The sequence below is a fragment of the Nelumbo nucifera genome, chromosome 7 (assembly GCF_055504915.1).
Source record: "Nelumbo nucifera cultivar China Antique chromosome 7, China Antique-T2T, whole genome shotgun sequence".
Classification (NCBI taxonomy): domain Eukaryota; kingdom Viridiplantae; phylum Streptophyta; class Magnoliopsida; order Proteales; family Nelumbonaceae; genus Nelumbo; species Nelumbo nucifera.
In genome coordinates this window covers 33159646-33281541 of record NC_142655.1, presented here as the reverse complement: position 1 = coordinate 33281541, position 121896 = coordinate 33159646, and the positions used below count along the sequence as shown (strand labels likewise).

The 121896-nt window shown below is 38.6% G+C and overlaps 3 protein-coding genes across 14 annotated transcripts; all 3 read left to right on the top strand.

The window, feature by feature from the left end:
• The first annotated feature begins 5135 nt into the window (after window positions 1–5135).
• Window positions 5136–36365, top strand: LOC104598293 (putative E3 ubiquitin-protein ligase ARI8). The gene is made up of 15 exons (XM_010260291.3): window positions 5136–5662; window positions 6578–6702; window positions 7388–7496; window positions 7637–7727; window positions 8343–8515; window positions 8774–8878; window positions 8972–9060; window positions 26981–27088; window positions 27347–27437; window positions 27562–27651; window positions 32435–32482; window positions 33021–33092; window positions 35145–35244; window positions 35327–35453; window positions 35736–36365. The coding sequence occupies exons 1-15, from the start codon at window positions 5507–5509 to the stop codon at window positions 35992–35994; spliced, it is 1743 nt and encodes a 580-aa protein (XP_010258593.1). The 5' UTR covers window positions 5136–5506; the 3' UTR covers window positions 35995–36365.
• Window positions 36366–63485: 27120 nt separating this feature from the next.
• LOC104598379 (putative pectinesterase/pectinesterase inhibitor 28) lies at window positions 63486–65588 on the top strand. Its single transcript, XM_010260414.2, has 2 exons — window positions 63486–64706; window positions 64787–65588. The coding sequence occupies exons 1-2, from the start codon at window positions 63668–63670 to the stop codon at window positions 65488–65490; spliced, it is 1743 nt and encodes a 580-aa protein (XP_010258716.1). The 5' UTR covers window positions 63486–63667; the 3' UTR covers window positions 65491–65588.
• A 25931-nt stretch (window positions 65589–91519) lies between these two features.
• Window positions 91520–117013, top strand: LOC104598292 (Prefoldin chaperone subunit family protein). 12 transcript variants are annotated; one of them, XR_016078733.1, is made up of 15 exons: window positions 91597–91736; window positions 91927–91981; window positions 92399–92467; window positions 92754–92951; window positions 93063–93122; window positions 93499–93666; window positions 94390–94456; window positions 101620–101831; window positions 101961–102068; window positions 102183–102228; window positions 115843–115936; window positions 116182–116235; window positions 116334–116390; window positions 116491–116568; window positions 116645–117013. XR_016078733.1 is itself a non-coding variant. In XM_088892042.1 (15 exons), the coding sequence occupies exons 2-15, from the start codon at window positions 91952–91954 to the stop codon at window positions 116705–116707; spliced, it is 1299 nt and encodes a 432-aa protein (XP_088748168.1). In that variant the 5' UTR covers window positions 91597–91736; window positions 91927–91951; the 3' UTR covers window positions 116708–117013. The 12 variants fall into 12 exon arrangements, 11 of the variants coding, with proteins under 11 accessions (XP_010258588.1, XP_010258587.1, XP_010258589.1 ...); XM_088892042.1 differs by having other exon boundaries at window positions 115848–115936; XM_088892045.1 differs by having other exon boundaries at window positions 91641–91736; window positions 92597–92951; window positions 115848–115936.
• Window positions 117014–121896: the final 4883 nt, after the last annotated feature.

Here is a 121896-nt window from a genome sequence, read left to right as displayed (position 1 = left end):
ACCGTTTTAACAAAAACCGGTCTCCATCTTGCTTGGATCAAAGTGGGAATATGAAACCTGATGTACCTTAATGCTTTTCTTGCAAAAACATAGTGGAGGACTGATAAAATTAGTCCCTAACAATGCTAGGTAGAAATGGGGTTTTTGGGAGGCAAGGGAGAAGAGAAAAGAGGAAGAGAGTGGAGAGAATTAGCTGAATTGGACTCTCCCCTCTTTCTCCTTTATATAGAGCACTCTCCTAATTTAATTAGAAGGTGATCCAAATCAAATTTTGATCAGGACTCTATCTTTAATTGATAAGCATTATCTTCTTAAGAGGATTGGTGCTCCAAACCTAGATCCATACCCGTTTTCAACCTAAGTTACATGACAACGGTTGTCATATAATCATTTAACTAATCATATTAATAGTGGGCGTTACACTATTTTTCTCTAATGCTTCACATCGCAAGGTGTTGCATAGCCACTTTGAGCTTAGATATTGTGTGGCATGGAACCCATAAAGGTCTCACAAAAATTCATAAGGGTTTAGCTTTACCTTTGGAAAACGTTAGGCCAAATTCACTATTCAGGGCAGTGAACCACTGACCCAATCAACTAAGGCTCAGTTTGAGCCCAACATTAAAACATAAATGATCATTGGATTCAACCACCCTATTAAGAGCCAAACATAATGGACTTATGTGAGATCAAACCTATCAGGTAATTAGCCCTATAATAGTCTCTTACACCTAACCTCTCGGCCCAATGCAAAACATAGTGTCACACTCTCCGTTCGAGTGGATCCCAAGATTAAAACTTTTTACAAGAATTTTGCAAATCATATTTCAAATACCGTTGAAATCCACCGCTAACAGTTTTAGGTTTTCATCAAAGAGAATGTAAATCCAGATATTCACTTTGTCTGACAAAGGTGTCGATCCTATTACTATGATTGCCCATTCAAGTAATTTCCTAAACTATCCTAGCATGCCTAGGTATTTGACCCTTGATAGATCTCACTAGTTGGCACATCAAAGGTAGCTCAGTCCCATACATAGTGTAGTATCATAATCAAGTATGGGGTTATGTTTAATTTTTCAATTTTGTCCATCTATCTCCAAGGTCCAGGGCATGACTAAAACTTGGTCCGGGTTAAGTATTTCTTCTAAACACCCATTAGATGCACTTAGGATCTAACCCTAGCAACTGAGACAAGTTACTCATCCAATTCAGCAACTTAACAGTATTAGCCTAATCAAGATAAGCTCCTTAAGCCTATCCAATGGTTGAGAACATTCTAAACTACCACGAGTCTCACAAGTGTTCAGTTTAAGGCATAATTCATAGAAGACATATCGATTAGAACATGAAAAAATAAAGTGTTTTATTCATTCACTCATAATGTTTTATGTACATCAATATGATTGGAGGTAAGGGCATACACTATCTAACAAGTCCCACTTGCATTTAAGTGCAATCAGGCATTAGCTTCATCCCCATACTATCCACAAGTCCTTCAAACACTTTTTATGTCGGAGGCTTAGTTAATGGGTTTGCCATGGTTTTCATTAATGCTACTTTATGAATCTGGATGTCTCTTGTAATAACAATCTCCCGTATATATATAATGTTGTGTGTGTGTGTGTGATGCATATTTTATGATTAATTTTTTAATTCAGCTTTACTTTTTTATTTGTAAAAAATATTAAAAATTGCAATTTGAGGCAAAAAATTTATTTTTTTTTGCGAAAAATAGCAACACAAGGCTCCTATGGCCCCTTGGGACACAGAGACCTAAAAAATTTACCCAAAATAAAAAAAAAGATCACCCCAATCGAGCATAAAGTTATGGCTTGGAAAAGTTTGCATACATGCTTAGTTACGACCCTTGACCCGTCACCAAATTGGATGGTCAACGTTCCAACCGGCCAATTGAATGTTTTTAACAAAGTTACGGAGTTTACTAGAACTATACTGAAATCATGGCTAGCTAACGGTTCGAATGATTCAACCGTTTGGGTTAATGACGGGTTGGAAACACTAATCATAAATTGGGGAAAGGTTGAGCTTGGGTTAGGCCTAGGTGCATCTTAAAAAATAGAAAAAGTCACTTTTGGATTATCATATGACTTAAGTGAAATTAATGCTTGAATTGGACTTGGGTGGCCTTCGGTAAATCTGAAGTCTAATGTCTGTAAAGCAAAAAAATCTCTGAAAAAGTTATAAAAGCAGTATAAAGAAAATTTGCTTTTCTACTTTTTAATTGGTCTCCAAAATATTAATATTTGAAAATAATTTTAATATTAACATTAAGGTAAAATCTCAATATAAAATAATATTTATAACATGTTTATAAAATAATGTTTTATAAATATTTATAAACTATAACAAACTAGAGGTTGCCTTCAACATCTCGCACCACCACCGAACCGCAATGGTAAGTAATTTGCGGTTTTGCACCATATATCTCTCTCTCTTTCTTCTTCTTCTTCTTCTTCTTCTTCTCAGTAATACGCCCTATCTCTCTTTTCTGTTGTCAGTAAGCAAGTTAACCACTGAACGTTTTGGTAGCCACCTTTCTTTTGGTTGCCGTCTCTTGTGCAAGATGTCGTCCTTTGTGCAAGACACCTCTCTTCAAGTCGCTTGTGCAAGACAAATTTCTTTGGGTTGTCGTCCTTGTTCTAGATCCTATAACAGTGCTGCCGTCTCTTGTTCAATACACTTCATCCAGGCACGTCTAGTCATGTTAAAGCTTGAACTAATATCTAAAGCATGAACTCTTTAAAAGTTGTGGAAAGGGTTAAAGTAATGGGCTTTGATCCCACAAGTCACTCATTTGTCGTCGCTATTAACTCAGTGATGGGGATGAATAAATTGAATTGGGAAAGGAAGGTCATCACTTTGAAGAGGTTAGGTTGGTTCAATGACGATGTTCTCATGGCTTTCACGGTACAATCAATTTTTATCCTTAGTTCAAAGAAGAAAATGGATATCTTGATGGAGTTCTTTGTGAGCAAGCTAGGTTTGAACCTTATAAAGACAACAAATATTGATGAATAATTTGGGTATTCTAACTTTACAAAGTGGCATCAGTGGGAGACAAAATTCATCCACTACCTAAAATTTCAGAGGTGTTTTCGGCATTCAGAGGATACATTCAGAGGTACAACCGGACGACCATTGACCATTTAAAAAACACTATTTTCAATGTTCGAAGGTATGTTCAGAGTAGACCTGTTCATGGGCTGGGTAGCCCGACGGCCCAGCCCGCACCCGGCCGGGCTTGGTCATATAATTAGGCCCGCGGGCCTGACCTCGGGCTTAACACAGTAAGCCCGACTGTGTTTCGGGCCGGGCTCAGGATTTGTCAAAAAAGCTTGGCCCGAGCCTGGCCAGGCCCGGCCCGACTCAGTATTATATATTTTATAAAATATATAATATGTATTTTATATATTATGTAAAATATATAAATAATATAATATTTATTAAAATATATATTTATAATTTAATATATATATATATTATTCTTTTCTTTATAATTTCAATCTATCTCTCTCTTTATTCAGCTGCTTCAACATTAATAATAATAATAATATAGGCTAAATTTCGGGCCCGGGCCCAGGCTCGGGCTTCGGGCTTTTTATGAGGGCTGGGCTCGGGCCCAAATTGTAGGCCCGATGGTCGGCCCGGCCCGGCCCATGAACAGGTCTAGTTCAGAGATACCAAATGCTTCCTTGGACCAACTTGGGTCAATTAGGAATGTCTTACGGTTCTTTCTAGCTGAAATTTGGTCAACAAAGCCCATACATCGCATGGGTCCTAAATAGTTCCTACTAGACCTGTTCATGGGCCGGGCAAGGTTGAGTTTGGGCTGGGTTTTGTATATGTATCAATAGAGTACACTCAGGCCCGAGCCCGAGCCTGGCTCGGCCATTGGGCATAGATCTTGAGCCCAAGCCCAACTCTCATATAAAGCCCAAAACTCGGGCCCGAGCTCGAGCCCGGCCAAACATTTGAAAACAGATTTTGTTTTATTTTTTATTCAATAAAAATGTTTTATTTATATTAAAAACCTTCAAAACTCAAAAATAATAAAAATCTCACTATTACTTGGAAAAATAGAAGAATAACAAAGAAAAAAATATTGTATATATATTTTTTATTAAATAAAATATATTTTTATTATTTAATATATAATATCAAGTTGAACTCGGGCTTGAGTTGGGCTTTTTTCAGAAAGCCTGAGCCTGACCCGAAAAAAGTCAAGACCGGTGCTTTAGGCCCAAGCCCAAACCTACGGACCTAAAATTATGACCAAGCCCAACTTATAACGGACTGGACCGTGTCAGGCCAGTTCATCGGACTACCTGCCCATGAACAGGACTAGCTCCTACTATGAAGTGTGAATGAACATGAAATCCTTTCACACAAGGTCCCACTTAAAAGTACAAATAATGTCATTTAATTAAGTGGTGTTTGGGATTGATGCCAATTTCTAAAAAAATCAACCCCACATTAGAACCACATCATCAATTCCAAAATTGCCAATTATTTTGTTATTTGATTGGGCAATTTCTCAAAAATTGGCAATTCAATTAAAAAGTCCATTATTAAAATCGGATTGAAAAATAGGAATCACCAAAAACAATGAATCTTCTTTCAAAGCCGATTCTGATTATTTTTAATGATTGTGGCCTCTAACACGGATAAGGGAGATAATTCCGGTAATAACAAAAATCACTCCGGATAATAACTAACAAATACATTCATAGTCGATTTCAAAAATTGGTTGACAACTTCTGATTGAAATCGATCACTCCCGATAATAATAACAACTATAAAAAGCAGTTTTTCCGATTTTTTTAGAAATCAGTGTCAGTGATATCAGAAATCAATAGTTTTTGAAAAATCTCGTCAAAATACTCTTCGAATATCACAAATTTTTTGAAGCCAAATATCATATTGAAATCGATCTACCGAGCTATGTGAATATCACATTGAAGCTGGATCCCATTTGTTATCGGTTGTGATTATCACGTCAAAACTCAAAAGGCAGATCGTTCTCTACACGGTGTCATAGAGGATGTATATATATAAATAAATAAATAAATTTTAATATTTAATATTTTTAAAGTTAATACCTATAGTTTAAAGGACTCTGCGTCGGAGAGGTAAAATATATATTCCCTAAGCTGGGAGATTCTTCTCTTTTGGTGAAGAGCTTGAGCCAAAACCAAAACCATGAAAACCCATAGTCCAGTAGGTCGATCGGTATTCTGTTGTTATCACTCTAATCTCAGTTTGTTTCTCAAGAGAAAATTTTGACTCCTTTCGAAATCAATCGCCTCAGTGCTTATCCGGTCGATTTTTTTCTGTGTTATCTTCTCGGATTTCGTTCGATTTCCCGCGTTTTCTGAGCCCTAATCTGCAGTTCCTCAGTTTCGTTTTGGTCGAAGGGAGAAATTGTATCGAGCTTGAGGAATTCTAGGGTTTTGGGGTTTTTGAGTTTGTGGTTTGGTGGGTAATGGATTCGGAAGACGATATGCACGATGCGAACGATGTGGAATCCCTCGATGACTTCTACAGTGGCGAGACGGCGATGGCGAGCGACGACGACGATGCGGATTACGATTTTAATGATACGGATGATTCCGATGACACCATATCGCACCGACAGCAGGTGAATTCCGGTCGCCGGAGCCAAGAAGCTTTTTTTTTTGTGGGGGGGGTTGAGCTTTTTATTGAGAAGTGGTTTCCGTTTTCATGGGAGTTTACAGCTTCCTGATTTGGAATTTTCCTTGATCGTAGTAGTTTTATGCTATTGTGGTTTTTTGGTACTTTTTTGATTTGTTCCCTGATGGGTTTGGTGTTGAACCGGGAATTAATGAGCTTTGTTGGTGGTACTAGCTGAGCTTCTTTCAGCCTTTTGATGAGTATTCAATCTGCTAATAGAAATTCAAAATCAGATATTGTTCCTTGCATGCAGCGTTTTTTTTTTTTTTTTTTTTTTAAATTTTCATCTCAAATCATGTATCGATTACTTTTATATAAGTTTGTTCTCATCTAAAGGGAAACAGATCTGTTTTTATATCCTTATGAATTCGCTCTCGCTTGTTTATATGATTTGGTAATGTCATTTCAATTTATGACTGTGTTATGTCACGCATAGGCAATGCAAAAAGTTTATGCCATGCAAGACATAGTGTGTTTTAAGTTTTAGCATAGAGTCCAAGTAATGCACAAGAAGCTTCTGGCTGTGTGTGTGTGTGTGTGGGGGATGGTAGGGTGGGGCATAGATCTATATTCTCGTAACATTTAATTTTTTAACTAACTGAAATTTCTTTAACCAACTGCAAACTCCGTGGGGTATAATGCTTCTATGGGAATTGGTGAACAATTTTCCTTAATCTGTTTTAGGTAGCTGTGTCAATTGTTTTGTGTTTCCTGCCTGCTATATAAACCACATTGCTTTTATTTATCTGGTCCTTAGATGGTGAAAAATTCTAAACACCTTGCCATGTATGCTTTGTGTAATCTTCTTTGTAACATATACATGGGTATTTTCTTATAATATTTATTGATTTCCACATTTCAGCAAAACTATACTATTTTGAGTGAGGCTGATATACGTCAACGTCAAGAGGAAGATATTTCAATGATATCAACTGTGCTTTCCATACCAAGAGTTTCAGCTAGCATTCTGCTCCGCCACTATAACTGGTAAATGGATGCTCTATTTCGCTACTCCTGATCAGCTCCCCTTTTGGACAACCAGTTATGTTTCAGTGTCACAAACATGGTTGCATACCTTCTTTTCAGGCCATCAATTTTGTTAAGTTCTGTGTCACACACATGTGTGCATCTACGGCACTGGTATAAGGTGTTCTGACAGGCAACAATGAAAAAGAAATCAAAATGCCTTGTACAGTGTATTTTATATATTATGTAGTATTCCTGACAGAATTTAGTTGTTAGAATGTCTTAAAAAAGAATGGACCTAGAATAAATTGATTTACATGAAAAATTTATTGACAGTGTTATAATTGAAAACAAGAGATATGTAATAAAATAAGTATTTTTTTTCCTGAAACAGAACTAGTAGTATGTGTATGACACGTGAAGATGTAAAGGTGTTTGACATGGCTCTATTTCAGATGATGTAATGCCTTGTTGGTTAGGTGCATGTGCATCTCTTTCAATAATTTGATTTCTTATTTTATTATGGGCAGAATGATTCTGATTTCATATGGATCATTCTTTAGTTGATTCTGATTCATATGGATCATTATTTACTTTTTGATGAATGTATAGGAAAGGCATGCTATTATAGAATCTAGATCTTCTAAACTCATTGGCATTCTTTATGCTTTTATGTTCTGAGGAAATATATATTTGGACTGCACAGGAGTGTTAGCAAAGTCCATGATGCATGGTTTGCAGATGAGGACAAAGTTCGAAAGGCGGTTGGCTTGCTGGAGAGACCAATTGTTTACATTCCAAAAAATGTTAGAGAAGTAAGTTTTAAAAATATTCTATGGCAACCATGTCAAAACATATTACATGTTAACTAAAACTTTAGTTACTTGGATTGAATCTTAATTACATAGTGGAGACTGATGATATATGCTAATTATGGCATGGGTGATAATTGCAGCTGACTTGTGGAATCTGTTTTGAGACCTATCCTCGTGATAGAATGAATGCTGCTGCTTGTGGTCATCCTTTTTGTTGCACATGCTGGACAGGTTCATCTTACTGCATTCCATATGCCTCATTCTCCTAACAAGATACTGTTTAGATGTTGTCTTAGTAATTTTGTAGGGTTCCAGGAATGAGGATGGTTTTGTCTTGGACTGGAAATTTATTGTATTTTTTTTTTCGCTTCATAATTCTCCCATCATTTATCCTCTCTATTCTCTTTGTGCTCTTAGCCCTTGTCCCCTTTTGATCTGTGTTTAAATTTTGACATCAACACAAAAAGACTTTACACAAACCTGTCAAGCTACTGGCAGAATAGATGGTTTGAAACATTTTATTTTTTGTCTTGATGTCTTGAGTATTCAATCATTTAGGTTAATAAAAGAAATGGTGGTGCAGCATGCCACAATAGTTGCATGGCTCTCTTAAGCACAAAGTCAATACAAAAGATAGAGTATCATTGCTGATACTTAATGTTCGGTTGAACCCTGTTAGTTTCCCCCTTTTTGTGCTTAAGAAATTCTTGTCTGTCTCTTGGCCCAATAGGCCTTTTTCTTTGAACTAGCATGGTTTCTTGTTGTTAACCTCTTTTTCATTTCAGTTGAATGATTTCTTCCTATTGTTGGTAGATTGTAGCAACCTTTTCCTCCTCCACCTTGCAGGTTACATTAGTACCTCAATTAACGATGGTCCTGGATGTTTAATGCTGCGATGTCCTGATCCATCTTGTGGTGCTGCTGTTGGTCAAGATATGATCAATGTTTTGGCTTCTAACGAAGACAAGGGGAAGTATTCCCGTTACCTACTTAGATCTTATATTGAAGACAATAGGAAGGTATATCTGAGAGTTTTTAATGTTTATAACATGCGTCATTCCACTAACCTTAATTCTGTAAATTCTATGCTTCTTTTGGTATTTGAAACCTTTTTCTTATTTGTTAATAAGAAAGTAAAACCTTCTCTCTTTTTACATGGGATGATCATTGATGTGAAAAATTTTAGGTGTTTTATGTTGTATGAATTGCTATTCATATTTCCTTTAATCTTTTTGTTTATTAATTTTCCTTTATTTTATTTTTTTTTGCATTTCTAGACCAAATGGTGCCCTGCTCCAGGATGTGATTATGCTGTAGAATTTGTTGTTGGTAGTGGGAGCTATGACATTACCTGTAAATGCTCATATGGATTTTGCTGGAATGTGAGTTCCCTTTCTGTTGTTCGATATACACATTTGTCCTCCCTGTTGTGTATTCGGTGATCAGTCTAAAATCTTTTAATTATAAATATGCAGTGTACTGAGGAGGCTCACCGTCCAGTTGACTGTGGCACTGTGGCTAAGTGGATTTTGAAGAACAGTGCTGAATCTGAAAATATGAATTGGTAAAGTACTAGATAGAATGCGAAGTTGTTTTTATCACCCCTTCTTAATCACCATTTCTTATTATTGCATCTCCTAATAACTATGGATTGTCCTGTTAGTTACATATAAAAAGAAAGGACAGGGCAAACAAGCTATTAATAATGGAATTCAAAGTAAAAACTGAAGTGTCTTTTGAGGTGACACGCACTGTACTTTATATATGCTGGATTTTTTTTTTTTTGGTTTTCTGTGTCCACCTACATTTTAGAAATTTATCTTTGTTACCTACCCATCATGTTTATCATATTCAGGTAATTGTCCATCTCATCTGGATTCAAGTGCTCCAGCTACTAAATGCTATATAGTTTTTTTAGTGTTTATAACTTCTTTAAAGATGTTGTCATGTTTATACATGTATCTGGTTAGTCCTCCTTGTCTGATAGCAAGCTATAATGACAATATTCTTGTTTGTTTTAGTAGTTGTACAAGACTACAGAGACTTTAGATTTTGAACAGAAAATAAAAGAGAAGAAGAGAAGAAAAATAAAGGAGGAGAATTCGTGGGATAAGCTTTGAAAGAAGGGAGTGGTTGGAGTGCTTCAAACAGCCGCCCCACTCCTTAATTTATATACATAGTTTCCTAATTGTAAAAGAACAGGGCAATATAAGATAAGATTAAAATAAAACTAATCCTAGATAAAATAGAATAAAACTAATCCTACTAGGAAAGCTGGTTCTAATCAATTAAATCTAAGTACATCTCAGGATGTCACACGAATACACTTAATGTGGGGTTTGCGGTTTCTTACACTCCCCCTCAAGTTGGGTAGTAGATATTTGTCATTCCCAACTTGCATAGATCTTCTTTTAACTTTTTTCTTGAAACAGTCTTGGTGAGAAGGTCTGCAAGTTGCATGTCGGAGGCGATATAGGGAAGGCATACTTCTTGAGATGTAACCCTTTCTCTGATAAAATGCTGGTCCACTTCAAGATGCTTAGTTCTGTGGCTATACTGATGGTAGCTTGATTATCACAGTACAACATTAAGGGTTTCTCATAAACAATACCCAATTCCTCAAGTAATGATCTCAACCATAGAATCTCAGCCACCATTTGCCATGGACTTATATTTAGCTTCAGCACTTGAACGAGAAACAACACTTTATTTTTTATTCTTCTAGAAGACCAGATTCCCTCCTATAAAGGCACAATATCCAGAGGTAGTTCTTCGGTCATCAACACACCTAGCTCAATCAACACCTGTGTAGATTTCTATCTTCATGTGGTTATTTTTCTTGAACAAAATGGCTATGCCTGGGGACCTCTTCAAATATGCTAATATCTTTTCAACTGCAAGGAAGTGAGTAGTTCTATGAAAGTGCATATACTAACTAACTACACTGACTGCATACTGTTGTCAGGTCATGTGAGGCAAAGATAGAGAAGCTTTCCAACTAACCATTGGAACATAGCTTTATCATCAATAGGTTCTCCACCCTCTGCACTAATCCTGTGGTGCTGTTCAATAGGTGTGTCTGCATGTTTAACTCTCCCAACTTTCCTGTTTCTTCTAGTAGATCAAGAACTTCCTTTCGTTGAGAGACAAAAATTCCATGCTTGGATCTATTTACCTCAATGCCCAAGAAGTATTGTAGGTCCCCCAGATCTTTTACCTCAAACTCTTGATGAAGGAGTTGCTTAAGAGACTCAATTTCACTAGTATTACTCCTTGTTGCTACAATATCGTCCACATACACGACAAGCAATGTTATAGAGGAATCCACTCTCTTAATAAACAAGGTGTGGTCTAACTGAGCCTGCACATATCCGAACCTATCAAGGGCTCATCTGAATCTGTCAAACCATGCTCTGGGGGATTGCTTTAGTCCATATAGAGCAGTAAACTGACTTCTTCCTGCAAGTCTCCATTGAGAAAGGCGTTTTTAACATCCATCTGATACAATGGCCAAGAGTAATTAGTTGCAAGAGATAATAGTACTCTGATAGTGATCATCTTTGCTACTGGTGCAAAAGTTTCTAAGTAGTCAATACCAAATGTTTGAGTAAATCCTCTTGCAACTAATCAGGCCTTATTACCTTTCAACAGAACCATCAGCATTATGTTTCACAGTGAATACCCATCTACATTCAATCGGTTTCTTTCCTTTAGGCTGATCATCTATCTCCCAGGTATTGTTTCTAATGAGGGCATCCATTTCTACTTTTATTGCATCTTTCCATTCTGGTACCTCCAATGCTTCCTGTGTTGTTCTAGGAATGGGAATATCAACAATGGATGCGAGAAAAGACTTGTAGGAGGGAGACAAACGATCATAGGATAGGAATTGAGAAATGCAGTGAGCTATGGTGCAATGGCGTTTGCCTTTACGGATTGCTATGGGGAGATCAAGGCCATTGAATGAAGGTGAAGGCTCCATGGTTGGATGTCTCTCATCTGTAGTATTTGTGGTACCTGGATCTGGATCTGCAGAAGAAACTGGGCTACTGTGGTACTGGGATCTGGATCTGCAGAGGGGACTAGGACTGGCTTGCACTGTTGATGTCCGAAATCGACCTGTCTCCATTGTCTATGATAGAGTCTCACATCCTTGCACCTTTGACATCCTTCCCCATTACATCCTTCACTTAATGGTATTGGTAAAGGAACCCAATGAGCTACTCCCGGCTTCACTATTCTCCCCCTGAGGAGAAACCCTTGGATAATAGGGTTTATCCTTAAAGAAGGTGGACACCCATTGAGACAAATCTTTTTCCAGAAGTCGGTTCATAACAGTAATATCCCTTTTGAGTTTGGGCATAACCAAGGAAAATACATTTGGAGGCCTTGGGATCAAATTTGGAATGATGAGGGCCAAGGATTTGAACGAAGCAAGTGCACCCAAAGATTTTGAGGGCAATGATAAACAATTCTTTATCAAGGTATAAAAGGGTAAATGAAGTTTTCATGTCAAGAACCCATGAGGGAATCCAATTGATGAGATAAACAGCTGTAAGAACAACATCCCCCCAGAAACGTATAGGCACATTTGAGGTAAACATAATGCCTCTGGCTACCTCCAATATGTGTCTATTCTTTTTTTCAACAACCCTATTCTGCTGTGGTGTATATGGGGAGGTACTCTGATGGATAATTCCATGATCAAGCATGTAGGAGGCTAATGGGTTTGCAAAATATTATTTTTCATTATTGGATCTAAAAATCTAAATTTTGACCCCAATTTGGGTTAAAATCATTTGATGAAAGATTTGGGTTAATGCTGGAATCTCATCTCGAGAACGCATAAGGTAAACCCAAGAAAATCGAGTGTAATCATCAATAAATAATAGGAAATATCTGTACCCCCCCATGGCAGTGGTATGATAGGGTCCCCAAACATTAGTATCCACAATTTCAAAAGGAACATTGCTTCTGTTATTACTTAATAAATAGGTAGTCCAGTAAGGTTTTGCAAGCTCACAACTTTCACATTTCAAACTAGTCATCTGGACAGATTCAAATATACTGGGAAACAAACTTTTCAAAGCCCGAAAGGATAAATGGCCTAATCTATTATGCCAAAGCATCACTTGATCAACAGATTGAGAAACAAAGGATTTCTTAGTTTCACTATCTTTCTGATGAGTACTTCCTCCAAGTAAGTAGATTCCATTGTCTCACGGCCAGTCCCAATCACCTTCCTTGTTTCCAGATCCTGAAAAACACATCGATAAGGAAAAAAGGTTACTAAACAATTCTGCCTTTTTGTAATGCTACTAACTGAGAGCAAGTTAGTATTAAGCTTAGAACATGCAGGACGGAGGATAGGGAAATTGAATCAGACAACTTGATGTCTCCTTTGCCAGAAATAGGAACAAGGGATCCATCAGCAATTGATACTTTGTCTTTACCAGAAGATAAATGATAGGTAGAGAAAAGTGATGCCAAGCCAGTCATATGGTCAGATGCTCCTGAATCTATTATCCAAGAATGTTTTGTATTACCTGGAACTGAAGCATGATAAGCTGAGGCCTGATTACCTGATTGAGCAAAAGATGAGGTTGAAGGAGTTGATGATGGCTGAGGAGATGATACTGAGTTACTGACTTCACTTTCAAATTGTGTCAGAGCAACTTGGACAACAACTAGGGTATCTAGAGGGGTACCTCTTGAAGCCGTTGAGGTTGCATTCTTAGTGTTGATAGCCATATTGGCATTACCCTTTTTGTTTCTGAGTTTTGCTGGAACTAGATGTGGATGCAACTTCCAATAAGTGTCTTTGGTGTGTTTAGGTCTCTTGCAATGTTCACAAACTAGGTCCTTTTTAGCCTCTTTCTTCATATCCCTTTCCTTATCTCCCCTGGCTTGGGTTTAACTGCTGCTAGGGCAGATTTGAAAGGCTGTTGCTGTAACATAACCTTTCTTCTAGTCTCTTTACTGTGCACTAGGGAATAGACTTGAGATAGAGTCACACTTTCTCTCGTCAATAGCTGCTGTTTTACAATATCATATTCAGAATCTAGACCAGCCAAGAACTCAAATACTCTGTTAGTTTCAATTTGCTTTCTATAAGTTTGTGCATCTTTTTGACTCTCCCATTCAATTGTCTCAAGGTGGTCAATCTCATGCCACAGGGATTTTAGGGTTGAGAAATAATTAGAGACCTGTTTCTCCCCTTGTTTGAGATTTTTAACCTCACATTTCAGCTCATAAGCCATAGCAACATTAAGGGGCTGAGAGTAGGTTTCTTTCACAACATCCCAAATTTCTTTAGCTGTTTTTGCCCATAAGTAATTTCGGCTGATGTGTGTCTGCATAGAGTTGCACTGCCATGTGATCACCAAATAATTTTCCTGAATCCACTTAGCATAAGTGGGATCCTCCTTGGTTGGTTCCTTCACATCTCCCAACAAATAATTCAGCTTTCCTCTTCCCCCAATGGCCATCATGGCTGATTGGCCCCACTCTAAGTAGTTCGAACCATCAAACTTTACAGTTGTAATCTGGAAGGTGTTTTCAGCCATGCTGCCTGAATCAGCCCCCAAAACACCCTCCCCTTGGCTTTTAAACTCCATTAGAATGCTTCCTAATTACTGTACCGATCAGCCTACTGGGTCTGTAGCAGGTAACAGGAGGGTTCTGATTGGGGGTAGAGAAATGGAGTTCGTGCAGGTAGGTCAGTGGAGGAGATCCTTGAAGATAGAAGCAAAAAATTTCCTGTTCGAAGAGATGAGAATCAAGGGGAAGGTAAGCCTGAAGGTAAGGGAAGCGAAAAGGGGTACAATATTGCTGGAAGGATTAGAAGTGATCGAGTGGCTAAGAGAGTTCATAGCTGGAGCCTGTTCAAAAGGTAAGCAGATAAATTGGCAGGATTTTAGTACATTAGAAGGGAGAAGATATGTTGTTGAATGTAAGAGGAATAGAAAAGGCTTCTTCATAGCTTTGGCTGAATTTTTTGGTAAGGGATAAAGGCAACTGGTTTGTCTACCAAGGATGGGGGGAAGTTGACTGGTTGTTCAAAGAGTTGTTAGCTTAAAGAGTAGCAAATGATAAAAAAGCCTCCATAAGGGAGGAGAAGGCATATCTCAGCAACAACAGGGTAGAACAAGGGCTAATGGTCATGGAAAAAACAAAAGGCCAATGCAGAATGGTGGGAGGTCTAGAGAGGAGAAGAGTGGGATAGTAAGTTTGTAATACAAACCAAGGAAAAGGTTAATGATTGGAGGAGGGTAGCTGACTTACTGGCAACCAGGTTGAAGCTGAAGAGTGTCTTCATAGTAATCCCCTTCGATAACTGTAAAGCCCTCCTAGATCCAATAGAGAATGAATTGGAAATATCAGCTATCAGTGTTCAGGCTGATTTCGGATCATTCACAGTCTTTAAATGGAATCCAACATCCAACTCCAAGGATTTATTTGTCGAAGATGGTGTGGTGGTGCGTGTAATAGGCTTGCCATTTCATCTGTGGAAACAAGAAGTAGCAGAGTCTATAGCAGTATTGTGTGGGGGAATCTTGAAGGGAGTTTTCTGGGACGATCTTTATTAAGTAGCAATCCTGCTAAGTGGTGTGAAGCCAGAAGACATTCCACGAAAGGTAGAGGTACGGACAGAGGGGATTTTTGTCTCTGTGTGGCTAGCATCCTCCATTGAAGCAAGGCTGTGGAAGGAGGCTCGTATGGTAGGAGGGGAGAAGGAGAAAGAAGAAGCATTACGTGGACTTGTGAGATTGGTTAATTCAAATGGGAAGGAATGTTTCACTAAAAAGGGCCAACAAATTTTGGGAAGCCAAAAAGCTTTGGGGCAGATGGAAGGTCAGACCTGTAGAAAGCAAGAAAAGGCTATGACAAATGGCATATCTTTTGCGCAGGTGGTGTTAGGGGAAATAGACAAAAATTTACCAGTGTCTAAAGGGAGAGAGCTGAACCAGCAACCTCAGACAAGGAGGGTTGCTGGTTCGACCATTAAAACAGGGGGCGTGATTTGTTAAGAGGTCACGTGGGAGGAAAAGACTTAGAAAATGGGCCCAGTCGAGTGGATCCCTTTTCTGGTGGGTCGGAGAAGGCAACTCAAGTAAAGGCCTTAAAGTTGGGTTCTTATATTACAAGTTTTGAGCCCAAGGCCCATTAGAAGACAGATGGACCAATGGACCCTTTAAGTAAGCATGTGACTGGGAGGAGGGATGAGTTGATAGACGAGATTAAGCGTTTATCTTCTACCCTGAATCCCTCCTTTCAATCGAACAGTTTAGGCGCAAAATCTCAAGACTCTCATCTCGAAGCTTTCTACAGTGGGTCCCATCCAACCTGGCGAACCGTCTCTCACCAAATAGGCGCAACCCGAGATACCTGAAGCCTAGTGATTTGAACAGAACAGGGTTTGAAGATTGGTTGAGTGAACAAAACAGCAATGGTGATTTTGATAGAGACGAAACCTTAAGTTTGGGATGTCTGTCTCCGAAAAGCAACAACGATTTACTTGAAATAGAAAGTTTGCATATAGAGCTATTGTTTTTAGAGGAAGAGATTGAAGAGGCAGGTGGCGGGAAGACTAGAAATGGTGAAGAAAATGGTCCTAAAGCTATGAAAACTCCTCTTCCCTTCGTCGAGGGAGCTGACCCTGAGTCTAATGAATTACAGGGTGTTGGTGGAGAGGGACAAGAATCGGCCGTGAGGATGGATGTGAGTATTCTAGTGTCGGAAACACAGAGAAAGGTTTTCCAAGTGGGTAGGTCGTCAGGAAGTGATTCTTTCACTATGTCTACTTCACAATTTTGTCCAAAAAGGGGAAAGGCCTTAAAACCATTTGTCGCCTGTTAGCAACTCAATTCCAGTGATTCTAGTCCCACCCCCGTCCTACCAGGTATGGGTGTCAATTCTTTTTTAGGTACTGACTTGTCTGCTATGCCTGTGACAGATATTCCAGCTTCCCATCCAGGAGGTTCTGATGCAAGAGAGAGGGTGATAGTGGAAGGAGGAGAGAGGGTGGTGGAAGGAAGTAGTAAGGGGAAGGCGAACAAAATTTGGGAGTTGATCTATACAATGATGGAGGAACTAAAAAAATGGAAGGATTCTTAGAGAGACGCTGTAGCCAAAATAAGTGTGAGCAGGGTAAAATTCTTCCTCGGACATCGGCTGGAAAGGATGGAGAAAAGAAAAAGGATGATTGTGGTATTAGGAAAGGGGGGGGGGTGAGGAACAAAGAAGAAAAAAAGATCTGAAGTGGAAAGGCTAATCTCAGACATTGAGGGGGATTTAGAATTTAGTGGTAGAGGGGATAGGAGGAAGGGCCTAAAATGAGGAGATTATGGCCTTTTTATGGGTTTTTTTTTGCTGTTTTGTCTCGATGAAAATTGTTAGCCGGATTGTAAGAGGGTTAGGGAGTGCAAGAAAGAGAAGGGTGATCAAAGGCCTACTCTGAAGGGAAAAACCCGATATTGTGCTGTTACAAGAATCCAAAATGATGGAATTAGATGGGAGATGGGTGAGGAGTTTTTGGAGGTCTAGAGGTTTAGGTTGGAGCTCGTCTCCTTCTTGGGGAGCCTCGGGGGGGATCGTAACACTGTGGAGGGAGGATGTGGTGGAAGTAGTGGAAGAATTGATAGGCAGATTCTCAGTTTCCATTAAGTGTAAGAATGTAGAGAATGGGTGTGTATGGGTCTTAACCAATGTTTATGGCCCTAATTCCTATAGAGAGAGGAATGAGATGTGGGAGGAACTATATGCAATCAAGGGGCTATGGGATGGCCCTTGGTGCCTGGGCGGGGATTTTAATGTCATTAAATTCTCTGATGAAACCAATAATCCCCAACAGGTAATTACAACAAGCATGAGGAGATTTAATGGTTTTATTGGAGAATCTGAACTGAAGGAAATACCTCTGCTGCAAGCCAGTTACACTTGGTCCAACCTTCAGGAAACCCCTTTGTGTTCGAAATTGGACAGGTTCTTATTTAACCTTGCATGAGAGAATAGTTTGGAAAACTTGGTTGCTAGAGCGTTACCCAGGGTCACCTCCGATCACTGTCCTATCCAGATAGGTACTGAGTATTTTTTTATAGGACCCAAACCTTTTAGATTCGAAAATATGTGGCTTACCCATTCAGATTTTGTGAAAAAAGTGAAGGAATGGTGGGGTGAGGAGGAGAGGGGGTTAAGATGGAAGGGGATCAAGTTTCATAAGAAATTAAAAAGGTTGAGAGCCAAAATAAAAGAGTGGATTAGAGATCATTTTGGTAGAATTGAGGAACAAAAATTGTGCCTAATCTCTCGAATAGAAAACTTGGATGTAAAGGAATCTCAAAATGGGTTGATCGAGGAGGACAAAGTGTTAAGGAGACAATTGAAAAAGGATTTGGAAGAGGTGTTACTGAGGGAAGAAATCAGTTGGAGACAAAAATCTAGACACAAGTGGATTAAGGAAGGCGATGGGAACACTAGATTTTTCCATGATTTGGCAAATGGGAGACGAAGAAAGAATCTTGTGACCAAGCTAGAGATAGGAGAGGAGGTGATTACCAACCAGGATGACATAGCCAGAAAATTTGTGGACCACTTCAAATCGATTTATAGAAGACCTTTGAGTGAGAGAGCAGTCGTGGAAGGGGTGGAATGGCCAAGAATTGATGACGGAGTGGCAAGGTGGTTGGAAAGGGATTTCGAGGAAGAAGAGATTAAGAAAGCTGCCTTTCTAATGTATAGATCCAAGGCTCCGGGTCCAGATGGCTTTACAATGGGTTTTTATCAAGACTGTTGGGAGGTGTTGAAAGAGGATTTAGTTGAAGTTTTTAAGGAATTTGCAGACAATCAAATTATAAGCCCTGGAATTAATGCCACCTTTTTGGCCTTGATACCTAAGAAGAATGATGCCAACCACCCACAAGATTATAGACCTATTAGTCTGGTGACAAGCATCTATAAAATTCTGGCTAAAGTGCTCTCGTTGAGGATCAAAACAGTCCTCCCTTCTATCATTAGCGAATCCTAGGGGGCTTTCATTCAAGGGCGACAAATAACAGATCAGATCTTAATTGCGAATGAGTGTGTGGAGGAAATGAAAAGGTCTAGTAAGAGAGGTTTCATTTGTAAATTGGATCTTGAAAAGGCCTATGATTTGGTGGACTGGAAGTTTCTATTAGAGGTTATGTGAAACTGTGGATTTGGGGACAAATGGTGTAGTTGGATTTTTGGGTGTATCGGTACTTGTCACTACTTTATTCTGGTAAATGGTATGGTGAGGGACTTCTTTCCAGCTTGCAGGGGTGTCAGGCAAGGGGATCCACTCTCACCCTTCCTTTTTACCTTAGTAGTTGATGTGATTAGTAGGATCATTACTAAGGCTGACAGTGAAGATGCCATTAGGGGTTGGAGAATAGGGAGACACCAAGTCCCCGTCACCCACCTTCAGTTTGCAGATGACCTAATGATCTTTTGTGAAGGAGGTTTTAGTGAAAAGGTAGCAAACCTAAAGGAGCTAATCAAAGGTATTGAAAGTATTTCTAATTTGAGAATAAATTTGGAAAAGAGCTGCATAGCGGGTATAAATTTAGAGCTAGGGGAGGTCGAGGCTATTGCGGAGTGTCTTGAGTGTTCCACCTCTGCTTGGCCTATGTCATATTTAGGGCTTCCTTTAGGGGCAAATTCTAGGGAGAGTAGATTTTGGACCCCAGTGATAGAAAAGTTTGAGAAGAGATTAGCCTCATGGAAGAGGAATTATGTCTCTTTAGGAGGGAGAATTACCCTAATAAGAGCTACCTTGGCTAACTTACCTACCTATTTTTTGTCTGTTTTTAGGATACCAGTTAGGGAAGCTAGGAAACTGGAGAAGTTGATGAGAGATTTCTTATGGGAGCCGGGACAAGAAAAAAAGGATCACTTAGTTAATTGGGAAATTATGTGCAGAAGTAAAGAAGAGGGGGGTTTGGGACTTGGGAGGGTAACTAGAAAAAATCAAGTTCTGTTAGGGAAATGGTTGTGGCGATGGCCATTGGAAATAGAGAGATGCTGGTGTATCAAGGCAAGTTAACCTAGCAGCACCTTGGAAGGCCATTCACAACACCCTTCCTCAATTCCTCAATTTTATTAGGTATGGAGTTTGTTCTAGCAACACTGTTCATTTTTGGGAGGATATTTGAGTAGGAGACACCTTTAAAGGATTTGTTCCCTTCGCTATTTTCTATTTCTTTGTACAAAAAAGAGCTGGTCTCAAAATTTGTCTCACCTTTGGGAACACCCTTAGATCCTATTTGGGATTTTGGGTTTCGTAGAGGACTTGGGGATGATGAAATTGAATCCCTTTATGTTTTGCTTGGTTGTCTTAACCGTACCTCTTATATCAAGAGATCCTTGCTGCTGATTTCAACAAAGGCTTGAAAACTTACCAGAAAATTCTGAGAAACTCTGATCTTGATAATTAACTTCATTCTTGAATAGTAAAAAACCGGTCTTGAACCAGAATTCTTCTGAAACTTGGATCGAACTTCAGTCTTGAATAGGAAATAACGATCTTGAACCAGAATTCTTCTGAATTTTTGATCGCCACCTCTAGTCTTGATCAAGAACTGATCTTGATCCTCTTCTCTTCCTGGTTATCAAAGATCTGATCCAATCTTTGGACTTTTGCTGTAGGTAACCTCCAAGAATCAGCCGAAGGGAGCTTTCTTTATTCTTCCAGCCCTAGGCAGTTCTCATGTGGTCGGCTGGATCAAACTCACATGAGAAGCCCTAAATTTGGCTTTGATACCAAGTAGTCGTACAAGACTACAGAGACTCTTTAGATTTTGAATAGAAAATAAAAGAGAAGAGGAGAAGAAGAGAGATAGAGGAGGAGAATTCGTGGGAGAAGCTTTGAAAGAAGAGAGTGGTTGGAGTGCTTCAAACAGCCGCCCCACTCCTTAATTTATATACTTATTTTCCCAATTGTAAAAGAACAGCGCAATATAAAATAAGATTAAAATAAAACTAATCCTAGATAAGATAGAATAAAACTAATCCTACTAGGAAAGCTGGTCCTAATCAATTAAATCTGAGTACATCTCAGGGTGTCACACAAATACACTTAATGTGGGGTCCACAGTTTCTTACAGTTTTCTATGTGTACAAGTGCATTTTTGCTTATAGTATGGTCACCCTCTTGAGTTTATCTAGATAGATGAGCATTTTCTTATACATCCCTGGCGTATTTCTCATATTTGATGGATGGGATATGAAAATAATATGCCACTTTCATATTGCTCTGTTTAACAGAATCCAACATCCATGAACTGATATTGAATGCAGTAGGATTTGACATAGATCAGCCTTTTATGTTTGATTTGAAAGTGTATTTGCAACAGATGTGTGAAACAATTCAATCCAATAGCTAGGTCAAGTTGAAAACTTAATTGATAAAACTGCTATCATGCTGAACCGCATCATCGCTTGAAACAAGCTTTCTCAAATCCAGATTGAAGTGGGGATGTGACTGCATTGTTTCAGACCTAAAACCAACTAAATTGATCTCATAACTGATTTCAAAATCCCATCACAAGTGTAGTAGATTGCTATGGAGTTCACAGCCAAACTGTCACATCGTCACCAACTTGTCAAGAAGTTATAAGTGGTGCAACTTGTATCCTGCTCCTATGTCAATCTCTGAGACTTCTCCAATTGATTTCCCAACTGCTGAGATGTTGAACTGAAGAATAAAGTGTCTGATAAAATTGCCACACCAATTGGAACAAGGCTGCACGAAAGGTTCACAAGGTTCCAGTTATGTGAGGAAATGTGAAATTGATCCAAATGATTTGGGTTCTATGGCCACACTGCTATGGTTGATCTCAGGGTTCAAGAAGGATTGATTAGTTTTTTTAGTCTTCTTAAAGAACTATCCTAAACCCTAAACAAATCCCAATTGAATTCTGAGAGAGGGAGAGATCCTTCTTTTGACAGTTGGCTAAAATACTCCTCTTACGGAGGTGCCCCAGTTGGACTACGATCTCTTAGCCTAATTTGATCCAGCTTCCATCCTTAGTTCTCTTGGATAAATCAGAGATTAGAGTGTGAGAGGGAGTCTGTATGGTGTGAGTCCCACAGGAATTCAGATCAAACCAATGTTCAGAGTACTGGATCGGGCATAAAACTGGAAAAGTGAGATGTTCACAGGGCAGAGGTTCAATTAAGGTCAAACTGGGCCGGTTGGATTATGAAACTGCATAACCTAATTACACCCCTTAAAGGCATAGATTTTGCAAATCATTTTCAAAATAAACTATTTATTTTGCAAAACTGATCTCAAAAATCATTTGAAATCCATTGTAGGGAGATTTAGGTGTCCATTAGGGAAGACATTATCTGAGATATTCTCTTTGTTTGACAGAGTGCTAGATCTTATCACAATAATCACTTCCCCAGATTTCATTCTCATCTGCTCCAACATACCCAGGGTTATATCAATTATCAAAAGTGGACAAGTTCGAAACCCGGCATAATACTATTATCAAGGTATCATAAGTATGCCAGCCTTGTCAAACTGCGCCTTCACTCACAGTCTAGCAGTTGAGACAAACTGCTCCTTCTCGTAAGGCATCATAAGTATGCCAACCTTGTCAGGGGGAGTTGCCTAAGTTCAGCAATTGGTTGATAACATTTTAGTCCACATATATTTTATGATTAACATCTATATCTATATCTATATCTGTATATCTATCTATCTATCTATCTATCTATCAATCAATCTATCTATCGATATATATACTACTACTAAAAATATGAATGAGGTTGTGGAACTTTTCTTGACTAAAATGCCCCTAGTTGCTTAAGTTCAACTATTACTTTTGACTTCATTTATTTATTTTTTGGTTCAATAACAAATTCACATTAAATTAATGAGAAAAATAATTTACAGTACTGCACAAAGACTTTTCACCTCATTTAATCCCCTTATTAAGTCTTATATTTTAGGTATTAACTCCCATTCTCTTAAATCCTATATTGAAGTTATTCTTCACTAATAAATGCTGGTTTTACTTTTACATTGTTAAAAGTATTCTTTACCTTATAGTTTAAACTAGTTTATATTTATGTTATTCTTTACCTTACAGTTAAAAAGTAAAAGTCAAACCCATGTATTTTAGAACCGACCCAAAAACAAAACCATTCTTTAGTCAAAGTGGTGATTTAGCAATTCAACCATCTGAATTGAATTGGTCAACCACATTCTTCTTCTTCTTCCTCTGAGCTGAGTCAAGAGAACAGGGGTTTTATTTCTTGTCTTTAGGAGGAAATCTCAGAGAGGGAGTTGGTAGTGAAGGAAGTGAGCGAGGGTGGGGTGGAGCTGAGTCAAGACCCCCCCCCCCCTTTCAACTAGTGTTGTACATCTTTATTCTTCTTAATATAAAAGATTTTTATTAAAAATAAAGAAAAAATGAGATCCCCCCTTCCTCTTCTTCCTCCTCCCCTTCCTCTTTCTTCTTCCTCTTGACCCCGTCCTCTTCAGGTGGCTTATGTCTCCTTGTGTTTGGGAGGCTTACGCCTCTTACGTTCTGAACTACGGCCTCACGCCCCTAGGTAGTGGAACGCCTTGTGTCATGCCTCCGCATGTTAAAACATTGGTTGGAGGAAGGGTGGGTATTGAAAGAATAGTCGAGAGACAGGTGGAGGTGAGAAAATCTCTTGGCTTAATTTTTCTGGGTGGGAGAAAGTTGTTAGAAGGGCAATTGAGCATTTAGAAAGGAGTAGGAGAGTAGAACATAACAGGAAGAAAGCTACTGGGGAGAGGGGGTGGGGAGTGGGAGTAAGGAGAAGGGAGGGAAGAGGACTTGGTTGAGGAAGAGTGAAGGGTGTCGACAGAAGAAGAGAGAGGGGAGTGGTGGGTGGAGTAGAAGCTGAAAATTAGATTGTTTATCTTGGAATGGTAAGGGTCTGTGGGAAGGAAGAAGAAGTGCCTTGCTAAGGAACACGGTGAGGTGTTTCAATCCAGATGTGAAGATACTGCAAGAGACAAATGAAACAAACATGAAATCCTTGATTTAGGACTAAAAATGAGTTTTGGGGTGCCAATTTCTTGATAGAATGGAGATGGGTTTAGTATATCACTTTCAGTGTGGGCTTGGTGTTGCCTGAGTTTGCATGAAGTCAGTTGAGAAGATTCTTGGGGACGGTTTACGGGAGGTGCTGGTTTTCAAGTTTGTGTTTTGATTGAATGTTCATGATAACTTATGTCATTTTAATGAAAATTTATTTTTATTATCAAAAAAATATTGGTGGCATTTCAAACTTTTTCGGTTGATTATATGATAAGAGCTTGGGCAGAAGAGGCAAATACATCTATGGTGAAAGACATAATGATAATGGAATGTAAACTTCCAACAAATGATAAGATAAAGCTGACTTTTGATTGAAGCTCTTTGGGTAGTCCCGGCCTAGCAGGCATTGGGGGTGTATTCAAAGATTCTTTTGCAAGATTGTAGCCATGCACTCAGGTCTAGTTAGTATTGGGGGTTATTTGAGAGCTGAGTTATTCGCACTACCACAAAGACTAATAATAGCAAGTAAATTGGGCTTTGACATGTGGAGGTGGAACGTGGAAGGGGACCTAAGGTTGGTTATTATCATGGACAAGCTGCAAGACTCCAGGTGCTTAGGTGTACAGGCATACCCTAAGGGAAATTGATTTGCATAGCTAAGGACATGGGTCCTACTTTCAAGTAGGTTTTGAGGGTTGCAAATGGGATGGTTTAGCTAAGCAGGTGGTTTATAGGCGGCGATTATTTTGGGCAAAGTTGTAATCAACTTTTCTGTATTACAATTTACACAAGGGTTGTTGAAAGCTCTTTCAATATTTGATTGAACTTTTCATGATTTAATTTAATAAATTTTCTCTTGCTGATAAAAAGAACAGATAAGAAAATAATAAAAAGAAACTAGTATATGAGTTATGAAATATTATAAACCTACAAAATAAATACTTTATGCTAGGTGGAGGCTATTTGACAAAGCCCCACTCCTTTATAGACACCCCACCTAGAAGAAAGCCTTTAACCTTTGATGGAGTGGGTCTCTCTTAAATAGCTTCTGAAGGAAACGGATGAGGTGGGGGTTGACTTGATGAAGTGCTTTAAAAAATGAATCACAAGAGTAAAACCAATTGAATTAGGTCACTTAACTATCTTATCTTCTCTAGTGGTACAAATGAAAACAGCCCAAATCTTCTGAAATAATTGTTGATTTTCTTCACATTCCTGTTTCCTCATCCTCTTCTGAGATCCAAGTCCCAAGGCAAGCCCCAACAACCATAGAAACTGGGGTAGAAATGCACTTGGCAAAAAGGGTACCTCCCCATCAAGGTGCTCACAGTGATGTAAAAGGCATGCCTAGGCACAAAGGCGAGGCACATGCGCATGCCTGGTGCACCTAGGCGTGTGCTTGATGTGCCTTGCGCCTTAGCCCAGGCATGTGCCTTTTGAAAATTTCACACTTTTTTGCTTTTTTATGAACCTAGCAGCTGGGCCAGGGGCTTCGCCCCTGGGCCCCCGTACCATGCCCCTTAAGGCAAGCCCAAACAAGTCCATGTTAGGGTCTTTATTCTTAGTTCTCATTTCATCCTAATAAAACATTACATTAGCTACTTGAAGTAATGCAATTGAGGAAAAAAGGAGATTGTGGGTTTTACATGCTTGAAAATGTTTTATATGTTTGATTTTATTTTTAAATTTTCATTTGAATACGCTTTACACGTTATGTTTTTGTATTTTAATTTTAGATAATAGTTTTTTTTAAAACATTTGTTTTAAAATTTAAGTTTATATTTTTATTAGTATTTTGTTTAATATTTTTTGATTTTTTTTTGAATTTTCTGACATTTTTTTTTGATTCTTTAGCATTTTTTTTGTATTTTTACGCCTTGCTTCAAAAAGGCGTGCGCCTTGGGCGCAAATGGGCCCCTGTGCCTTCTGTTTTTATAACACTGGTGCTCAATTCTATTGATATCCAACTCTTTAGCGTGTCCATAATGATTATAGTGTGCATTCAATCCATGAGCTCCCCTGACTTCCTAAATTCTAGAGGATCCATTTCCCAAATTTCATACCCACAAGTCATATTCTCAACTCAACAAGGCCATATCCCAACTCCCAACCATATGGGTGTCTTCTACTGAAACCTTGATTTGCCATTCCACTTTGCCTTGGGCCATCCATGGTTCATTTATGAATCCACAAATTTATTTATTTATTTTTACTCAACTAATCCCAACAATGTGAGGTTGGCTACATGAATATGTTCTTTGTCATGTCCCTACTCCATAGTTCAATTTGCAACCAATCCCCCTCTTATTGGTGTATTATTTGATTTTTTATCTACTGACCTAACCACCTTGTTCATTTTCATTTTTTCACCTATTGGGGCTACTGTTCAGTGCTCATGAATATGCTAATTTAATCATTCTTAGTTTGTTAGTCCACCCGTATCAATTTCTTACTATCCCCATTTTTGCTACACTATTTTTTTTTTGGATATTTTATTTTTTCGACTGCCTAACACCTTGCTCCATGCAACATTGTTGGCCATGTAGCCAGCCATCTTTAGAATTATCCTTTCAACTTGATTTGTATTCTCCAATCTTGTAACACACTCGATGACTTCTCCATTTTATCTGTCCTGCTCTAATTCTATGACCTACATTATCCTCCATCAATAGTTGGCATTAAGTTGTTGCTGGGTAGCACCAGGTCCTTTTGGCATTGCCTAGTGATAAAATTCTCAAAGAAAATTATGAAATTCCCAAGTTATGTTTTTCTTAGTAATAACATTTAGCATGCATCAGAATTAAGCAATATCAATGATAAATATGAAATTCATAAGGTGTGTTTCTATTTTGAATAACATTACATATATCATGCATCTGAATTAAAATGTCAATCATTTCACCAAGTAAAAGTGGATTTCACCTAACTAAGCACATATTGAATTATCAAAAATATAGTGCAATGGTGGTTGAATTAATAAATCTCACAAATTATCGTATGATAATCATCACCAGACAGCAAGAATGTGCACACTCACATACTCGTATTCAAGAATGCTATGCCAGATTTTTTTTTAATAGTAAAAAGTAAATTCATTGAAAGAAGAATGTTACATACAGGTGAAGATATTTCACCACAGAACATTACATCAATAGAGAGTCCGAACTCCTTCCAACAAAAAACCCTTCCAATACGTTCCAACATGATCTATGCGCCCACACATCTCAAACACATCCCATCAATGTTTCCGAAACATGTTTGAGATTTTTTCCCTTAAATTTTGTAAACATGCCGTTAATGTTTATGAAACATGTTTGAGATATTTTTCCCATCAATGACAGAAGTAGATCTTGTAATATTTTTCCTTTTATTTTTCAGCATGTTGATTTCTCTAGACTTCTACAGAATGCTTACATATTTTACTAATCTGGTGATATTCAGGATATTAGCTAATTCCAAACCTTGTCCTAAATGCAAGCGTCCAATTGAGAAAAACCAGGGCTGTATGCATATTACGTGCACACCACCTTGTAAATTTGAGTTCTGCTGGTATGGTTTTTATCTTGCTTCATCGACATGTAAATTTGGATTTTCTTCCTAATGCATTTTATCTTTTTTTTTTTTTTATTGTATAGATATAGATTGTACTTGTAGATAATTAAATATGGATTTTATTTTTCAATGAACTCTTGAAGAATAAAGGCTTATAAAGAAAGTGATTTTATTTATAGGATTTTTATCTTTGTTGCATGGTTATTTACAGGAACCTTTCTTTTTCCAATGCATGATGTATATAAATGTGTGCAGGCTGTGCCTTGGTGCATGGTCGGAACATGGTGAGAGGACAGGTGGTTTCTATGCATGTAATCGTTATGAGACAGCAAAGCAAGAGGGTGCGGTAAGACTACATATTTATTTATTTATTTTTTCTGTTTGATCATTTAATATTATGTTCTTAATACCATCAATTTTACTTGGGATATGTACTTCAGAATCTTTGAAACTTTCTGTATTGGTTACAGTATGATGAGACTGAAAAAAGAAGAGAGATGGCTAAGAATTCTTTGGAGAGATACACTCATTATTATGAACGATGGGCAACTAACCAGTCGGTATGTTTAGCCTCATTAGATCATCTCTTTCCCATTTCTTTGTTTTTTTATGAGAAGATATAGAGTAATGTACTTGTGTATACATTCCATTTACAATGCATTGCTGCATTATGGGATTGCCCGTGTCTTCTGACAAAAACAATCTAGGAACAAAAGTAGGAATTCTGCAGAGTCCAAACAATAAAAGATGGGAGTAACTGATCATAAAAAAAAAAGATGGGATTGGGGACCCTTGATTAATTGTATATAGAAGGCCATGAGGTGGTCAGTGACATGACTTTCTTTAGCATTTCTTCCTTTTGAGTTTTGGCTTGATAAATAATTTTGATGTGACATTTCTTTGACTTACCACATTAATAGTAGGTCACTGTTAGTTGTGTCACTTATCATTCTTGATCATTTTAAACTCATTTATTAGCATCCTTATATGGCAGTAATATTGAATCTTGAATTTATTTCTTTTCCTCATGCTTGCATTTCTTTTCCAATTATAGGTTTTTTAGTTAGGGGCTAATTATTTTAATAGGAAAAGAAACTTTTGTTTCTTGGACCTTTTGGATCTCAACCATGTGCTCCTACTAAAACATCTGCCCTTGGGGGTGAGGGCCTGTAATTACCCTTGTTCTTGGCTTCCTTATGTCCCACAACTGTGGAGTCAATGGGTTTTACTCGTTCCAAATTTGTAAGAGATCTGGTGCTGCTCGGAAGTGTAAAACCATCTCTATCAACAGATTTGTTGCCTAAATAAGCATACTTGTAACTTCCTCTTTTATTTCTAGCAATTAGTATAAACAATGCGAGGTACATTAGCTCCCACAATTTTGAGTTTCTCCTCGCATTTTGTTCTCTTCTCTCTTTTTTCATTCTTCCTAACATTCTTAACTAATGTTTCTATTGTATTGTGATCCAACTTGGTATTGGAACACGTTACCTACTATTTTCTCTATGTCTGAAACCTGTGCATAACTAGGATCAGCACTGCATGGGAAATTGAATAGCTTTATCAATCCCAATGATATCTATAGGATTTTTTTTTTTGGAGAAGAATGTAGTTTGCTTTGCTGCCTAGTGTGGGTGATGGAGGTGGTTTGTGCAGTTCTGAAAGTCTAGGGGAATGATGAGCATAGAAAGGAGAGAGAAAATCCCTCTAAAACACAAATCTGAGGGATGAACGAAGGGTTGGAGTTATGGGGTGCTAGAACTCTTGGATTCTGAGATTCTGGATGTTTGAAGTTCTAAAGATATGTCCAGAAAGCTCCCTTTTGGATTTTTAAGGTATTCCTCTGCCCTTGGGTGTCATAGGGAGGGTGTGGCCACTTGAAATGCGGGAAATTTTCTTAGTTAGAGAAATATTGTGGTTTGTTATGCTAGCTCAGCATTGGTCATTGCGGAAAAAAGTGTGGAATAGGCCTGGTACTAGACTAAGTGCAATTCCCAGCAGCAGCTCACACATCCCCCAATCACAACCCAGCCATATGCTTTCACTTGTAATATTCTTATTTGCCATTAACCTTATCTCTCATGACAAATTAGCAATGGCATCTTTTTTTTTTTTTTTTTTGCATATTGGAGTATCTATGCTATTATGTTTTGTGTCTATCTCGCACATGCACATCTAGTCAGTTGGGTCTATTGTATTACACATGTCAAACAGTTGAGCAACATGAAATTTAGTATCTTAGTTGGGTCTAACATTCACTGCTACTTAGGTAGGATTAGTCCCCTATTTTTGAAAATATGAACACTTTTTGTGCAGGGCATAGTTTTCAAAAATATTGGATGGGTTGGGTAACAAATTAGCAGTCAAATTTCTTGAAAAAATGGAAGTTTATGTGATTTGAAATTAGCCCCCGCATAAAGATTGATTATTTCATTACTATTGGATAATGCAGTGATATTGGGGCTTTTCTAATTAGTTCCCTAGCAAGGAAAAATTGGTTGAAATCAGTCCCTTTTTGTTCCAGAAATGATTAGCCCAAGGTTTAAAGTATCGACACAGGCCGATATGCTGGTAGGGCGTTTGGTGAAGCCTTTAGGGATGGTTACAACAGGACAAAGTTGAATTTAGATTGCAGCTCTCTTGGCAATACAGGTCCTTCAGGTATTGGTGAAGCTTTTAGGGATGATTACAGGATAGTGGCTCTTTTCTCAGGCCCAATAGGCACTGATAATTTACTTAGAGAAGAAGTTTCATCTCTCATGCAAGAATTAAGAATTGCTAAGCATGAACTTCAGGCAGGTGGATGTGGAAGGGACTTTGCTGGTATTGGTGTGGTTGAATAATAACAGTCAAGGGATCTGGAAATACAGGCAGGTCTTGAGGGAAATCAAGGCATTAGCAAGAGAAGTAGAGGCTTCATTCAGATGGATTAGCAGATCAGCAAATGGTTTGGCTGGATCTAGCTGAGCAGGCAGTTTCTAGGGAGCAATTGTTTTGGGCATGCTTGTAATACTAAGATGTAAATGGCTTAGATCAATTGGAGCTGTAAATTTGTAACTTATACATTTTATTTAAATAAAGTCACCTCGTCTACTGGTCAAAAAGAAAAAAAAATTGGGCAGCAATTAACATAGCCCACAATCAGTTCAACACAATAGCAAGTATAGAAGCTGTACTACTCTTTATTAGAGAAACAGTACTACTACTCTTTGGGGAGATGTACCTTCTTTTTTTAGTCTCAGCCCTCAGGAGAGCAGCTAGTACCAAAGTAGTCAAGTGAAGATTGATTTCTGCATAAGCAAGCTGGGCATGGTCAATCTCTATGCTCAGCTTGTGGGGTAGTGTTGAGAAATGGGCTGTAATTGTTTGTTTTCTTTCTTTGTTAGCATTCAATAGTGAGCTTATTTCTTTCTTTCAGGATTCAGATTTCCTTATACATATACATTCTTCTTTCGCTTTTGTAATTTTTGTTTCAAAGTTGCTGTTGAATTTTGTCCAGCCATGCCTTGTCTTGTTCCTTGTGCCTTGCACAGTTGGCCTTCTAGCTTTTTAAGATGCTGCTTATCATGATCCATGGTCAAGTGTCATGATAACCAAGAAAATGAGGGTTTCTGTTTCTAACTTTATGTCCTTGAAAATTCTTGAATTTCTCTTTGCCCGAGGACTTGATGTATCATCTGGATTCCTTTCCATGTGATTTTTTTCCATGGGCTTTTGGGGTGGAAGAAGAGGAAACCTGTATCAGGAAAACTTTCAGATTTTACTCATATGGTGCCATTTGAGGCTTAAATAAAATCATGAAGAGCTTTCATATATCAATCACAAAGGAGCAGCATGCAAATAAGTGATTCTCCTTTTATATATGATGCATATGTGGTAGTAATCTTCAGACAGCCTTCTCAACGAATGCTCTAACTTTTGTGTTGGACCAATCATATCAGTTTTGCGGGTTATTAATGGGCACCATGTTACTAACCTACTAGATAATAGACGAATGAGGGCAATTCTAATTTTGTTACAAATGTGAGAATTTTTTGTAAACCATACAACCTAACCTGTTCTCAGCCACCTTAGAACTTAATGAACTTAAATTCCAGATCTGCTATCAACTTTCAACTTCACTATCATCAAATACTATTTGAAGTTTAAAACTTAGAAACCATCCAAAATGAGTTGGATTAGTTTCCCTCTTGTGACGGTGTTCAAACAAATTGATGTTTAGGTTGTTTTTCATGGTTAAGTGAAGAGGCATGTAGACTTGGCTGTGGCATGTATATAACTTTTTGTGCAGTTATATGCCTACAGAAGCCTAGTGTATCATGTGTATGAGTGGTTTATGGACAGTTGATTAAATGTTCAAAGAAATGAGTCAATGATTATCTTCTAGCAAGTCTCATGCAGCCACATGTATATGATGTTTTGTAAGAAGGTTGCTTAGGCTTACTCTCAGGATGATTTTTCTTCTTTGAGCTACTTGGAATTGTGTTGTTGCAGGGTTGGCACTCATTTGGTTTCCTTTACATTTCAGTGTTTAACTCAACTTGTTGGTTCTTTCACATTTACTAAATCTTCAATCTTTTTTAGTTAGAAAGTGGTTAGGAAAAAAATAGTTTGTCCAGCAATGAAGGAATGAGTAGTGTACATGGATGACCCTTTGCTTCACTGGCTACATTAAAGAAATCTGGGGGCATTCAGGTCATGTTAATGGATGTTCTAGTATATCTTGAGCAGACATTGTTCCAGCAATTAAGATCTTACATCCACTGTGATGTGGGCCATAATCTTTGCAAGTATTTCTATCTATATTTCTTTTTGTCCTTGTCCTTGTAGAGCCATGATTTGCACCAAGGTTCAAAGTATCGATCCGATACGCCCCATATGGGTGTATCCTATCGTATCTTCAGGTGCGTGATACACACGTTTACAGGTGTTTTTGGGAACCTTTTTTTATTAAATAATATATATAAAAGTAATCTTAAAACTGAAATTTGAAAAAAAAACCAAAAAAAATAAAAGGTGTGTGGTTCAAAGTGCTGATACATAGAGGTGTATTGATACTGTGAACCATGATTTGCACCAAATGCTTCATGGTCTTAACTGCACATGATTAAACTATTTCCATCAACTGCTTAGAAATTTATCTTGACTAGGAACGAGGATCCACGACAGATTAATTTTATAGGCTGCATGTGTTGTTTACTATTGTCTTCTGGTTAACATCAAATTTTTATTCCATTAGCCAAGTTTTCTAAATTAGTTTTTGCACAAGAATGAATAGACTGACTGCTTTGATTTATCATATACATTAATAGTATCTGAGCTGTGTATTGTCATTGCTTGCAGTCAAGGCAAAAGGCACTTGCAGATTTGCAACAAATGCAAGCTGTGCATGTAAGGAAATTTCTTTTAATGTTCAATATGACTTGAGGTATCTAAATGGTGATGTATTTGTTGACAATGGCTCGAGTTGTTGAATGCCATAATAACATGAAGCTATAGAGAAGGCCACAATGGCAGTTACAATGTTGTATATCACTGTGTTGGGACTAGACTTAAAACTGAGGCAATTGCTAGGTGAAACATTTCCCTGAACAAGTGGAGCTTAACTAAATAACACTTACAGGTTATTGATAAAAAAAATAACACTTACAGGTTTCACACGTTCAAGAGTTGGAGCTACCTCCAAAGGAACCACTGAGGATCACTCCCTAGGCTAAACTTTTCCCAAGTCATTGGATTATGATTATTAAATCATGTTCTTCCTCTCTAAAAATTCATAGTTATTTATAATGATCCAAAATGTGATAAGACTCACCAACAACTTCTCCTATTCCTGCTATGGGCCTATGATACATATCAGGCTTAACAAAGACATTAGGTTTCTTTTTATTCTCTTCTGCAAAATTAATGTTTCTCTTGATTTCTGCAGATCGAGAAGCTAAGTGACAAACAGTCTCAGCCTGAGTCGCAGCTTAAATTCATAACAGAGGCCTGGCTACAGGTAAGTCTTAAGTTCGTTCATCTACCTTGTATTTAGAAATCTAGCAAATGATATGAATATGGTTTGGCACCAGGATTCTAACCAAGAAATTTCTCTTTGGCAATGTTGTTAGAATTGGACTGGGTGAAAAGCTGGAAAGCTCATTGGGTCACAAATTTATCAGTTTAGTTGGTTAAACCCTATTTTGCCTGGACATGGCAAGGGCACTGCTGGATATGGTATTGGATATGAAGTTTAAACTAAAAATTCAAGTATCTGATATGATAGAACTGGGACCCGGGAAGCCAACTCGATAACCAGTCCAAGTGCCATGCCTGATCTGAGTCTGACAGGAACTTTTGGTTTCACACTGTAGGGTTGGGAGGGATACATGTTCTTGACCTTTTGTTTCTGTTAAACAAAATTATAGGCATAGTCTTGCCTTGTTGGCCACCTTTTTGAAATAGTGATTAATACTATGGGTGGGGTGATGGCATTTATTGTGATTAGTATTTGTGCTATAGTCTATCTTCAAAGTTTTAAGTAAGATGAAGTGATTTAGGATTTTTTTATTGATGGCTAGTGAACTGATTTATGATTGTCCACCATAATTTTCAAGGAGCCAAGGTGAGGCTAGGCGACTGTGGGGTGCCTTGTCGCCTAGTCGCCTAGGCCATGGATTTTTTTTATGTTAAAAACATAGATCCTAGGGTAGTTCCCTAGGTACCATAACCATATTTCTTTAATAATTATTCATGATTTTCATAAGAAAAGTATAAATTTCATATTAAAATATAGAAAATCAACATATTCATGAGAAGAAAAGGAAGAAGGAAAATAAAATTCATAAAATATAGGGGCTGAACCCTTATTTTTGTTATAGGAAAAGAAGAAAATAAAAAGTATTGGTAGTAGTAGTAGTAGAAGAAGTAGAAGAAGAATATATGGAAGAGGAAAATGTGCTGATTAGATAAAATTTTAAGTACTTCCTTACTGGTTCAGGTTTTTAAATCTTTGAGGGTTCAATATAGCATTTAGCAATGTTTGTGTTGATTAAACCCTAATAAATAAGAAAATAATAAAAAGAAATTAGTATATAAACACACAAAATGATTATTTTAGTTTAATAATGTCTATTTTATAATTATAATCTCAAAAAAGAATGAATAAAAAAGTATTTTATAGTAGGAAGTAGAAAACTGCTTGGCGATTAGGCGAGGCGAGCTTCAAAGGGCGCCTTGTCGCCTAGGCTTCACCTTGACAACAGAGTTGTCAACATCTTTGTGATGGTGAACTGATTTACGAATTTTAACCCAAAGAAAATGTGAAGAAATTCATAAAAAAATGAAACAAGAGCACGAGGAATTAGAATAAAAAAGCTAATTAGAAAACTTGTCAAGTGCTCTCTCTCTCTCTCTCTCTTACCCTTTCCCCCTTGTCCTTGTTTGTTAAAATTCTTCTAAAGAAGAGTCTTAAGTTAAAATTGTTGTGATTTTTGTAAAAGAAGGATTGCTGAGTTGGGATAAGATGGAGTTGTGCAAAAGTTAATTGAATCAAAATTGATAATAAAAAACAGAATGCAGAATTTGTCAGACCTTTAAGTGTTCATATATTTGAATTGTTTTGTGGTTTTGCTGTATGGTTCAATGGTTTATTATTGTAATCAAAAGGTTTTTGTGAATGGTTTATAGGGTAGCCCCAAAATCCAGGATTTTTTATGGTTTCAATGGATGGACCATCTGATCCATTCTACTTTTTCAAAATACGGGGTCAAACATATGCAATGTGGCAAAGGATGAAATATACATAGATTGGCAATTAATACATTTCCACACTATAGATTTGGGTCCAATAATGAGACAAACTTTATATATATATGTATATATATTATAAACATCCATTGAAATAAAACACATAAAATGTATATGTTATCTTTCGGACTAAAATAATTTTTGGAAAACCTTGTCCTTTTGGTCTTATTTACTTTTTCATGGACAAAATTATTTGCATTTTGCCAACCATAATCTGTGCAGAGTCCATTTTCCTCTTCCCTTCATCTGGTTGTGGTTGCAGATAGTTGAATGCCGGCGAGTGCTCAAGTGGACTTATGCCTATGGGTATTACCTGCCTGAGCATGAACATGCTAAAAGACAATTTTTTGAGTATCTACAAGGTAGGCCTCTTTATTTCTTGATATTTTTATCGTCTATGTTTGCTATCTTCTTTTCAGAGTTGGTAAGATAATTGTTCTGTAGGTGAGGCCGAGTCTGGGTTAGAACGGCTACATCAATGTGCTGAGAAGGAACTACAAATTTATCTAAATGCAGAGGGCCCATCAGAAGACTTCAATGAGTTCCGGACAAAGCTTGCTGGGCTGACTAGGTAACTACTAGAAACACATATATATATATTGCTGGAACTGAACATTGTGGGGATATTTGGTATTAAGATGTGGGATATGATCTGTTTATCAAATATTAATCGTCATTTGAGGGAGAAGCACCTTCTTAATAGAAGCCCCTGGGAAGAAAGCCTTGATGGAATAAGAAAGGGAGAAACACCTTCATCGATCCTATCTTGCTTGTTGTTAGCCAATTTCAGCAGTGATTTACAATAGAAATCTGAACTTTTAAAATTGAATAACCTGTTTACTTTTGATGATAGTGTGACTCGAAACTACTTTGAGAACTTGGTACGAGCATTGGAGAACGGTCTGTCAGATGTGGACTCCCATGGTGCTTGTAGCAGAACAGCGAGTTCTAAGAATTTGGGAGGAAACAAAGCCAGAGGCGGAAGGGGCAAAGGAACGGCCTCCCGAGCTCCCAGTCGACTGGATGATTCAGGTCACTGGTCTTGTGACCATTGCACATATGCCAATGTTAAGTCTGCAAACACTTGCCAAATGTGCCATCAGCATCGATAGGTAATGTAATCTCCTTTAGTTAAGCAAGTGCCATCCATAAAATTCCAGTGGTATACTTGCTGTGGAGCACCCCTGAGAGGGCATTACTTGTCAGACTAGTCTCGGTCCACGAAAAAGGGAAGGAAGCTGATGGGAGAAAGGGAAGATACCAGCGTGACTAGTGTTTCGTGTGGTTAAAGAATTAATACACTATAGTACATCTTACTCAAAATTCTCTGTATATAATTATATGATTATATCTATCTGTTAGCGTTTGGAATGGTTTTGTTACATGTAGTATAATATATGCAGACATGGGCAAATGGCAATGTATTACCTTTGCATCTTTCCTGATAAATGCTCGGTAGAAAAATGGCCAGCCTTTTGAAGAACTTAGGGTTGTATCCAAATGGACTTGATCCCTTCTTTGAACTTGTAAGTAATCAAAGTAAAAAGTAAATTTTAAATAATAAGGCTCCTGGCGTTGGAGCACTATTGTTGGACGGTAATGACAATTTCAACGTTAGTATGTGCAAGCTGAGGATAAAGGCTTCATGTGTTTCATTTTTCAAGCATCAAACTTGGGTTAAGGTTCAAAATATTGATACATGCTGGTAGGGGCGTATCGGGCGATATTGATACTTTTTTTTTTCACTTTTTATTTTATTTTTTTTCAAAACCGGTTCAGGGGGGCTGGTTTAAGGCTCCTCCACCCCTGAACTGGTCTGAACCTCAATTCACCCTCTGTAGGAGCGTATCGGGGAGCTTTTGGAATGATACGTATCGGTTGATATGGGCTGATACGTGTTGATACTTTGAACCTTGCGTGGGAAGATTTGAATTGGATATTGAAATGGCATATATTACATGTAATAAAGGAACATTTTAATGTTTTACATTCACATTAAAAGATATAGGGTAAATTACAAAGACCCCCTTGCATAATGGGGTCTTTGAGAAAGTCCCCCCTGTGCTCTTTTTTCCAACAAAGACCTTAACCTTTGATTGCTAGACAAAGACTTGCAAGTTGTCATTTGATGAAAATACCCTAAGGTTGTGTTTGGCAACATTATATTTATGCATTGATAAATGATAGACCAATGCATATTTACATTGATAATAAGATATAAAAGTAAATCAACAAAAAGAAGTAAATTTGCATTCAAGTGGGATTTTGATAAAAAAAAGCATACGCTTTATTGGAATTCACGTTTGCATCTGATGAAGGAAGATTTGGCCCAACCTCGCAAATCACGCCACGTGGCAAAAAACAAGTAGCTCAGCACTTAAAACAGCGTATCGAGGGTACAAACATCAAAGGGAAGAGGCCAGCGGTCTGGACTCCCCTCGAGGAGACCGAACTCCATAAGAGGAGCCTGAACTCCCTACAAGGGACTCGAACTCCCTACTTAGAGCTCGAACTCCCTACGAGGTGCCTGAACTCCCTACTTAGAGCTCGAACTCCCTACGAGGAGCCCGAACTCCCTACAAGGGGCCCGAACTCCCTACTTAGAGCTCGAACTCCCTACGAGGAGCCCGAACTCCCTACAAGGGGCCCGAACTCCCTACTTAGAGCTCGAACTCCCTACGAGGAGCCCGAACTCCCTACAAGGGGTACTTAGAGCTCGAACTCCCTATGAGGAGCCCGAACCCTCCCTTTGGCCCCGAGTCACACAAAACAGAGACCCGAACTGGCCCGTCTTATGACAGTTCGGGACACCCCCCCACTATTCGAACTCAAGACTTCGCCTCACGCACCGCTCTAGGCACTTCACCTCCAAAGCATTGAACTGGACGAACCACACCGTACTTGACACTGAAGGAGTTCGTATCCAGGGGCGGCGCACCTGACTGACTTGGGATCTGACGCTTGACGGCCGCACTTCAACGGCCACCTGGCACCGTCACCTGCCACCGCCATCTCCAGTTACAGAGACAGCTCCGACAAAAAGAGCAGCGACGGTTCTGCCCCAGCAGAGGCAATGACGCCCGAACTGGTAGAAGCACGAAAGTAATCATTCCCGACCTGACAGAAGTCTAGGAGTGAGTGCGCGAGGTGGTTATAAAAGGCTCTCCACCCCCCAAAAGAGGAGGTATGCAAACTTTGCGCTATCTGGTTTTATCTTGCATTTGAAGGATTCTAACTTAAGCTTCGGAGCCTTTACACCGGGTTCTCCCCGGAGCTTCCTCATCTCCTCCGTTTCAGGTTCTCCGCTACTCAGTTCAGAGGCAAGGTCGTTGACAGCTAAGACCGGCCGGATTGCACATCATCAGCATCCATTACAACTAAAAGTTTGTTTGGTAAGAAGGTAAATTTGTCAGTGCAAAACTAACCCAATTTTGTAATTTATATGAACCGTTTTACACTCTATTATTTGCATTGTTTCCAAACACAGCCTAAGGGGTGAATTGAAGAAGGGGGAAACCAAAACATGAGGGGGGAGGGGTAAGTGTTTCAGCCCCTAAGGGGTAAGGGGAGAAACCAAAGCATGAGAGGGGGGGGGGGGGGGAGTGTTTTAGCCCTCAATATGTTACAAAGTCCAAAATCAGATTGCTTGACGAATGATGAAGTAGGATTTTGCTTATATTTGCTAATTTATTTCTTAGATTATTGAACTATGAATCAACATGAAATTGTTTACGATTTTAACACTAATGCTTGTGTACATGTTTTTTGCCAGATGTCAAGTAATGTGTACAATATCAACATACATCATGGTGGTTATTTTTTGAACATACCACCATTGATATACACTGGTGGTAATGTGTTTGTTAACCATAATGTTGATGTTGACATTCTATCATTCACCGAGATACAATTATTAGTGAAAGATCTTGGTTACAATTTAGTTGGTGAAGTATATTATATGAGGCCCAATGCAAATCTAGATGATGGGTTGGTAAGCTTAGGGGTGGCAATTTTCCCCGTCCCCGATGGGTACCCAGGCTCCCCGACTCGACGGGGTTAGGGATGGCGGGGTCGGGGTTGGGGATGGGGCTACCCTGAATCCCCGATTAGGGACGGGGACGGGGATGGGGAATGCAATCCCTGCCCCGACCTGTCCCCGATTAATATATATATATTATATAAGTATAATAATTATTATTCGTTTTTTTAAAAGATTAAAACTTAAAAAATAGTAAAATACTAAAACCCTCGATAGTGAAACACAAAACACTTTGACAGAGAAAAGAGAGAACTCTGTCTCTGAACCCTCATCTTCGTCGCCAGTCGCCGATTCGCTGACCGTCGTCTCATCGCTGTTGCCACTTGCCCGTCGGACATCGGACAGAGGATAGAGATACTCGAGTGACAAAGAAGAGCTACTCAAAGAAGAGTTGCTGTCGCCACTCGTCAACCGTCGTCGCTTCAACCTTTGTCTATCGTAGCCGAGTCGTCGATCGCCGTCGCCCGTTGGACTCTCTCTCATCGTCGACCTCAACTCTCGCAACAATCCCCTCTCTCTCTCTCTCTCAGTCTCAACCTCTCTGTCTTAGACTTCAGTGTGCATACATATCTCGTCGGGGATTCGGGTCTCTGACGTGGAATTCATCCCCATCGGGGTTGGGGATGGAGGGGGGAATCTTTTCCCCACTGGGGATCGGGGACGGGGATGGGGATGGGGGGTGATTTGGGGGTTGGGGTCAGGGATGGGGAATGTAATCCCCGCCCTGAACCCGCCCCATTGCCTTTCCTAGGTAAGCTTGAAATGTGATGGGGATATACTAAAGATGTGCAAGGTCCCTGAGAATTATAGACAACACACACACAGTGTAAGAGGGCTGGTGTAAGGTTGTCAAAGGTAACAGTATCATAGGTCTAGCTTTCCTAGTCGGGTTCATCTGGTGCTAAGACACCATCTTCACCACCACCACCACCATCAGGTTTAGCTGATCATGTGGATGAAGTTAATCTTGGTGCTGATGTTGACTTTGAGTTTGAATATGGGCTTAAAGCATATGATGGGTCTGATAGAGAGAGTGATCCTGATTATGAGTTGAAATGTGAGGTGGAAGAAGAATTGGAAGCTGAGTATGATGTTGATGACTGTTTTGAGGATGAGGTCGAGGATGGTGATGTCATCAGGGATAAAACACCCAGATGAGTTGGAGAGTTTACATGGTTCTAATGATGAGGGAGGACCTCAATTCGATGATTTTGCTGAGAGGCAAATGGATAATCCACGGTTGGCTGTAGGTATGATATTCTCCAGCCCTACAACATCCCGGAAGGCTGTAGTCAACTATGCTATCCTAGGTTGGTTTGATTTCAAATATGTGAAGAATAAGGGTTCTAGAGTGACAACTTCTTGCAAAAAAGAAAAGTGTGAGTGGCGTGTGCATGCATCCTAGTTACAGAGTAAGGAGGCCTTTCAGATAAAGTTATTTAGGAGTACACACACCTGTGAACATGTGTATTCAAACATAAGTGACATCTACATGATTGGCGGGGAAGTACAAGAACAAATTCAGGGCTGATCCTGATTAGAAGAGTAGCACACTATATAATGAGACTATGACAATTTAGGGTTAAAGTTTCTAGATCCAGAACTTACTGCGCAAAGAGGTAGGTAGTTGTTGACATTAATGGTGTACATGCTAAATAGTATAGCAAGCTATAGGATTTGTGTAGCAGTTTTAAAGACAAATCCTAAAATTGTAATCAAGATCGGTTTCTGTGAGGATTGTACATGTCAAAGATGCATAGGGGAATTTTAAAGATTGTTTATTTGTTTGACAACAATGATGGCGGTCACCTTATCATTGGGTTGATGGGTGCCATCTGAAGGAACTTCATTCTGGGCAGCTTTTACATGCTGTTGGGTTGGGTGGAAATAAGGGAAATTTCCCAATAGCTTTTGCAATTGTAAAGGCCGAGGTGAAGGATTCTTGGGCTTGGTTTCTGACATTGTTGAATGAATGCATTGGACCATGAATGCATTGGAGGTCCAGAGGAATGTGGTTGGACCTACATCTCTAAAAGGTAGATGGTACATGGATTTACACAAATAAGTTTAAATTTCTTACATTTATTAATTGGTTCTCATGCTAACGGTATAATGCACAATTTCTTTCAAGGGTTGGTAGAGTGTTTTTAGAGTTTAATTAGAGGGGCTAACCAGAGGTTTTGTGTCAAACACATGTATGCCAAATTCAAGGATAGGTTTAAGGGAAAGGACCTGAGGGATTGCTTATGGGGGGCTATAATGTCGCACACTATGTCGGAGTTTCATTGGTATACAAATAAGTTGAAGGGTATAAATAATGATGCTTACCTGTGGTTAGTTGTTGTGCTTGCTAATATGTGGTCCAGAGTTGCTTTTGGACCCAAAGCTAAAAGTGATGATATATGTAACAACTTCTCTAAGTCATTTAACAAGTGGATTTTGGATTGTAGACACAACCCAATAATCACACTAGCTGAAACCATTCAAAGGTAGATGATGAAGTTGATTTAAACAAGATAAGAGAAGTTGAAAAAGGGACATGATACCAGTGTGCCCTAATGTCAGGAAGAGATTGGAGAATGCACAAGCACACACTAGAAATTGCTTCTCAGTATTTGCAGGGAGTGGAAATTTTGAGGTTGAGCATTTCAAGAGAAGGGTGGTGGTGAACTTGTAGTCTAGGACATGTAGTTGTTGGGCTTAGGCACTAACATGTCTGCCCTATTGCCATGCAATTTCATGCATTCAGTCACAACGGTAAGATTTATGCCTAATAATATATATAAGGAAGTCTAGGAAATTTCTCCTTTTTTTGATTTTTTTTTAATTTCATGTAATTTTTGAAACAACCAATGAGATGCTCTCCTTCCCCATAACAAATTACCTAAAATCTCTCTCTCTCTCTCCACACACACATATTCCAAATAACCTAAATAATCTCATCTCCTAAAATTTATCCTGAAATACCTTACCCACTATCCCCAACTTTCTCCTAAATTATCTTTAATTCCTATTTATCCTCTACCCCACTTTTTATCTATATCTATCTAAAGAAAGTTTGAATTAAAAAATTTAAGAGTTATTTAAAAAATTTATTAAAAACACAAAAATATCATCTGTTGGACAACTCCCCTCTAGATGTAATCTCTCATTTCTTCAATGCATAATGAAATTTTGTAACAAAGAAAAAATAATATTCATATTATTAATAATTTTATATTTTTACAAAATTCATCACTAAATTATGTTCTAATAATAAAATTATGATTTTCTGGTTTAATCAATTTAAATGTTATTCAAATAATAAAATTTAACATTTAAAAATAAAACATTATTTAAATATTTCAAAACAAGATATCTTAAATAAAAAAATATTAAAAATAGCTAAGTAATTATATAACAAAATATTTAATATTATGTAATAGCTATAAAATAAATTTTTGTAATTATATATACTAACATCTATGGGACAAGTCCCCTCTAGATGTAATTTCTCATTTCTTCAATGCATAATGAAATTTTGCAGCAAAAAAATTCATATTATTAATACTTTTATATTTTTACAAAATTCATCACAAAATTATGTACAAACAATAAAATTTTGATTTTTTGGATTATTTAATTTAAGTGTTATTCAAATAATAAAATTTAGCATTTTGAAAAATACTATTTAAAATTTTCAATAACTTGATATCTTAAATAAAAAAATTTTAAAAATAGCTAAATAAGTATATAAAAATATTTAATTTTATGTAATAGCTTTAAAATAAATAAAATTCAAATAAAAAATATTTTAAATATTATTTAAATATTTAAGTAACTAAATATTTTAAATAAAAAATATTTAACATAACTAGATTTTAAATATTTATAATATCGAAATTATGTAATAAATTTAAAAAAGTTCTTAAAAGTTGAAAAATAATTAAAACATAATATTGAAATTAATAATAATTTAATATTTTACAAGATTAATAATGAAATTATGTTTCAATATTGTAAATTATAATTTTATGGACTATTAAATACAATAGATAGTTAATATTTTAAAATTTAATTAATGTTATTATTTAGATAACTAAATAATATTGTAAATAACTAATTTCACTTATATCAATTAATAATTTCAGAAAATTACTTTCACAAAAATGAATATTTATTAATAATAATTTTAAGATCTTAATGTATATTTATTATGTAATTATATATACTAATATTACTATTTATTGTAGTTCAATAATTGTTTATTGTTTTGTGATAAATATATTTTCAATAATTATGTATAAATTTACTTTTGTTTTGTTATTTAAGAAAAAAAAATTCAATAACTATTGGAGATTAAACTACTATTATTTAAATTTTTAAATTTAATTTATTTTACTTATTGTATTTATTGTAACTTTGCTATAACTTATTAATTAATATTTGTTAAATATTAAACTATTATTTGATATTATACTATTTATTGACTAATTTGATATATTTTTTGTATTTATTCTAATTATTGTATTTTCATTATCAATATATTTTCAATAATTGTGTATTTTTGCTATAATTTTTTAATAATTATTGAAGATTAAATTATTGTTATTTATTAAAGATTAGACTATTAAATTATCTCAAATTAGTAGTGTTCATGGGTTTTTTGATTCGGTTGTAAGATGTTTGGCCAACCAAACATGGTCAAGTTGAGTTATTGGTCATTGGAGACCGTTTATGAAAACTAACCCACTTGGATTGTATTGGTTTGGGTCGATTTTTGGTTGGGTCAGTCGGTTCAAAAGATTTAAACTTAAAAATTAAATTTAAATTTAAAAAATTATAGTGACATTATTAAAAATTAAAATTATGGTATAAAACATTTTGGACTAAGAAATATGGGAATTTTCCTAATTTCCCATATTAAAAATTATTTTTAAAATATAAAATATTTATATATCTATGGTTAGGTCGTTCGATTTTAGTCGATTTACAAATGGCCAAGAGGGACAATCAAGCATTAGGACGCAAAATAGGGGTAGAAATTCTACATTGTTATTAGAATCCCAATCAAGACAGGTTAATCTCTAAGTGTCTCATAGTAGGGGTAGTGGTACAAGCAGAGGTAGTAGTAATAGTAGAGTAATGGCATAGCCTACTCAAGTTTTACCACAACAAGTTATTGTTGGAAATTGGAGGAGAAGCTCTGAGGCGTATCTAAAGACACTATTTTTATAACTTTATTTTTCCCCACTCAATTTTATTGAGTTTGTTATTGGATTACAGGAAAATTCATTCCTAAGATACAACAGAGCCTTGGGTGAGACACTGCAATTAGCAAAGTTGAAGAGTCCCCAAAGAAACCCTATGTGAGACAGTAGCAGATTGGATTGAGAGAGACGATAATAATTTTAGTGAGGAGTGGCCGAAATCTTGTGTGTAAATTGACTTGGTTTATATCCTTTATATAAATTCTGGAGAGCCATCGAAGAAAAATGTATTGGTTTGAAGAGGCTCTTTGTATAGTCACAATTTCAAACTTTATGACTATTCTTAGTTAGCTAACAATTAGTGACTGTTAATATTCAGATTATCCCTTGATCACACCCTATCAAGTCATGATCATTGGATTAACTTAAAGCATCAACGGTCATGGTTCAACCTTCAAACCAAACGTACCCTTATGTGCAGATTAAAACCATATGTGATTTCATAAGATCCATATTCTACGAATTGCGATTTTGCAAACCGCACATCTTGCTATTTGTGATTTTGCAAATAGCAAAGTCTATTGTTTACGATTTTGCAAATTACAAAGTTTGTGACTTGTGATTTTGCAAATTGCAAAGTCTTTGACTTACAATTTTGTAAATCACAAAGTCTATGACTTGCGTTTTTGCAAATCACAATGTTTATGATATGTGATTTCACAAAATTCATAGTCTACAATTAATGTGCCATCGCAAACCTTCTCATCGCATCAAATGTCACGCACTCAAATATAGTTGCTTCTCACAAACTACACGGGTGCGCACGAAGTGCAAGCAAAGTGTGCCTCATTGTAGTAAACACACACGCACACCCCCATGTGTGCATTGCGTGGTAACAAGTATCTATACTCTCCTCTCTATAACTTTAAGGAGTGTTAATAAGATCTTAAAAGCTCAAATCAAGTTCAATAATTTTCCAATGTGGGACAAGGTTTTAAGGAAGAGAAAACAAGTTTAAAACCAGTTTTTGGTGGAAATTTAAAACCAATTTAAGGTGCATGTGTAAGTGTATTTTCCATGTAATTTATCAATAAAACACCCATTGGATTTTAATCTTCTTGTGAGATTAAAATCAAATAGTTATTCGTAAATGACTTCAGAAGTAAATTTTGTCATGCATGTGATTATAACATGTGTTTGATTTGGGTTGCTATAAGTATTTAACTAGGCATTGGGGCTGCTTTTTTTTTGGCATTGGTTCCTGGGGTTGGGGCAGTGGTTATGCCACCACCCTCACATAACCCATGGATATTGTTTCTTATAGGTTAGTCATACTACCACTCCACTACCCATGCCAATGTGAGTTAGTCAATCAGTATTCATGCTAGGGGTATTGACATGGGTAAGGTTGGGGCTCGGATACCATCTTCCACATTACAACCTGTTCATGCATAGGTACATGCTTTGATCATTTAGTAAGAAACTAAATACCTGTTTCAGACTTGATTAAGGAACATCAATATCTTCCCCCCTGGTTGTTTTGTACTAGGAAGTCAGTCAAGCATTTCCATAGATACGTGGGGTGGGGGTAGTGCTTCAACAACAAGATCCCAATCAACATTTGCTAATACTCAGGTATTTATGTTATTGGCATGTGTTAGAGTTGGTCGAGTAATAATTTAGTCTTTTCACTATCGTTTAAGTAGTGTAGTGATGTGGCAATTCTGTTTTGCTTTTTTTTTTTTCTTGTCCCATACTTAAGTAGGGATATATTTGAATTTGTACTCTTATTTTAATATAATAGAGATTATGGTCGACTAGGAGGGTTTAGACTCTTTAGTGTGATAGCCTTCTTCTTTCTTCTTCCAATTGGTGATCCCATTGGTATATCTGAACCACTAAAACATTGTATCAAAGCCCTAAATAAAAGAGAGGAAGGTTGCAATCTCAAGCTCCTCTTCCTCTTCCAATTGGTGATCCCATTCCAGTTGTTCCTGTTATGTTCTGACCCTTCACCTCCTCTAATGCAGATTCCTACTAAACTACCACCGATATGGCATGTGTATACCCATTGATTGACACCGACACCTCCTTTGACTTCTACCTCATTTGTGGATCTCGTAGTTGCTCCTGTCCTAGAGTTGCCTACCTCTTCTGAACTTGATCTTCCCATTGCGTTACGGAAAGGTAAACGTAGTTGTACCTTACATCCCATTTCCAATTATATTTTTGTCTCATGTTTAGGAGGCTCTTACTTCATCGGGGTGGTGTTAAGCTATGGAGGAGGAATTCTCTACTCTTTAACATAATCACACATGGGAGCTCACCACTCTTCCTCCTGGTAAGCATGTTGTAGTTTCTAAATGGGTGTATACTATTCAATATTTACTAGATGGCATTGTGGAACAGTTGAAGGCCTGACTGGTTGCTAAAGGTTATTTTTAGTTATATGGGGTGGATTATATGGAAACCTTCTCCCCTGTGGCTAAAATTGGTTTAGTTCATGTCCTGATTTCCTTGGCAGTTATGTATGATTGGCCTTTGTTTCAGCTTAACATTAAAAATGCCTTACTCCATGGTGGCATTTTGGAAGAGGTCTATATGAATCAACCATAGGGTTTGTTGCTCAGGGGGGGGATGGTAAAGTGTGTAGACTCAAGAAGACAATTTATGGGCTGAAATAATCTCCTCGTGCTTGGTTTGGGAAGCTTAGTGAAGTGGTGAAAAATTTTGGAATGAAACAATTTTAGGTCAATCACTCAGTGTTCAACTATGATTCTAAAGCTTAAAAGATTTTATTAGTGGTTTATGTGGATGATATAGTTATAATTGATAGTGATAGATTAGGAATTGATAGACTAAGGGCCTTTCTGCAAGAACATTTCCAAACAAAGGAGCTTGGGAAGTTCAAGTACTTCTTGGGTATAAAAGTTGCCAGGTCAAAACAAGGTATAAATTTGTGCCAAAGAAAATATGTTCTTGATCTGTTGGAAGAAATGGGATTGTTAGATACAAAACTAGCTGAAACACTCATGGAACCAAATGCTTAGTTGAGTAGTGATGCAGGTGAAATGTTTGATGTTCCTGGAAGATATAGACGGTTAGTGGAGAAGCTGAACTACCTAACCATTACCAGACCAGACATCTCCTTTGTTGTTAATGTGGTGAGACAATTTATGCAAAACCCCTGAGTGCCTTACTAGGAGTTTGGAATGCAGTTCTTAGAATTGTACGGTACTTGAAGGGAGCTCTAGGTTGTGGGTTGTTGTACAAACTAGGGGGAAGACTTGAGATAGTTGGGTATGCAGATGTAGATTGGGCAGGTTCAGTTTCTTAGAGGGAATCTAGTGACATGGAAGAGTAAGTAGCAAACTGTTGTGGCAAGGAGTAGTGTTGAAGCTGGATACAGTGCCATGACACACACATGTGAATTAGTATGGTTGAAAAATCTTCTACCAGAAGTTGGATTCTCAATGAGCAATCCTATGAGATTATACTATGACAACCAAGCTGCAATCCACATCTCATCTAATCCGGTTTTTCATGAAAGGACAAAACACATAGAGGTTGATTGCCATTTTGTGAGGGAGAAAGTCCTTACTGGAGAGATAAGCATAGAACACGTGAGTTCTGGTGATCCATGGGCAGTCTTGCTCACAAAAGGTTTGAGTTCAGGGAGTGTTAAAGTTGGTCAAGTAAGGGTAATTTAGTCTTTTCATTATAATTTAAGTAGTGTAGTGATGTGACAATTCTGTTTTTTTTTCTTGTCGCATACTTAAGTAGTAGGGATACATTTGACTTTGTACTCTTATGTTAATATAATAGAGATTATGGTCGACTGGGAGGGTTTAGACTCTCTAGTTTGACAACCTTCTTCTTCTTCTGCTTCTTCTTCTTCTTCTTCTTCTTCTTCTTCTTCTTCTTCTTCTTCTTCTCTTTGAACATGACTTATCTGAACCACTAAAACATTGTTCTCCCATGTAATTGGTTTCTTTTGATTTTTTGCAAATAGTTATCTAAATTCATGTGGTGTGGTCCATGCAGAGAGAGAAAGAGAGAGGGAGAGAGGAGGGGGGGGGGAAGAGTTGGAGAGAGATAGAGGAGGGGAGAGAGATATATACAGTGTTTGATCAGTTAAAGAGTTTAATTTATCATTATATAGTGGTCTGGAACTACAATCACCATGTTATTTGATGTGTGTGTGAGAGAGAGAGAGAGAGATTGATCAGTTGAAGAGGTTAATACATCATTATATACTAATATGGAACTACAGTCACCATGTTATTTGATGAGAGAGAGATTCATGATTTATTAAACTTTTAATGAGATTAATGGTATTTGTGTATTTCATAATCCTTATTTGTCTAATGATGTAAAAACCATTTGGTCTTGGGACTTTGTCATTGGCTATAGAGAATGCAGGTCATCCTTACCTTTATACCATTATAGCTTGTGTGTTCCTTTCAAATGATGTTATGTGGTGGTATATTTAGATTTTGTGTCCTTGTTTTAGTATCCTTGTTTAACTTATATCCTCTATTATCATGATGACACCAAGTTAAGGTTAGAATGCAAAATAGAAGGAAACATACCTAACTCAGGTTGAAAGGTGTGGACAGGTACAAATCCATGGAGAATTTTCAATGGACCTTTCAATCAGTCCTCAATTAATTTGTTCAGTTTTAAATTCAAGCTTTTTGCAGATAAGGTTTTTCATTAGGGTGGGACAATGGAGTATCCCGAGTTGAGTCATGAGTGAATAAAATATGTAGACTTGGGAGTTGGGACTTCAAGTAATCAGAATAAAAAAAGGAAACAAGGGAGTAGGGAAAAGGTTTAGGGAGTAGAGAAAAGGAAACAAGGGGATAACAATGGTTATACCCCTCTTAACTTGAGAAGAGAGGTACAACTATAGTTACTATAAAAAAATAACTATAGTCATACCTCTCGAGTTAGAAAAGCATACTTGAATCAGCACCTATAAGGCCTCCCAGATTGGTTCTACAAAGATACCAATGAACTGATAGACAAAAACCTTTAACAGCTTGCAATTTTCATTATTTCATGTTTCTCCAAAGAGCAACTCTTCCCACAGATTAACAAAAGATGTCTATGAAGAGTTTCAGGGAAACTGAGCTGCTATCCTAAAGTTAATGCACCAATACATGCTATTTTATAAAAGGGTAATCAATTAAGCAACCTAGAGACATTTTAAAGGCCATTGAAGCTTGGTTCTTACCAGTTGTTATACTCACCACTTAGCAGATGTTATTTAAGTCACTAACCTCTGTTTTCTTAATTGGTGTAGGGTATATCTTATGGACACAGGCATCAGTTGGGCAGGGGCCAATCAGGCTGAAAGAAGACTTGACAATGGGATTTATTATTCCTTTTTTTTTGCCAGTGAGGTGATTAAAGTTGTGGACAATGCTCTGATTTTGATTACAAGTTTTTTTTTTGGTTTTTAGTTTTTTGATTGCTTATTGGCTTAGGGAGAGTCAATAATAAGCACAATGAGGATGCTAAATTTATTAATATTTTGGGAAGTTGCAGAGGTGGAAATATATTGTTTCAAATGTTTGTACAACTCCATGTATTTTATGATATGTGTCAGATGTATAAACCCAGAATATTGTCTTGCTGGTATATTTTTTATTGGGGTTCGACTATGGTATGAAAAATATATGATATCTGAAAAACTTCTGACCAATCAACTAGAATTATAAACTTGGTAGCCAATCAGGTGTTATTGATCAAAATTTATGGGTGGGTTTTAATTAGTCAAAAAGGAAATAGAACCTTCGAGCAAATTGACCACAACATGAAGTGTAAGCAAACATACCATCTTCACACAGAAGAAGATTAGAGAAAAAGGAAATAATAGAGATAAGCAAGAAAACATTGTAATTATATACAGAAAATTTTCAAAATGATTACTTTTCACCTTAGGCTATGTTTGAAAACAATGCAAATATGTAGAGTGTAAAATGGTTCATATAAATTGCAAAATTGGGTTAGTTTTGCATTGACAAATTTATCTTCTTACCAAATAGACTTTTGGCTGTAATGGATGCAAATACGAATTCCAGTAAAGCATATGTTTTTTTTTTATCAAAAGCCCCCTTGAATGCAAATTTTTTTATTGATGTACTTTTACATCTTATTATCAATGTAAATATGCACCGATCTGTCATTTGTCAATGCAAAAATGTAATATTGCCAAACAAAGGCAAAAGTGAACCAGAGTGCAAATTTACCCTGAACCGGGATTTACACTCCATTTGCATCATTTCCAAATGCAGCCTTAATTTACGAGATGGCAAACACAATACCAATACATGGAAACTATCTATCCCACTGTTTAAAAAGAAGATTTAGTGAATACTCTTTTAACTCTACAACTTCCACAATAATGTTATTGGAGGGGATTTTAAATTACTGATATTATGTTAATATGTGATATGCCCAAACCACAATATCACAGCCCTAATGTGTTGTTCCTAAATTGTGACCCCAACCTATGATCCCCAATCTATGACCCCCAACATGTGGTCCCCAAGCAACAACCCCCAATCTGTGATACAACTTGTGACCTCAATTTGGGATTCCCCAACCTAGCCTCATTGCCTTGCCGTCACATTTAGTCGGCCTTGCGATTCCAAGAATTACATTTACCACATTGGGCCTAATTTTAGTAAAAAATCTTCAAAATTTGAGGTGTAACTTTTCCAATTCTTTATACATTGGGGGGCTAGTCTTTCTAAAAATTCTTAAAAAGTTGGGGGCTAACCTTTCTAAAACCTCCTCAAAATTTTTGGGGTCCAATCTTGCTTAAAATCTCTTCACAATTTTTAGGGCTAACATACTTCAGACTCTTGGGAGAAAACCTTTCTAAAAATTCTTTAATTATTTATAAACCGATTCTTCACTAAATTATTTCAGAATTTTAGGGCTAACCTTTCCAAAAATAAAATTCTTCAACAATTCCTTTAGCTTTTTTTAAGTAGCTTAATTTTGGAAATTTCATTCTTTTGATCTTGCTCCCAAACTAGGGGCTAATGGCCAAGTCCAAAAGATAAAACACCCAAATCATAACTCTACTTAATGAACAACTTCCTATGGCATTAAGCAAGGGAGCTAATGTAAGATAGTTGATATGTGATGGTGCAAGATAGTAGATATGTGATGGTGCATGATCTGGCGGCACTGATGTGTCTGATGACTCAGACACCGGATCGGATGCTTGCCTTGTCGGTGGCCAAGCTGAGTTGGGCCGAGCTAGGGCAAGTCGAGCTATGATGTTTTGCAAGAGAAAGAGTTAGAGTGCCTGGGTTGTTTGTACCTGGGGTGGGCACTCCGATGCTTAAGTCAGCAAGATATTCTTTAGGAGTTCTTTTAAGATCTAGAGAGTGCAAGAGCTTGATCGCACGCACCTCTTCAGGTGGAAATGAGCCCTTTATATAGGCGTGAGGGATCAGAGACTACTTACAATGGGTCTCATGTTCTCGTAGAGCCTTTTCCGTTAAGCCTGGAAAATAATGACGTTGGTTACATTATCTGTGCAGGGGTTGAGGTCCGTTCAATTAACTTAGATGCATGCGATGTGGGTAGGCTAGCCTAACGGTCGACTCATCAATGCTCCAGGGATCCCAAATTGACAACGGATCTATGTGACAAGTCAGCGGTCATGCCTTGTAAACCACCTGTTGGTACTTTTCATAGCTTGGCCTATTCTAGGTTGGCCTATGTGAAGTGCTATGAGCCGACTTGTTGAGGGATCAGAGACTACTTACAATGGGTCTCATGTTCTCATAGAGCCTTTTCCGTTAAGCCTGGAAAGTAATGACATCGGTTACATTATCTGTGTAGGGGTTGAGGTCCGTCCGATTAACTTAGATGCATGCGATGTGGGTAGGCTAGCCTAACGGTCGACTCATCAATGCTCCAGGGATCCCAAATTGACAACGGATCTATGTGACAAGTCAGCGATCATGCCTTGTAAGTCACCTGTTGGTACTTTTCATAGCTTGGCATATTCTAGGTTGGCCTATGCGAGGTGCTATGAGCCGACTTGTTGAGGTGATCTGCTTGCTCAGCGCCAAGGTGCCTTCTTGGATGCCACGTGTCATAATGTTATTCGGAGAACCAAATTTCCCCTCATTAATTACCCCCACTCCTAAGCTAGTGCCAACTCAGTGAAGGGAGTAGTTCTCAGTATGGTATTTGGTTTGGCCGGTTCTTAGGTTACTCGACTCACTCACCCGATTCGGTCTGAGATTATGCAGGACCGCAACAGAATTTGAATTTTGAATTTGAAAGAGGGGCGTGCTCAATGGGCAGGCAAGATTCAAATTCAAAATAGCCTATGTGCGGCGACGTCTTCTTGACTATTGATTCGTTGTTAGCGCACCTCAGTTGTTGATCTTTCTTCTCAGCAGACTATAGATATGGGGTTCCCACTAAGGTCCCATTCGCACTATTTTTGGATTTTTCTCTAAGAGGGTGACCGATTAGAGGAGGTCTCAATCAACATGCTGCTGTCTGTTCACCTACAGTGATCTTGTTCGTCGTCGGTGTCAGTTTCCCTATCCTTTTCACCTAGTGAGTAGTTTCCCTTGTAACCATGTCTTTCGAGCCTTTGGAGAGTGGATCACTAAATTTTCCATGGGTGAGGGGGAGGCGTTCCCCACGAGACGAGGAGGGCTCTCAGGCCAAGACTTCATTATCTCAACTGGAGGCCGAGGTGGAGGCCCAAGAGGAGAATCTCCCTTCAGTCCTACTGAGCTATCCAGAGAGCATATAGTCGAACTGTACACTTTTCAGCAAATTCCCAGTGAGTTTGACTACATCCAGCCCGGCCCTGATCATTTTCCCTAGAGTCACGGTCGAGACGAGGTATGTGTCATCGATGAGACACTGGTTTCCGGCCTTCGCTTTCCTCTACACCCTTTTATTCCCACTATACTTTCTCACTATGATGTCTCTTTAGGTCATCTTCATCCCAACGCTGTCCAAACTCTTGTAGGTTTGATCTCTTTGTGCCACCACTATAATTTTCCCTTAGATTTAGACATTTTTTCCGAGTTGTGTGTTATAAAAAAGGTCCCCCACGTTCCCTACTATTTTTATCTTCCTTTCCGCAAAGGCCGCAAACTTTTAGACGACTTTCCCTCAAAAGTTAAATATTAGAAGAACATATACTTCTTCCTCTCTCATAGCATTGGATGGAACATGGACACCATATATATGGTGGAGGGATTGTCGAAAATTCGACATAGAATTCAATGAAGAGCTACGACGTGGGGTCCAATGCCTCATGTGCTGGAACTTTAAAGTAGGAAAATTTTTGGCCAAGTATATGCTTATTCGGAAAGGCCTGAGCCACATAGGTAGGTTGGCTGACTTGCCCTTCTGTACTTTGCTTTGGAATTTAATTTTCAGCTTGGCTAACTTCTTTCTTGTTCTTTTTAGATATGGCTAGTATGGAATCACTCTTAGGGGCATCCAAGAAGAAGGCGTCCAGAAAGAAGAGGAGGGCCAATTGCTCTTCCATGGAAAGTACTTCGGAAAGTGCCGAGGTGATGTCGCCATCATACACTCCAAATTTCGTCGACCTAGAGGGAGGCAGCGACCTATGAGCATTGACCAGGGCTCTATGGGTCCTGTTGCCTTTCCACCTCAGGTCGGTCAAGAGGGGCATCCTGTCGGCCCTTATACCTTGGATATCCCTCACTTCATCCCGAACATTGATGTTTATGTTTACTTGACTGCCTTAATTATCCATATGTGGCCCTTCAGATGGGAAGAAGCATGCTCCTTCCTGAAGATGTGCAGTATTACTGTGGCTTGGACCCAGCCGATGTCAGTGGTCAAATGACTCAGTGTATTCTTTAGGTTTGTCTTTTTAAGCTTATGTGTTCTTGTTCTATAGCTCTTGTATTAATTGTATTTTTCTTATTTTGGTAGGCGAACACCATGGGCCAGGTTCTGCTGGATCAGGTCACCTTAAACCGAAGGGAAATGCGTGAGCTGCAAGCAAACATAAAAAATTTGTAGTCTCAAATGCAGAGTATTCAGATTGACGTTGAGGAGATCACCAGTGATTTATCCAACTGTGTGGAAAGATGACACGCGAGCTGGACGAGGCCAAGGAGACCATTGCCGCCCAGGAGCGCCAACTAGAAGAGAGGCGAACAAAGTATACTAAAGATATCCTCTAGGTAGAAATAACAAGCATCGGATGTTTCTATGACTCCTCCGAGTATGCCCAAGAAAAGCTAGAGAACACAGTCCCCGCAATGAGAAGGGGATTTAAGCTTTGTTGCCACTACTTGAAAATCTTGCACTCTGACTTTGACTTTGGAACTTTCTCTATTAATGGCGTGTCGGACGAGCTCGCCGTGTAGGTTGATCGGGAGCCTCCGACTCCTAATGAAGAAGAAGATGTAGCCGGCACCGAAGATGGTGGAGAGGGTGACGATGTTGACAATGAGTTGCAAGATGGTGATGAAGAATAGGTCGGCCTTGATGTTGATTGTTTCTTGCTGATGTTTTCGAGAGCTTGTGTGCTCATGTAAGTTGATGTTTCTCGGGCCTACGCGCCCATGTTCTTTAGACTTTGTTATTTGAGGGTTTTCCTCTCTTCTTTTCTTTTCTCCCCCCTTTTTCTTTTTGTACCTCGACTTTAAAGACTTAATGAAATCCACTTTGTTTCTATTCCTAATTTCTCTCTCAATGAAAATGGTAAGACTTTATATCTCGGAATTTGGCCGAGCTGCTGGTAGGTCGGTCTGAGTGCCTTTGTGCAGAACGATTTTGGCGTCCCTTAGGATTCTTTTGACCGAGTTGCTGGTAGGTCGGCCTGTGTGCCTTAGTGCTGAAAGTGATCTGGCGTCCCTCAGGATTCTTTTGATTGAACTGCTGGTAGGTCAGCCTGGGTGCCTTAGTGCTGAAAGCGATCTAGCATCCCTTAGGATTCTTTTGACCAAGTTGCTGGTAAGTCGGCCTGTGTACCTTAGTAAAATTTTACAAATTCGTGGATGTAGCTCGGAACTCTTCTTTTCTTATCTATGTTCCATGTGCGGGGTACCATCTTCCCCTCTAGTGTTTCGAGTTCATATGCATTCCCACCAATCACTTTCCAGCACCGGGCTCAAGCTTCCAAAGTACTAGGTCGCCAACTCTAAATTGACGTCTCTTGACTCGGGCGTTATAGTACCAAACCACTCGTTGTTGGTATGATGCGGTCCGAATGTAGGCGAGATCACGAAGTTCTTCAATTAAACCAAGGATGGCCCATAAATCATCTTCATTAGTATCTTTGTCAAAAGTCTCGGATCCCAAGGTTGGTACTTTAATTTCTGTTGGTATCATAGGTTCAATTTCGTATGTTAGGTTAAAGGGTGCTTCACCTATTGCTGTTTTGATAGTCGTTCGCCCATAATACGTTGGGTAGCTCATCCACCTACAAACCTTTAGCTCAAGAGATCCGAGCTTTGAGGCCATGGAGGATCGCCCTATTTGTTACCTCGGCTTGACCATTAGCTTAAGGGTGGGCGACAAAGGTGAAACTCTATTGTATTCACATCTTTGTGCACCAATTTTGAAACTTGATATCTTCAAACTATTTGTCGTTGTCCGAGATCAATACTCTTGGTAGTTCAAATCTGCATACAATATTCCTCCAAAAGAAATGCTAAATGTTTCAAGTTGTAATGGTTATTAGTGGCTCATCCTCTACCCACTTTGTGAAATAATCAACTACTATGAATAGGAATCTTCTCTATCCGATGACTGGTGGAAAGGGGCCCAGTATATCAAATTCCCACTATGCAAACGACCATGGACTAGTAAGATACTAAAGGTCAGCAGCTGGTTGATGCAGGATGTTGGCATATCACTGACATTTGTCGTATTTCTGCACTAGTTCAATTGCGTCTGCTTTTACTGTAGGCCAGTAGTATCCTTGTCGCAAGGCTTTTTGGGTGAGTGCCTTGCCCCCAAATGTCCTTCATGAATCTCACGCAATACTCAGTCTACTTTAGCTCGGCATAGACAGCGTATGTAGGGGAGCGTGAATGATCTCCTATATAGCTGCTCGCCCATGATTACGTATCAAGCTGCTTATCGCTCTACCCTCTAGGCCGCATTACGCTCCTTTGGCAGGGTCCCATGGTGCAGATAGTCAACGAGTAGATCCATCCAGCTCGGTCTACTGTCATCACAGGGATGACCTCTTCTGCCACCTTTTCTATAGTCGGGTGCGGCAGATCTTCTATATAAACTATCTTTCTTGTCGAGTCGATTGCACTAGCCAACTTTGAGAGTGAATTGGCTTTGGTGTTCTCTGATCTCGAAATCTGTTGGATATGCCAAGAGTGGAAGCTGGGCAAGAGCTCCCTTACCTTGGCTAGGTAGGCCGACATGGCGGGCTCTCAAGCCTCATATTGTCCATTCACTTGGTTAACTATTAATTGCAAGTCACTGCACACCACGAAATTCTTAGCCCCGACTTCCTTCACCAGTGATAGCCTAATTATCAGTGTCTCATATTCGGCTTCATTATTCAACGCTTAGAACGTGAAACGAAGGGTGTATTCCAGCTTTACCTTGCTAGGCCCGTAGAGGATTAGTCTACCCCCCTTCTGCACTAGTTGGATGAGCCACCCACATGGAGGATCCAGGGCTCCTCTTCCCAGGCCAGGGTTTCCTAGGCTAGGGCAGGTGTCACATTGGTCAATGCCCCCGAGGTGGTTACTAGCTTAGCAACTTCAGCGGTCGATGAGTTAAAGGTACATTCAACGGCGAAGTCTGTCAGGACCTGTGCCTTGATTGCTGGTCGCAACTCAAACCGGATGTCATATTCACCGAGTTCGATTGCCCATTTTGTAAGTCTCACTGAGACCTTGAGATTCTACAAGATTTTCCTCAAGAGGTCATTCGGTCAGGACCATAATAGTGTGGGCCTGGAAATAAGGTCTTAACTTTCGGGCTTCTAACACTAAGGTGAAGATCAATTTTTCAATGTCTGGGTACTCGGTCTTAGCAGCATGCAACACTTTACTTACATAGTATACTAGTCGTTATACCTTTCCTTCTTCCCTAATATGGACCAAGCTGACTACCTCGTCACTCGTAGGGAGGTAGAGCTTGAGCTCATCCCCGGGCTCGGATTTGGTCAATAGCGGTGGCGAACTTAAATGCTTCTTTATCTCATCGAAAGCGATATGGCAATCTTTGGTCCACTCAAAATCTTAGTTCTTTTTTATGGCCTTAAAAAATGGTAGACACCGTCCAACCGACTTAAACATAAATCGGTTCAAGGCAGCTATTCGGCTAGTTAGCTTTTATACTTCTTTTATGGTTTTTGGAGGTCGCATATCCAAAATTGCCTGGATTTTATCTAGGTTGGCCTCGATGCCACGTCGGCTAACTATGTATCCGAGGAAGTTGCCTGATGTGACACCGAAGACACACTTGTTTGGGTTGAGTTTCATGTTGTACTTCCTTAAAACATTAAAAACACATTCTATGTCAGCTATTAGGGAGTTAGAAAACTTAGTTTTTACAACCATGTCATCTAAATAAAACTCCATTTTATAACCAATCAAGTCTGAGAAAACATTGTTTACAAGTCACTAAAAAGTTGCTCTAGAGTTTTTTAGACCAAAGGGCATGACTTTATAACAATATAAGCCCATCTTGGTTACAAAGGCAGTTTTTCTTCATCAGCCAGGTCCATAGAAATCTAGTTGTAGCTAGAGTATGAATCCATGAAAATCAACAGCTCGAACCTTGAGGTCACATCTACCAAGCGGTCGTCGTTTCATGGGAGAGGGAAGCTATCCTTCGGGCAGGCTTTGTTAAGGTTGGTATAATCGATACATATGTGCCACTTGCTTTTGGCTTTCTTCACGAGGATTGGATTTGCAATCTAGCTCGAATATTGGACCTCTCTAACGAAGTTTGCTGCAAGTAGCTTCCCTACTTCCATGTCTACTATCTTCCATCTTTCCAGGGCAAGGTTCATTTTCCTCTGTCGGACTGGTCTGATTATGGTGTCAACATGTAATTTATGAGTTATTATTTTAGGGTCTATGCCAAGCATCTCAGCCACCGACCAAGCAAAAACATCTAGATTATTGAGTAAGAAACTTACCAAGTTGGAGAGTGCTGATTCAATTAGGCAAGCTCCTATTTGTACCGTCTTCTCTGGCTTAGCCTCCGAGACTGGCACTAGGATAGGGTCAGGCTCACTCATCTATGTTCTCGGGGGGCGGATCCAGATCGACGTCGACGAATATCTTACAGTTGGCCTTTAAAGCTGCTACGTAACAATTGCGAGACTCGTTGGTCACCTCGCATAACTCCAATACCTCTAGTAGTAGGGAATTTCATTGTCAGGTGATAGGTCAACACTACCGCTCGGAGGGCATGCAGAATAGGTCAGCCCTGGATGGCATTATATGGGGAAGGCGTGGTGACCACAAGGAAATCGTTGATCAAACCGGACCAAGTTGGGGGTTGAGCTTGCTATAACTTGTACCCTTACCTGTACGAGGGTCCGGACTACTTCGCTAAAGCCAACCAAGGGCATGCCGGCTGGCTGTAGGTCCTTTTTCCCGAGCTCCATAAGCTTGAATGCTTCTTCCAAGATTATATCGATCGAGCTCCCCAAGTTGACCAGAATTTTTTTTACCTCAAAATCATTAATGGTTAATTTCACAAACAGAGTGCCATCGTGCAGATATTGTATACCACACATGTCATCTTCAGTGAAATAAATTATTTCTTCTCTACGGGGGCACTTTGGCGGATTGTCATTTTCACGTTCAAGGTCACATACTGAAGTTCTTCCTACCGAGGTGGTACATCCTGTTACTATACCCCCCGGTTATCATGTTAATAACTCCCCGGATGACCCGCTTTGGTGGTTGTTGGTTTCAGGGGGTCTGGTCTCTCTCTTGCTCCCTATTGGTTTGAGGTGCTTCCCTGTTGTTCAGTAGGTTGGCCTTCTTCTTCTCTCTTGATGAACTACTTGAGGTACCCGCGGTGGATCAATTCCTCAATCTCGTCTTTAAGGTTCCTATAGTTCTTTGTATCATGACCTATGTCATGGTGGAAGTGGCGGTATTTATTTGGGTTTTTGTTAGTTGGGTCACCCTTCATCCTGGGCGGCCATCTTACATACTCTGTTGTTTTTATTTGCATTAATATTTCGCCCCTTTTTGTATTTAGGGCGATATAAGTCTTATTATACATAGGAGGGGTTTTGGATCATTGGCCTGATCCTGAACCCTGATGGGGGGACTTGCTCTTCCTTCTTGGTAACTTACTTCGCCAGTTGTGAGGTGACTGACTTCTTTAGGGCGACTTGCTTCTTCACCTTGACTTGCTGCTTCCTACTTCTTCTGTTCGCTTCCTTTTTCCAAACAAATCTGACCATGATCCCTGTGCCTCTTCTGCTTTTATAAATTTGTCAGCCTCAGCAAGAAATTTCTCCATAGAAGTTGGTGGGTTCAGTTCATTTCCCAATACAAGTCGGGGTGATGGATGCCATTTACTATTCTTGTGAGTTGTACAACCAGGTCACGATCGGGGATTTGTAGATGTTCTAAGTTGAACCTTTTAATGTATTCACGGAGTGCCTTATTAGGTCGTTGGACGACATTCAATAGGCAGGTCGCAGATTTACAGTGCCTCTTACTGGTTGCAAAATGAATGGTAAACTGCATTAATGCTTGAAAGCTATCGGCATGGTCCATAGGGTCTGTTGTTCCATTATAGGTTTCAAGGCTAGGTGCCCTAAAGTTCTTTGGTTGCGGGGCCATAAGTATCTCGGGGGCCAGTGGTGAGGTCAGAGATATGAGTCACCCTGAAGTGGTGCCTGATTGACTGACTACTTTTTTGTCAATCATGCTCCCAGATGGAGAGAGCTGACTTTTCTTTGAGGCGCAGTGAGCACACCAACGATGCATTCTTTTTGAGCCTTCGGAAGAGCTAGCGGCTTCAGTCCCTATAGGCACGGTTGCCCAGCTTTCTACCGGAGTTGATTTTTGTTCTAATCAAGAACTTGGTTCTCTACCGGGTGCTGGTTAAGGTTTTGGTCGGAAATCAAGTTTGAGACTTCATTTCAGATCTGGATGGGGACCCAAGTTGAGGCCGGGTTATGGTTCAGTCTGGCATTTTGCTGTTGTAGCCAAGGTTGTTGTACTTGGTGATTCTGAGGCTGCTGCAGTGGGGTTTATTGTGTCTACTGTTGTGGTTGCTGCTACCTCCCCCCCATTAGTGTGGCGAACTTGTCTTCCCAGGCTCTTATCTGGTTCCTCATTCTCCGTGCACATTGCACTAGGTCATAGAACTGGTGCACATTGACACCAGTGGGAGCTACGACGAGCTCAATCACAGGAGGAGGCGCATTCACATGAGATGATGCGACGGTCGGGTTCACTGTGGGCTAGATGCCTGGTAGAGTAAAAGGTACTTCAATCTACCCAATGGTCACTAAGGGCACTTCTTGAATCATTTCGAGTTGTTCGTAGCCCCCACCGACTTGGTTATTGTTGTTGTTAGAGGGTTGATTGCTTGATGATGCCATGTATATAAGTGCAAAGTGTTTAGAAGGTGAGAACATAGCTTTAAGTAGCATTTCCCACAGATGGCACCAATTGATGGTGCGCGATTTGGTGGCTCTCACGTGTCTGGTGACTCGGACGCCGGATCGGATGCTTTCCTTGTCGATGGCCGAGATGAGTTGGGCCGAGCTAGGACTAGCTGAGCTATGCTGTTCAGCAAGAGAAAGAGTTAGAGTTCCCGGGTTGTTTGTACCCGGAGTGGGCACTCCGATGCTTGAAGTCAGCGAGATGTTCTTTAGGAGTTCTTTTAAGATCGAGAGGGCAAGAACTCGGTCGTGCATAGCTCTTCAAGTGGAAATGAGCCATTTATATAGGCATGAGTGGTTAGAGACTTCTTACAACGGGTCTCATGTTCTCACGAAGTCATTTCCGTCAAGTTGGGAGAGTAATGATGCCGGTTACGTAAGCTACGCGGGGGTTGAGGTCCATCCGATTAACTTAGTTGCATGCGGTGTTGGTAGGTCGACCTAACGGTCGACTCATCAATGCTTCAAGGATCCCAGACTGATAACGGATCTATGTGACAAGTCAGCGAGCATGCCTTGTAGATCGCCTATTGGTACTTCTCGTAGCTCGGCCTGTTCCGAAGTAGGTCGCCCCTAGCTTGGAGTCCTATTAGCTCGGCCAAGCCGAGGTATTCCAAGTCGGCCTATGCGAGGTGCTACGAGCCAACTTGTCGAGGTGATTTGCTTACTTAGCACCAAGGTGTCTTCTTGGATGCCACGTGTCGTAATGTCATAAGGATGACCAAATTTCCCCTCATCAATATGCATTTAATGGTTTAAGATAAGTGAGGCCCAACAAGTGGACCTTGAAAGACAATCTTGTAAGGTAGTGGAATGAGATCCTTGAAACCCAAATCATTGATCTCATGAGACTAGATCAAGGCCTTGTCACTTAGGAGCTCACCTCAAGTTGTCATGCATATTGACATGCATCGCTCGCATAGGCCTTGAGTTGATCATCGTTTTAGGGAAATAAGAATTGGTTGTACCTAAGAACCATATTGACATGCATCGCTCCTTGAGGTGCACCCACAATGTTTTATAACAACCTTATGGTCCCCTTTGGATATATGTCCTTTAGGGAAAGAAAGGCAGGATCTTTCGACCTAGAATATTCTAGAATGTGCATTCCCATGCACACAACACTCCCTCACTTCTATATAGGGTGAACTTGTCCCCAATTAGTGATCTTTCAACCATTTCCCAATCCATCTTTAGTCCTTCAACACTTAGCCTTTTCGTTAATAGATTCAATCACTTTTAACCCTCTCACCAATATACTTTCCCAAACCCTAGTGGCAATCTATACTCTATTTCTAAGACTCACAAATCATCCTTATTAGAGATATGGAGCTCATTTTTATTAGAGATGTTAAGTTCAAGATTTGGATTAAGTCCTTATCCAATTAAGAAATAGCTCTATAAATAGGGATTAGATGGAGGGGCAAGTCATTCAATCTCTCAACTCTTTCTTTCTCTATTTTTGTTCTCGCTTGCACTCAAACCCGTAGTTTGAAGCAGCCTTGGTGAAGGCTGATTCTCATCACTCCTCTATTGTGTTTTTGAAGAAAAACTTCAAAGAACATTAGGTTCACATAGCTGCATCAATCCCAAATAGTTAGAGTCTAATTCGGCTTGAAAGGTGTTGCTGAATTGACTTCATACATACAACTACACCATCTTCATTTGGAGGTTGATTTAAATATAATATTGGACGTGAACTACCACTTTGGGAGCTGCATATTGTGGACTTCGTATCAAGTATGATTAATTTATAATCTGATTTCAAATCTAGTTCAAGTTTAGTGCAAGATCAATTCGGAAATTCAGATTTTAAAACACTAACAAACCAATTCTCAAGTTGGGCTGAAAATATTTTTAATTCCGTCCAGCAATTGTAACAAGTTCAGCCATGTTTAGTCATGCTTTCAATCCTTCCAATAGGTACAGGTAGGTTAAAATTGCAAAATCCATGTATTCCTAATTTTAAAATCTTGGAACATTCTCAAGGGAGACCGGATTCAATCCTCACAAAATGGTGTTAACACCAACCTCAAGGCCACTTGCAGCTATGCATTTGGAACATCTCCCCATGAATAAAAACATACAAGTATAGAGATATTCCTAATACATTGTTGCAAATGGCTGTGAAGACAGTGTGAGCACATTTTTTGTGAGGACTGAATCTGAGTGAGTATTTCCATTGGTACAAAATGTTTTTGGCGATCGGCCTCTAGTATACAACAACTCTTAGCCTTTGTGTCGTATGCACTCACAGTCCAAAGCAGCGAACCTGTTACATATTCCCAAAATCCTTTCAGGACCGGGGTAATTATTCAATCAAGGCAGCAACTTGAAATGATTCATCAATCTTCATGCACAATTATTTGATAATCATGCACTTAATCCATCACAGATTTGTCATAAACCATCTTTACGCAATATGGACTAACGTGTCAAGCAGGGAGAGATGTAAAAGGCTAAAACCGGAGAAAAGTTTGGCTATCCACAGTTTTAAAATTGGCTTTCTACGTTGAGAGAAATTATTAAAATCGTCATATTAGGAAAAGTATTTGAAGGTTTCCGAGGGGCAGGAAGGAAACACTAACGACTAACAACCCTCTCCGTCGTGTCCGGCCCTTCCTCTTAAGCCACACATTTGATAACAAAAATAACTACAATTTACTCTATTTGTCTATCTCCATTGTTATAAAACCAGTCCCATAAACAATTCTCAAAAAGTAGAGCGTAGGGAGATCACAGAAACAACAGTCGGGTTCACAACAGGAAGAAGAATCATCCCTACAGCTCTCCTGTGTTAAAGCGAATTTTTCTGAAGCTGAGAGCTGTAAGAATAAGGGATCATAAACAAAGAAAGATCTCCCCAACTCTTCAGAGATATTGTAATTTCATCAAATATGCAGAACAATGAAGGGACAAATAAGAGAATCGCTATCATTAGTGCTTCTTCCTTGATCCTTGTAGCCATGGTGGTGGCAGTCACGGTCGGCGTCAATCAGCACCCGACCGCCGGGTCCGACGGAACAAAGACTGTCAGCAACGATGATGAGCAGATACAGACCTCCATGAAGGCAATCAAGGCTATATGTCAACCCACCGACTACAAAGAAACATGCATCAAGAGCCTCTCCTCTGCTGCCGGAAACACCACTGATCCCAAGGACCTCGTCAAAATTGCGTTCAAGATCGCCACGAAACAGATCAAAGAGGCTGTCAATCGCTCGGTCGTGCTAAAGGAATTGGAGAAGGATCCAAGGGCATCAAAGGCTCTTGCAAACTGCCGTGAGTTAATGGACTATGCTATTGACGAACTCAATTCCTCTTTTGATGAGCTCGGTTCCATTGACATCGACGACATCGATGATGCACTCGAGAATCTCAAGATCTGGCTTAGCGCTTCCCTCACATACCAGGAAACATGCTTGGACGGATTTCAGAACACCACTGGAAATGCCGGAGAGTCCATGAGAAAAGCATTGAAGACAGCTGGTGAACTCACTCAGAATGGCCTCGCCATGGTTACTGAGGTAGCCTCCATTCTTACCTCTTTGCAGATGCCTTCTAAGCGTCGACTTCTTTCTTCCGAGCAGCAATCGCAATGTCCCTTCGCCATGGAGGATGAATTCCCTACCTGGACGTCTGCTGCAAAACGGAGACTCCTAGCAGCTTCTCGGGCTAACATCAAACCTAATATAACCGTTGCCAAAGATGGAAGTGGCAAATACAAGACCATCAGTGAAGCACTACGTCATGTCCCCAAGAATTCAAATGAGACTTTTGTCATACACATCAAGGCCGGAGTTTATCACGAGCAAGTGCAAATCAACCGGAGCATGACCCACCTGATGATAATCGGAGATGGTCCCACAAAGACCAAAATCACCGGGAATAAAAACTTCGTTGACGGAACCCCGACATTCAAGACTGCAACAGTTGGTACGTACGCACAAATTTATTAAATTTTACCTTATTCCCATCTTTGTTTCTTCTGTTTATTGATTTCATCATGCATACAGCCGTGATCGGAGATGGGTTCATGGCCAAGGACATCGGATTTGAGAATAGCGCCGGACCGGAAAAGCATCAGGCCGTGGCATTGCGAGTCCAGTCAGACATGTCCATTTTCTACAACTGTCAAATCGATGGGTATCAAGACACTCTCTATGCTCACACCCACCGCCAGTTCTATCGTAATTGCACCATCTCTGGGACAATCGATTTCATCTTTGGAAACTCCGCAGTTGTTCTCCAGAAATGCAGAATTGTGGTGAGGAAACCACTGGAAAATCAGCAGAACATTGTTACAGCCCATGGCAGGAAAGACAGACGCGAGCCCACTGCTATTATCCTTCAAAGTTGTCGCATCGTCGCTGACCCCTTGTTGTTCCCAGTAAGGAACACGACACGGTCATACCTCGGTCGCCCATGGAAGGAGTACTCCAGAACCATAATCATGCAAACCCTAATTGATGACTTGATCAATCCAGATGGGTGGCTCCCATGGAGCGGCGACTTTGCTCTCAAGACTTGTTTCTACGCTGAATACAATAACAGAGGCCCAGGAGCTGTCCTTACCCAGAGAGTGAAGTGGCGTGGTATCAAGACTTCCATCATGACCCCTGAGAAAGCTCAACAGTTCACGGCTGGAAGATTCATCCGGGGTGATAGTTGGATCAAGCCAACAGGAGTGCCCTACGATTCTGGCTTATCATCCATGTAAAGCGCTGCATTTGAGTTTTTAATTGATATCTGATCAAATGTATGGAATTAATTAAACAAACATATATATAATAAAGCACTGCTCTCAGCTTCTTCAGACACGCACATATATTTTAGCTTTTTCAACTATAAGGGATAAATAAAATTTGACCCAAATATTAGTTCTTATTTTTTGAAAAGTCCAATAGGTTGGTTTCATTATGTTTGATTTTATCTCATTTAATGGGTGTTTGATTGATTAATCAATTACATAATTGAACACACCTACAAATGCAATTTGGAAAATGGTTTTAAAGTTCCCACTAAATTTCTTTTTTTTTCTTTGTGTGTGTGTGTTTTTGAGTCTTGCCCCACATTAGAAAATTATAAAACTTGCTTTGGGATTTTAAGCACGAGCTTACTTATACTCCTTGGAAATATAAAAGGTAAGTATAGGGGCCTAGTACCGCACAGCGCATGCACATGCATGTGCATGAACGTCCGACAGATGCGCTTTAGAGGTGTACTTTGTTTACATTTTGCTCACACCCATGTTAAGGAACTATGCTTTTAAATGATACAGAGGTACGTTAAGGTCACAGGTGATGTTAAGGTCACAGGTGATGTGGGATGAGACGATATTGGTTGTAGTTAACAAAATTTGGTCTCTTAACATCATTCTTTTTTAATCTTTTCAAGTGGGAATAATCATTGCCAAACTTTTATCCATTTGGAAGAGTTACAAGAAGAAACTTCTACATAAGGCAGAAGAATTTACCTTGGAGCAAATCTAGCAATACCTTCATATTGAAGAAGAGTATCGAATTAGAGATAATAGGGATAAATCCTTGGCTAGTATGTTCAACTCCAAAGTAAACTTCATGGAAAATGGATCGAAGAAGATTGTCCTTGCATTGCAAGTGAAGAAGGACATAAACTTCGAGAAGAATAACAATAAAAAGAAATGATCCTACTATGGTTATGAAAAGAAGGGACATTATCAAGTCTACTAACATTGAAAAGGTGGAAGCAAGCTTGCGAATATGGTGAAAGACTAACTAGTGACCATGATCACTGAAATAAATGTGGCAGAATCGTGTGAAATTGAAAACCAAACGTGTAGTGACCATGATCACTACAAATGGAAAACCAAACATGTACCAAAGTTATTGGAAATGGTAGTGTGAAATTGAACTTTACGTATGAGAAGACACTAACTTTCTTAAATGTTTTACTAGTTCTTGATATAAGAAAAAACTTGGTCTTAGTAAATCTTGTTTGCAAAAGGGGATTCAAGGTAGTCTGTAAGTCTGACAAATTGATCTTATCTAAGAATAGGATGTTCATTGGAAAGGGACATATATGTTGTAATGGGATATTCAAATTAAGTATTAGTAAAGATAAGAATTCTAATTATATTGTTGATTCTTTTTCTTTATGGAATAATAGATTATCACACCTAAATTTTAAATCCATAAAGAACATAGGTAAAGTTGGTTTAATCAATTATATCAATGAAATAGATGATAAATGTGAAGTTTGTGTAAAATCTAAAATGGTTAAGAAGCCTTTCCCAAGTGTTTCCATTTTGATATCTATGAATGGTGTGTTAACTAAGGTAAAAGATACTTTATAACTTTTGTTGGTGAATTCTCAAGATACACCTATCTTTACCTTATGAAAACTAAGGGTGAAGTTTGTGACTTGTTAAAATAGTATAAAACTGAAGTTGAAAATCAATTAGAAAAGAAAATTAAAATCCTTAGAAGTGATAGGGTGCCAAGAATTTCAAGAATGTGTTTAATTCCTTATGTGAAGAATTCAAAATAATACATTAGGCCCAGTTTGGAAGGAGTACAAATACACACAAAATAATACAAAATGCAAGGTTTTGCACTCTACATATTTGTATTTGTACTCCTTTCAAATTGAGCTTTAATGTTCTACTCCTTGTATATCTTAATAGAATGGTCTATACAATAGAAAAAAAATAGAATTCTCATAGAAATGATAAACCAAATGTTAATGAATGCTAATACACCCTTGAATTTGGAGGGGGGGAGCACTTTAAACTTCTTATCATTTACATAACATAATTGTTTTTAAAATTAATAATAAATGTCCATATGAATTATCCAAAGGGAGAAAACCTAATTTAGCATACCTAACAGTGTAGAGATATTTAGCATACTATAGAATTCTAAACCCTAAAAGAATTGAGTTAAGATTTGGAGAAAGGAAAAGTATGTTTATTGGACATGTAGAACATAGCAAGGTTTATAAACTTTTAGATTCGAAATCCAATATAATAATTTAAATAAGAGGTTAAATTCTTTGAAAATAAACTATGTTCTGAATCTATAAAAAAATGATAGAGAACTTAAAAAAAAAACTCAAATTTCAGTCAAGACCGGGCTCCCTAATGGAATGTTTAACCGATCCATTCCGGATCGATCGAATTGGTACGGAAGTTGTAACATGGGAAAACCACGGAAAACACGACTTATTTGAATAACCCGGTGACCTACCAATTGTAGAAGTAGGATCTTTGGCAAGCAATAAGCACTTAAATAATACAATTCGAGTGTACCATCTTCTTTCTCATTTCGAGGAAAAGGTTCGGGAGGAAAAGGAAACAACGGAGGGATCCGAATCGGACCTAAATGGGAATGACATGAAAAGTCTTTTTCAAAACCTATCATTAAGGGCGTTACGACGATATACGAGAGGAATGGATAAAAACTCGTGATTGGTGTGGAGGGGAAGATCTGTTTATGAAATAGTTCAAGAAAGAGTCGTCTCATTTCCTTACTTCTTCGTTCCTTCTAATTCATTCACTTCAAGGCTGGTTCTGAACGCCGCGTAACATCATCTTCAACCAACCTCCACCGTACGTACCTTTCGGTGCGGCCACTAAAGAATTGCTTATACACTAAACAGCTGCTTATATACGCTTACTAAAAGACTGACTTTCATTAGGCCAGCGTGAAACTAAGAAAGAGAGATGTGCCTAAGGCGGCATGCAAGCAAACTGTGCACGCTAAGAGAAGAGGCGCAATTACTACCACAAGAAAGCCGCTCCGCGGGCCCGTCACTTCGTTCGTACCTTCTTGGCTTAGGCTTGCAACTGAACTGAAAGCAGCACATGACTATAATAATGGTAAACAAATTTGAAAATTTTAAAGATACATGACATTTTTATGTGTATAAGTATTTCTAGCTTATTTTAAGAGTAACTAGATTAAGGCTCCAGTACTATTAATTTTGACAAGCTTTTGAGATATTTATAGAAATTGGCGTTTTAATTTACAAAGCACTTGTTTGTATGCATAAATATGTCACAGTAGTTTAAGTTGAGAAAAACATATGTAATTGATCAATCAAAGTGGAGGATTATTGGAGTTTAACCTCATTAGAGATTAAATCCAATGGATGTTTAATTGATTACTTACATAATTGAGCACACCTACACATGCACTTCAAAAATTAGTTTTAAAGTTCTGCCTAAAATTTTTGTTTTCTGTTTTCTTTTTTTGACTCTTGCCCCACATTGAAAAATTATAAAATTTGATTTAGTATTTTAAGAATGAACCCACTTACACTCATTAGTATGAAAGCAGAGTATAGAGACTTACAATCACATAATTTGAGTATGCATGTATGTGCATGCATGTGTGGTGCGATGAAGCACTTTAGAAGTACACTTTGTTTACATTTATATCGTTCTACGTGAGGGAATTATATTTTTAAATAACATAAAAGTGAACTGGGAACACAATTAATGTGCGATGAGGTAATGAGATGACATGTGACACAATGAAACGATGAGATGAGATGAGATACACAGAACACTATGCATAGAAATCGCAAGTTCCTCGATGAAAGTGAAACTCCAAATTGTAAATTGCAAGATTTAAATTGCACAAAAATTGTTGTGCATAAAAATCACAAATTTCTCATCTCTAGTCAGATTTCATATCTCACGAAAATCATAATTCATGATTCACAAATAGCGATTCAGAACTCAAATCACACAAGTGTCCCAATATCTTTAAGAAATCCAAATATGATTGTAGACAACTTAAGATAAATCCAACAATTATAATTTGATCAAATGCGATCAAGATACACCATTTGAACGTTAATAGTTATTTAATGTTAATTAACTGTGAATGGTCATAGAATTTGAATTTATGCCTAAACAAAGTGTCTCCTCAAACGATCACATTATTCTTCATAGTGACTCTAGAACCTATATAAGGGTGTAAGTTAATCTGTTTTAAAAACAAGTTGACACATTATCACTTTTCCTCTTAATTTGAATTATTACAGTCTCACAGAAAGTTTCTTAGAGATTCTTTAACTTTGTTGGTAATAGCTTATCACTCAAGGCTCTATTTGTCCTAAAAATGAATTTGCCTATAACCCAATAGGAAACTCAATCAACTAAGTAGGGGAAAATAATATTCTAAAGACATATCTTTAGATCCACCTTAGAATTTTTCCTTCAAATTTCTATAACTAGTTGCTACTTAACGACAACACAATTGAGAAATAATCCAATCACTCGCAAACCCTAGTTATTTATTTGTATTTAAAGACTATAACATGATAAGTTACAACATTTTTATCATATGAAATTTTCTCTAGGATAATTTTTTGTTGTTGTAAATGATAGAAATATACAATAGAATGGTTATATGTGTAAAAAGATAAGAGGTGAGAAGATTAATCCAACAAACTATCAACAATTACATGCAGGTTATGCATGGTTATGTGGATAACCAAATAGTTTCAACACCCTTACAAGTAGAAGGTGAAGAACATCATAGATAGTTTGGCTTGAAAAAAAGAGAAGTGAAATGCACTTAATGGCTTGGTAAAGATATTAGCCACTTCGCAATTGGAAGAAATGTAGCATACTTAAAGCATTTTGAAGGCAACTTTCTTATACAAAAATGGAGGTTAATTTTAATGTGCTTAGTATGATCATGGAACACCATATTCATAGCTAAGTACATTGCACTAATATTATCACACTACGATGTCATTGGTTTATATAGGAACATGTCCAATTTGTGAAGTAAAGTGCTTCAATGGTGGTAAGGACTAAACTTTATATTCAGCCTCTATACTTGAATGTGACACTACATGGAAAAACTTTAACTGTTGGGGGCCAACAACCTAGGAAGTTAGGGGGAACTTTTTAACAGAACACATTACCATTGATAGAGTTAGATATTGGAGCAACATAGATGATGCATAATCAACTATCGCAATCGCACCAAGAATTTAATATGGAAAACCTCATTTAAGTTTTGTCACCAAGAATTATCATAAATCCTAAGTCTAGAAAACAAGAATAACTCATGTATGACAACGAAATTTACATAGATCTTTCCAATGCCTTGTGATCATCATATTTGGATTTATCCATTATTATTAAATATCAAAGAATCTAAACTTTCAATTTGAACGAAAGGGGAAATCAAAACCCGTTTTGATCACAGATTTATGGTTATCCTTGGGATTGTATAGCACGTCTGACTTGGTATCTTATGCTCAAACCACAACAAAATTCTCTTTCGAGAATGGAGCCTCAAACTAATCTATGGGAAAACTAGTGTTGAATATCGTAAGTGAGAGTGACAACATCGGTGGCAATACTACTCCCTCAAGATGCAACAATAGTATAGCTTATGTTCATCATATTTAGGGAATCCTTGTGGTACCACCCACCCAAAGATTAGAGTTTAGAACTAGAGATTTTTGTGTAAGCCTTGTCTATAGGATGTGGATGGTCAATCTCCAAAATTCATAAGAAATATGGTGGTGGTTTGCCAATGTCAATAGTTCAAGGGGGAGAGATAGAAAGAGAGGAAGATGAGAGAGAGAGAGAATGCGGGTCTCTCCTTCCCCTTAAAGAGTTTAATCAATATGGTGTTAAAAGGTCCATACCGGTATGGGGCCCAATTAATAGTGTTTTGGACCTCCATCTTTTAGAGTCTACTTATATTTCCTTTTTGCTTATTTTGCCCTTAATTAATGTGCATGCACTTAATTTCTATTTTGGAATGTTCTTAAATGCTATTGCTCTAGAAGATTCTAATTTTTGAATTATTTATAAATACTTCAGTAAATAATTTATTTACAATGGTTCAATTTCATCTAGATTTGTGTTGGATTGACCGGGTTAGTGTACTTGCATAAATCCACTCTCTCAATACTAAGCTTTCCCTACGCTTTATACTAAACTTAAATTTAAAGATTCTAAGTGTGGAGTTCTAAAGAGTCGACACCTACTTAAACTTTCTTAGGTTGACCATATTCTATAGTCAATTGCCCATAAGGTAGTGGTTGATTATCTATGATAGCCAAGATTGATGTCATTGAGTAGACAACTACCTATGGAGTAGTAATTGATTACCTGTGATAGTTGAGCCCAGTGTCACACTTGCTTTAGCAGCTAGTAGTCAAATAATGGATTAAGGGTAATCAACTATGCATGATAGTCGATAAATCAATACACTTATGAGTAGTGGTTAACTACTTGACATTATCAATCAACTACTTACTCCTAACAAGGTTGAAGTAGTCGACTACCATTTCTAGTCGGTCAACTATTTCACGAAAGAAAAAAAAAGTTTTTTGACTATTTAAAGGTTTGACGGATCTTTCTTCTTCTAGTAAGTCTTCAATCTTATTAGGAACAAGCTCTAACATTTTTTTAAGATTGGTTTAATTCCTTCCTAAGGAATTTATAATGTTCATATGCTCTCTAAGCACAATTCACGCTAAAATACATGAGTATGACATGAAAAAATATTAAGTGTATTGTGGTAAAGAGTAAAAAGTTAGTAAGAAAGCAATCTTGAGTAAAAAGTTCTGAATGATACTTATTGACTAGATTTTCACACAACCTATCAATGTTACTTGATGCTTTATCAAGTTTAATCTTGTATTTAAGGTAAAAAATATGGAATTTTTGTTTAACTATAATAGCCCTATTATTGAATTTAGGCCCTATCTAATTGTGAGGCATAAAATGAAATTTGAAATACTACTTTTCATTTCATTCAATTCCCTCTCATTAAGTTATATTTAAGGTATTAACTCCCATTAAGTCTCATTAAATCCTATATTTTTTCTCACCAATAGATTCTATTAATACATATATTTAATACATTTAACAATATAAAGCCCATGTTTTTTTTAAACCAACCTAAAAATGAAATTGCTTTCCTATTTAGTAATGGGTTAATAGTTTAACATTTTGGGTCAAAAGTGTCAACCATTGATGTTAGAACTAAATAATAAAAAAATAAAAAAACCAAAAATAATAAAATAGAAAAATTTACTAATAAGGAAAATAAGTAAAAAATTAACAAGAATTGTTTTATATATAATGGAAATGAAATACAAAATTTAAAACTATCCTATAAATAACATTGTTTTCCTAATTGCCAATGGGTCAATAGTTGAACCTTTTGGGTCAAATGTGTCAACCCTTGATATCATAATTGATGATGGGTGAAATCAACACATCAACCTCCTAGCACCAAATCACCTTGAAGACCCCGAGACTTGCATAAGTGACTTTGAAAAGTGTCTTCCATGAAGACAGATTTGTGTATCCTCAAGCGGCCTCAATGGATCATCAACCACAATCAAACCAAATCCGCTCCAAGACATTGGTCCCACCTCAGGCACCTCGGAATATCAGGTGACCAAGCACAGATTCATGTTTCAGTAGAATGACCTCGACTTACCATGTCAATGTGGGGAACACGTTTCCAAGCACTTAACCTCTCTGAGATCCTCGAGAACATGTTGAGCAATCGATGAAAATGGCAAGTGGTTCATCCGGAGAATGGTACCATGGGCCCCTAAGACTCTGAAGATGAGATCCATTACATCCAAGAATCTCCGGAGCACCTTGATCACCCCCCAACTCTATAAAGGGGGGGGGGGTGCCTTCACTTTCACGGGACGCTCTCTGACAATGTATTTTAGCTCTCTTTGCTCTCTCTACTCAAAACTATCTTTTAGCTCATCCAGCTCGGTACTAACTTGACTATCAGAGCCTCCTCACCTGGGCTCTTGATCCAGGCCCTCTAACATCCTCACTTTTGTAAGGTACAGGCTACTCATTGCTCTCACTCAAAGCTATCCGAGCAGATCGAGCACCATCAATTGGCTCCGTCTATGGGATCGACTGAAAAGCCTTTCTCATCACTTACCGCTTTCAGTACCAGTTCCCTTACTAACCAACATGATTGTACACAATAGAATGGATGCTTAGGCCAACACCGCTAGGGCTACACTCGTTGATCCCTCGATAGTCCCAATAGGTTTTGAACCCCAGCAATTTCAAGAATTGATGAATTATGTGTGGGGCATCGACCTTTGGATGTAGACAAGGGAACAACGCATGGCTGTTGTGCAACAACCCTCTACACAGGCCCCAACATAGACCCTCTATCAAACACCACCAACAGGCAGAACCCCAATAGCAAAGACTATCCCCAAAACCAGGATAAACAAGCAACACGAGGGATCGTGGAAAGTAGGTCACCTTGAACAACAACCACAAGCCTTCCTGAGCTCACTCCCCAAGAAGCCAAACCTGGACAATGATGTCGAGGTAGCACAACAAGACCTCCACCTTGCTCGAAACTAAGGCATCCCGCCTTATGACCGGTTTACAAGACGATAGACCTAGGAGACATCGATGCCGTACCTCGGTACTTGATGGTCTAGGACCTCGCATTGAACCACTTGCCATCGCTACTCAGCTGGCCAGCCATGCGGACACCTCCTATGCCCCTAAACTTGATCGTCCCTCCCCTTTGTCCATCGAGATCATCATAGAACCACGCCCAAAGGACTTCAAGATGCTGAATTTTGAAACTTACAACCACACGACAGATCTATGGACAATGTTGAAATTTTCTAGGCCCTTTATGCTTCTTTAGGGGGCCTTAAAGGCCAGTATGTGTCTAGATTTCCCCACCACATTCTGCCAAACAGCTCGGATGTGGTATTCTGGGCTCTCTTCAGGTTTCATCACAAGTTGGAAGTAGTTCTCCGAATTGTTCATTTCTCACTTTGCCACTAGCTGGAGATACACTAAGATCGTGGCAAGCCTGATGTCTATTCGACAGCGTTCCGGAGAGAGTATTTGGGAGTATGTACAGAGATTCAACCTAGAGTGTCTATAAATTCAAGACCTCAACCCAAAAGTGCAAGTCATTGCTATGACCCATGGAGTACGAGACCGGTTCCTCAAAGTCTCCCTACCCAAGAATCCCCTACTGAACATGAAGAGCTTCCTTGACTGAGCATAGAAGTACATGAACGTGAAAGAGCTCATGGCGGATAGAGGAGACACGAACCAAGGTGACTAAGGAGACATGAAGAGGAAAAACAGAGACAAGAACCATGGGGAAGGCAGAAAGAGAGGGCGATGCGAGCATAGGTTGCCTAGGAGATCAAAGTCACTGGCCAAGAGATTGCAAACTCCCCCAAATAAGTAATGTAGTTTTACACCACTTAACACGAAATGCTAGGAGATCCTCATGCAAATCAAGAAGGTGGAGTATCTATAGTGGCCACCTTGCATGAAGGGAAACCCAAAGAACATGAACCAAGATAGGTATTGCCACTTCCATAAAGCGAAGGGCCATGACACCAAATATTGCCAAGATCTCAAAAACGAGATCAAGGAGTTAATCAAGAGGGGCTACCTAAAACAATTCATAAAGAAGGAAGAATGTGCCCCCGAGTAACCCAAGAACCAACGCAATGAAACATATGACTAGGAGTAGATCGCGGGGGTGATAGCTACTTTCACCGAAGGGTCGTTTGTGGTCGGTTATAGTACCTTGGTACGAAGGAATTTAATTAAATAGCTATAACATGAAGATGAGAACCCACCGAAGAAGCCGAGATCCAAAGAGGCCATCTCCTTCATTGAAGATGATCTCTATGGAGTATATTTCTTGCATGATGACGCACTAGTCATGAGCTCGGCCAATATCATGTTCCTAGAGGCCTTCAAGAAGATGAAGTTGAAGACGAAGAACCTTACCCCAACTGACGTACCTCTGGTCGGTTTTAATAGACATGTTGTATGCCCCATGGGCAAAATAAACCTGTTGGTTTCAGCAGGGACCGTGCCGAACAGGCAAAGGTTAAGACATGACTTTCTAATTGCTGATTAACCATCATCCTACAATTCCATTGTAGGCTGCCCATTGCCCCATGCTCTCCATGCAATGGTATCAACGTACCACCTTGCAATGAAATTCCCGATGGAGCATGGAGTTGGCATAGTCAAAGGGGACCAATTCGAGTCCCGCAAGTGTTATGTGGCGGCCCTGGAAGGTAAGGGCAAACAACCCTTAGTTGTGGACGTCGATCTCAACCCAAATTGAGTAGCCCAAGGAAAGCGCGGCAAGCCCATTGAAGAGATGGTCTCAGTTCCTCTTTTTGAGATCGGGTCGAAGAAGAAAGTGCAGGTAGGATCACTCCTTAAGGGGCCCCAATGCGCCCAACTGGTAAGATCCCTAGCCTTAAACTCCAATGTTTTTGCTTGGTCGGCCACCGATATGCCCTGCATAACCCCTTTGTGATAACCCATAAACTGAATGTAAACCCTTTGGTCAGACCCATAAAGCAGAGGAAATGGAACTTTGCCATTGATTAGTGGAGAACCATATAAGAAGAGGCCGGGAAGCTACTAGATGCCGGCTTCCTCAAAGAAGTTGAGCACCCAAACTGGATTGCCAACGTGGTACTTGTAAAAAAGGCGAACAGAAAGTAGCGTATGTGCATAGATTACACCAACCTTAATAGTGCCTACCCCAAAGACTGCTTCCTGCTCCCTTAGATAGACCAACTCATAGACACCACCTCAGGGTTCAAATTGATGAGCTTCATGTACGCCTAATCAGGCTATAACCAAATTTTGATGGACCCCATCGACCAAGAAAAAACTACTTTTGTAACCGAGACTGGCCTGTACTGCTACAAGGTCATGCCCTTTGGCCTTAAAAATGTCGAGCAACCTATCAAAGGCTTGTAAATAATTTTTTTATGAATTAATAGGGAATAAAGTTGAAGTGTACATCAATGATATGGTTATAAAAAGTCATTTTGCTAACTCTCTTATTTTCGACCTCACCGACGTATTTAACGTTTTAAGGAAATACTGGTTAAAACTTAATCCAAGCAAGTGCAATTTCGGTGTCACCTCATGCAAATTCCTAGGCTACATAGTAAATTGACGTGGCATTGAGGCTAACCTAAGAAAGATACAGGAAATTTTGGGCATGACACCACCTCCATCCATTAAGCAAGTCTAGAGACTTACAGGTCAAGTCGCCACCTGATAACTCTGCATTTTGATGCCTCAAGGGCATCATTTTAGGGGTATTTTTGGCCTTAGAATAGTCCAATTGTGTTCTTTTCCTAGTTAATTTCAATGTTGTGACCTATGATGGTCTTTGTGAAAATTCTGTGCAAAACTGGGAAGTTTTCATGGCTGAAATGTAGGTTCTGGGAAGATAGTGTGAAGTCCATGTAAGAGAGGGGGTGTTTTTGTGAAAAACTAAGAGTAGGAGGGCGCCTCCTATCTGCTAAACCTAGTTTGGAGCCCCTCCTACTGTATTAGCATGCTCCCCATGCCTTAGAAAACCCTAGGGCACCTTTTAAGCCATTCTTTTCACTCTTAGCAAACCCTAGCCGCCCCTAAGTGTTTGATCTCCACCCTCCACCTCTTTTAATCTCAACCACTCATTCTAGGGCACTCTTTTTGCAGCTTTTAAACCCTAGGGCGCCACATAACTTCTAATCCTCACCATTCAGCCCCTCACCACTAGATCTCAGCCCTCTACTCCATCTTATATCTCAGTCATCCACTCTAGGGCGCCACCCACTCTTCTAATCTCCACCTTTCAACCCTAGGCGCCTCAATCTCCTCCATCCATTTCTAGGTGCCCAAATCCTAGCCCTACATAATATTGGGTGCCCTCTCTTTCTATTCTCAGCCTTAGGATCACCCCAAAACCATCCTAACCCTCCATTAGAAACCCTAGGGCACCCATAACTTTGCTAAAACCCAGCTACCACCCCCTTCTTTCTCTTTGGTCCCAATTGTATCCACCCTTCTCTATAAAAAGGACCCAAGAGCTCCTGAGAAAGGGTTGGATTCTGTCCCAGGTAAGACGAAAGGCTAAGCTTGAGAAGTTCAAGGGTAGAGGAAGGAGAGGATGCGTAGGCAAGAGGAGGGGTTTCTGCTTGCAGTTCGCCAACACCACTACTGCCACCTCTGGAATCGGATCCCAACCACTTTTACTTTATTTTAGTTTTAATTTTTGTTCTTTCAATTCCGGTTTCGTTATTTCTTTTCTGCCATTTATTTTCATTCTGTTTGATCTTCATTTTCTTTTCTGTAAATCTACAATTTGGCTAGGTAAGACGGAAGGCCTAGCTCGAGAAGTTCAAGGGTCAAAGGAGAGATCCAGAGACTTCTAACTTTCTATACTGTTCAAATGCTATTGCACATTTAACTTTCTGTACTGTTCAAATGCTATATTTTCTTCAGTTTAATTAATTAATTTTTATAATTCTGCACTTCCCTCTTGTGTTCTCTTGTCCGGATTTGAGTATGTATTAATTTTTCCCTCGCTTCCCAATGTATACAACCCATTCTCACCCATTTACTGCATTAGTATTTGTTTGAGAATCGGAAAAATTTTATAAATATTAAATTGGTGTCCCGAAGTGCTTAACGACACGCTTCCGGACACACCACCACCCTTAGTCACTTCATGTGTAGGTCGATAGGGTTGTGCCTCCCTTTTTCTTAAAGCAATAAAAAAAAACTTAGGACTTTCAATGAACGGAGGGGTGCCAAACTGTGTTTGAAGAACTTAAGCTCTAACTAAGCTCCTGTCCGCTAGCCATGAAGTCATCAGCTCGGCGGTGATCTGGGCAGTTGACAAAATATAGAGGCCTGTCTATTATGTGAGTAGAGTCCTACATGCAGTCTGGACCCGATATCCCAACATTGAGAAACTCACTTTTGCGTTCATCATCTCGGCCAGAAAGTTGCGACCTTACTATTAGGCACACACCATTGTTGTACTCACCAACCAACCACTCTGCTAAGTCCTACAAAAACCAGAGGTATCAGGGCGATTGACAAAATGGGTGATTGAGTTAAGTGAGTATGACATACGCTTTGAGTCATGATCAACAATCAAAGCTCAAGTGTTGGCGGACTTCATCTTAGAATGCACGTTTAGTACACCGATGATCGAAGACCTGCCCCCAAGCAAAGAAGCATCCACCAGTGCAGCACCGACTGATGAACCCGGGGTAGAACCCCAGATCCTCCACGTAGATGGATCGTCAAATCAGAAGAGCAGTGGGGCTAGACTCATTTTGCTCAGGTCGAATGAAGTAAGCCTCGAGTTTGCCCTAAGATTCAAATTCCAAGCATCCAATAATGAAGTAGAGTATGAAGCTTTAATAGTCAGTCTATCCTTAGCCAAAGAGATCGGCGTGAAAGATCTACAGGTGTCCAGTGACTTGTAGCTCGTCGTCAACCATGTAAATGGGCATTACAAAGATCGAGAACTAGCGATGATCAAATACTTGGCCAAGGTTCATGAGCTCGTTTGGCAATTGGATTCGCTCTCCATCCATCATATACTAAGGTTGGAGAATGCACAGGCAGACATGCTTTCAAGCTTGTTGGTGCCATATATAATACAAGGAGGACGGTGCATATTGAAGATTTACCCCCGACCTAGTATAGAGACAACGGATGAAGAAGTTGTCCTATGTTGGTCGCTGAACCGAGTTGGATAGACCCAATTTTTGTGTACCCGCAACATGGAGCAGGACAATCAGATAGGAATGCATCTTGGAAGCTCAGACGAATTGGCTCACTATGTGATAATTGGCGAGCAGATATACAAGAAATCCTTCACCCTCCTGTACCTACATTGCCTCCGACTTACTAAAGCAGAATGTCTCCTTCATAAAATCCATGGGGGACTATGTGGAAAACACTTGGGGGGTAGGGCCCTGGCACAAAAATCCCTCAAGCAAGGTTACTATTGTTCAACAATGAAAACCGATGCCATCAAATTTGTCCAATGATGTGATTGATGCCAACGCCATGCCAATGTACCTTGGCAACCTCTTAGTGACTTGTAGTACCTCACTAGTCCGTGGCCTTTTGCACAATGGGGGATATATATCCTCATCCCATTCCCCATGGCAACTGAGTGCAGAAAGTTCCTAGTCGTAGCAGTAAATTACTTCACCAAATGGGTTGAAGTAGAGCCATTAGTGACTATCACAGCTCAAAATGTGCAAGGTTCTTCTGGAGAAACATTGTTTGTCGGTATGGACTACCTCGCGCACTGATCTCAAATAATGGCAATCAGTTTGAAGACATTAGGTTCCAGAATTTGTATAACAATCTACAAATCAAACAACACTTCACATCTGTGGCCCATCCCCAGGCAAACAGGCTTCCCAAGGTGACAAACTGAGCTATTCTGAAAGGTTTGAAGGGTTGGCTGGCCCAAGTGAAGGGATTATGGGTTGACGATCTCCTTAGCATCCTTTGGGCATATCGAACGACCTACAGAATAACCATCAGCGACACCCCTTTCAACCTCACTTATGGGACCGAGGCCGTAATATTGATCAAAATTGAAGTACCAACACTCATGAAAGAAGTGTATGACGATGAACTATGCACCAACCTCAACCTCATTGAAGAAATAAGAGACCAAGCTTAAGTCAAGGCTGCATCATACCAAAAAAGGGTAGCCCACTATCATAATGCTCGGGTCAAAAGGCAAGATTTCCGATTTGGCAAGCTTGTTCTTCGGAAAGTCATGGTACCTGAGTCGGGCTCAGGTAAGCTTGGGCCGAACTGGGAAGGCCCATACAAGGTGAAAAAAGTCATTGGTTTCAGTGCCTATGAGCTCGAAACCCTAGAGGGGAGGTCGGTACCCTATACATGAAACATCAAGAACCTATGGAAATACTATGCAAAGAATTTTCAAGCTCATCATGTAACAAGTGACTCACTTTTGAAAGTTCGTCGGCATGAATACTTCGATTTAATTCAGCCTAAACGTCTCGATTTAATTCGCATATCGAATTTTAAGTTCACTTACTTATCTCTCTTCGATTTGCGTCATCTTGACAATATTTCACTAAGAAACAGTCCGGTGTAGGGATGGAACTTGGTTTTTATGGTACTCACATGACTATTTCGCTTAAGTTAAGCAATCGAACACCTTGGTTAGGAGCCTACACCTCGGGCCTCGACCTCTAGGTCACTATCATTTTAACACCCCAGGTTACCTCATAGCTCACGTTTTAACATAAGAGCTAGGACTACCCTGGGAATCATCTTCATCCCATTACGATACTTGGTGAATTTTTGTATAGTTTTGGAATAGAGTACATGGACCGACCTAATATCACGTCAAAAATTTTTTGCACATAACTATTTAAACGGATCAACACTTAATTTCAACAAAGAGTAGTTCGGCACATTCATAAAAAAAAGGGACAAAAGAGAAAGAAGTTCCAAGAAAATCGAGCTCGAAGGCTCAGGCTATTAGTTATGAACAAAAGGTCCAAGAAAAAAAGGCAAAATGAATTAATGTTGGCTGGGGGGAAGATCATCGACCCTCATACTTTCTCTGTCCTTGCTGACCACACCACCTTCCGCCTCATCGCCAACATCGATGTTGCTTTCCTCAAATTTGTCCTCTAGACTAATGTCGTCTCCCCTAGAGTTTGGCTCGTTATGCACTTCCACGACCATCCCGGGGTTGATGGCATCGATCACCAGGGCATTGATGTTGTACTCAGGAGTGAGTGAACTAACAAGCTGATGTCGTACTCTAGACTTACCCTCCCTCATGGTGCCAGTTGCATAGTTGTCTTTCTCCTTAGTGAAGCGGCACAAGGTTCAAAATGCAGCAACAACTCTTACTTTGACAACTTGGATGTCTTCAGCGTGTTTGTCTGTTATTCCTTTAGCTCGATAGATCGATTACTTAACCCAATCATCAGCGAATCCACATTCTTTTCAGACTCTAACAACCACTTAGTTAGCTCTGCCTTTTCTGACTCCGCAACGGCAACCTGCTCAGGCAGTTGTGCAACACTGACCCGACACCCCTCTAGCTAAGCCCAAAGGTCCTCCATTTCTCTTCCTTGCAACTTGTGTTGATGCTCAAAACTTGCACATCGGTCAACGATGGCTTGAGCCAAGGTATTCGATTTCCAAACAAACTCGAGTTTGAATAAAAGGAGATCAAAACTCTTAAGGAAGTTTGCTCAAGTCCTTACCAATAAAACGGGTTTGATAAAGTTTCCCTCTGAGCACCTGAATGGGCTAGGCAGGGAAGTCCTTGACATCCTCGAGGAGGAGATTGCCCCTACTTATCTTGAGTGCCACTTAGGGGTCCATAATCCAATCTAGTATCATTATGGACCACTCCGGAGAAAACCGAGGCAATGGCTCGGAGGCAACTGGCGTAACTTCCCCAATCACATTTACTCATTCGGGCTTGGAGCTCAGCCTAATTTCCTCGATGTGAGGGCAGTCAGTCTTCATTGGCTCGGCTTCCTCCCCTCCCTCTAGGTCAACCACGAGCGTCGGTCATTGTCCCTCCTATACGCCAGGAACCGCTCGAGATGACTCTTCACCCTTCCTCCTCTTAGCTTGGTGGAGGATCCCTACGGTGTTGACGCTGCCCATTTCTCCTGTGCATGCACGAAAAAATCATGAGATAAAAGGATGAACATAGCATGGGAAAATACCTATCAATAGAGGACCTGCACTGAGGACTTAGCCTTGCTTGGTTCGATGCCTCTTCGGTTAGGTAGTCATCGACCCGTGCATTCTTCTTGAGCAAACCCTTCACCTGCTCTTGTAAGGCCTCACTTAAGGTAACCTCCTCGATATCCCTAATGGCCGACCTCCACTCGGTATTGAAGGGTCATCCCTCCTCGGAGATGAGGAAGAAGAACCTGTTTTTCCACTCTGGCACCTTGGATAAAAAAGTGCCTAGCAACTTGTACCCAAATTGATAGGAAAGGTAATAACTATACTCGTCGATGGGGTTTTTCTTGATGTGACAAAGGCAGTCAAAGGTGCTAAGGTCCAGAGAAAAACCAAAATGATGACAGAATGAAATGGTCAACGCTAAATTCCACACGAAATTCAGATGAAGTTGGGAAAGATAGATGTTGTAATAATTCAACCCCTCGACTATGAAAGGTTGTAATGAAAATCTTAGTCTGGCCTCTAGAGCTTGATCGAAGACACAAACCTCGTTTTTGTCATGTTGCCAGAGCATCTAGCCACCGACGAGAAGCATACATTCCAAGTGCCCCAGGATCTTATACTCTTATACCGACCTATGAAGGGCCCAACCTCCTCAGAAGTGAACTTGATCAAGCCGAACTTGGATTTTTTGGGTAGACATTGAGAGGTAGAGGCCCTCTTATGGGAACCTCGTCTCTCTTGGGCAGAGGACCCCTCCTCAGCATGGGAGGCATGTCAGCCTCCCCCTCGGACTCACTACCAAGAAAAGACAAGAAGAGGTTGAACTTACCAAAGATTTCTAAGGATGTCTAACTCCGCAAGGTGACATCGACCAAACTGACATGACCATGCTCTCTGTCACTCAGCTCTTGCTTAAAGACAAAGGAATGGACCCCCTAAGGCCAACTATTTATAGCCAAAGGGCCTAAGTCCTCAACATTTGTGATCAACTTCATCTGATGTTTCAAATCGACACGACATTTCAGTTTTCGAGAATCCAAACCAAATATAATAAATTGCTGGCGTTCGTAGTAGACTAATGAGGCGTGACGTCCTCACATACACGCATGCAATACTTTGGAAGCTTCAACTCAAGAGACACCGTATGAACCACAACTCGCTTAACCTCAGCTCCGACCTAAAGAAAACAAGTAACTAGAAACCTTATCATTAACCTACTCCCTTCATCTGAACTCTTCCACCTCGAGCTTGGGAGTGGGAGCAATTGGTGATGAGTGAACTCGACACATTGGCCTCTTAGCGCCACATCACCTCGGAGACCTCGGGACTTGCATAAGTGACTTTTGAAAGCGTCTGCCATCAGGACAGATCCATGTATCCTCAAGCGACCTTAGTAGATCATCAACCATGGTCAAACCAAAGCCGCCCCAAGACATTGGTTCCACCTCGGGATATCAGGCAACTAGGCACAGATTCATGTTTCGGTAGAATGACCCTGACCTGCCATGTTAGTGTGGGGAACACGTTTCCAAGCACATAACGTCTTTGAAATCCTCGAGAACATGTTAAGCAACCGACGGAAATGGCAAGCGGCTCATTCGGAGAACGCTCCCATGGGCCCCTAAGAATCTAGAGATGAGATCCATCACTTTTGAGAATCTCGAGAGCACCTTGATCATCCCCCAACTCTATAAAAGGGAGTGCCTTCACTTTCACGGGCTGCTCTCAAACAAAGTATTCCAGCTCTCTTTGCTCTCTCTGCTTGGAGCTATCTTTTAGCCCATCCAGCTTCGCACTAACTTGACCATTAGAGCCTCCTTGCCTGGGCTCACAACCTAGGCCCTATGACATCCTCTCTTTTGTAGGGGCCACTCATCACTCTCACTCAAATCTCTCGAGCAGATCAAGCACCATCAATAATTAAATAATAAAATTAAAAAGATAAAACACAAAATGAAAAATACAACTTTTGGAAAACATTTAGAACTTGGTGTATATTAATCATATTAAAATATTAAAGAAAAACAAGTGTGATAAATAACAATCATTTTTATTAACGATGAAAATGAAATACAACATTTAAAGACAAAAGTTACATTGTTTTCCCTTGAGTCTCAATGGCTAATTTTTTTTCTCTCACTCTCTAAAACAATGTCGATAAGAACACTTACTTGCAAACGTTGGAGGTTCGGTGGTGGAGAGAATAATGCACATGTAACGATTAAGGGAGAGGGGTCTTTTCTTTTATTTTCTATTAGTCAATTTCCACCTATTATAGAACTTTCCTAAAATAGTGGGATTTAATTCCCTTATTTTCTCTTAATTAACAATTTCATTACGTCTAATTAAATGGAATCAGTTTCAAAATTTAAATTTCAAATTTGAAATCCCTACATTCTGGAGCTAATTTGGGGGAGAGTTTAAGTCCTATCGCTCACTTAATGACCTCTAATTTGGGTGGTTGGATTAGGACCATGTAATATGGATTGTGGCCACTATGGATGTTATAATTAAATAATAAAACATAAAAAAGATAAAACACAAAAAAATTATATTAATTTTGTAGAAAACATTTAGGCACATTTCCAATATTTTCTATTAATCATATTAAAGAAAATAAGTGTGATAAAGAATAATTGATTTTATTGATGGTGGAAATAAAATACAGATTTTAAAACTGACCTAAAAAGGAATTGTTTTCTTGTTTGGTGGTGAGTAAATAGTTCAACCTTTTGGGTCAAATGTGACAACCCGTTGATGCCATGATTAAATAATAAAAATTTGAAAAAAATAAAAATACAAAAAAACTATAGAAAACATTTGGGACTGCCTCTAATATCATAATTGACTATAGTAAACAAAAATAAGTGTAATAAACAAGAATTACTTTTGTACACAAAAAAGTATAAAAAATAAAAACTTAAAAAATTATTATTTTCATGTGTAAATTTTCCAGTATAAATGAACTTCTTAAATAATATTGACCCTTAAATGAGTTACAGGGGTTCATTATGGCTGTCAACATTCAGGCATGTAAAGTGGCAATGGTAGTAGTGTTTTTTATAAGCTTGATGGTTAATATGTTGAACCAACCTTGAACTGATTTAACTTTATTCATTCAAAATAGGGAAAAATACTTAAAGTACCCTTGGATTTTGCTAAGGCTGCGTTTGGAATTGGTGTAAGTCAAGAATCGTGTAAAAATTCACACTGGTTCGATTTTGTTTGCGTTTGGAAGGAAAGTGTAATCATGGTCGACATAAAACTCCACTCTGGTTCAGTTTTGCATACATTTGAATGGAATGGAGTTTTACGACAATAATCGATGTAAAACCTATCAAACATAAAGTTTTAGGGTCTATCCATTTCCTCTTAACTCTTATCTCTTAAGAGGAATCTTTTAACTTTAAGAGAAAAATGGTTGTTCGTTTCCTCTTATCTCTTATCTCTTAAAGTGCAATCATACAAATTTTTGTTTTCCAATGATACCCCCAAAAAGACAAACAAAAACTCTCATACATGGGGTCAAAATGGATATTTAATAATTTCCAGCATTCAGAATTCAAAACAACATTCTCTACATTTAGAGTTCAGAGTAAAGAAAAGTTCACCAATACTAATATACCTTTTAATGTAATTATTGCACTTTCAGGTGTTAGATTTTAGAGTAAATGAACAGGTCGTTACATCGATTATCAATGTAAATACTACACCAATTTTACACTTATTCCAAACGCAACCTAAGTAACTCCCTTTAGTTTCAATAATTCCTAGACTACTTTTGATAGAACAACATAAATGTTTATTTTACCCCTTATTTTTTTCAAATTTGCAAAGCATGTTAGATGACACAACACGAAACCAGCCTACTTCTAATACAGCCGTTGGGGACTCCCCTTCGAATGGCTAGTTTTTTATTTTTAGAGATTTTACATAAATACCCCTCAACAACTATAAGTAGTTAGTTCGAGGGTATTTGTCTATTTTGGTTTTTGGGTGGAAAAATTACAATAGTTACCCCAGCTATTTAGTAATTAGTTTGGGGGTGTTTTAGTAAAGTGATGATTAATTTTATGAAAGACCATAATATCCCTTCCAACAACTATAAAATGACTAGTTTTTTTAGGCTATTTTGGTCAAATAAATTATTTCCAACTCTTATAAATACCCTTACCCTCTCTTATTCTAATCACATCAATTTTTATACTCTCTCTTACTCTCATATACTCACATACTCTAACACACTCTTTCAAACACTTTTATACTCTTTTAATCTATTTCTCCCTAGTCCATAATTCTCAACTTTATTCAAGTTTCAACAAAAAGAAAACTTGCGTAAGTGTGTAAAATTAGCAATTTGGAAGGCTTAGAAGCTTTAACAATTGAAATCAAGTTTGGAATTCTAGATTGGCGAACTAGGTATATAAGCTATAATTAATTTTCATTTTTAGGGTTTTAATATTACAAATTTTAAAAATGGTCGATTCCTCTAAAAATTCCTTTCGCAACATGTTTGGCTTTGAGAATGTCTAGTCATAATATGACAAGACCAATATAGGTGCTAGTGGTTCTATGGCTAATGTTGTTGAAACCACCCATACTCTTAGTGCTAGGGATGGAAAAAGAAAACCCAGCCTGGTCTAGCAAAACGTTTAATATAGAAATTCTCGAGAGAAAGGGAAAAATAACTATTTGCATAAAATGTAAGAGTGATTTTAGTTGTAACAACAATGGTATTACTCACCATTTAGTTAAACATATGGCTAAACATCTAAAAAATAAAATCAATCACAAATTTGGCATGGTTTTTTTGGTATTTTTGAATATTTCTAAGAAAAAATGAGACAATAATTATCTAAATATATTATACATTTTGAAACTCTATGAAAAGACATGGGTTAGACTATTTTTCGGGTTCTAAGGTTGTTGCGATAAGGATAGTTCCTTACCTTTAAGGAGTGCAATGAGTTTTTCTTTGTCTTCGGCTACCAGCTTGGCGGATATATATAGCAGTCTTTTATTTGTCCCATCAGCCGCTAGATTAATCTCTTCTAATGGCTCTTCTACTATGTCAATAGAATCTGCCATGCACCTTGGAGGTGCTCTGACTTCATCACAATATTCCAGGGCATCCTCCTTCAACTCCTGTCATGGCCTATGCTATTATTTGTCTCAAATCCTGGGGTTTTTATGTCTAATAAATTTGTGGTCAGATGTTCTACCTTTGTATCATTTTCAATGGTGTTACTGTAGTGGTGTCAATTTGCAATATAGTGAAGCGGTGCTGGTGAAAACATTACTTAGAGCTTTCCGTTAAAGGATTATAGTGACTTTTTGAAAAATAAATGAGTATTTGATTTGGGAAATCATCAATAATGACTCATATAATAGAGATTAACTTTTTTTGAAAAGGATTTTTTTTTTTGTGATGAGTACAAGTTGTGATAAGGCTACGTTAAACAAGATATATTATAATAAAGTCATACCTCGGGAATGGCCTTCTTAGCTGCAGGTGGTTCGTCGTCTTCATACTCCTCGACGATGGTGTAGTAGTCTTTTCCATTGCTCCCCATCATCCAAACGCATTTGCTTCTCTTTTTGCATTCAGTTGTCTCTGCATGCTTGCTCTCTGGTGGATGATGCAACTTTGTTCCTTCGACCTTGGATGTCCTCGTCTCATCGTCGTCCACCAATTTTGTGAAGTAAATGGCATCCTATAGGTGTGTTTCTGATTTGTCAAAGGGGGCCCTGGTGGCTGGGATCCTTAATGATCGCCCCCGGTATTTGGCTTTGATGCACTGATGATATGTCGATGGGACGAGGGCCAAGTCATGTATCGATGGACGTCCCAAGAGGGCATGATAAGAAGTCCTCCCTGGGATTACCTGGAACTCCTTCATGATGTTGAACGGGCCTATCGCTACCTGTAGCTTGATGCATCCTTTTGTGATGGACGGGTTCCCGTTGAAGTCCTTTACCTCCGGTGGAAATCCCTTGATATCTTCCTTCTGAATGTTCATCAACTCCAGTGTGTAGATGGAAATGAGATTGACGGAGTTTCCTAGGTCAAGCATCAATCTTCTCATTTTGAAACCCCCTATTTTCGCCATGATATACAAGGGTATGTTATGGTAGGGGTCGGCGGCCAACATGTCTTCCGCTATGAATTCCACGCTGCTGTGATCACGTCTGTAAGGCTGTAGAGGGTATCAAAAGACTTCTGCTAATGCTCCGATGGCCAGCTTCCCTGTTGTCGTGTTGGCCCCTTACTTGGTGAAGAACTGTTGCAGCTCTTCGCTCTACTCTAGTTTCTCTATCAAAGCATTGGGCTGGTATTGACTGGCCGGTCAACTACGTTGATACTTCCTCCTTGGGTATGGGCTGGGAGGGGGTTGGTTTCCACGCATGCTGGGTCCTTTTTAACAAACTGGTCCAATTTTACCTTTTGTATGAATAGCCTCCTTAGGGTGAAGCAGTCCATCAAGTCATGATGTGGCATCCCCACCTCCCACCGCACTTGTCTTTCTCTGGGTCCACTCTTGATGGTGGTGGTGGCAGACTGATGGCCCTATCTTCAACTAACTTGTTCAGTATCATTATAACCTCCTCCCTTGTGCAAGGGAAGGGGGAGGGACACTCCTTCTTGCATGGGCATTGTCGTGTTGATATGGCCCTTGTCTGACTCCTCCATTGTTTCTGGGCCTCTTGTCGACTGCGTACGCCTCGTTTCTATTGTATTTGACAGTTCGCTTCGTCGTCTCCGCACACCTCCAGAGCTGGCTAAAGGTCTTGACTTCGATGTTCTCAATGCCAATCTTGTAGGTAGAGTGCATGCCTTGCACAAATTGCTCGATGAAACTTTTCTCAATGGTGTGTTCGTTGAAGACGGAGTGTGTGAGTTTTTGAAACCTCATAATATAGGCCAAAAGATCTTCCCCTGGTCCTTGCTCCATGTTCCGTAGGTCGGCCATTGCTAATTTTCTTTCCAGGGTGAACCACTTCGACAAGAATTTCTTGGTTAGTTTACCCCATGAATCAATACTCCCAGGGGTGAGACTCATGAACCACGTGTACGCCAAACCAGTCAATGACTTTGAGAATTCCCATACCTTGAGATCCTTATCAAGGGCGAAGGAGTCAAGGATGTCCTCGAATTTGTTGATGTGCTCCTGCAGGCTGCCTCTCTGCCCGTCATTTTGTGGCCTTTATTGAGGAGGAGTGTACTCAGTAGGGTAGGGCTTGTACAGGATATGATCAAGTAAGGCTTTTGCAGGACAGTCGAATCCTGGGCTTGGTTGCGGCTTTCAACTACCAGCCCTTTGACATATTCCCTTAGTTCGTCTCGACTAAGAGGGGTCTTTGTTATTGGGTCAGTGCAGGGAAAGGCATGAGACTAGTGGGCTAGTTGGTGGCCTGTCTGGGTCGAAGTCGGGTTGGCTCTATTGGATTGCTCGGGGATGGAGGGGGTCGGGTTGGAGGCATGGTGGCTAGGGTTGGAATTGGAGTTGGGGACGTCGGGAAGAGTGGCAGTGGGAGCCTGTTCGGCTTGGGCCGAGCGGTTGAGCAGGATTTGGAGGGCGCTCCTCGTTTCCTCCTAGCCCTGCTCGAGCTTCCTGAATCTGCTTCCGAAGAGTGCCTCAAACCCGTAGACTTTGTTAAAGAGTATCTCGATATCAGCCCGAATAGGCGTCTCCATTTCAGGTTGGGTTCCACCCCAAGGTTGGTGTTCTCTAGGGCATCGTTCTGCTCCTCAGGGATAGTGGTGAGATTGATTCTCTTTGAAGCCATTCTCTATGATCAAAGACGGAACCGGAGATTCTATTGTAGGTGGGGTAAGGCTTGGGTGTAGATGGTTTCTTTGAAAGACATAGAGAGGCCGGTGAGTAGGGGAATAGGCTCTTTGGGGATGAGGATGTTGAGGTGATGGATCAAAGTGAGAGAGAGTGTTTGAGTGTCAGATGCAAAAAAGTAGAAAATCAAATGAATTTTAATACGAAGAGGATCTCTATTTATGGGGGGAGATCTTGAGATCCTAAAAGGTAGGAGATAAAGATGCTTGTCTCTTATTGGGAAAGGGAATATTGGACTTGCTGTCAATCATGAAGTGCGCCACGTGTCTCATGAGGATTTCCTAAGGATCGGATTTCCTTCTCCTCAAGATCCCTCATTACTCACGTGTGCTACTACTAAGGTTGCAACTTGGGCCACGTTGGCTTGAACCCAACCCGAAAAAGTTGGGTTGGGTTGGGTCAGGTTGATGCTTCGGTTAGGATTAGGGTTGAAATTTATAAACTCGACTTTACTTCGGGTTGGGTTAGGGTTAGGGTTAACCCCTTGGGCAACCCGACCTAACCCGAACCCGACTCTATAGTACATATCATATATAAATATATTATATATGATATATGATATATTGAGTTTTTTATATGCATGATAATTGTATAGCCCCCACCACATACTATCATTTATTTCTTTTAAGATAATCACTTCACTTAATCCTAATTAGAAATACTAAAACATTAATATATATTTTATGTTTTTGAATATTTTATTCTTTATCTCATCTTTGTTGTTTTACCACCCATAGCTTGTTGCCCATAAAAGATCTATTATAAGTCATAACTCATAATAAACTATAATCATTTCAAACACTTTTTTTTTCCTGAATTTTGCACTTAAAGAATCAATAAAAATATTAACAAGCAAATACTAAAACATATGATTAATATATGTAGTGAAAGTTGAGTTAAGATATGAGATTAAGAAGTTCTACATGATTATAAGGGATGGGAAGAAGGTTGGGTTGGCCTCAACCCGACCTAACCCAACCTGACTTGCAGCCTTAGCTACTACCTCTCGTGCTGTTTAACTAAACTTATGTGGCATTGATGGTGTCACCACTTGGCGGGCAATGCTTTATTGACTCCACTTGGTGTTCCTCTATGTCTTTTGCTAGCGTAGGTTCCACGTGCCTCTGGGCGCATGTGGGTTTACCATGTGTTCGGCGCGGGTTTCTCTTTTATCTGGGTATTCGTAAGCCGTTGGTTTATTGCATGTTTTGTTAAACTTTTAATTGTTTCAAAATTTTTGTCATTTTTTACTTAGAAAAAAATGAAAAAGAATGATAAAATAAAAAAAAAACCGACCCAGCTTACAAAACCCACCTTTTATTTCTTTTATTATTATTATTATTAATTTTTTTTGAATCTAAAATGGGGAGGAGAGCCAGCGAGCCAGCTCACTGCGACACTGCCGTTTTCCCTCCCCTCTTCTTTTCATCCATTCTCTCCTCTTCCTCCTCTTTCTTTATCCACCTTTTCCCCTTCTTGCACGCTACAAACGCACATACTCTCTCTCTCTCTCGTGTTGTTGTTGGGGTTTCAGTTCCTAGGTTTGTTATTCTGCGGTACTGCACTGGTTTACCATGAGAGGTTGGTATTTTTCTATTGTTATTCTTGTTTTTTCTTGATTCTTCCTATTGGAGGTTCGTGTTTTTGTGTTCTCGATTGAATTTATTTTTGCTTGACTAGTTTAATTTGTTTATATATATTGTGTCTCCTTCCTTGCCAGTAAAAGACTACTTATAGGGGTTTATTGATTTTCAATTTTTTTTTTCTCTAGGATCAGGATAGAATGATAGAGGTGTATGGATAGGATTGAGGCTAATTGCTTGAAGGTCATCTTCATTTCTATTATTAGTTACAGGGTAGCATTCAATGATTTTTTTTTTCTTTATTACCGTTATTTGTTCTCCTGGGCCAGGAAATTGATGAAGTTTCTAAAATGCATCTATTTCAGTTGTAATTGTTTAATTTATTTTTAATACAAAAGGTAAACATTTTCTTAAGGGAGAAGAACAGAGGAAAATCGATATAAGGAAGCAGAAGTAGCAGTGAAGAATGAATCTTTTTTCTTTTAACATTTGTTAAGTTCAATTTTGTTTCCTTAACTCTTTTGTTTTTTTTAGGTCGGCTGTGTTTATATTTATTTCCTCGGTAGTTGTTGATTTGTTTATATTTATTCTGGTTACTGATATTTTATACTAATAGAAGTTACTGATTTCCTTGTTTATTTTTGTGTTTTTTGAGGTAAGAATCCTTGTCATTTACACCATGATGAGCTGGAAGCAGTTCTCTATGTCTATCAAAAGCTTAGAAAGGCTGTAGTTGTCTCTCTTGCTATCTCTCCTTTACCTTGTTGCTCTGGTCCATCCTTTTTTTCATCTATTTTGTGTTCAAGATTTTAAATTCACCTAGGAGAACAGAGATGATGCTTGTAACTTGTGGATCAGGTTAACTTTGCTATGAACTTTCATTTCAATTGCACAACCCCTGATCAGTCACGGCAAGACTGCAAAGCAAGTTCAAGATGCTATAACGTCTCTTTTGTCAATAGTCAAACGCTCTAACACAGACTCATCTTGTTGGTTGGTGTTTATGGTCATGGAGGAAGGGGTAAAGGGAACAATAACGTCCCTTTCGTCCATTTTCCCAGTTGAAGAAGCCCAGAAGGCTGCGAAGCGAGTACAAGATGCAATTGCAGACCGGCAGAAAGAGCTGGAGCATCTTCACAGCTTCATCTCTGACAACATCAATCTTGTCAATCTTGTCCAGAAACTTCCCGATGAACTCTTCCATGATGTCATGGCAAGAGATGATACAGAATGAACACTCTTCTCATATGCATACTTTTTTTATGTTTTCAAAATTTTTATGTTGTTCCTCGTCTCAATTGATTGTTCCTTTGATAATATGCAGGTTCCCTTTGGGAAAGCAGCATTCTTTCCTGGTCGTCTGGTTCACAGCAATGAATTCCTGGTAATTTAATATTCAATGATTATTTCAACTATTATTCTTTTTATGGTTTTTGGTTTCTTTTTTATCTGCCTTTTAGTGATTTTCCAAGTTTGGTGAGATTTCACCAGTGGATGCTTTCTGGTTCTGTTAAATTTCTAGGAGTTTAATGGAGAGGTAAAGTTGACCCCCAAAAAATGATTTGATCAATAGTGTTAGCATTCCAAGAGTGATTCCAGACTAACATAATCATTGATTATCTAGTATCTAGTAGGTCAGTGAACCTTGTACATGTTAATAAAACTTCCTCTAGCTGATAATTTTATATACTCACTGCACTTGGTATTTTTCCTCAACAATTTCATGCCTATCATGTTGCATACTTTTCATATGATTGCAGGTTCTTTTAGGAGAAGGGTATTATGCTGAACGGACTTGCAAACAAACTATAGAGATTCTACAGAGGAGAGGAAAGTTTTTGGAGTCCCAAGTTGAGTCCCTCAAGGCCAACTTGATGGACCTTAAAGCTGAGGCTTCATTTTTTGATGCTACAGCTGCTGAAGCTGCTGTGAGTTCCTCATTTTGTTTATTGTTATATTAATTATGTAATCTGGGTTTTGCCTTTCCTTCCTCTGGATATGCATGGTTTCTTATAAAAAGGTGATAACTTACATTTTTTTTTTTATAATCTTCTTTCTAGAGATTCTGAAATTCTACATATTAGTTTTCTTAACGACATCACACACACACACACACACGTTTCTGATCTAAATAGAAACAGGTTTAGTGGCAACATTAAACATTTTGGATGTGCTAACTTGCCCAAGTCTGTAAATATCTGTATCCTACCTAGGCTTGAAGTGAAAATATACATTCTTGAGGGGTACTCTGAGAGATGTAAAGGGAAAGGCAGAGGCTCAACCTGAAAGGTTCTCAAGTGTGAAATGCAACTTGACCTATCTAAATTTGGCGAAAGCTGTCCATATTTATCCATGACATGTGCCTCCAGTTGGTTATAACTAATTTCTGACTAATGCTGTCGTAGATGCAGTTTATAATTGTTCATTGTGTTTATTTGGTATGTTGCTTTGTGGTAGTGGCAGAAGCAGTTCCTTTTAATTAAAGCAACGTTAGGTATTAATTAATTGGATGTTCATTACTGAAGTTGCAGGTCTGTTGTTTATGGGACTGGGATGTTTTTGAGATAACCAATATTGTTCTAAACATTTTTGGGTTCCACTTAATATTACTTGGATTGTCTGTCTATATTTTTGTTTTATTCTTATAACAGGAAGGTCTCGTTGAAATAAGGGAGGACTATGTTGAAGAAAATCCTGCAGAAAAGATGCCTAAATCAGGTAGAAACCTGCTTTTTCAAGGTTTATAAAACTTGTGTGTTTGCAAAGTGACACCAGAATGTTTGTTTGAATGGTAACTGTACCTTTATATATGTGGAAAATATTATGCACATGGTAGAGAGTAAGTATGCTTGAACATCTGGAAGTTCCAATGCCTTACACATAGTTTCCTTCCTCTAACAATCAGTTACCAAATTCCTCCAAAGTTGTTCCCCAATAGAAGTGGGGTCTCTTAAAACCTTGCCTAGCCAAAGTGTTATCAAACTGTTTGCTGACCTTTTGGTCCATTTGATTTCAGCTGCTAGTTCCCTTGACAGTCGTTTTGTCTATGTTGCCATGTGCCTTGATCCAGTTGATAACCACCCTTGAATCCCCTTTCAGTTCAGCCCAGTTTAAGACCTTGTAGCACCACTTCCAGTTGAGCCCTGGTTGAGTCTCCTTGGCCAATCAACTCTGAGAAAATCAATCATAATAACGTCTCCAATGGCATTTCTACAATCCCCCATACCTGGAGGCCCTAGGTTTCAAATAGTACATCTATCAAATTTAAGTTTTACTAGTGTTATCAAAGTGTAGATTAGTTGACTAACCAGCTAGTTGAGGACCAGACCAATTGCATCACTACTAACTAGTCTTTGGGTACTCATGATGTGGTTGCCTAGGACAACTAAGCATCAACTAATTGACCTAGTCAACTACAAAGTCATTTTAAAGCTCTGGTAGAGATAGAGAACCCTAGCTTAATCCTACGGTGCTTAATCTCTTATATGCAGGGGAAAGATTTTAACTGTGGATTGCTGTGGGTTGTTGTGTTTCGTTAGGAGTGAAAAGACTAAGGAGGCTGAAAGGCAAAGGATAATAGGTGGGAAATGCATTCAGGGTTTCATAGGTGTAAAATGGGGCTGAGCAGAGGGAGCATAGGGAGAGGGAGAGTCAAAGGAGATGAAGGGCAAGGATGCCATTCTAGAAAATTGTAAGGGCATTAGTGAAAAGGTCAAAATATTTAAATTTAAAGGTATTCATCTTTGTCAATGGCAAAAGAGACATTGACTGGAGATTGGATGAGAGATCAAAGGTTTGGAAAGATCTGATTGGGAAGAAAACTGAAATCAGATGCAAGGGCAACTATTTGTGGCACATAACAAGGTATGCGCACAAACAAGAATTGTAGAATATATCAATAGAAGGAAGAGAAAGTGCGAGGACAGAGGTTTCTCCCCAACTCTGGTAAATGAAAATGTTGGGAAAGGGGTAGAAGAAATTGAAATCAGTCAAATCAAGGTTTAGAAAATTGATTCGAAATTGGAATTGCTTTGTTGTTCACCAATTTGTAAGTCAGATGGTTTGATCATCCAATTCAAAGGTTTAGCTTGTGACATTTTTAAAATTAAAAAAAAAGATTAAAATAAAATGACCCAGGAACCCATTGCTCAAGTAAAAAATAGTGGTTGAACCATTTGGGTCAGTTGTTCACTAACTGATTCAGCAGTTTTTTGGAAAATCCATGCCAGATGCAAAACAGAACCAGATAGGTGACCGGTTCAGCTGCTTGGGTCAACAACATTTTTAAAACCATGGTCAAAATAGTAGTAAGGGGTGAAACTAATGGCAACATTGAAGCAGAAAATTAAGAAATGGAGTCAAAAGGGTGATGGTGGACTTTGGAATAAAAAAAAGACCTAGTTGATAGAATTCTTAAAAGTTGGTCAAGCTATCTGGTGGATAAGTTCTTTTCAAGGTAAATGAACCTTCTGATTTATTCTTTGATTCTGAAACAAGAAACAAATCTATAGAGGGAGGGAGGGATTGGAAATGGTATAGAACAGGCACAAGAGGTGCCATTGTGATTAGTTTTTTTTTTTTTTATTTTTTGATTAGCAAAAGAACTGAAAATTTTATTAAGATGTACTAAATCTTGATATTACAATATGCCAGATCAATCCCCACAAGTTACATATATTACAATTGTGCTCAAAACAATTGCTGCCTATATACCCCTTGTTTTGCTATAGTATCAGCCATCCCATTTGCAATCCTTCTTATCCAATTGAGTGTAATGTTTAACTCCTGTCTTATGCTCTTTCTATTTCCCTAAACTCATGCCTATAGATCCATGGCATGACTTTTCACATGGCTGTCCAGGTTTAGTGGCTGGCCGAATTTTTAAAATTTTCTAACCCAACCCGGGAACCGATTTCTTGGTGATTTTGAAATATGAAATTTCGGGGTCGATCTTGCACTGAACTGGTGTAGTGGCTAGAACAAGTGTAAACTGTGAAGGTGTAGTGTGCCATGGAACATTGGAATTAGGGGTGCAAATGGATTGGATCATGATCCAATCCAAGTTCGAATCCAATCCTATTTTGTAGGATTCAGATATCCCCTTGTCGGATATTCGGATCTGATGGGATCAAATAATAGGATCTGATTAAAAATTGGATTGAATTCGGATCATCTCCTATTCAATCTGAAAAAATCCGATTTGATTATATATATGTGTTGTTTATTTATTTATTTATTTATAAATATGTTTATATTATTTTTTGTAATTTATTTATTTATTTGTAAAAATACATGTATATATATGATGAAAATAGTGAAAAAATACTTGCTTTTTTTCGGTTTTTCTTTATATAAACTGTTATGTTTTTCCTTTTAATAACTTATTAAAATTTCCAGAAATTAAATCAGATTGATCATATTCGGATATTTTACATCCTTAATGGATTCAGATTCGAATTGACGTTTGTGAGATCCAATCGGATAGGATCTACAATTTGTATTATTGATTGGATTTGGATATACTCGTATTCGAATCTGATCTGACCCATTTCCCTAATTGGAGTAGCTTAGATCTTGTGGATAAAACATCTACTAGCTAAATTGGGTTTTCCTAATTTAGCCTCTATGTCATCACATTGCAACAACAAAGTTGCCATCAATATAGCCCATAACCCAATTCAACATGACAGAACCAAACATAATTTTTTTTTGGAAGGTAAATAAAAAAAATTCTAGAAGAGAAAGTTAATACAGAGATAGGTGAAAAGGAATCACCTTCCACAAAAGAAGAAAAACCCAGTGATATTTGATGTGTGATCTTTGCCCTTGCTTGTGTAGGTTGGGTATGAAAAGTAGTTCTATTGCAGAGAATTTTGAGATCAATCAAGGTGGAAAGGAAGTTTAAGAGTGTGTGGATCTTCTGGCAAAACAACAGTCAACTGAACCTTAGGTGGAAAGAAAGATTCAAGATGGTGGAAAGAATCTAGAAATGGCCTATTCTCAGTCAAATTGTTCCACAAGTATTTGTCAAGGTCAAATGGAGAAACTTCAGATTTGAAAGGCATCTGGGGAAACCCTATCCCCCAACGGGTGGAAGCTTTTCCTTGGCTAGTGTTGTTGGATAGCATTTTGACATTAAACCATTTTCAAAACAGAGGAGAATGTCTTTAATTTGCTTATAAGTAACTTTTCGCCAAGTTCATTTGGGGTTTCTTCTTTAGGCTCTTCAAGGTTGGCGGGTGGTCCCCAATTCTATGGAAGAGATTTTCTCCAAATGGCCAAAGGTAAAAGGAAATGTCAAGGCAAAGACCGCTTGGAGCTGCATTCCTTTTGCAGTTTGTTGGGAATTATGGATTGAAAGAAATAGAACAATATTTGATATGAAGTCTTGAACAAGGGAGCATATCACACTTCTATGCGGCAAAAGAACACTGGGTTCTCATTCTCCTAGAGTTTGAAGGAATCACAAAGGAAGACCTTGGTTCTGGGTTTTGGAACATTTTGGAGTTGGCCTAATAGTTTCCCCTTTGTTTGGTTTATGGTTTTCTCCTTTTTTTTCTTTTCAATGTATCCTTTATGTTTGCTCTGCTTTCCTTTGTAGCTTTCTCATCACTATCAGATGTACTTCTTTCTTCTCTTAATAAATTTTATTTTTTATTTACCACAAAAAAAAACAAGAAAAAAAAATCCAGGATTAAAAACCAAAGTCAGCCCCTCCCAAGAGTCCCTAACATACTCAAAGAAAAAGCACAAACCCAACCATAGTTTTCAAGGCGCCAAGCTAGGCGACAGGGGGGCACCTATTCGCCTAGGCGATGGATTTTTTTTTTAAGTAAAAACATGTATCATAGGGTAGTTCCCTAGGTTCCATAATCATATTTGCTTAATAAATATCCATAATTTTCATAAGAAAAGTATAGACTTCATGTTAAAGTATAGAAAATCAACATATTCCAACATATTCATGAGAAGAAAAAGAAGAAAGAAAAGAAAATTCAAAAAATATAGGGGCTGAACCCCTATTTCTGTTATAGGAAAAGAAGAAAAGAAATTAGTATATAAAATTAGTAAAGAAATTACTAATTTCTGTTATAGGAAAAGAAATTAGTAAATAAAAACACAAAATTAGTAAAGAAAAAGAAAATGTGTTGATTGGACAACATTTTATGTTCTTTCTTACTTATTGGTTCAGGTTTTGAAGTCTTTGAGGGTTCAATACAGCATTTAACAATGTTTGTGTTGATTAAACCCTAACAAATAAGAAAATAACAAAAAGAAATTAGTATATAAACACACAAAATGGATAATTTAGTTTAAAAATGTCTATTTTATAATTATAACCTCAAAAAATTAAGAATATAAAAGTTTGTTATAACACGCTATAGAAAACTGCTTGGTGATTAGGCGAGGCGAGACTCCAAGGGTGCTTTGTCGCCTAGGCGTCGCCTTGACAACTATGAACCCAACACTTCTCAAAAACCAAATCCAAAAACAACCTTGCTCTACAACCCTCCAAACCTTACAACACTCTTATGCTCGACCTGACAAAAACTTTTCCTTACTGCACTTAAAACCCCTAAAGCCCTCTAACAGAAAAATACCTTCTTACCTATTTATTTCAGCAGCTTTGGGAGAAACTTCTTTGTTTTTCTTAACAATCTTCTTCAATTTCTTCATCTTCTTATCAGGATCCATCCCAAATAAACCCTCTTCAACCTTGCGAAAACTTTTGACATTGGGACTGCATTCTGATTCTTCTCCTTTTTGAATCTTCTGACTGCGTTAGGTATCCTCTTTTCTCCTTGCACAACCCCTGCCTTATCATTTATCCTTTCAAGTTCCAAGACTACATTTTTCTCAAAAATCTGATCCACCTTTTCCTCACCATCCCTGCCATACTTCCTCCCTGAGTGAATTCTGTCTCTCCTGAGTCTTACCATATCTTGCCAAAGAATTCTCCCCAATCAATTTCCAATTATTTCTCCCTGTCCTTCAAATACATGTGATGTTTTTCTACCTGGCTAAAAACTTGCAAATTCCTCCCTACCAATGAAGGACAGACAAAATTTTCATTACCATCTCCGTTGTTACCACAGTCTCCAAATTAATAGATCTCCAAGTTTCATGCATTTCATCAATGACTATACCTTCCTCAGCTGATTCGTCTTCTCTACCATCTAAGTTTCCCTTCTCTCCAACTGCATCTTTGAATTCCTTTTCTTTCTCTTTTGAAACAGTCTTTAATCTATACTTCCTTTTTCTTTTGAAAACCCTTGACTGACCATCTTTGCAATCTCCTCTCTCAACACATCTCTTCCCTCCTTGAAATTCCCCTTCCTCCAATCTATTCACACCAAATATATAAAAATGAACGGACACTATTTATGAGAAAGTTGAAAAGGGTGATTTTTTCTTGGATTTAAGTTGGGTAAATATAGAACCCAACCTGAGGGGGAGTGTTCTAATACTTCAGTTATTTTGGTGTACAGCAGTTATGTCTTTTCTACCTTTCAAAACTCTTAATATAAGAAGAGTGTGGGTGCTGCCATACTAATGATAAATTTCTTTCAAAACTTCTCTCTCATCTCTTCTTCTCTCTGTCTTAATTATCTATGACTATGACAGATACAATACAAAGCTGCTTATTCTTCTCAAGCCAATGTCTCCAATTGATGGACCACATCTAAAAGGTTTTCTGGGACAAATTAGCCCAATCGTATCACCTTAGCCATTGAGTTGGCATTATAAAGTTATGAGAAAAATGTCTATTTATAAGATGGTGAAAATCTGCATCTGTAGGCATTCATCAAAAAAAAAAAAAATTTCTGCATCGGTAGGCCCATTTTGAAGGCCATCATTTTGAGTTAGTCTCTAGCATTGCAGACAAGCTAAAGTGCCTTGACATTTATATGCTGCAGATTCTAATTAAAGGAGCGTTATGGGTGGCTAAGATGCTTGATGATAGCCAATATGATAGTCCTCAGTAGGATTTAATGAGGAATTGGTCTGCACTTGCCGTCACTTCCTCTACGAAGCCTAGAGTCCAAGTAACTTGGACTCCGCCGATGGAGGGTTTTATTAAGCTGAACTTTGACGGAAGTAGTCAGGGTAACCCAGGACCGTCTGGGATTGGTGGTGTACTGAGAGATGAGAGCACAACATTATTGCCTTTTTTTCGGGACTGGTGGGAATAGGAGACTCTGTGAGGGCTGAATTCCTAGCTGTGGCACAGGGGGTACAGATTGCCTATCAACTCGGAGTGCAAAACTTAATAATTGAAGGAGACTCCAAGGTGGTAGTAGGATGGTTGGCTGACCCCGGTACTGTCATTTGGAACTTTAAGGATATTTTAAAAAAGGTTAAATGGCTATTAAGGGGTATGACAGTTAGAGTTCAGTGGTTGGGTAGATCGGCTAATGCCTTGGCTGATTATCTTGCTAAACAAGGGGCTACTCAGGTTTCATTGTATTGGGCTTCATTGTAATTTTCTTTTTCCTTTGTTATGTTCTTTAACTAAAGGGTTGATGGTTTCTTCCATCTCCCCTCTTTAAAGGGGAGGTAGCATCTCGTGCCTCTCCCTAAGTTGTACTATCTTTGACTTTGATTTAATAAATCTGAATATTCACTGATCAAAAAATACGATAGTCCTCAGTACCAACTTAAAATTTTCTAGTGAGAATGGACAGTGTTCTGTTGTGTTGTCAGAAAATGTTAGACAAAGTAGCATCTACATCAAGGACATGCATATTTCTATTGATGCCATTTGTTGCTGAACTTTGGCCTTATTTTATGTGGATATTCACATATGCTAAAGATTGGCCAGCAATAATGTCCCAAGTTTGTATAAAATAATAAAAGTAGAATTTCATTCTCTTTGACAGGATTATCCAAACCAGATTCATCTGAAGCAGAGAATGTGAAACTTGTTGCTGAAGATGAAGAGTATGCTCGAATAATGTCTAGGTTAGATGAACTTGAGAAAGAAGAACTTGCAGCTCAAAGTGCCAATGAGGATGATGATGAGGAAGCTGAAACTGATTTTGGGTGTTCAATTAATCAGGAATCTTTTGATGATCATTTCAAAAGTTTAGAGGTAATGTTTGAAATCAGTTGGCTTTTGGTCTGTGTGGTATGGAAAAAATGGCATTCACTGTGGATAAGTCAAAATTTTGTTGAATCATGGCTAAATTAACTTCAATTATGGATTGAATTGGAGCCTCAGTTAAGGAGTCAAGTACTGCAGTCGAAGGTTAAAACTCCTATAACCACTGCAACAAAAGAGCCTTTAGGAGGAAATTTCTTGAAGCAAGATTCCAGTGATCACCCTCCTGTAAGTTACTCCAACTTTGTTTTTGGTTTATTTCATTGCATCATTGTTTGTATGTCCCTTGTTAGTTACAAATGCTATTCCCTTAGGGAACTTATTAAATTGTTTGCTTAACAGTTGAAAGTGCAGTTTGAAGATTCAAAGATTCATTATGTCCCTAAAGGTCAGTTGGTCAAACATTCTTTTCTATCTTATATAAGAAGCATGTGTCAATGCTAGTACTTTGTTTATTTGAAGAATATAATTTGTCAGATCATATTTCCCGTTGTTCAAGATTTGGTGTTAATATTGAGCTAAAATTTTTGTTTTAACTAATATATTATGTTGTCTTTGGATGAAGTTTAGTTCTTGAGAATATTATATATTTTATAATTTTTTAGAGATATGAAATGAAGTTCCTGAACTGTGAACTCTTTGATAAGGACTAGTAGATGCTCATTTGGTGTAGTGGTAATAGTTGAAAGGGATTTAAAAAAATGAAATTGTAAATGTTAAAAGATTTGGGGATAGAATAGTTTTAATTAGACTTCTTTTAGGTGAGGAAATCATTAACATAATTAATGCTTATTGCCCCTCAAGTGGGTCTAGAAGAAAACATTGAAAGACAATTTTGGGAAAACTTAGAAGGATTAATTGAAGAAATTCCAAATGAAGAGAATATTTTTATGGGAGGAGACTTAAATGGGTATTTAGGGAAAAGAAGTATAGGATACGATACGGTGCATGGAGGATTTGGGTTTGGGGAGAGCAATGAATGAGGTGCAATATTAATTTTGTAGTAGCTTATGATATGGTAATTTTAAACACCTTTTTCCAAAAGGATGATGAACACTTAACATTTATAAGTGGGTCAAATTCCTTACAAGGAGAATAGAACGAATGATGTGTAAAGATTGCAAAGTAATTTTGTTAGTTTTTTGACAAAAAATTTGAATTGTTCCGTGACCTTTCTTCCTGGTAATTGTGTTTTGCAAGATCTGGAGTCAAAGAAGATGATTGGGAGTGGTTATGAAGTGAATGGAGTCTACCTTTTGGTTGTGATTCTGAGACATCAGGGTCATCGTGTTAGCAACAGCAATAGTAGCGGATCAGAGTTAGTGAACCAGATTATTCTTTGGCACAATTGCTTGGGACATCTTTCTTTTAGTTCTTTGAAATGTTTTTTCCCAAAGTTGTTTGAGTCTGTTCAGTTATTTACTTTGGAGTGTGAGAGTTGTCAGTTAGGAAAGTATTGTAGACAGTCTTTTAAACCAAGTAATAAAAGAAGTACTTTTGCTTTTGATATTGTTCACACTGATGTATGGGGGCCATATCTATCATATACCTGCCATGGAAGGATTCCGTTACTTTCTCTTGTTTGTGGATGACTATACACGAAATTATTGGATATATTTGATGAGATCACGTGATGGGGTTCCTAACTTGGTACGACAGTTCCACCAGATGGTTCTCACACAATTTGGAGTGAGAACTAAGGATTTTAGATCAGATAATGCCAAAGAGTACTTTGATAAGGACCTAACTATGTATCTCTTAGAACATGGTATAGTTCATCAGAGCAATTGTGCATATACACCGCAGTAGAATGGATTTGCTGAGAGGAAAAACAGATAAATTGTGGAGGTGGCAAGGAGTTGTGCTTCAGTTCCTGTGCAGTTATGGGGAGATGCAGTTCTTACAGCCATGCATTTGATTAACCGTGTTCCTTCATGGACTTTGGGGTTTAAGGTGCCATTTAGTCTTCTTTTTCCAGATGGGGAGATATTTCATATACCTCTGAGGGTTTTTGGTTGTGTTTCCTTTGTTTACATTCTTGGCCCTCATCGCAAGAAATTTGATCATAAGGCCAAGAAATGTGTTTTTCTTGGGTATGCTCAGAACCAAAAAGGGTATTGTTGTTATGACCCAGTGACGATGAGCTGATTTGTCACTATGGATGTTACTTTCTTTGAATCCACCTTCTTCTCGAGTGGTTTTCCTTAGGGGGAGAGTTTTGGGGAGGAGAACTCACAATTTGTTTCTCTTCTTGTTTCTTTGGTGCTTCCATCAATTCAGCCAACACCTCCATCAGTTTAGCTAGCACCTACATTAGTTCAACCAGCACCTGCACTTCCAGTTTCATTACCTGAGCCACTACGGGCAGCCTCACAGAAATATCAGTGTTGGTAGATGATGGTTGACTCCACACATCCTCAACCCACACCACTCTTTGTTAGTCCTTTTGAAACTCTAGATTCGGCAGATACAGTTCCAGGTATTCCTCTTGAGCCTGTTATGTTTTCTAATGATAATGTTCCTATCCCTAACACCATTGTTGCAGCTGATCCCATTGACTTTGATCTTCCCATTACACTTCGTAAGGAGAAGAGAAAGTGTACAACCCACTGCATTTCACACCATCTTTCCTACAATGCCTTGTCACCCTCCTACCGTTCTTTTTTTTCTTCCTTGGATTCTGTGTCTATACCCAGGAATGTTATTGAGTCTCTCTCCAAACTTGAGTGGAAAATAACCATGCAAGATGAGATGGATGCTTTGGTCAAAAACCAAACTTGGTAAATAGTTGATCTCTCCTTAGACAAGGAGACAGTCAGATGTAGATGGGTATTCACAGTGAAGCATAAGGTGAGGTACAAGGCAAGGTTGGTGGCAAAAGGGTATACTCAGACCTATGGTGTTGATTATCTAGAAACCTTTGCACCAGTAGCTAAGATGAGTTCAGTTTGTATCCTTTTATCTCTAGTAGCCACCTATTCATGGCCTTTGTTCTAGTTTGATGTAAAAAATGCCTTCCTCAATGGTGATTTATAGGAGGAGGTATATATAGACATTCCAATAGGCTTTTATGAAAATGTTAGTAAAGGAAAGGTGTGCAGACTTCGAAAATCTCTGTATGAATTGAAACAGTCACGTAGGACTTGGTTTGACAGGTTCAGAGGGGTACTCATCTGTTTTGGATACACACAGACACAGTCTGATCACACCCTCTTTGTGAAGAGGAGAGATGCTCTGGTGTTAATTCTGATTGTGTATGTGGATGATATAGTGGTGACAGGAAATGATCTGGAGGAGATTGATGATCTCAAAAAATCATTGCAGCAAGAATTTGAAATCAAAGATCTTGGTGTGCTCAAATACTTCTTGGGGATTGAAGTTGCAAGATCAAAGCATGGGATCTTCATTTCACAGAGAGTATGTATTTGACCTACTGTAGGAGACTGGGAAGTTGGGGACCAAACTAGTAGACACTCCTATTGATCCAAATCACAAAATTAATGGTGTGGATGGTGAGTTGGTAAAGGATGTGGGGAGATATCAAAGAATGGTGGGTTGACTGCTATATTTGTGTATGACACGACCAGATATTGCTTATGCTGTCAGTGTTGTGAGTCGGTACATGCATGCACCTCGGGTTCAACACTGGGAAGCTATTGAGAGAATACTTGCATATTTGAAAAAACACCCTGGAAGAGGCATTCTTTTCTCAAATCATGAGAATCTGAAGCTAGAATCCTATATAGACGCAGACTAGGCAGGATGCTTAGATGACAGGAGGTCTACATCAGGAGTGTGTACCTTTGTAGGTGGAAACTTGATCTCCTAGAAAAGTAAGAAGCAAGTGGTTGTGGCAAGGTCAAGTGTAGAGGCTAAGTATAATCCATGGCTCATGGTGTCTCAGAACTTCTTTGTGTTAGATCTCTTTTGAGTGAGATTGGGGTAAAAGCAGTGGAACCTATGATGTTATACTGTGACAATCAGGTTGCAATCAATATTGCCCACAATCCAATTCAGCATGATAGGACAAAACACATTGAAGTTGATAGACATTTTATAAGAGAAAGGGTAACAACCGGAGAAGTTTGTTTGCCTTATATCTCTTTAGAGTTGCAGCTGGTTGATGTTCTCATTAAAGGGGTGGCAAAGAACAAGCTTGAACATGATCTACGCAAGTTGGGAATGTGTGACATTTACTCCCAACTTGAGGGGGAGAGTTGAAGATTAATCAGTTTTATGATGCTTTTTTGAGTAGATGTTTTATGTTAGTTGTTAGATAGGAGGTGGGGACCATAGTAGTTATGCGATTCCAAATTTTATTATGGCCCCGTTTGGCGCATCTTTCCGTGCGGTCTTTTGGCTGCTTACAAGCCGGGAAGACCGAAAATCGGTCTATTCCTATTTGGCATGTGGAAGATCTTTGCTGTGTCTTCTGCAGGAATCCCATTTTGGGCTGATTTTGGGAAGCTCCAAATGAAGCTTTCCGCGTCTTCCGCATTTTAATCTCACGCGGAAAGACCCGAAATGACACACGGAAAGATGCGCGTCTGCCAAACGGTCTTCGGGCTACCCAGATCTTATGTCAAAAGCTCAATGCGTCTATTGATTGTCAGAACTATGAGAAGATCTTCTCAAAAAGACTTGCCAAACGAGCCCTATGTTTTTGAGTGTTATATATGCTGTTTTATGTTTTGCCGCCCTATAAGGCACAGTTGTCTTTGTACTGTTCTATTATTTTTTGTATAAATAATAAGTGAAGGGGGTGGCCATATCATTGCTCTCTTTTCTTTTCAACTTCTCTTATTCTCTTCTTCTCCTTCTCTCTTCAAGAAACCACTTTTCTTTCATATTTTTTAATTCAGCAGATTTCTACTAGTTCAATAAAACAATTGTAAGGCAAGTTATGTTATATGGAGTCGAGTGTTGGGTAGTCAAAGAACAAATGCCCAGATAATAAATGTGGCAGAAAATGTGAATGAAAAGATGGATGAATGGAAAAGACTAGAATGGATAGGATTAGGAATGAAGTTATCTATAGGAACCTAGGAGTAGCTCCAATAAGTGATAAAATGAGAGAGAGTAGACTGAGATGGTATGGGCATGTGCATAGAAGATCACCAACTGTGCTGTTAGAAGAGGTGATTTGTTACACATTGAACCTGTAGAAGAGCTCGGGGTAGACAAAAAAGGACATTGGTAGAAGTAGTAAGAAATGATTGAAGCACTAATAATTTAACAGTGTATAAGGCTTTAAATAGAACAGATTGGCGAAACAAGATTCGTGTATCTGACCCCGTATAGTTGGGATAAGGCATGGATTGAAATTTAGTCTGTGCTATCTGCCATAATCTCACCATCTTATTTTCTTAGCTTGTAAAATTCACTTTGTTTTCGGATCTCTTAAATACTGATCTTGTAGATTTCAACATTCATTTTAGTTTCTGACTTTGTGTTTCTTATATCATGGAAGTAATAAAGTATTAGAAATGTTGAAAATGAATTTTAAAAGGCATATTTTGGTGTTGGTTTTTTAGATCTTTAAAGTGTCTTACCTTTTGTACTTTTAGTTTCTAAAAATTTCTGTTTCCTTTTTTAATCAGGAAGTTATAGGTTTATTGCATAGGTGCCTTTTACTAAACGCCAATCATATATAATTGCGGAAATTATCTAGAGTATTTGTATGTAGTGCTTGAAGTTCTATCTGGTTCAACTCCTTAGTTTCTAGGGCCTATTTCTTGTATGAACAATCATTCTTTGTACATGCACTGCACAACTTCTGTAAGACATATTTTTAGTTATTTGATCTTATTTCAAACCTTATGTAATAACATAGAAGTGTTAGGGATTTTATGTAGGTTTTACACATTATTATTATATAAGCTAATAGATTAGCCTTGTAATCCAAGACTGGTTCACTATGCCTTCTATCATTCCCCTCTTCTTTTCCTTCCCATATCTTCTCTCTATTCTATTGTCTTCTCATCATTTTAAGCTTATCTTAAATTTAATATTGATTTTATTGTGTTTAAATCTCAACTTGGTATTAGAGTAGAGCATACTCAACTGAGTGACACTATTTAGCTGCTGATGTTATCATTGTTGATGGGTATTGTCACCATGCCATATGGTTAGACAGTACCTAAAGAAGGATGGAATTTGTTTTGGGAAGGGCTTGATTTAAGATGATTTTTAATACATGTTTCAAAGAGATTGGATGAAAATTTTGATATTAGTGCAAAATCAAGAAAATTGTTGTTTTGGTTTCTTGAATTGATTGATGTTATTTGTCAATTTTTGATGGGCTTGTCTAGTATGGTTTGGTCTGTATGACATTTAGAGAGAGACCATAAGTTTTTAGGGGTGATCATAAAAAACTGAAAAATTGAAAGACCAAACCGAACTGAGAAAACCAAACCATAAGTGCAGTTAACATAACTGATCAGTTTGGTATTTTTGAAAAATCGGTTGGTTAGATTTTTGTTTAATTTAGAAAAAAATTGGCAGTTAATCAAATCAAATGGTATATATGTTTTATGTATATTGTATATATTTTTTAAATATAATATATATTATCTATATATTATATATAAGTATATATGCATTATGTATATATTTATAATTATCTATTTATAATATATAACATATTATAAATATATTATACATATATATTTATTTATAATATATATTATAATTATAGAAAACTGAAAAGAACCAAACTGGTGGTATCGATTATGGGAACTGCAAAAACTGGTGGGACCAGTTTGGTTTCAAAAAAGAGCCTACAGTTTGGTTAACCGAACTGTGAGCACCCCTAAATGGTTTCATGTTTGGGTTCGACTATGATATAGAAAAGATATGATATCTGAAAAACTTCTGACCAGTCAACTGGAATCATAAACATGGTAGCCAATTAGGTGTTATTTATCAAAATTCGTAGGTGGGTTTTGATTGGTCAAAACTCTTCCCATACCATATCTTTTCCACATCATAGATTTTCCCTTCATGTTTTTTTTTTTAAATTTTTTTATATTGAACAACAAATTTTGTTAAATCAGAATTAGAAAATAATAGTGCAATTGGCTAGTTATAAAAAAAGTACAATTGGCTACATTCCAGAGGTTGGGATGGCTAAAACAGAATCAGTGTACATCAGGAATTTCCTTCTGCCTACAAAAATCAGTTCTCTCTATTTACCCCTTGTTTTGCCAATGCATTTCCCCACCTATTAGTCAATCTGGGTCCAGGTCATAACAATACTTCCCTTTCTTGTAAGTTCCTTTATCGTGTCATTAAATTTCTATACTGCTAAGGAACCTTACCCTCATTCTTTAGCCAATCCACTACCACTTTAGAGTCCCCTTAGATTTGCAAGTTTGTATAGTTCAGATCCTTCGCCAACCTTAGCCCTTGTAACACCACTAGTGCCTTGTCTTTGTTGAGTTCTCAAAACCTGTTCGTCCAAAGAATAGAGCAATAATTTTTCCATCATGATTTTTAAAGGCTTCCCTATCCTTGATGATTGGGTTCTGCTACATCAATCAAAGTTTGAGCCATTGGGCTGATGGTGGTTTCCATTGGGAGATGGCTGCATACTCAAAAACTGTGGAGTTAGCCTACTAATGCCAACAAAAGATGATCTCATTAGTGGTCTAGTCTTTTAAAAACCCCACTTCATTGATCCAATTAATGGCTTTCATAGTGATGCTTCCAATGATTGCATCTGTCTTGGATCTTATCTTTGAATAGTCTCCCATTTCTTTCTTCCCATCACAGACTACAAAACTGCTACCCTGGTACATCACTACCTTCCCTCTCTTATTCCATGGATCAAAAAGAATTGATTGTAAGAAGTCCACCACTCCAATAAAAATGGGGGTGGAGAGACTTGTAATTGAAGGGGATATAAAAATAATGATAAAATGGTTGAACAAGTGGGTCATGAGATGTGGTTCTACAGAAATGATATCAAGCAATTCAGGTGGCTGATGAGGAACACACAGCTAATAATATGTTGTGTACAAAGATCAACAATTTCTTTGGCGGATGCTTTTGGTCAAGCAAGGTGTACATGGAAGACTACTGTTTTAGGCTCAATCGTAAAGCTAAAATGAGCAGGGTTGATTAATGGTTTGTTTTAAATTGTAACTCTAAGATGATGAAGGGGCTGGTTTGTTTTGTTTTTGGGGTGGCTGTCCAGGGTTTGTCATTGGAAGGATCCTCAAAAGCAAATTGGACAAGTTCCTCAAAGGATAGAAAGTCAACTACTCACTGGTTGGAAAAATAATTTACTTCATCATTATGCCCATTACCACACCTAATATTTCCTTTATGTAGGACTGTTTGAATCAGTTCATGCAGAATCTTACGACTACTAACTGGGATGGTGTTGTTAGTGTGATAAGGTATTTAAAGGATGCTCTAGGCCATGAACTGTTATTTTTTGATTAATAACTCAACATTTTATTAATCAAGATAAAGGATGGTATAATACATTAAATTTATCTCTCCCCCTACAATTAGATCCCTTACAGTTGTGCCCAAAAGAATGAACCTCTCTCCACCCTTGTTTAGCTAAGGCATCTGCTACAGAATTAGCAGATATCTTAATCCACCCAACTATTTTCACATCTCTGGTTGGCCACCTGATCTTCTTCCTTTCATTGTTGAAAAGCCACTGACCCCCCCCATCTTGTAACAAGCTAATCACCAATTTGGAGTCTCCTTCCACAAATAGTTTTTGAATGTTCATTTGCTTTGCCTTTTGAATGCCTTCCACTACTGCTAACACTTGCTTTTGGGGAGTCTCATTCTCTAACTGGTCCAGAGAACATAGCGATGAATTTACCCTCCTCATCTCTAAAAATACCTCCAATACCCGAAGGTCCAGGTGACCAAGTGTGATTGATAATTGTCTTATGGGCTGTAGAATTTGCTACTTACAACTTCTTATTAGATCATTTGTTGACACATGAGAGAAGGCTGTCAATGATTTCAGCCAATGCACCACTTTAACCTTGACTGTTTCAAAGATATCACTTGTGTTCCTTTCTTTCTCTGAGAAGACCCTTGCATTTCTTTCTTCCCAAACAGTCCAAAGAATGGCAGCTCTAATGCAGTTCCACATTAACCTCTCCTCTCTTTGTTGTCCATCCAAAGGTAGTTGTGTCAAATAGGCTTTGAACATCCACCGGAGGATTCCACCTGCACCCAAAAAGAGAAAAGCATCAATCCCAAATAGAAGTAACGAAGAACAAGAGATGAAACGGTGGAGGCAACTCTCACCATTGGCTTTACACAATACACATCAATGAGGGGATAAACACCAATTTGGCCTCTTTCTTTGGAGTAGGTCAAGAGTATTGATCTTTCCATGAGCCACTTCCCAACAAAAGGCAGCAACCCTAGGTGGAACAGCTTTGCACACCTCTTTCGCCAGAAAAGGAGGCATACCACTATAGGATGGTTGTAGAAGTGTTTTAAAGGAGGCACATGAGAAGGACCTTGATGGGGTACAAGTCCAAACTCGGCTATCAGGCCTTGGAGGTTCAATGAAAACTCCTTCCAATAACTGTAAAGGCTAAGAGGACATTGAAGTTCTGAGTCTCGGATACCCCTCCGGAAACCCAAGTCCCATTTAACCCAATTGAGTGAAGGTGGAGATTGGACAAGGAACTTAGAAACTGGCTCATTTTTAAAGCTTGAGAGGGCAACAGGAGAGGGAAATTGGTCCTTTAAAGGAGAGTTTCCCAGCCAGATGTGTTCCCAGAATTTAATATTATTACCATTACAAGGGTTGTAATAGATGGAAGGAAGGAAGAGAGGTAAGATTGCATTAATGGCTTTCCAAGGTGGGGGTCGGTTTGCCCTAGGCAGCACACCAGCATCCCGTCCATTATCCAAGAGCCCATGAATACTTACTACCACCTTTGTCCACAATTTATCCCCATCTTGAAGCAGTCTCCAAAGCCACTTTCCTAACAATGCCATATTCCTTTTTTATACTTTCCCTAATCCCAAGCCCCTTGCATTCTTATCCCCTGCAAGCCCATCTTCTTCTATGATCTCTCTTTTCCTCCCTTGGCTTCCACAAGAAATCCCTCATTGTCACCTCCAATTTCTTGTTCACACTCACTGGAATTTTGAAGACTGAACTATAGTAGACAGGTAAGTTAGCTAGCGTTGCTTTAATCAAAGTTGTTCTGCCATCTAGAGACAAATATCCTTCTTCCAACTAGCCAACTTCCTAGAGAATTTTTCTAGCACTGGATTCCAAAAACCTTCTTCTTTTGGATTTGCTCCAAGAGGTAACTCCAAATATGTTAGGGGCCAGGACACAACACTACAGCCTAGAATGCTTGCACACACTCTGCCATCTCCCCATCCTGCATGTTTATCCCAGCTAGGTAGCTTTTTTCAAAGTTTATCCTTAAGTTTGACAATCTTTCAAACAACTGCTCCGTGAGTTTCAAATTCCTTACCCAATCAAGTTCTCTCCTTCACAAAAGAGAATAGTGTCATCTGCAAATTACAGATGGGTAATTGGTACCCCTTCTCTTCCCACTCTCTAGTCTCTGACTAGCCCTCTCAAATCTGCCCTCAACAGGATTCTACTCAGAACATCCACTATTAGTGTGATGAGAAAAGGGGAGAGAGGATCTCCTTGTCTTAGTCCTTGTTCAGCTAGAAAGCAGTCTACAACTGTGCCTTTTACTAATACTGAATATTGACAAGTTCTCAAACACCCCCAAATCCATTTTCTCCAGCTCTCTCCGAACCCACAATGTCTCATGATCTCAATCAGAAAAGTCCAATCAACTAAATCATAGGCTTTCTCTAAGTCCAGCTTGTAAAGGGGAAGACATATCACTGGAAGGATACTTAAATGCAGATTGAGCAGGGTCCTCAATGGATAGGAAGTTAACTACAGGTATTGTACCTTTTTTGGTGGATATCTTCTTCCATGGAAAAGTAAGTAGTGGTTGCTAGAAATAGTGCTGAGGCTGAGTATAGGGCCACTTGCAAGTTGTTTTGGTTAAAGCATCTTCTTCAAGAGATTGGAGTGCCTATTTTTAAGTGTATACAATTATTTTGTGACAACCAAGCTGCTACACATCTTAAAATCCAGTCTTTCATGAAATATCATGAAGGGACTAAACACATAGATGTGGACTGCCATTTGTAAGGGAGAAAGTAGCAAATGGTGATATGGTTGCTCCATATGTCAAGTCAGAAGATCAATTGGTTGATGTCTTCACGAGGATGGGTTACATTTGTATCAAGCTGGAGATTTATGACATTTATGCTCTAGTTTGAGGGAGAGTGCTAATATAGGTGGTAGTAGTTCAGTGTTTTTACTTTTATAAAATGGGTATATAATAAAATAAGACCTTGTTTGGTGCATCTTTCTGCACGGGCTGTTGGCTTTTCGGAAGCCCAGTAGCTTGCATTTTTGTCTTCCTCTGTTTGGTTGGAGGAAGAGCTTTCCGCTGAAAGACCGTGCCCCGAAAAGACGTGAGAAGCTTGATTTGAGCTTATTTCGGGAAGCTAGAAATGGAGCTTCTCGCCTTTTTGGCCTTCTCAAGTCTTGTCTTCGCACGGAAAGACGTGTGAAAAGACCCACCTCTAACCAAATGGTCTGTGGGCTGCCAAGATCTTTATGTAAAAGCTCACACTGTCCTCTGGCTGTCAGATCTTCTGGAAGATCTTTCAAAAGACTTGCCAAACGGCATCTAAATCTAGGCAGCTGATAGAGTTGACTGAACTCTGCTGTTTTTCTTTACCCTATTTTCCTCTTCTATTTCTTCATTCTCTTACTTCCTCTGTATTCTCTCTTAGTTTTCTGGTTAACATAACTATTTTTAATGGTTTACTTGAGACGACAGATGCTCTACTAATGTCAACTAAGTTGGATCTAGAGATGACAGACGCTCTATTTTGGTTATTGTACATTTGTCATAGGAAATATTGTCTCATTAAGAAGCAGCTTGAAGATAGGGCTATGGACCATGGTGTTTTTGAACTGCTATGGTTGAAGAACTTGTTGACAGAGTGGCATGCAATTTGAGAGGCCCATGAATCTGTACTGAAACAGTCAAGTGACTATCAACGTAGCTCGCAATTCAGTTTAACATGATCAAACAAAACATATAAAAAGTGGGCCACCTTTAGTATCAGAAGTTATTAGACAATGATACCCGCCCCTTAAGCTACAAAAATATTATTCATGCCTAGCTTGGAAAGATTCTCTTCCAACTTCAATTGAGGCAATCCCTTTGGCAAACGATCAGCTAGCTGGTCACTTGATTTCACAAAAGGTAGACAAACATATCTCTACTAATCACTGTTTCACAGAAAAATGCTTGCTGGCTTCTATATGCTTTGTGCAATCATGTTGAATAGGGTTGTTTGTAGTATTAATAGTGGCTTGGTTGTCATAAAACAACTTCATGGGACAATCAAAGGCAACTCCCAACTTTGTTAGAAGAGTTCAGTCACAGTAATTTAGGGACACCATGAGCCATTGTTCTATACTCAATTTCTAGACTTGATCTTGCTACAATCGATTGTTTCTTTCTCCTCTATGGATCGATTTTTCCTACCAACAAAGTGTAATACTCAGAATTAGATTTTGTCATGAAGAGATCCAGCCCAATCAGCACTAATATGGTCTTCAATCCTTAGATGACCATGAGAGGCATATAACAATCCCTTACCAAGAGTTTCCTTCAAGTAACATGGTATTCTTTCAACCATGTCAAGGAAGTCTTGGCTGATGCATATATATTGATTGACCACACTAACAACATAAAAGATGTCAAGTTCAGTCAATTTGGATAAAACAATTTTCCCACCAATCATTGACACATCGTCCACCTTCTGAAAAGCTCCTCTAAAAAACCAAACTTGACTGTAGATCATTACATATATATATATATACACATTATGTATAAAATACATATTTTAAATATATGCGGGCCAGGCCAGCCCGGGCTGGGCTTTTGAAGTATTTGGCCAAGGCCTGGCCCTGAAATTTGCATGCCTGAACAAAAACAAAGGTATTTGTTTTTGCATGCCAGAATTTCTGTGTCAGGCCAGGCCGAAATGATCACTCCTACCTATTTCACCTTTCATTGTGTAGCTCAAGCTTTTGGTTATGTTACAGTATTAGTTTTACGTTCATTGGATGCAGTGGTATAACATCAGCCACATATACCATTTTGCATATTTGCAGTGATGATGTGTCAGGGAAGAATTTTCTTTATTTTGGGATATTTATTGTTATGATAATTCTGGACTTATTTTTGGTAATGTTACTCTTCTCTGTTGCGATTTATTCTGTTTGTTCTCTCTATGAAATGGAGAGATGGCTATGATATATATATATATATATAGACATGGACACATCTCTTTTTGACACAGACCTGTATGCACCTTCAATGATACTGTGTGTATTTTGTAAGGAATGATATATTATCTGTATACACTTTTTTTTTCCCATTTAGAGCCTTTTGTAGTCATGTGTTATAACCCAAAAAAGTTGTGTTATGTTATTGAACTCATTACTTGTCATTGTGCAAGCAGCATAAGTGGCAATATACTAGGTACTAAATCTCTTAATGTATCTCAATTGAGTCTGGATTTCCTACAAATTTTCCTGTATTAACCAATTACTCTGTTCAAGCTTGGTTGATCTCGCATGTGTGGGGTCTTTCCATGCATATAATGGAAAATCTGCCACATTGTGATTGGTTAGTATAGGAGAAAAAGTTAGGAAATATAGACAATCTCAAATGACTCAGTAATTCTTTTATTCATGCCATTGTTTGCATCACAAGGCTATTTTAAGTAAACTGTTAATAAAATGGAGGACAAGTATTGACTACTTGCTCTCCCAGAGTGATCATGTTTTTTTAATAAGCTCCTGGAGTGACCATGTCATCAACTTTTTATCACTAAACTTATTTGTATGTCTGTATCTAAATGAATCTTTGAATTTGAAAAGTTCAGCATATAATATGGAGAAGTCTGAGGCTTTTGGGAAGCCATTATCTGTATCAAAGGAGAAGATTCATGCAGCATCTGTCTCTACAATTGAGGTATTCAACTATTGCCATGCAGTCCATGTCATTCTTGGCCTTTTTTTTTCTTTTTCCGATATGTAAATTTTGTTGTCTTGAAAATAAGTAGTTAGCTTCCCATTGATATTGATGTTTTAGTACAGTCGTAAAAACAGGCAAACTTGCTCAAGGATGATATTTGTTAGGAGCCTTTATAAAACCTAACATTGGTAGCTGAGTTATTATTTAGAAATGTGTGGCAATGAAATTTATCTGTTTTGCAGGGTTTTAAGGATACAGTTATTGGTCATCCTGAAGTGACTGCTAATTATAAAAAGGCATGCCTCGTCTTCCTTTCCAGTCTTGGTCTTCTCCTTGGTGTAATTCATGACACTAATATCAGGACATCTGCTACTTACTGCTTTTTGTCTGGCAGGTGTCTGGAGATACTTCTTCACTCTCTGGTTCTAAAACAAGCTTTGATAGTTCCAAGGCATGATTCTTCTGTACCTTACTATTTACCTTTCGTCATATGATTGAAAATATTTCCACTTGATCACATAGACTTTTACATGTGTTTCTGTCATATGTAGGCTTTTACAGGCTCCATTATAGAGCACGCTTATAATTCACAAACAAAGCCTGCTGAGCAGACAGTGACTTCATCTCAGGTAGTTCCGTTCATCTTATGGTGATGTATAGTTTACTCACTACCTACATCCCCTAATGGTGTCTGCCTTTCCACAGTCAACTTGTTCACGACCTACAAAACCGGTTTCTAGGTTCAAGATGCAGAAAGGTGGTCGTTGACACAGGTGCCTAGGTGGGAACCTGCTGTACTATTTGATTAAAACATTTATATTTCTGATCGTTGAACATGCTAGACCGTGGGAGTTGCGGTTGTTGTTGTACTTGAAATTGGCAAACACCCACCAAGAGACGAAGAAACCCAAGATTTGCTTCATGGTTGCTGCAAAGTTCTTCAATACATTAGAATGTAATTTGGATAATTTGGATTATTAGATTTCACATAGAACAAAGAAACCTTGGAAAAGGGAAATGAACTTGAGGCAAAATCATCTTATGAGCCAATGATCAGATTAATCTTTTCTGAAACGTTTCCTTCCATTTTCACGAAGAGATAATGGAATCTCGGTATAGTTGTCCTTGAAAACATTTACATACATCATGGCACACAAGTATGAACTGGACGGTAATCATAAAATTTTGATAGAACTTTTTTGATGTGGTATGTTGATGGTAAAATGGGAGAACAAGAACATTTTGCAACCATGGTTGGTCAGTACTTGTTTTGATTTCAGAAGCTGAAATAGGCTTGGAAATGGGAGGGCTTTGTGCTATTTAGAAATGGGTCAGCTTGGAACTTGGAAGTGCTAATGGATGAGGATCAAGTATTTGGGGTTGATTTAAATCCTGTATTGCCTGTTTTTGGGGTGTATAATGAAATAAAAAATAAATGGGAAGTCTCTTGGATGGACATTCTAGCCGAGGTTCATATCGATACCGTGTTTTATGTTTTTTTATTTTTTTATTTTTTTTTCAAAACTGGTTCAGGGGGGCCGGTTTAGGGCTCCTCCACCCCCTGAACTGGTCAGAACCCCGATACACCCCTACAGAGGGTGTATCGGGAAGCCACTGGCACGATACGTATCAGCCGATACATATTGATACTCTGAACCTTGATCTATTTGGCTTGATTTGAGTCCCTTTAATAGGAGAGAGACGTACTAATCTTGTAACTTGTCCTTCGCTCAGCTAGGGTTTCATGATGAAGTTTGAATGCAAATAACATGGGGATTCACGAGTTGCATTACATGAAATAGGTCACTAGTTTGTGGAAACTATCATTTGCCTCAATTTCGGCTTGATTTCGTGGGGTTTTGGGCGCCCAATGGATAATAAGGCATTCCCAACAATGTCTGACTCGAAGTCAAGGCTTTTAGTGGTAGAAAATATTAATTTTGAATTGGGCATAAGAGATATTTTGTTTGTTCATTGGTGTAAGTGGAGGTGTCTTTGGTTTTTCTCGGTGTTTTCTTTAAGCCTGTTTGACATGTTTTAATTGATCCTTCAAGACTATATTGTCCAGATGGAACACCACATATAGTCACTATCTAGACTAATTACTATCAAATGGGATTTAAGCATGATTATATTGCAACTAAGGAACTACTAAAAACTCCATTTCTTGTATTGAGACTTTCTTAAGGCATTAGCATAAGATCACATAAGTATATTAGGAATTTCCAATTGAATCGGAACACTATAGGACAAGCCCTAGGAAACTTTTCTTAGAGTTCTAATAATACATGGACTAATTTTATATTTACTCTAAACTCTTTTGAAGCCTGAATGGTGAATGCTACAGTCTATTGCAATCGAGATTTCTGTTAGACAGTTATGCCCTTAGCTTCAATTAGATTGATGTATTTATTGATATTTATTGTAAATGAATAAAGTGTATAATTGATTCATGTTATTTTGGAATGTTTGTGTAAAACCCTTAAACTGGATATTTATGAGACTCATGTTAGTTTATAATCTTCACAGCCATTGGATAGATTTGGGGAGATTTATCATGCCAAGGCTGACACTGATGTGCTACCAAAAAGGTTGGGGTGACTTGTCTCAGCTGCCAGGATAAGACCCAAAGCACATGTAGTGTGAGTTTTTTTGAAACCCTGAAACGAACCAAATTCCAGTATTGCACTGGCCCTTGGAGACAAATGGACAAGACTGAAATGTTACACCTGACCCCTAAACTCGATTATGGTACTACACTAGGTGTCGGATTTGACTGTCTTTGATATGCCAATCAGTGGGATTCTTAACCGAGTCAAAACCTGGGTATGTTGGGGCAGTCCGAAAATTCAACTGAGTGGGTGATCATAGTGACATGATCAACCCCTTTGTCGGACAAAGTGAATGATCGGGGAATGCACTCTCTCTGATGGAAACCTAAACTACCGATAATTGATTTCGAAGTGTTGAGATTTGTTTTGCAAAATATATTTATTTAGAGATATACATATATATTATGGTTTCACAAAATGTTTGCAAAATGTTTTAATTCCTACGATCCATTTGAGTAGAGAGTGCAACACTATACTTTGCAACCGAGGGAGAGGTCTTCTTTTGTCGGGCAGTGTTTGATCATTATGGGCTGAGAGGTTAAGTGAAAGACCATTGAGGGTTATACTTGATGGGCTAATTTTGCATCTGCCCACGGTCTTTGGGCCTTCATAAGGTGGCTGGACCCAACGACCATTTAGTGTAAATGTTGGGCCTATTAAGAGCCCATACTGATGGACTCAGGGGTTCATTGTGTTCTAGAGTGAATTTGGCCAAGCCTTGTAACAAAGGCTGGGCTGAACCCATGTGACTAATGTATAGATCATTGCTGGGGTCCCATGCCATACAAAGAGAGCCAAACTAGCTAGCATTTAAAGGGAAAGTGAGCTATGTGACTAAATGGGCCTAAAGCCCATTTCGAACTGGGCTTAAGTGAGTTAATTAAAAAGGGGCGAATTCTAGTTTATAATCTGATTAGGATTAACTAAAGGATAAGATAAGTCTTATCCATTTAAGAGTCCAAATCCAAATATTAGATTTGGATCAAGAAACTCTTTCCTAATTGGATTAGGAAGCTGATCTAAAGAAGACTATAAATAGGGGGCGAATTCACCAGTTTCATGTACTTAGCAATCTGCAGAATTCTCCTCTAATTCGATTTCCACCCTTGGATATGATCAAGAATAGTTCTTGATATTGTTTGTTGCTAGAAGAAACAATCTAAAGTCATGCTCACCAGCCTCTTGCGTGATTCTTGCTGAAGAATTAGGGTTCTTGCTGAAGAATCACTTTGTTGATCCTACCTCACCATAAGCTTTGTCATCTTTAGTGGAGGTGAGTTTTGGTCACATCTTTGGGCATGAACACCTACGTTGGGAGTTCCTGTTATTCTATATCAGGTACATCCTTACTTGCTTCCTTTTGGTTTCAGATTTGGTTTGGTTTGTTTCAAGAACGAACCTTGAAAATGCAGTTTTCTAAATTAGGGAATGGGATTCTCGGAAGGGAGAAAGAAAATTTTTGAAATTTTGCCCTACCTCCCTGCAAGGTTTGGCCATCTATATGATGGATCTCCACTCCCTTCAGTGGTATCAGAGTCGGGTTCAAGTCTTGAACCAAATTTAGACCAGATTTGGAATTGCGCAAATGGGCAGAAGGTGTTTTACTCAATTTGTGCAATTTGTAGTTTTATTGGGAATTGGTTCCTGGTTTTGGGCATATGATCTGAAAGATAAATTCTTTATTATTTTGTTATATCTGTAGAATTGTTCTGTGGATGTTTCTTGAATTTTGGGTTGCAAGTGTGGTGGAGATCGAAATCTTTTTGGCACCAAGTGTTGCACACCCTATTTATTTTATTCTATTCGATTTGGTCTGTAAATATTTTTTTTAATTTTAGACAAATGGTATAGGATTTGATCTGATGTAAATTAATAGATAAAATAGGTTTTTCTATTTTTTTACATTGGAAGAATTGCTGGAAGTCTACAAGGAGAAGATTTTGCAGAACCAAATTCAGCTATCTGCGATTTACAGATATGGAACTTGCAATCTACGAACTAACTTTTTTTCTTGTAGGATTGTAGCACCACGAACAACCCTCTGATTATTGTTTTGCTAATCTTGAATGTCTTTTTTGGCTATAATTAATTTTCAGATCATAACCTTGAATTGAATCTTGCAATAGACACCAAACCCTAGGTTGATTTGACCCAGATTGGACCAAACTGGTTGGACCGAATCTGTGGTTCAATAAGGACTGTTCTTAGCCCTAATTTTTTTATTATGGGCCAGGGGTTTGATGGCCCATTGCAAGATGCAATTCGACCCACCTTGTAAAAACCCAATTTTATTAAGTTAAATCTGAATCAGCCCTAATTTAGCATAAATGCTATATGGGCTGAACTGCAATACCTAGATAATGTTATATGATAATGTTATAGGCTTTAATGGGCTGATACTAATTTAATCTAATTAATTTAGGGTTTTACAGATGATTTAATTGATTGGATCAATTATGTGATTATTTCATGCATGTGATGTGTGATATGTGATGTGCTACGTACATGGGCCATAAGCACTTAGCCCATGTTAATTTGATAGTGGCTATTTCACACACCATGGCTGAATGCACATCATTGCCATGGTGCCCTTAAGATCATTGGATGATCTCCTTTCTTGATGGGCCCCACATCAGCTTCCTCCCCAAGAGTAATCGTACAGAACCCTTGCCCGTTTAGGGCCCATCTAAATTTGACTTTGAGAAACTCAGTGGAAGCCACTTTGGTTTGACCTAAATAAGAACTATGGTGTAATTACTCGTTCCCTCTAGCAAAATATAAGTGCATGTGATAGGGAGATTCATATGATGAACTCTCTAAAGGCCTTCCATCATTAGCATGAAGATAGGCTTATCAGTAACGAGGAGATGCACCATAAAATTGGGTTATCCATTCATTGGTGTGTCTGTTGAATTGTTTCATAAGATGATAGGGTTGTCATAGACTGATGTGGGAGGGGCTTATCCTAAAATGGAAGATTCTCTCACGGTACTTTGGCGTTCACGAATATGATAGGTAAGCACTTATTGGACAGAAATGTTTAACCTAAAATGACAATGAACCTTGTTTGACTAAGGCCAAAGGGAAAGCTCATAAGATGAGTGGATATGATCCTTCATAGAAGGTGGTGGGGTTATGCAACTAAAACAGTTGGTTCCATGCACTGTATGTGATTTCCTACATTTCTAGAGACATAACCGCAGTCTCCGTCACTAAGATGGGAGGGAAATCTTAGAGATGAATAAATGGAAATGGAACATAGATTAAAAGCCATTTCTATGTGGTTAACATGAAACAATTTAGGTTGTGGACTAATAATCTGCTTTGCCTTTATCAGAAATGGCA

Bases quoted from the DNA above. Each gene is read 5' to 3' on its own strand.
- LOC104598379 (XM_010260414.2), top strand. From the start codon at position 63,668: ATGCAGAACAATGAAGGGACAAATAAGAGAATCGCTATCATTAGTGCT. The intron at 64,707-64,786 runs GTACGTACGCAC...TCATGCATACAG, and splicing joins ATTCAAGACTGCAACAGTTG to CCGTGATCGGAGATGGGTTC.
- LOC104598292 (XM_088892042.1), top strand. From the start codon at position 91,952: ATGGATAGGATTGAGGCTAATTGCTTGAAG. The intron at 92,952-93,062 runs GCAAGAGATGAT...GATAATATGCAG, and splicing joins AACTCTTCCATGATGTCATG to GTTCCCTTTGGGAAAGCAGC. The intron at 116,236-116,333 runs GCATGCCTCGTC...TTTGTCTGGCAG, and splicing joins TGACTGCTAATTATAAAAAG to GTGTCTGGAGATACTTCTTC.
- LOC104598293 (XM_010260291.3), top strand. From the start codon at position 5,507: ATGGATTCGGAAGACGATATGCACGATGCGAACGATGTGGAATCCCTC. The intron at 5,663-6,577 runs GTGAATTCCGGT...TCCACATTTCAG, and splicing joins CCATATCGCACCGACAGCAG to CAAAACTATACTATTTTGAG. The intron at 35,454-35,735 runs GTAACTACTAGA...TTTTGATGATAG, and splicing joins AAGCTTGCTGGGCTGACTAG to TGTGACTCGAAACTACTTTG.